Genomic DNA, 144,179 nt, shown 5'->3' with positions numbered 1-144,179 from the left:
TATTCTCTTTAAGTGTGGGAAATTTCATACTCCTTCGTTCGCGCAATTTTCGTAAAAAGGGATACAAAGTTTTTGCTTCACGTATCAATATATAGATCTGATAAGCGAGATTAAGCCGTAAAATTAATTTTAATTATATTCTAGGACGCTTCAGAATGTATAAAATACACAAAAGCCTACCGTATTTTTTAACAGGCACAGCCGTGCACTTTGATTTTACGACTAGGTCTGCAGAAGTCAGCAAGAGGTATTAATAAAGTTGTACAACAAATTACTGGGAACTATCCCACGAGATCGGTCTGTCACGATTGTGTGGAAACCACGTTATTTTTTTTTTTGTGTTAAACTTAATTCGGATTGTTATAAAGGCGATAATGGCTTGAATAATATTCGTTATGTAAGAATTCTGTTTTGCGTACGCAATTAAAGGTCCATTGATTTGCTTGTGTTAATTCGCAGGTTGCAGTTGTTGCTATGAGAAGAGGAGAGGATCATTTGTGGTCAGGTGATTATACAACCCCAGTTATAACCAATCCCAGTCATCCATTTACTACTGGTGGTAACACCTCTTGTAAGTCCGCACGGGTAGGTACCACCACCCTGCCTATTTCTGCCGTGAAGCAGTAATGCGTTTCGGTTTGAAGGGTGGGGCAGTACTGTAAAACTGAGACTCAGAACTCATGTAGCAAGGTAGGTGACGTTATATATGTTGTGGATATATCCGTTAGCCACTTAACAGTATGTGGGCTGTGAGCTCGTTAAATCAGCAGTAAAAAATGTACCCATCCACTATTATAATGTGTTACTTTATACATATTGTAAACCCTCACGGGAAGGTACCATGCTTTATTTATTTTTATTTTAAAGCTACAAATGGGACTTATAGATCACAAGATGGAGGTATTTAGGTGATGTCCGCGGACTCCGCCGGTCATCGTTCTCGTCGAACCCGTCGCTTGCGACGAAGGGCTCGGCGAGTAAATTAACCCACAGACACAGCCCACTGAGTTTCTCGCCGGATCTTCTCAGTGGGTCGCATTTCCGATCTGGTGGTAGAGTCTGCGAAGCACGGCTCTTGCTAGGGTTCGTGTTAGCAACGTCGTCAGGTTTGAGCCCCGTGAGCTCACCTACTAGTTAAGGCAACGCTGGTATGGTATCTCTAGACCATCAGCACAGGTAGGGAAAAAAAAACCGGTGGCCACTGTTCTCTCATTTAAGCAATAAAAACACATTCTTATTGTATCTTCGATTCTTACTTGTTAGTACTGATAGAGGTTGCCTACACGGATTGGTAGCGTCTTTTGCCCTGCGGCAATCTAGCATGAATAATAAGATAATGCTAATTTTAATGTTCAATTTATCACTAAGTGATACTAAGCTTTTATGTATTTGCATTTTTTATTTTTGATGATTTTTTGATTTTTGTCGATTTATATCTGTATTAATTTTATCGTTATTTTGTTTGATTACCCTAATTAAAAATGTTGTACAGTTTCGTGGCTTTTTGTTTTTGTTTTATTGCTTAGACGGGTGGACGAGCTCACAGCCCACCTGCTGTTAAGTGGTTACTGAAGCCAATAGACATCTACAACGTAAATGCGCCACCCACCTTGAGATATAAGTTCTAAGGTCTCAAGTATAGTTACAACGGCTGACCCGCGCTTCAAACCGAAACGCATTACTGCTTCACGGCAGAAATAAGCAGGGCGGTGGTACCTATCCGCGCGGACTCACAAGAGGTCCTACCACCAGTAATTTGCGTGGTTTGCGAGTTTCTTCTATCGACACCCAAAATTTGTACTTCCAAAATCCAGTTAAGTGTATAAAGAGTAGCTGATAATAATAATAATGTTTTTGTTCCATTTTCTGGTTGTAAAGCGCTCGCCGCAAGGCATTGCACCGCGCGTAGGCTCAGCTTCGAGCATTCCACTATCGCTTTCCGAGCTTTCTTCCGTTCGCAGCCTTGGAGTTTCGGGACAGAGCCGCTGTGGAGACGCATGAAAAATAAATGCACTAATTAATTTGTATTGATCTGTTACTAGCTGATCCGGCAGACTTCGTAGTGCCTCAATCGATAAATAAAAGACCTAAGCTTTTGTATAAAATAAACGTAAAAAAGAAATCCGTCCGACTGGGGACACATCAAAGGAAAAACAAAAGTGTTATTTTTATTTTTAATTCCGAGCATTTTCATATTTATCTACCTTTTAAACCTTCTCTGGACTTCCACAAATAATTCAAGACCAAAATTACCCATTCGACCCAAATCGGTTCAGCCGTTCTCGAGTTTTAGCGAGACTAACGAACAGCAATTCATTTTTTTTTATTGCCCTTGTAGGCAGACGAGCATACGGCTCACCTGATGGTGAGTGGTTACCGTCGCCCATGGACTTCAGCAATGCCAGGGGCAGAGCCAAGCCGCTGCCTACCTATTTATATATATATATAGATAGATATATAGATTATACGGTTAAGTTTGTTTATTTGTTTATTTATTTATTGCTTAGATGAGTGGACGAGCTCACTGCCCACCTGGTGTTAAGCGGTTACCGGACCCCATTGACATCTACAACGTATATGCCGCCACCCACCTTGAGATATGAGTTATAAGGTCACAGTATAGTTACAACGGCTGCCCACCCCCTTCAAGCTGAAACGCATTACTGCTTCACGGCAGAAATAGGCAGTGCGGTGGTTTTCACCCGCGCGGACTCACAAGAGGTCCTACCACCAGTATAAAATATACTATAGAGTATGGGTTATGTTTTTGGCTATATTGACTATGATAATAATGCATAATAAAACTAATAGATTGATAATGCATTTTTTTGTTGGTCAATTTCCCGCGTTCTCACCTAGCTTGTATGATTAGGATCAGTCTTTAACCTAATCGTTTGATTATTATCTAAGAAATGTGGAACTTTGTTTAACGCTCTGAGGAAGATATAAGATGGCATGCGAGGCCTTAGTAATTTTTTATTTATGTTATTATAGAATAATCAGCAATACATATTATAAATATTTAGCGATAGGCACAGCGAAGTAATATTTACTGCTCCATAAACTAATCAAATAATGTTAGTTTACTCTAAAAATCTTTAAAAAGTCTGAACCCAATAAAAAATAAAAATAAAAAATTACAAAATTAAATTTCTCCGGCGACTCCATCAGCTCTGTTCCCTCAGAAGTGAATGAACTAAATAGGCGAGATGTTCCCGAACCGGGTACTTTCACCGGGGTGAAGGCCCTCGCGGCCCTTGGTCCATAGGACGATGCACTTATCTGCACCGTCTAAATAATTACTAGTGATATGAGCAACAATAAAAATAAAATAAAAACTCCAACCGAAATTGAACTCAAAGAACAAGTATTGTAGCTACAACTCGGCACAAATTGTGATTTAATATCGGATATAAATAAATATGATTTTAAAAAACTAGTAAAATATAACTGCAAAAAAAAATAACAAAAAAACACATCTTTTTTTTAAATTCTGCATTTTCTGTACCTACATTAGATGCTATTATTAAATAAACGGATTTAGAGGAAGAGGTAGACCTAAGAAGAAATGAATGGATTGTGTGAAAGACGATATGGGTAGGAGGGGAGTGAGCGAAGAAATGGTATATGATAGAAGAGTATGGAAAGAGAAAACATGTTGCGCCGACCCCAGGTGACTGGGAGAAGGGCAGGATAATGATGATGATGATGATGAATGATTAAATAAACGCTAGAAAAAAAAATGGCGACTCGTTAATAGTGTTGGAAAACGAAATTTTTGATATACATAATTATATCTTATATCGGTCGTCATTATTATATCAGTTTGATTTGTATCTAAAGAGTCTTAAGTTCAACTCCTAACGCCAAGTTCTTTAATCATTACATTCATTGTATATGAGTCGACTATTATCAAAGCCGGCAATCTGACTTTTGGACAATTATTGGTAAATCAGAAAAACGAATTATTGACTTTGTATTCCATTGGCAGTCACAAAACTCTCCTGAACGACATCTTAGATAAATAACAGGTTAAGTATTAACCTTTATTTAATGTAGGTTTTGAACCGTATTCTTTGAAGGAGACGATTATATTCAAATCAATCTGTATTGACATATCAATAACATTTTTTTGTCCAAATGCACAGATTGCCACCTTTGATAATAGACGACTCATATATCGTTTTTTATTACACTAGGCACGTGAATTAACTTAACTTCCCCTTTGTCAAGTGGTCACTGAGTAAATAGACGACAACAACAATGAAACATGAGTAATGAGATAAAAGATTTAAGTCATTTACTAAATAAAGGTTTTCTTCCTCTACAAATTGAAAGGCATTACCGCGGTCGAAATTTGCAGAAAGATAAGGTGTAAGTGTAGACTTGAATAAATACGCCCCGGAATCATACATAAGTGCATAAAACTTATCCTAACAATTCTTATTCAACTATTTATTTTGAGTTAATATTGATAATACAAAATTAAAAGGCTATCTTTAAGATCTCCAAATTTCGCCTCAGTTTCGTTGAAAGTTTACTACTAACTTATCCGCAATCCCAATTTATCGAACCGCCTTCTGTAAGTCAGCTTTGTGACCGGATTTAAAAAACATCAATCAATTGCAAGAATTCTTGACCGCAAAATTTTTTTTGTTACCTCTTTCTAATAATAATATTATCTGAATATAAATTTAAATAACAAAGAATAGTCTTACTTAGGTATTATATCACCTCTACGTGGTACTTTATTCAGGAAATCGCCGTAACCCAAAACTCGAATCCATGTACGCAATAAATCGATAAAAACAATTAAAAGTTTACCGTAAAATGAAAAAAAAAAAAAAAATCTATGCCCATTAAAAAAGCTTTAAAACGATTATTTATATGTGGCATCAATAAGCAGCTGGTTATTATTTAGGTATTATACCTACCTAAAAAAATGTATAGCAATAAAACGATTTCCCGCGAAAATGAAATGTAAGAAAAGTATGTAATACACAACACAGCATGGAGGTTTGCAGTCTGCACGTGCAAGGACGGAAGGTCAATGACTCACGGTCTCTATCAGCGCCGCCTGTCGACGGAAAAGAGAACTACAATGCATTCGAGATAATGCATCGTAAAACTATTTTTTTTTATGGTAGAAATTCAGAACGAGTTTACGATTTGGTGCTGGGGGATTGTCGTATTGCCGCAGCGTTTGAAGTGATTTAAATTGCGTTAAATAACGCCTTCGGTAGGATATCGACCATTTTAAATAGAAAATGTTTGGGAGGTAAAGGATGTAAAGTTGCCCGATCTTTTTTTCCTACCCATTCTAGTAACGTCGAGGGGTTATTCTAGATTCGCCGAGCTAGTAGGTGAGCTCACGGGCCTCAAACCTGACGACGTTGCTAACATGAACCCTAGCAAGAGCAGTGCTTCGCAGAATCTACCAACGAATCGGAAACGCGACCCACTGAGAAGATCCGGCGAGAAACTCAGTGGGCTGTTTCTGTGGGTTAATTTACTCGTCGAGTCCTTCGTCGCAAGCCTTATTTTCAAAGTACGCGCTAAAAATCTTCCAAAAACTCGCACAGCTCAAAACCGTAACAGTCGCGCAATTAGTCTTTATATTTACTGGGCGTTTATCGGCGCCACTTGTAGTCGAGTTTGTGAGTAAATAAAGGAGTTCTTTTTCAATACCTGCTGGTGATACTAGCCGGGGGAAATCTAGGCCAAAGAAATAAAATTATTATATACGCATCGATCTTTGATACGTGATGTATTATAATTATCAGTATTAATCAAACGACTTGAATTGAATAGGTAAATATAGAACAAGCTAACAGAAGCAGGCTACCTTAATGAAGCACCGAATGGGAATTTTTATTGACTTGAAAATTTGAAACGTAAGATTTTGGAATTAAAGTTAGAATTCGTGTTTATAGACTTCATGAGCAAGCAAGGTGTTCATCCATATGATCAGAATTACCTTGCTCAACGATATCTGCTAGACCATTGACTACTTGAGGACTTGTCATACTGAAGAAGGCCACGTCATGGGTCTCGGAACATTTGGAGGTGAATTCCCTCCAAGGTCGGATCGTATGTAGAAAAAGGAATTTCTTCAGGTACCTAGTTGGGATAAATTCTATTGGTGGGTGATGGGATGTTAAAAACGATACTACTGGTGTTATTGGTGGCCCGAAGACGTTCCCAGCTTCACCAGGATTGGTGGGCGAACACGGGCTCAGCCAGGAGGGGTGGAATTTGCTAACAGCTGTCCGAGCGCCTCCAAAGGAGACCTAAAAACTCAAGAGCAGCTGCTTCGCGAATGAATCTACTACCGCAATCGTAACCCGCTCAGAAGATCCGGCGAGAACTCAGCGGGCGGAAGGGAATCGTATAACTCCCATATACAGACATATCGTTCACCGTGCAGTGTGCTTAGTGCGAGTCTTTTAACGTTTTCGATAGCGTAAGAGTTAAATTAAATTTGTATGGAGTTGGAACGTTTGCCTACGTTTGCCGCTAGGAGATATGGAGAACGTTAAAAAACTCACACTGAGACGAAAAATGGTTCAAATCGATCAAACTTTGGTTGTGTCAAGCTAGATGCATTGCTGAAGTCTGTCTTTTACTGGAGCCCATAGACATATACAACGTAAATGCGCCACCCACCATGAGATATAAGTTCTAAGACCTCAGTATAGTTACAGAAGCTACCCCACCCTTCAAACCGAACGGTTCACGGCAAATTCGCGGCAGAAATAGGCGGGGTGGTGGTGCCTACCCGTGCGGACTCACAAGAGGCCCTACCACCAGTGATTACGCAAATTATAATTTTGCGGGTTCGATTTTTATTGCACGATGTTATTCCTTCACCGTGGAAGTCAATCGTGAGAACATTTGTTGAGTAGGTATATTCATTAGAGAAACTGTCTTTTCGATTTGGCTGGTAATTGCATCGACCAGCCGTCAGTCAGTCTGCTTTGAACAACCACACGTATTCAGTAACGCAGGTGGTCACATGACTAACAGAACGCTCTCGATAATTTTCTTCGTAAAACGCATTCTTAGAACAACCTTTGTATGGTTTCCGATGTCCATTGTCAGTGCGGGGCCGAACTGGAATTTTGCGGGTGTCTGCAGTTTTATATTATGTTTCAAATTAAAGTCTTGTAATTTTACTGTTGTATGTATGGTGTTTTACTTGGAGTTCCGGTAATTGGAAGTTCCGTGGGAGATGATTCTTGTTTATGTTCTTACAGGATGCGAGGTTTTGTGTTCCCGTAGCTTTTTAATTGGGAAGGTGGACGCGAATACGGCCTACCAGAACAGGTTACAGGTTACCGACAAATTAAGTACCAGAGCCTAGCCGCTGTTTACTGGTGGCACTCTTTTTAAGCCTCCCCTGTAGAAGACAAGCTTAAAGCATTTGAGTTTTTTTTTATAGCTTAGGTGGGTGGACTAGCTCACTGGTCACCAATGTGTTATATTTTTATGTTGTGTTTAAATATATATTTATCTTATCTTATCTTATCTTATACGTTTAAACGAGCAATTCTTGTACATTAATATATAAAATATATAACCTGATTCTCGGAAACGGCTCCAACGATTTTCATAAAATTTAGTAAACAGGGGGGGATTTCGGGGGCGATAAATCGATCTAGCTACGATTTATTTTCAGAAATTGTTGTTTTATTCGTGTTTTCAATAATCAACTCTTCCCGACATCTATTGGCGAATAATAATACTATTTTTCTTAATTGAGGGCAACTAACCGCTTTAAAGACACAACAAGATGGCGTTATCAAAAAAACGAGCAACGCTCGGTCATCATCTAGTTTATATATATATGAGAATTTGTTTAAAGATATATGTGTACATTTTATATTATCATCATGATATTATATTGTGTACGTTGTTGTATGTTATGTTATATATTATATGTATACCGTGTGTGTGTGTTTATATATGTATATAATCTTATTATTAATTTATTTTCGCAAAAAGTAATTCACCCACCACAGGACTTCTTTCCCTTGGTTAACTGGTAGAGAAGGCCTCATGCATTAAGTCCGCCATTGTACCTCTGCGCATGAAGTTGAATAAATACATAAAAATCCAGTCGAAGTAAAAGTCGATTAAAAACAGGATTATGCTGTGGCATCTCCAACTTGACGAATCTTCGTTGGATAACACTGCCAAATCGAAATTAATCCACATTGTTCGTCACACTTTTGTCTAAATGTAACCTTTCTAAATCTCCATCCGCAAAAACGAGACTAGACCGAAATCTAAGTCATTAATGATTAGAGATAAAAGTCTAAAAAAAGTCGTTGTTACAAGCTGTTACATAAGCCTCGCGGCAACCGGACAAAGTAGACCGGAACGACAAACATACAGCGTGTTCCGTTTTATTATTACAATATAAAAAAAAATACTGGTGGTAGGACGTTTTGTGAGTCCGCGCGGGTAGGTACCACCGCTCTGCCTGTTTCTGCCGTGAAGCAGTAATGCGTTCCGGTCTGAAGGGTAGGGCAGCCGTTGTAACTATACTGAGATCTTAGAACTTATATCTCAAGGTGGGTGGCGCATTTACGTTGTAGATGTCTATGGGCTCCAGTAACCACTTTTTTTTGTCCGATATCTAAGCAACAAGCATAAGTAAAACAGCGATTAAATTATCGACAATTCGAATACAGTTTTCGTGGTCGTGATTAATTAACGATTTAAAAGTCAATCTGGCTAGCGTTAAAAAAAAATGTTTATTAATCAGTGTGCTTAGTGCGAGTTTCTTAAAATCTCGATCACGTAAAAGCTAACTCAAATTTGTATGGAGTCGGAACAGCGCCCCTAGTGTTCAACGAAAGGAAACTGTGCCAACTCCATACAAATTTGCGTTAACTTTAAAAAAAACTCGCACTAAGCCCACAGAGCCGAACTGCGGAGAGCACTTATCATGATTGGTCGATAGCTCAATTTTTATTGAATATTAAGGTTTAAAGAATTACGGACTTACCGCCAACTGCTCAAAGATTTCACGACTCACTTTTTTAAATATTGCACAAACTGCGGCAACACGTAGCGCTAGTGTCGCGCTCAGTAGATTGCGCGGGTACCGGGCAAGTTGGCGGGAGATTTCAAAATGTAAACCCCAAAATCGAACAATCATAATTTTTTTTTTCATTTTAGTCATTAAACCGTAAACAGTTCAAGTCTTACTGATTTATTTATTTCAAAGGAGATCAACAGCTCAGACTGACAAAGTAGAATAACAAATAGGTAATAGAGTGTCGATACGAAAAATGAATATTTTATAAATTTATTTCAAATTTTATTTAAAATAATCGCAATTACATTGCACAGGTATACAGGTGTTCGTCATAGCATTGTTTTTTTTCTTTCCCTCCCTAATCATTGGTATTTCTGCTGTGAAGCAGTAACGCGTTTCGGTTTGAAGGGTGGGAGGCAATCTTTGTAACTATACCGAGACCTTAGAACTCATATCTCAAGGTGGGTGGCGCATTTACGTTGTGCATGTCTATGGGCCCCAGTAACCACTTACCATGTGGGCTGTGAGATCGTCCACCCATCTAAGCGATAAAAAAAAAACATATATGTTCTCTTTCTTACACGAAATCAAGCTATCGTACCACAACGTAATGGAGCTACGGAAAAAGCGGATTTTCCTTTCACACTTTAAGTGTTAAGCCAGATACAAGAAAAGCGACAAAACGAACACGCTGTGGATGAGAAACTGAAAATTGCGACCAGTTTTACGCAAGCCATGCAAAATGAGAGAAGCATTGTGATCGCTTCCTACTGTCTTACGTCAGTTTGACACACTTCGGACAGCTCAAGCCGAATTCACTGACACTGACATTTAATGATAATGACATGTTTTCACTGGCGTGGGCGGATCGAAACCTCGTTCAAGTTGCACTTCAAGCTGGGACGCACCTGCTTCGCGTCGTCATGATGATACCCACTCAACCTGGGCTACGGGTTACGTGCGCTACCACCCAGTGGCGTAGCGACAGGGGGGCAAGGAAGGCATCATGTCCCTACTGCGCTGCTGATAAAGGAGCGCCAAATGGTCCTTAAAACAAAAAAATTGCTGGATAATTTTTATTTTTATTATTATTGATTTCTGGAAAATATTCCGCTAATAAGGTATTGTCCCTCGGGCGCGAGTTAAGATCGGTACGCCAATTCCACCGCCAGCATGTTATAAGTTATATTTTTCAGAAATTTTGAATTTTTAATATTATGAATGATTCATATTAAGTTGACGGCGATACTAAAATTATTTGGTGTGCACCACGAGACAACGACAATATTTCAATACTAATTACCTATTACTAGAGGTCCCGCAGTAGTCGAAATTCGACTTTATTTAATTGGAATTGTAAGTTTGTACACTATTATGATTGTATTTTATTCTTCTATAATCACAAATTTCGCCAAGACCACACTGTAACAAATATTAACTAAGACAAATAATATTTCATCTATTCTCAATTTGACAACAGACGTCAAGAACAAAAGTTTGATAATAAATAGTATGCATGCGTGTGTGCGTCATGCGTCAAATACATGGTAGGTATGTAGTGTGTGTAATGTTTTCTTTATTGATTTAATGTATCTTTTATGCATAACTTTAAAAAAATATTAGCATTGTGCACTTCTTCTCTATATTCTCTATAAGTATGGAAAATTTCATACTCCTCCGTCCGCGCAATTTTCGTAGAAAGGGATACAAAGTTTTTGCTTCACGTATTAATATATAGACTATTATTTTATTTATATGTAATGGAAAAATTGCTTCCTAAAGCACCATAGTTATGATTAAAATGAGACCAACTAAACGAATTACAAGGACAGATATCATATTTATTTACGACCAACGCCTACAGAACTGTACAGCCTAAAACAGTAACTATCAAATTATAACTACTGAGCGAGTTTTTTCCGCGTCTAAAACATAAAGTTTCAATTTTATTCTGTAAATTCCACTATTGACGGCCACTTTACGCCCTCAAACCTTCTAAAGTGCCAAATAATTGTTCGAAATTAAATCATAAATCTATATATTAATACGTGAAGCAAAAACTTTGTACCCATTTTTAAGAAAATTGCACGGACGAAGGAATACGAAATTTCCCACACTTATAGATAATATAGAGAAGGAGTACAGAATCTTAATATTTTCTTAAATTACTCATAAAAAATAGATTAAATCAATAAAAAAAACGTGTGGCACTCGGGAACTGCCGCGGTAAAGCTATTGCGTAGCATTTTTTATCAACTTAAGCAATTATAATTAGACAATGATAATTTAACATTAAAACAATAATAAAACATGACCACGCTTTATTAAACATTAATAAAAGCAAAATCTTAACTGTCCCCTTCACACTGATAAGCTAGACCGCGCGAGAGAGAGATGGGCAGACTTTTCGTGATGCGCATGCAGTGTGACGTCACGCCACGCGCTTATTCCCAAATACTACACAAGCGCAACGTGTGAATGTGTTGAACGCGAGCTACATGGTAGGCGGAGTGAGGGGTGTAAGGTTTTTTCGTTACGGAATTTCATGATTCGGTCGCCCTGGTCAAGGCCCGCGATAAAATCTAAGGCGGAGTGAGGGGTGTAAGGTTTTTTTCGTTACGGAATTTCATGATTCGGTCGCCCTGCTCAAGGCCCGCGATAAAATCTATGCAATAGCTTAAAAATCATTACACAGCTACCATGGATTTGACACACACACGTATGCATACTATTTGTTTATTGCCAAACTTTTCTTATTGCTTATAGCCTGTGTTCAAATTGAGAATAGATTCAATATTGTTTGTCTTTTTTTATTTTGCCTATAGTGTAGTCTTGGCGAAATCTGTGATGATAGAAGTAAGCCTTTAACAACAGAATCTTAATAGTGTACAACTAACTTATAATTTCAATTTGTTACAGTCGAATTTCGACTACCACCAGGACCACACTAGTACAATACCAGCTTCTTCCATTTGACTCCATACAGAGGAGGGCCGTTCGGATTGTCAATAATCCCATTCTCATGGATCGTTTGGAACCTCTGGGTCTGCGGAGGAACTTCGGTTCCCTCTGTATTTTGTACCGCATGTTCCATGGGGAGTGCTCTGAGGAATTGTTAGAGATGATACCGACATCTCGTTTTTACCATCGCACCGCCCGCCACCGGAGTAGAGTTCATCCATACTACCTGGAGGCACTGCGGTCATCCACAGTGCGTTTCCAGAGGTCTTTTTTGCCACGTACCATCCGGCTGTGGAACGAGCTCTCCTCCACGGTATTTCCCGAGCGCTATGACATGTCTTTTTTCAAACGAGGCTTGTGGAGAGTATTAAGCGGTAGGCAGCGGCTTCGCTCTGCTCCTGGCATTGCTGAAGTCCATGGGCGACGGTAACCACTCATCATCAGGTGGGCCGTATGCTCGTCTGCCTACAACGGCAATAAAAAAAATTAACTCAAAACTGCCTCGGGTCGTCGAACTTTGAATGAAAACGTACCTAGCGCGTTCGATCTTATCACATGTTCGTGTATTTTAAATCCATTCTCGTATTAGAATCCCGATGTATAGCTATTAATCTCGACGACGAAATCTATTACGGAAAATTATTTGGGAGCTTGTTTTTCCCGGTTTTGTTGTTTTGTCATTCATCCTATAGTATAAATGACGCGCCATTTTTTTCCCCAATATAAATAGCTGGGAACAAATGACGCACGGTCTTCAGGCCCCAAAATTAGCATTTCCAGTGTTATGGGTACCAGAGACTGACAAACGTATTTAAATACCTTTAAATATATATGTCGGAGACAGTCATTAGTTTGGTAGCTAAACGAAACGCAGCACGATTCCCAGCTAACTTCGTGCTACGACAGAGCCTAGCCGATGGAGGCGCATCACACTTACCAACCAGCCTTCTTGAAGAGCAGTGCCGCCGTCCTAAGAACTGTCATTCGTTTTCGTTTGCTAACGTCAAGAGAAGATTTCTAAATTGTTCTAAGACCACAAACGTGATTGGTGTACTCAATATTTCGCTTAGCTCGATGATCCTATTCGCCTCTATGATGTCTGACGATGGTGTTAATAATTGTGGCTTCTGCGACATATAAACTGGTTCATAAGGAACATGGATCTCCATGATGATCTAGAGTTTGACTCCATCCAGTAAGTATCTTCAGTCGGCATTAGTGCGCCACTTTGAGAAGGCGGCACGACACGAAAACCCTCTTGTCGTGGCCGCCGGAAAAGTCATACCCGATCCCGTGGACCGAATGGTAAAGAGTCGACGTCACCCAAAACACGTCATTTCGGAACCTCCTGATTCGGTTCGGCGAGTAAGCTAACCCATAGACCCAGCCCACTGAGTTTCTCGCCGTATCTTCTCAGAGGGTCGCGTTTCCGATCCGGTGGTAGATTCTGCGAAGCACTGCTCTTGCTAGGGCTAGTGTTAGCAAATTCTCTCAGGTTAAGCCCGTGAGCTCACCTACCCGTCCGCGCGTATCTGGAATAGCCTCTTAGGCTACCAGCGAATAGGTAAGGAAAATAGTAAAGAAAAAAGGTTTTAAGTAAATAACAAGGCACTGTCCGAAAGAGCTTACAAACAAGAAAAAAAACATCTTGAGACAAGAGTTCTAAGGTCTTAGTACAGTTACAACGGCTGCCCCACCCTTCAAACAGAAACGCATTACTGTTTCACGGCAGAAATAGGCCGGTACCAGCGTGAACTCAGAAGACGACCACAAGTCAGTAAAACGACACAAGCGTATAAGCTTTGGCTTTTGTCAACTGGACCAGTGTCTTGAAGATAAAAGGACTTGATCTAGGATTTCAAGCAAAAGCACTTTATTGGTTTGATTTATTTTATAATAGGACATTGTACAAATCCTACTACTAATCTATACTAATTATACATTTTATTAATTTATTACATAATTCATAAATATTTAAAGTGTTTGTTTGTTTGGTATAATATTTTTTTTTTTTTTTTTTTTTATGATGGAATGATTACTGGTGGCCCGGAGGCCTTTCCAGTTTCACCAGGACAGGTGTGCGAGCAAAGGCTCAGCCAGGAGGGGTGGGATTTGCTAACAGCTACCCGAGCGCCTCCGAAGGAGACCTAACAACTCCAGAGTAGCTGCTTCGCGAATGAATCTACTACCGGATCGGAATCGCGACCCGCTGAGAAGATCCGGCGAGAAACTCAGCGAGCTGATTCATGGGTTAGGTTGCACGGCGAACTCTTTGTCGAGTTCGACGAGTACGGATACCGAGGTCCCTAAGTCTGCTCTTAGAGCTGAAGGCGTCTAGTGCAAAGGTTATTGGATCTGATGGATCCGTAAGGACGTGTCTAGGGCGTCGACGGTGACTGGCTCCTGCATGATCAGGATTCGGGGAGTAGTCAGCGGCGGCTACGATAAGGCGATTATCATGACGCATAGCCTTATCGAAGTACCGTTCCGACGCTGACTTCATGTATTTCTGTATAGATTCGAGGCCCAGGTCGTCGTGTAGGTCAACATTCCTCACGAACCACGGAGCTCCGACGGCTAACCTGCAAAAGCGGGATTATAGAGATTGAAGGGTGTCTATGTGTGTGCGGGCCGCGTGAGCGAACACCACACTCGCGTAAGTCATGACGGGCCTTATGCAAGTTTTGTAAAGTGTCACCTTGTTCCGAAGGGACATTTTACTCCGCTTACAGATCATGGGGTAGAGTCTACCGAGAATAAACGCGGCACGGTCACGGACTGATTTTATATGCGGGCGGAATGTCATCGATGCATCCAGGGTAACGCCCAGGTACTTGACCTTCCTGGCCCAGGGTATGGATTGACTAAAGAGAGTAATCGGGGGTGTGAGATTCCTCCTCCTAATACGGGAGGAAATCCGTGTGGAGCTTCCCCTCTGAAATAGCACCGCAGTACTTTTCGCTGGGTTGATGTCTATGCGCCATTTTCGGAACCACTGTCCTAGGGCTAGGGCTGCGCTCTGAAGCTTCTTCGCGATTAGGGACTTGTTTCTACTGGAATAGTAAACAGTCGTGTCGTCGGCGAATAAAGCTAAATGGGTCGGCGGCGACCGGGGAATATCGTTAACGAATAAGCTAAATAGGAGGGGTGAGAGGACAGAGCCTTGCGGGACTCCAGCTGTGAGAGGTCGTGGGGAGGAGCGGGTTCCCTCGACTCGATATCGAAAAGAGCGGTTCGACAAGAAGTCCCGTATGATGAGCACGAGACTATCCGGCATACCCATGTTGAATAGTTTGAAATGGTATAATATTGTTTGTTTGTCCTTCTTTAGTGACGATTCGAAGCCACTGATTTAGATGTATTTTTTTAAGTGTTAAGCCAGGAGAGTTACAAATGCCAGTTTTTATCCCAAAAGATCATCTCATTCCCAGCCAAGAGAAACTACATTGACATTAAGCCTTCACCATGCGAGAAAACGGCAGGTAATAGCTAGTATCATGTATCAGTATAGTGACGAACTGACGATGGATCTTTTTTTTTTATTGCCCTTGTAGACAGACGAGTACACCGCCCACCTGATGATTAGTGGTTACCGTCGCCCAAGGACGTCAGCAATTTCATGAGCAGAGCCAAGACATTGCCAACTGTACAGTAGTCTCTCACGAAAATCTACAGAATAGATTTAGCTAGATACTCATAATATAGCCCCGCCTATTTATTACTGGTGGTAGGACCTCTTGTGAGTCCGCACAGGTTGGTCCCACCACCCCGCCTATTTCTGCCATGAAGCAGTTATGCGTTTCGGTCTGAAGGGTGGTGTGGCCGTTGTATCTATACTGAGACCTTAGAACTTATATCTCAAGGTGGATGGCGCATTTACATTGTAGATGTTTATGGGATCCCTTAGCACCAGGTGGGCTGTGAGCTTGTCCACCCATCTAAGCAATAAATAAAAAATATAGATCAGTATGTCATTACTACCAAACTCTTGGATCAAGGTTAAATCAAAGAGGCCGGGTTTGACAGGCTTACAATGATATCATATCATTTGCAATATGAATAGATAAGAATACCAATTTTACTATCAATGAACTGAACTTGTACGATACGGTGTTAATGCACTTCATGACCACGTACTCCGATGCAGGTAGATGGACTGCGGTCAATGATTGCATAGATAAAACCATATAATAGCTCTTATACTAGCAATAGGAGGAGAATGGTAAAGAAACACAGAGAAACGAATGAATACGTGACATTTTCATCTTAGTCGGATATTTCAATAGGGATATTCTTATCCTTATATATAAATCAATGCCCAGCGGAACGAATATCGTCACACACGCTAGAGCCGAACCTCACTCTAATGTCCTCCAGTATTCTTGGGATCTCTTTCTTTCCACTTTGCGTATAATACGGAGTTTTTTTGCGGCTTCCATCTATTCTTCTGGCAACATGTTCTAAGTATCCAAGATCCTGCGCAGCCCTGGTCAGTCGTGTCCTGACGTTGAGATTGTCAAACATGGCACCTTCAGTGCTAAAAAACACTTAAAATCACTAAGTAAAATTATGAATAAGTTACTCGTTGTGTTTTAAATTCTATGGTCCGCGCAATGAATTTGTCTTTACCCGCGTTCTGTGAAGTTCGCGTGGCAATTCTGAAAAACAAGATCTATCCTGTACTCTGCTTAAAAATGTTTTTCACCGACTGAGTTTTTCGCCGGATCTTCTCAGTGGGTCGCGTTTCCGATCCGGTGGTAGATTCTGCGAAGCACGGCTTTTGCTAGCGCTGTGCTATAGCTCCTTAGGCTACCAACTAAGAGGTAGGAAAAAATGGAAGAATAAGGTTTAATGTAAACTAGTGGTCGCCCGGTAGTCGAAATTCGACTATTATAATTATTAATTGAAATTATAAGTTTGTACACTATTATGATTCTGTAAAGACAATCAATATTTAATCTATTCTCAATTTGACCACAGACGTCAAAAACAAAAGTTCGACAATAGATAAATGGTATGCATGCGTGTGTGCGTCAAATACATGGTAGTGTGTGTAATGTTTTTTATTGATTTAATGTATTTTTTAGGCATAATTTAAAAAAATATTAGTGCTCTGCATTCCTTCTCTATATTCTCTATAAGTGTAGGAAATTTCATACTCCTCCGTCCGCACAATTTTCGTAAAAAGAGGTACAAAGTTTTTGCTTCACGTATTAATATATAGATTATAAGATACTGGTCGAAACAGCATTTAAACAAGACGTCAAAAAAAAAAAAAACTAAAATTTAATTTTAAAATAATTTTATTTTATGTATTATTTTTCATAAACTGCATTCATATAAAAATGTAAGTAAAGTTGAATGACCTTTCAGCTTATGAGTAACGTCGTATTTCAAATGCAATTTTATCATCATTCTGTTGCAATTTTATCGTGCGATGATCTCGACGTATTATTTTTTTCCTGAAACGCATTCGCACTGATAACGAACTTCTGCTAATATTGTGTGTTGGCCGAGCAAATAACGCGCGGCTTGTGTGAAAATACGAAAAGATATATTCTCTTACAATTTTTTTTTTATTGCTTAGATGGGTGGATGACCTCACAGCCCATCTGATGTTAAGTGGTTACTGGAACCCATGGACATCTACAACGTAAATGCGCCACCCACCTTGAGATATAAGTTCTAAGATCTCAGTATGGTTACAACGGCAGCCCCACCCTTCAAACCGAAACGCATTACTGCTTCACGGCCGAAATAGGCAGGGCGGTGGTACCTACCCGCGCGGACTCACAAGAGGTCCTACCATCAGTAAAAAAAAAAAGAATGATTTAGTTAGCTTTAGCTCACGGCAGCTTGGAGAAGCTAATGGTGACTGGCAAGGTGAACGGAAGAAGACCACGAGGTAGAGGCCCGGCACGTTGTACTGATTGCACTACCCTCGACACCACAGTTCACGATGCTCTACACTCGGCGGCAGATAGAGGCAAATGGCGTGGAATGGTCCGTAATAAACTCTTGTTGCGAGGAGGTGGTCACGACCCTCAGTATTGAGGAAATCGAAGCAAGAAGAAGCTCTAAGCCCGCCAGCTGGTTGTACCATGATACAGTTTGCCAACACTAAGCACGTCCTAAAAGTAAACATTTAGATCTTAGAACTCAGAACTCTGAAACTGCGATACTTTAAGACAAATATTTTTTTGTATGGAAACTATCGACATCTTGTAGCGGATGCTCCTAAACTTATGTTGCTAAAGTTAAGGCATTTAATTACTGTGTAACTAAACACGGAAAATAAGAAAATAATAAATCGTACAAGTCTTTATTTGTTAAAGAGAAATTGATAAAATTATATCCATTTGTGGTTTCTGAAAATTTACAAAATCCTTCATTAAAAATAAAATGTTATATAGGTATTGTGTTACTGCCATCTACAAGAGCAATGAGAAACTAATCGAAGCGAAGCCATCTAGTGGCCGAGGCCCGTAAACATTTTTGTTGAGTGCTTATGTTGCTTATCTATAACTAATTGATGTGTATTATCTATGCTCAGAACTCACCTTAGAAACTTAGAACTCATGTCTCGAGGTGGGTGGGAGCATTTGCGTTGCAGATGTCTATGGGTCCCGGTAACCACTTAACGCCAGGCGGGCCGTGAGTTCGTCCACCCATCTAAACAATAAAGAAAAAAAAAACATAAATTACTAGCTGCTACCCGTGGCTTCGCTCGTGTGGTCAATGAATTCTGTCAGTGCTGTTTTCCGCAGGAAGAATATGTTTTTCCGGATTAAAAGGTACTCTATGTCACTCTCTTGACCTAATACTACGAGTATCACTTTTTAAAAATTATGTCATTCCATTGCTTCGCTTCGATTTGAAAGAAGGACAAACAAACACACTTTCACATTTTGTTTTATTGAATAAAAAATATTTAATATATAATACGACAGTGTGGATAGTGTGAATGTGAAAACTTCGTCCTCTATTACTTGAACGATTGCATGTCGGAGCTCGGATCCAAGGATAGGTCCATGGACAGACCGCGAAGACTATAATGCCACGAATGGATTTGATTTTATTTTAAATTCGCACATCGGAGATTGTAAGCTTTTAGAATGTAAAGCATAGCTTAGGACGTGACAAGGAAGATTTAAAGTATAATTATATGAAGAATTTCACATTAGACCTGATATCTCTGTAGGCGACGGTTAAAGAGCGGACGGTTAGCGTGGTATGGAAATGTGATGCGTAGAGAGAAGATACATGTGACTAGGATAAGTATGTAAATAGTAGTGCAAGGTAGAAGAGAAAGAGGTCGACCGAAGAAGATATGGATGGAGTTTGTAAATGACGATATGAGAGAGAGGAGTGAGTGTTGAGATGACGGCTGATAAAAGAGAATGAAATAGAAAAAATCGCTGTGCCGACCCCACCTAGTGGGATAAGCTGGAGACAAAGAAGATCTCCGTTGGTGACGAAATTAATGTTTTAGTATTTATTCGCTTTGATAATCATTTAAGGCTGTCAGTAAAACAGTCAATAGCGGTTATTACTTCACATTCGCTTACGTACTAGGCCGCACGCATGGTCACTGGGCCAAATTCATTGCTCGAACAGAGACAATCAGTGAATTACCAGCGTAGCATTTCTATATTTCCACAGTTTCTTCCCGGAGACGTAAATCTTTAGATGAAATGAAGCCATGTGAAGCGGTTACTGGCGTCCAGACTACAACGCATGCTTCCTCGTGGCGGAAACGGACAGTGAAATTTTATAGTTCCGTCTACAAACAAACACAAACAAAATTGCATACGTAGGTACTGTTATACTCAAAATGCTAAAGAAAAATAATGAAATATGATTGCTACGCTATTGCCATCTGTTGGTCGATACACAAATATTTGAGCGGAGACATTTCATATTTTTTCCACCACGAAGTTTTGGTTTTAATTTCGTGAGCACTCAATAGATGGCGCAGTTCTCAAAAAATTTAGGTAGTGGTTATTTTTAGGTTTACGAATAAATTATTTCTGATTTACATTTTTTTTTAACCCTTTGCACTCGAGAAATGATACTCTCTCACCACTTTCTTTGGTGCGGAAATTCGATGCGTTGTGTCGATCTTAACTTATTTGATTTTGATATCTATTCTTATCGTTCTTTTTACTATTATTGATCGAAGTTCTTTTTGTCGTTTGTAATCAAATCATGTGGTAAGCGGTATTCGCCTCTCAAGTGCAAAGGGTTAAAATATAAACCGACAGTAAGGTCGGTGTTGTTAATATGATGAAATTAAAAAATGAATTTTAAAGGTAAAGGAAAATCCTTTTCTGATACGTTTTTGTTTGGAGGCTCGTGTTAAGTTATATGTAAAAAAATATTGTTTCCGCCCGGGATCGAACCGGGGGCCTTCTGCGTGTTAGGCAGATGTGATAACCGCTACACCACGGAAACAGACGGACATTATTTGAAAATTATTAATCAAATACCGATTTGAAATTCAGTAAATAGATAAATTATAATCATATAAATATTTTTTATCTATATATTAATACGTGAAGCAAAAACTTTGTACCCCTTTTTACGAAAATTGCGCGGACGGAGGAGTATGAACTTTTTTACCACACGTATAGAGAATATAGAGAAGGAGCGCAGAATGCTAATATTTACTCATTAATAATACATTAAATCGATCAAAAACACATTACACACATTACCATTTGTTTAATACACACACATATAATATAATATGTACTCTTTGCTTATTGTCAAACTTTTGTTATTGCTTAAAGTCTGTGGTCAAATTGAGAATAAATATATTGTTTATCTTTAATATTATTTCTCTATAGTGCAGTCTTGGCGAAATCTGTATTTATAGAAGTATAAATTATACAATAGAACCATAATAATGTTCAAACCTGTAATTTCAATTAATTAATGTCGAATTTCGACTACTGTGAGACCACTAGTACCTATTCATTCCCGATCCTGCGGACAGAATGGAAAGCAGTCGACGTCGCCCAAAACACGTCATCTCGGATCCTCCCGATCCACTAACTGTGCTTTTAGGTACTTCAAGCACCGGTCACCGTTCTCGTCGAACCCGTCGCTTGCGACGAAGGGCTCGACGAGTAAATTAACTCACAGACACAGCCCACTGAGTTTCTCGCCGGATCTTCTTAGTGGGTCGCGTTTCCGATCCGGTGGTAGATTCTGCGAAGCACGGCTCTTGCTAGGGTTCGTGTTAGCATCGTCATCAGGTTTGAGCCCCGTGAGCTCACCTACTAGCCACGGTTACGCTGAAATAGCCCCTAAGGCTATCAGCTTAGGTAGGGAAAAAAAAAAAAGAAGTACCTATATCTAAATAGCGCATTTTCTTAGGACGTGTTTGCGAGTTTAAAACATTATTAAAACCGTTTTTACTTTACTTATGAAAAAAGCAAGATTTTACCGAAAGATTGTGTTAATTACGTATATGTTACCTAAGATCATTTACTGGTGGTAGGACCATGTGAGTCCGCACGGGTAGGTACCACTACCCTGCCTATTTCTGCCGTGAAGCAGTAATGCGTTTCGGCTTGTAGGGTGGGGCAGCCGTAACTATACTGAGACCTTAGAACTTATTTCTCAAGGTGGGTGGCGCGTTTACGTTGTAAATGTCTATGGGCTCCAGTACCTACTTAACACCATGTGGGCTGTGAGCTCGTCCATCCATCTAAGCAATAAAAAAAATAAAATAAAAAAAATACTGTTGTTTTTGCACACTTCTGCCGCAAAATTGTCTGCTTAATACAAATAAGCAACTAAATTCAATAATTAAATATTCCTAAGCACGTCGAGCACTCTCTTACTTAATAGAGGCTCCATCAGGGTCAATCGTATGCAAAAAAACATTCAAGCTTAGTATCTGAGGCATCAAACTATAGAGTGGTATTAAAAAACGGTAATGTACGGTTTCTAGATGGCCTCTATGCAGATATTTTTGTGTCATTTATCAATGTCACCGAAGAAAGTTCGCCGCCAAACATCAAACAATAAAACGGAAATTTCTGAAGCGTGCTTCTGACAAATTACACTTTGGCTTACAAGGAGACTCATTTCAAATAGGTACACATGACAAGGTATCATCATCATCATCATCAACACCCCACAGTCGTCCAATGCTGGACATAGGCCTCTCCCAATCCACACCACTGAGCCCGGTCTGCGGCTCTCCTCATCCACTTCTTGCCGGCCACCGTGCGGAGGTCATCGCACCATCTAGCCAGGGGGCGTCCCGCGTTACGTCTTCCGCTGCGCGGTCTCCACTCGAGAACCCGTCTGCTCCAGCGATCGTCAGTCCTACGGCATATATGGCCAGCCCACTGCCACTTCAGCTTGCTGATTCTTTGAGCTATGTCGATGACTTTAGTTCTCTGTCGAATAATCTCATTCCGGATTTTATCCTTCAGAGAAACTCCGAGCATGGCTCTTTCCATGGCTCGCTGAGCGACTTTGAGCTGACGGACCAACCGTACTGTGAGTGTCCACGTTTCGGCTCCGTAAGTCATTATGACATGACAAAGTAGGTACCTCGAAAATTATCATTATTCATATATTTTTAATTGTCATTATTTTGGTAAAACCAGTTATTAGGAATCAAACGAATTAGTTTTTCGACGAAGATAATTTAATCGACGCGTTCGGGTTAAGTTACAAATATTTTTTTGGTGGTTGTCTTGGGTGGCCACGCACCATCCGGCTATGGAATGAGCTCCCCTCCACGGTGTTTCCCGAGCGCTATGACACGTCCTTCTTCAAATGTGGCTTGTGGAGAGTATTAAGCGGAAGGCAGCGGCTTGGCTCTGCTCCTGGCATTGCTGAAGTCCATGGGCGACGGTAACCACTTACCATCAGGTGGACCGTACGCCACCCCTTCATGCGGCCAATGATCGGAGGCGCTGGCGGGACATCACAAGGAGTAAAATCATGTCGAATTATAATGGTCACGACCCTCAGCAGTGAGGAAACGACGCGAGGAGGAGGAGGGGGCCGTACGCTCGTCTGCCTACAAAGGCAATAAAAAAAAATAGCTCACGGCCTACCTGATGTTAAGTGGTTACCGCAGCCCATTGGCATCTACAACGCAAATGCCGTCACGTACCTTGCTTGAGATATGAATTCTAATGTTTTTACGGTACAACGGCTGCCCCTTCCTTCAAACCGAAACGCATTACTGCTTCACGGCCGAAATAGGTAATGCGGTGGTACCTACCCGTGAGGACTCACACGACGTCCCACCACCAGTATAAATGCCAATAAAAAAATGTATTGTATGTTTGTATATCGCCGCCAGTTTACTCGGAGATTATCGAAGATTTAATTATGCAGATTGTTTAATAAAATAAATAATCTAAACGGCCAAAAGAAACTCATTTGAAAAAAAAAAAGTTTTTATTTTATATTTTTCTTACTCATTTTTAAATACATTTCATTATAATTACAACAACAGAGGCGATTCTATTTATTACAATTTAGATTTCTGCTCTATATTTCCGTGTAACAGTTTGAAACAAATATGCATCTTTATATACTTAGTCTGGCCATAAATACTGTTACAATTAAAAATAAATAAAATATTACATTTGAATTTGGAATTTGGAAATATTACATTTTTATATAATTGCTCATTGAGTTTTCTCATTTTGGCGCCAATACATTGTACAATATTTTGCGATATTAAAATGGAGTGGGGCGATAAAGAGAACCGAATCGCTGTGATTGCATTACACAAAGTAGGTATGGAGCCAAATGCAATTTTTAAAACTCTCCATACGCTTGGTATTAGTAAAATGTTTGTGTACCGGGCTATTAATAGGTGCAATGAGACCTCCTCTGTTTGTGACAGAAAAAGATCTGGCCGTCCACGTAGTGTTCGTACGAAAAAGGTGGTCAAAGCAGTAAGGGAAAGAATTCGAAGAAATCCTGTCCGAAAGCAAAAGATTTTATCTCGGGAGATGAAGATAGCACCTAGAACCATGTCGCGTATTTTAAAAGATGACTTAGGACTTGCAGCCTATAAGAGACGTACTGGTAATTTCTTAACTGATAATTTAAAAGAGAATAGGGTGGTAAAATCGAACCAACTACTGAAGCGGTACGCAAAGGGAGGTCATAGAAAAAATTTGTTTACAAATTTTATTAACCCTCAGACACAGCCCACTGAGTTTCTCGCCGGATCTTCTCAGTGGGTCGCGTTTCCGATCCGGTGGTAGATTCTGCGAAGCACGGCTCTTGCTAGGGTTCGTAAAAAACTCGCACTAAACACAAAGATCTTCCCTTACCGCGCTCACCTTGTCCAACGCGGAACCGTTTCGTCCCGTTGTAAACAAACAAATGACAGTCCAATTACAAACAATTCATAGTGATTAACTAATCGAAAGTAACCGGAACAATTGCCGATGCACTTGACGTTAAACTAATGTCCAGGGGGACGCGGAAATTGAGGTCATTCCTGGTTATATTCAGTTAATAGAATACAATAATCTCCTTGTAAATCTGCTGCCCTGGTAATCTTGTCGGGGCTTCTTACTTTGTGTTTAATAGAACACAATTACAATTATCTCCTTGTAAATCTGTTGCCCTGGTAATCTTGTCAGGGTTGCTACTTTTGCGTGTAATAATTACACAATTTGACACAATTTTTATTTTATTTATTCAGCACAGAACATTACAGGTACCGACTGCATGCATTGGTTAAAAAAAAGCGGTTCATTATTTAATACTATACAATTACAGTTATCTCCTTGTAAATCTGCTGCCCTGGTAATCTTGTCGACTTCATTTACGTGTCAATACCGCAACCCGCTTTGAGACAACGGAGGGTCAAAGATATTGGATTAATGGTTAGGTACCTCATTTTTTAAACTGTTAATTAGATATCTCTTTCATGGTATCGTAGTACCAAATTAAGGTGCCCCATATTGCTTGTAGGAGAACACAATTACAATTATCTCCTTGTAAATCTGCTGCCCTGGTAATCTTGTCGACTTCATTTACGTGTCAATACCGCAACCCGCTTTGAGACAACGGAGGGTCAAAGATATTGGATTAATGGTTAGGTACCTCATTTTTTAAACTGTTAATTAAATATCTCTTTCATGGTATCGTAGTATTAAGATGCCCCATATTGCTTTTAGGAGCTGCTTAATTTACGTTTAATAGAACACAATTACAATTATCTCCTTGTAAATCTGCTGCCCTGGTAATCTTGTCGACTTCACTTACGTGTCAATACCGCAACCCGCTTTGAGACAAGGGAGGGTCAAAGATATTGGATTAATGGTTAGTTACTTCGCTTTACAACCGTTAATCAGAGGTCCCTTTCATGGTATCGTAGTACCAAATTAAGGTGCCCCATATTGCTTTTAGGAGCTGCTTAATTTACGTTTAATAGAACACAATTACAATTATCTCCTTGTAAATCTGCTGCCCTGGTAATCTTGTCGACTTCATTTACGTGTCAATACCGTAACCCGCTTTGAGACAACGGAGGGTCAAAGATATTGGATTAATGGTTAGTTACTTCGCTTTACAACCGTTAATCAGAGGTCCCTTTCATGGTATCGTAGTACCAAATTAAGGTCCCCATATTGGTATCCCATCACTAGTAGCCGTGGTACGAATTAGGTTCTATAATTTGATTATCGATGAGTGGTTTTATGTGGTTGCCGAATAATAACTTTAAAGATGAGGTCAGAGTCTCAAATTTATTTTACATCCGCTGTTCTAGTGTGGTCGCTTACGGTAGAAATAGGCGTTTGCTTGTGCGGGCTTACGTGCGGACTCGATGGTGCAGTGATTTGCGCCCCTGACAATTACCCTATGACTCACACTCGTAAGTCCACGCAGGTATCACTGCCCTGCCCATTTCTGCCGTGAAGCAGTAATGCGTTTTGGTTTGAAGGGTATTGCAGCCGTTGTAACTATACTGAGATCTTAGAAGCTATAACTCAAGGTGGGTGGCGCATTTACGTTGTAGATGTCTATGGGCTCCGGTAACCACTTAATACCAGGTGGGCTGTGAGCTCGTCCACCCATCTAAGCAATAAAAAAAAAGTGTATGTATATAATATTTAAACGTAGGGAGGAGATGTATGGAAATGGTAGTGCAAGGTAGAGGGGGAAGAGGTCGACCGAAGAAGACATGGATGGAGTGTGTGAATAACGATATGAGAGAGAGAAAAGTGAGTGTTGAGATGACGGCTGATAGAAGAGAATGGAAGAGAAAAATTAGCTGCGCCGACCCCACCTAGTGGGATAAGGTGGAGAAAAAGAAGAAGATATCATATTTAAACGTATATAAGTATGTATGTCAGTCTCTGGTACCCATAACACAGAGAATCCTAATTTGGAGTCGGATGACGGTTCATTATTTAATCCAATTTAAAAAAAAAAAAAATTGGTATCTGATAAAAAAACAACACTAAACCCTCACGCTATATTACTTATCTTGAGAATTTATCAAACTTGTGATTTATTTAAAAATAATCGTAACATTTAAACGGCTATGCGGTTTTGTTTTGCGAATTCCGCACAAATTATTCCGTGCTGCCTCCATTTGCGTCATAATGATCATTAACTTCACTCATAAAAACAAATATATTGGCACAACCATTCAATAAATACGAACCGAAATACAATATTGGCATAATGGAGACAAATAAGTTTAATAGTACGCTCAACAGCAGAATCGCGTGCCTTAATACCTCTAATCCTACAAGAAATTATAATAATATTATAGTTCACAAAGATAAACTGGTTGTATTAATTACAACCGAATGATGAACCAATTGACAACATGTTTTCTTTATTTAATACTAGCGACCCGCCCTCGCTTCGCTTCGGAAACATTAAAACACACATGAAACCAAAAAAAAAAAAATAAAAAAAAAAAATTAAAAAAAGTAGCCTATGTTCATCAGGGACAATGTCGGCTTCTAATGGAAAAAGAATTTTTCAAATCGGTCCAGTAGTTTCGGAGCCTATTCGAAACAAACAAACAAACAAATCTTTCCTCTTTATAATATTAGTATAGACAGTTTCATTCTAAATAATCTTCGGATCGTCATCAACCCTCGAAAAGCATAGCCGTGCTCTTCAAAAGAGTTGCCCTTCCTATACCACTGTGAGTATCCCATCGATATGAGGGCGAATGGCATTAGGTGCGGTGACACTAATGCCATTCGCCCCATCACCCTCTTCAGCCAGCCCATACCGTGGGCTTCGAAAGCTAAATACTTTGGCGGCACCCTCGACGGAGGGTTGATATTCTGACCCCATATTAATTAAGTACGCGACAGAGCCACGTTCTTACTCAGTCGACTCGACCCCATGATCTGCAGGCGAAGTAAATTGTCCCTTTAAAACAAGGTAACATTCTACAAAACTTGCATACGTCCGTTCATGACTTATGCAAGTGTAATATTCGCTTACCCGGAACACACTCACACAAACAATCTACAAATCTAGCTAAAGTAGTAATAGCCAAGTAGTAAAACTAGCGTAATGCCTTGAGATTACCAGTAATAGGTAGGCAGAAATTCTACCGCAGGATCAAATTGATAATAACACTTTTTATGCTATCGATTTACTAAATCAATTCAAATAAGATTTTATTATCTGTTCTATATTGATTTTGATTGATCACTGCGCTATCCGACAGATGGCATTACGTGTTCATACGGTTTGCTTATTCATTGTGCTAGCAATTCACTTTTGCAATCAACTGTACATTCAACTGATGTAATCCATTACTTATTATTGAGAATGTATCTAACGCTTGCTATACGTAGCTAGCAAATTATTTTTTATTTGGGTAAGAAGCGTGAATGTATTCTGTTAGATTAAACTGTTTATTTCAGTTTTCAAGTACTTAAGTCGTGATATTTTAAATACATAACTATTTTCGTTGTCACAACTGATTACGGTGCTATTCGTTCTATATATTAATATAAAAAGGAATGTTTGTTTGTTCATCTAAAAATCGAGTACCGTTAGCCCAATTGATATGAAACTTTGCACACATGTAAAGGCGACATTAACACTCCGACGCATAGATAATACACATAAATTAGTTATACATAGATAAGCAACTCAAGCACTCAATAAAAATGTTTACGGGCGTAGGCCACTAGATGGCTTCGCTTCGATTAGTTAATCATTGCTCCTGTAGATGGCAGTAACATATGAGTCGACTATTATCAAAGCCGGCAATCTGACTTTTGGATAATGATTGGTAAATCAGAAAAACGAATTATTGACTTTGTATTCCATTGGCAGTCACAAAACTCTTCGGAACGACATCTTAGATAAATAACAGGTTAACTATTAATCTTTATTTAATGCAGGTTTTGAACCGTATTCTTTGAAGGAGACGATTATATTCAAATCAATCTGTATTGACATATCAATAAAATTTTTTTGTCCAAATGCACAGATTGCCACCTTTGATAATAGACGACTCATATTACCTATTCTATATTTTATTTAAGGAAGGAAGGAAGGATTTTGTAAATTTTCCGAAAACAAAAATTTATAAAATTTAATCAATCTATCTAAAACAAATAAAGACTTGTATTATTTATTTTACATATCTATGAGTGTCTTCGCCAACGCAGTGGACTTAGGTCGGTAGGTGTTGAAGCCTGCGCGATAGACCGTGTGAGGCTGCCGGTCACTCATGCGTACAATCCTACGTTTGAAATCATATTTCTTACATTCCTTTGAAGTACCATTAGCTTACTTCCATTAGTTTGGGCAAATACAACGATTTATTTACGTATTAAAAAGTTTGTCTTAGTTTTTTTTTTTTATTGCTTAGATGGGAGGACGAGCTCACAGCCCACCTGATGTTAAGTGGTTACTGGAGCCCATAGACATCTACAATGTAAATGCGCCACCCACCTTGAGATATAAGTTCTAAGGTCTCAGTAAAGTTACAACGGCTACACCACCCTTCAAACCGAAACGCATTACTGCTTCACGGCAGAAATAGGCGGCGTGGTGGTACCTACCCGTGCGGACTCACAAGAGGTCCTACCACCAGTGAAAAAGTTAAATTACAATTCACAGATACTTATAAATTGCACTCATTTTATCAGAGGACTGTGGATGGACAGGCTCCATGCCACTGTCAAAAAAGATTATTGCTACGTAACATCAAATAATGTTAGTGTCGAAGAGAAAGTGAATCTATTGACAATCTCTTAATTTTGAAGCGTTCATATCACAACCGTTCTTGTTCTAACATGCCGGTCATCGTTCTCGTCGAACCCGTCGCTTGCGACGAAGGGCTCGACGAGTAATTTAACCCACAGACACAGCCCACTGAGTTTCTCGCCGGATCTTCTCAGGGGGTCGCGTTTACGATCCGGTGGTAGATTCTGCGAAGCACTGCTAGAGTTAGTGTTAGCAACGATGTCAGGTTTGAAGCCCGTGAGCTCAGCTAATAATTAAGATTACGGTGAAATGGTTTCTTAAGACCATCAGCTTAAGTAGGAAAAAATAAAAATCTAACATGTGCGGACAGTATCGACTTATATCTCTCATGCAGCAATGACGTATCGGCAGCTACTCATTCCTTTGGGCACCAGTTGGATCCTATTCTTTTCAGAGCCGTCAAAAATAATGCTTAATGAAACTCACAGATATTGCAACATTAATGCTACCTTTGAGACCAGTGTGCTTAGTGTGAGTTTTTTAACGGTCTCGATAGCGTAAAAGTTAACACACATTTGAATGCAATTGGAACAGCGCCCCTAGCGGCGAACGTAGGCTAACGTTCCAACTCCATACAAATTTGAGTTAACTTTTACGCTATCGAGAACGTTAAGAAAATCGCACTTTTTTATTTATTTTTATTGCCCTTGTAGGCAAACGAGCACACGGCCCGCCTGATGGTGAGTGGTTACCGTCACCCATGGACTTCAGCAATGCCAGGGGCAGAGCCAAGCCTACCGCTTAATACTCTAAGCACAGAGGAGGTGACATTTCAGTTGTATTATACCACGGCTGTCTGAACCTTCAACCCGGAATGCGAAGACTGTTCCGCAGCAGAAACATATAAGTTTGCGGTATGAATCAATGCGAATAACAACATTTATACTGTACGACAAATAAAACGTGACAAAAAAAAACATTAGTCATTTTCTATCGATTGTTTTTTGAATTAATCAATGTTATCTTAATCTCCGTCCGTATGTGGGTTAGACAGCACTGATTGATTGCGTATCAATGGATATTACGAATAATAACATTCTTCGAACCGCCACAATTACGTATGAAGTTAGTTTTAGTCGGTATTTGCTATTAGGAATTAGGAGGGTTGAAATAATGTAGTGACAAGTACTTAACAGTACATGAGTACTTAACGATAGGCAGCGGCGTGGCTCTGACCCTGACATTGCTGACGTCCATGGGCGACGGTAACCACTCACCATCAGGTCGTCAAGGGTAATAAATAAAAAATAAAAAATTCAAGCCAACACTCACCAACTTGCATCGCCATTTCTCCAGTATGTTTTGGACCTCGAGCCCGTTTTCTTTGACGAGTCGACTATGTCATCGGCAAACAGCATACATCAAGGGGCTTTTTCCTGTATTTCCGATATCAAGGCATCCATTACCAGCAGGAAGAGATAGGGAAGGGAATTTGCGCAGATCCTTAATGTAAGCCCACTGCCACATTGAACTCGTCGGAATACCCTGCGGCGGTTTGTACATACGGCTTGGATCGACTGTACATGACACAGATGAACCTCACATACTTACCAGGTAGGTATACGTTGCTCATTCAATGCCTACCCCAAAACTGATCTAGGTACTAGGTCGTACGCTTTTTCCAGATCAAGGAACAGTATATGCAGATTCCTGTACACAGCGCGATATTTTTCGCACACTTTCGATCGTTATTTTTTATTGTTATTACGAAATAGCAGCCCTACCACTATTTTAAGGAACGACTCTTTGTCTTTAAATCTAGTTAACCTTAATAGAAAGTATTGAATGTCAGGTGATATAAATGATATAACTAATTTCTAGAAACTCTTCCTTCAGTTTCACATACAGTAAAGGGTATCCTCTTTATTGAGTGGCAGCGTGCAGACACAGATCACGAACAAATCAAATAAACTAGACCAAGAGCAAGGTAGGCAGCGGCTTGGCTCTGCCCCTGGCATTGCTGAAGTCCATGGGCGACGGTAACCACTCACCATCAGGTGGGCCGTATGCTCGTCTGCCTACAAGGGCAATAAAAAAAAAAAAAAAAGTTTTGTAACGTTCTCGACAGCGTAAAAGTTAACTCGAATTTGTATGGAGTTGGAACAGCGCCCCTAGCGGCAAACTTAGGCAAACGTTTGAGCTCCATACAAATTTGAGTTAACTTTTACGCTATCGAGAACGTTAAAAAACTCGCACTAAGCACAGAGATGTATAATTATTATACGACTACCCAAAAGAGGTGGAGTAAAAAATATGCTTTACAACGGGACTAAAAAAGAGCATGGAGTTAAAGATTTTTAGGGTTCATGAATGTATGTGACATTCTAAATGCCATAATAACTTTTAAAAGCCCTTACAGACGTATCATTTGTCTTCACATCATCCCTAGTGACGAAGGCTACATTTTTATTGATGACACCTTTTTCCTAAAATTTTAAATTAGCATAATTATTAATGTAAAAGGCCCTTTATATATTTTTTAAACGCATTATTATCACGAGGGCGGTCGATAAGCTATTTCTATTTTCTATTCTTACAACTATATAATCTTATCGAAGTAATTAGCTTTATTTGTTGATAACAATTATATTGCGCCTACCGCGTGCAATAGATCAATCGACAATTCTAGCTAAAGAGTCAATGAACTAATGGTCTTGATTAATAGAAAATATGATGGTAGTCATCACGATATTCACACGACATCCAATATTATAATAATTATTGTTACGCGCTGGGGTTCGGGATAAATAAATGTTCTACCGAATTACAACTAAATACTACGTATTCAACACTTAAAACACTTAAAACACTCAACAAACACTTTAAAACTCTCAATTTGCTTGTTTGCTTCGCTTCAGATGATCCGCTCGCTGTTTCGCTTCGAGTAGTTCCGATTACTGTCTGATTGCGTGCCATCTCTACAACGCTTTTATAGCCGATACCTCATCCCTAGAATTATCGAGAACTTCCACACATCTCTAGTAGTAGTTTCCGCTATCTGACAATAGATGGCGCTGCACTTCTCGAGCGTTCTAGGTCCTTCGATATTCGTTCCACTATTCGGCGATAGATGGCGTTACTCTTACCGGCGTAACATTATTAAAGGAAACAAACCACGCACGGTTAACCGGCCCCATTTAAGGGTTCCCTGTATTATTGGCTTAGACGAACTGCAGATCAAGATAAGACTGTCCACCACTGTCCACACTCTGCCTTCGCCGCGCACTCGTGTACCTACTTCGGTCATATTGCTCGGAAAACACCCGTCAGCTTTGAGAGACTATTCGTGACGGGGAAATCGAGAGAAAGAGACCGCGCGGGCGCAGTCCGACAAGGTGGTTCGACCAAATCCGCACCACACTAGAGATCCCATTCCACGAAGCTCTTCATATGGCCAATGATCGGAGGCGCTGGGGGGACATTACAAGGAGTAAAATCCTGTCGATATATGATGGTCACGACCCTCGGCAGTGAGGAAACTACACGAAGAAGAGGAGAGTATTATGGGTACCAGAAACTGTTAAACATACTTATATAAACGCATTCAAATATATACATATATAGATAATAGACATTTAGACCAATTTAGACAAATAGCAAGCATATCTGCTCATCACACGATGTGGGAGTCGAACCCAGGACCCTCGACGTAACAGTCGAGGCGCTAACTACTGCGCCGTCGAATCAAAAATGAATTAGAAGCTTTAGAAGTAATATTATAACAAAAATAAAAACGAAATTAAACCGTTATAGTACTATGCCTGCGTCTGACGTAAGCTGAAGACAATACTATGCTAATAGTCTAATTATAAGTTATTGGAACAATTTAGAATTGTTCGAAGAAACTAAAGATTTTAAACAATACTTTTTAATGGTCTCCTCATAATGATTACACAAAACTTCCTTTTTTTCCGTACCTATACTGATAGCCTTGAGAGGCTACTCAGCTTCGCCTTGACGTGTAGGTGAACTCACGGGGCTCAAAAAGGGAGTGTTGCTAACGCTGACTTTAGCAAGAGCAGTGTTCGCAATATCTACCTTTTTTTTTCTACCTAATCTGGTAGCCTGGAGCGGCTATTCCAGCGTAACCGTGGCTAGTAGGTGAGCTCACGGGGCTCAAACCTGACGACGATACTAACACGAACCCCAGCAAGAGCCGTGCTTCGCAGAATCTACCACCGGATCGCAAACGCGACCCACTGAGAAGATCCGGCGAGAAACTCAGTGGGCTGTGTCTGAGAGTTAATTTACTCGTCGAGCCCTTCGTCGCAAGCGACGGGTTCGACGAAAACGGTGACCGGTGCTTGAAGTACCTAAAAGCACCGTTAGTGGATCGGGAGGATCCGAGATGACGTGTTTTGGGCGACGTCGACTGCTTTCCATTCTGTCCGCAGGATCGGGAATGAATATCTACCACCGGATCGGAAACGCGAAGATCTGACGAGAAACTCAGTGGGCTGTGTCTATGGGTTATTTTACTTGTTGAGCCCTTCATCGCAAGCGACGGGTTTGGCGAGGACGGTGATCGGTGCTTAAGGTACCTAAAAGCACCGTTAATGGATCGGGAGGATCCGTAATGACGTGTTTAGGGCGACGTCGACTGTTTACCATTCGGTCCACTAGATCGTATGTAGTATGTGAAACTCCCGATAACTCATGAATTAGACGATAATTTGTCAACATTGTCAACTGTTTAGACAATTGAATTTATCGTATATATAGGTAAGAAAACATTGGCTTGGCTCTGCCCCTGGCATTGCTGAAGTCAACGGGCGACGGTAACCACTCACCATCAGGTGGATCGTATGCTCGTCTGCCTACAAGGCAATAAAAAAAAGAAAAAAAGTAAGGGAATATACTTTACAACCGGACTCACTGCGATTTGGCCGTGAAGATTTTCAACCATCCAGGTACCAAACCTGGTACCTGGCTGAAAATCGTGTAATAAAAATTGAACCCGCAAAATTATAATTTGCGTTATTGCTCGTTAAGACGTCTTGTGAGTCCGTACGGGTAGGTGCCACCACCCTGCCTATTTCTGCCGTGAAGCAGTAATGCGTTTCGGTTTGAAGGGTGGGTAGCCGTTGTACCATAAAAGCTGAGATCTCATGTCTCAGTCAAAGTGGTGAAAAATTACGTTGTTATATGTCGATGAGATTCGATAACCACTTAACACAAGTGGCCGTGAGCTCGTCCACCCATCGAAGCAAAAAAAATAATACAAATCCCTTTCAAATTCTCAGAATTTAATTGTGTAGACTTTATTAATAAACGCACACATTAACATCACAACACAACTTGAATGAGTACTGACAAGTTTTTTTTCATTGTACATTCAATTTAAATAAGACGCCATCATAAATCTGAGGTGTTTGTGCACGAGGAACGTGTCTGCTGCATTTGATTTGATATTACAAAGTTCAAACTATTGGTTCTCACTTTTTACTCGATCCTAATCAAATAGTTTCGAATAGAGATCATTTTTACGTAAATTATTATTGAAGTTATACTTCTTTAGGCGCGTTATGAAAAATTGATGAGAGTGAAATTTTACGATGCGCGCGCACCGTGACACAAAATTAACAGAAATGAAGTTGCCCACTAAATCGCTCATTACAATACGACCGACGTAACTTGGCGAGTCTGAATATAGCCGCAGGTGAACTTTCCGAACCGTACCGAGAATTACCGAATTTATACGATGTCAAGAAAAGGGATGTCCAATATGCGTGTTTGAGGATGTTGTTTAATAATATTTTTTTTTCAAATTGATAAAAATGAAAAAAAAAAAGAAAAGAATATTAACATTTACGGTTTTTCAATGAAAATGATGAAAACATTGTAACTTTAGGTACCAGGAAAACCATTCCGAGAGACTATAGGACTATAGGACAGACTCACAAAAAACTCGAAAACAAATCTCTGATTCTAAACGTTCCATTAGTAGTGGCTCCCAACAAATTTCTCGTATAACGCAACTAAATTAAAACGTTCACAACTTATTGTTTATACCAGCTTTTAATGGTCGCGTATAGTAATGTCCTTTTTGAGCGCAGTGTGTGTTTTGTTATCGCTTACGTTGGACGTGTCAACGTAAAAGTGAAAATAAACAAAGATTTAAATAGCGAACTCAAAACTTGACAGTGAACGTGTGAAAAGTTTTAATTTTAAAATAAACTTGCGTAAATCGTTGCGTTTTTCGATTACAAAAATATACGTGATTTAAATGGAAAATTTTGAATTAGTTCCGTTGTGTTTTCTTTATAATTTAATTGAGTAAAACTTAAAGGGCTGCGATAAAAATGTTAAGCGCCTACCGCGTCAGAATACGGTGCGTGACTTTGAATTCGAGATGACAGCTGTCAAGTCACAATGACATCTTGGACGAAGGAGTTGGACGAGGCGGCAGTGCTGGCCACCAGAACCGGCCATTGGCATGTGGTCTTATTCTACCTTCTATGTGGCCTGGCCGCAATACCTACCTCATTCCTGGTTTTTTCACAAGTAAGTTTCGTTTTGAATATGTGGATATGTATTGGGCAAGTCTGGTAAACGCATTTCCCTTTGCCTTTTTAGTATTTTTTTGTATGTTGTTTTTTTTTGTTTTTTTTATGTATAACTTGCTCGCGAGAGCTCCTGTCCAGTTGTATTTAAATAGATTTCCGATCGAAAATATAGGGGTGAAATCGAAAATTGCAACAGCCTACGTTTTTGAGTTAAAATTTCGTAACCCGTAATGTAAATCAAAAACATAAATCGCAGTACATTGCGTGCATTAGAAAAACTTAGAAATTTATTTCTACCACTTCGTTTTTTTATAGTTTTGTATTGATAAACGTAGCTGCCATCTTCAATATTGGGAACGTAAACTTGCTCTTAAAATTGTACTCAACAGTTCCGCGTTAAAAGGTAAGATGATCTCAATGGATGTTGTTATTCAAAAGTAATCAATCATGGGACAGCGTATGTCAAGTAAGCTCGGTTCCGAGAAACTCAAAACTTTTTTAATTCAATTTGATATAAAGATGTAGAGACGAGATTGTAGGGCGAATTCTAATGGATTTTAAATAATAATTTTTATAAAATCACTCGTAACATCGTAATCTTAATAGATGACTGATATTGACGTTCATTTTTATTTTAAAATAAATCTATTGTGCCAGTTTGGACAGATGAAAAAATACGGATCTTCTCACGCACTATCCAAAATTCCTTCCAACATTTTTTGTTCGGGAGTTTTCAATATGTTTTCGGGGCGCTAATTTTTTCCAATTTACGAAATATACTATAGAGATTCAGCTACGATGGCTCTATCTGAACATCGGATGGATACACTCTACCCTTCTCGAAATACTGTTCCTATATCACTACAATATGTGGCTTACCCATATTTCCCCAATCCATTTATGAGTACCGGTGGTAGATTGTATTCTGGATCAATGATTAATAGATTCATCCTGCATGTTTCTGTCGTCAATCAAACCCACAATGCGTTTCAGTTTGAAGCGTAGAACCGCTCTTGCATGCAACTTTGACATTGGTAGGACATTTACTGGTGGTAGGAGCTCTTGTGAGTCCGCGCGGGTAAGTACCACCACCCCGCCTATTTTTGCCGTGAAGCAGTAATGCGTTTCGGTTTGAAGGCTGGGGCAGCCGTTGTAACTATACTTGAGACTTTAGAACTTATATCTCAAGGTGGGTGCCGCATTTACGTTGTAGATGTCTTTGGGCTTCAGTAACCATTAATACCAGGTGGGCTGTGAGCTCGTCCACCTATCTAAGCAATAAAGAAAAAAAAAATTGTGTCTATATTATCCTCAACACTTGCTGATGCTTGAATTCCTTTGCCTATTTTTGATAAGTAGCAATTCTGGAATCGTTTGCTTATTTTTGACGTTACAAACAAAAATGGCCGAGCTAATGTCATTCCTGTAACAAGTTATATTTTATCACGTTCACGCAACCGGATAGAATCTACATATATTGACATTTAAATTAAATATAAAACAAATGAACTATTGAATTTACTCTTTTCGGTGTGAGAGCACAACTTGTTTAAGCTATAGACCCAATTTCATATCAATCTCATAATCAAATTAGCAATTTAAGTTTCCTATGTTCTATCGCATTCAAACTCCTCATTATTATCATTAATTTCTTGTCATCATCGTATTACGATAAGACTATGAATGTCGCTAATTCCTATCGTCATTCCCAGCTAAATCTAATCAGACTTTGATTTAGCACAAAATTAATTATGTACGTTGGATGTAGTCGTAAACTCATTTAAGCCCCAATAGCTACATAAAACGGGCCATAATTTCGTCAAAAAAAGCTTTCACTGAAACCTGTTGCCAGAGATAATAAAAAAAGCTTACTTTTTTATTACTTTTTTACTGGTGGTAGGACCACTTGTGAGACCGCGCGGATAGGTACCACCACCCTGCCTATTTCTGCCGTGAAGCAGTTATGCGTTTCGGTTTGAAGGGTGGGGCAGTCGTTGTTTTTTTTTAATTTTTATTGCCTTTGTAGGCAGACGAGCATACGGCCCACCTGATGGTGAGTGGTTACCGTCGCCCATGGACTTCAGCAATGCCAGGGGCAGAGCCAAGCCGCTGCCTACCGCAAACTATACTTGTAACTATACTTGAAACCTTAGAACTTATGTCTCAAGGTGGGTGGCGCATTTACGTTGTAGATGTCTATGGGTTCCAGTGACCACTAAAGTGGCCACACATCTAAATTACAAAAAATTACAAATGCAGTTTGACGATCTCCTTTTCCCACCTAATCAACCTGTTTGTAACGAGAGTTCGTTACAAACACGAACACACGTTATTTTAAAAGTAACTCTACTGCGGTGGAGCAATCATCTGAAACAATCAGAGAAATAGTTTTGCTACCCAAGTAAAACATTAAGGAAAAGCATTGCGTAGGATTCTCTTATCTGCAATCATAATAATATTGCGGATGCTCTACCAAGTATTTTCATTTCCAAGTCGCGGATTGGGCTTTGTAGCCGTCGTAACTGAACGAGTCAGACTTGAGTCATGTGTCACAATGACAGACGTATTTGTCTTGTGTTATTCTCTATAGGAACCAACAATGGCTTCACGTCAAATGGGACGTGAACATAACGAGACATTAAAAAAGGAATAAATTTTATTTGACCTTGGATAGTGCCATCTTTGTCTACATCGATATGATTCGAGATGTTTGAACTGATCGATTTAATGCAGATTTAATGCATTACGGTATATTACAAACGTAATATAAGCAGGAAAATAAATCGTATACAGTATTAGGACCACTTGCCAATCGACTTCATTTTCGGTTATGACCGTCGGTACTTGAACCATTGTACCATGGTTCACTTGCGGACTAAATAATAATAATGTTTGGTTCGAAGTAAGTATCAGTTGAATGGAATATTTGAAACGTATTCAACTGATAATTATCTCTATATATAAAAATGAATTGCTGTTCGTTAGTCTCGTTCGGAAGTCCAGAGAAGGCTTAAAAGGTAGATAAATATGAAAATGCTCGGAATTAAATAAAAATAACAATTTTGTTTTTCCTTTGATGTGTCCCCCGTCGGTCTTTTATTTATCGATTGAGGCACTACGTAGTCTGCCGGGTTAGGTAGTTTTTAATAAATGTATCTTGTTTATTTGATTGGTTTTGTTAATTTTAAGTATGTTTCAGTGATACTATCTACACGCATGGACTTGTTGTTGTTGTCTGAAATACAATAAATCATTCATTCATTCATTCATAAGCACAATGATCTTTTAACACCATAATAAGATGGAAAAAACATCCGTATTGTATTGCGGACAACAACTAAATTATATCCATTCCCATTTCGGGTTCACATACACATTTCAATGGAAGGAAACAGTTATTTAGCTCTTTCGTAATATATATTTGCATGTGATCCGACGGAGCGACACAGAAAAACGAATGCGTTCCATTTAGCGAAGCAAATTGTTTCTCGTTTGTCGTTATGTCCAGTGTGCTTAGTGCGAGTTCCTTAACGTTCTCGATAGCGTAGAGCAGTGATTCTCAACCACTGCTCCGCGGCACTTTTGTGTGCCGTCAAATTTCAAAAGTGTGGCCGCCAAATTTTGCGATTATATAATAATGTTAATATTATTAAATTATATCATTTTAAAAGAAGAATATTTTAAATGTGAATATATATTTAAATCCACAAAAAAAAAATTATAGTATATTTTAGTTTATTTCGTATATTAATTTTTTTTGATAAACTATTTATGCAGTGTGTTGTAGTAAGTAAATAATTTTTATCTTTTTTTTTTGTGTGCCGCCAAATTTTGAAATCGTTAAATATGTGCCGCAACAAAAAAAAGGTTGAGAATCACTGGCGTAGAAGTTAAGCCAATTTTGTATGCAGTTTGAACAGCGCCCCTAGCGGCAAACGGTAGGCAAACGATCCCATTCCATACAAATATGAGCTAACTTTTACGCTATCGAAAACGTTAAAAAACTCGCACTAAGCACACTGGTCCGACGAAGCGACGCAATAAAACCAGTGCGTTCCCTTTAACGAAGTTAATTGTTTCTCGTTCGTCGTTATGTCCTGATTATCATATTATCATTTATGACACAGTATGTTATGATCTCTCGACAATTGAAAAACAAGTGCATCGGGGTTACGGCGCCACGGATTTACGATGTTGTTATGGCTATGTTCCGATATGCACTATGCGAACAGTGTTCTTACTGAAAAGACATTCGTTCCGTCATGGACTGAACGTATACAGTCGCAATGTCCTAAGGAAATATATGACGTCATAAGTCGTGGCCATTTTTCTACTGTGAGCACTGGTCTTTTTTTTATTGCTTAGATGGGTGGACGAGCTCACAGCCCACCTGGTGTTAAGTGGTTTCTGGAGCCCATAGACATCTACAACGTAAATGCGCCACCCACCTTGAGATATGAGTTCTAAGGTCTCAAGTTTAGTTACAATGGCTGCCCTACCCTTCAAACCGAAACGCATTACTTCTTCACGGCAGAAATAGGCAGGGTGGGTGGTACCTACCGGTGCGGGCTTACAAGAGGTCCTATCACCAGTCTTTTCGATGTAAGGTGCTTTTAGTGTTTTGATCATGTGATGATTTTTAGCGTGCAAATTAATTAGACCAGTGGTCGCCCAGTAGTCGAAGTTTGACTATAATTAATTGAATTTATATAAGCTTGAACATTATTATGGTTCTATTGTCATAGACTATTTATTAAAGACAACCAACATATTTTTTTGTTAAGGGATTTTATATCTGGTAATTAATACCTTTAGGTCATGTCTTATTCTAATTTAAATAATTTTTTATTAAAAATTATAATATGGAATGAAATTAAACGAAAATGATTAATTTGAGACAATAATCAACTGGGATAAAATATAATGAGATTTTCTCAGTTGACTTTTTGGATGATCCCGAGAAGTTACGTCCAGCGGCTTTGTTTCATTTTCCCACATTTGTGCACTTTCACAGATATCAAACAGTTAAAAAACCACCGTTATTACACATTTAAACCTGAAGAAACACTAAATAGACAAAATAAAACAAATCATACTACTTCACTCCTCGCGTTCCCGCCAAAAAGTCCCCAATATCAATCTATTCTCAATTTGACCACAGATTATAATAATATAACAATAAACAAAAGTGTATATATGCGTGGGTGTGTCAAAAACATTGTAGTGTGTGTAATAATTTTTTAATTGATTTAATGTATTTTTTTAAATATACCTAACATCATTTAATGAATATATTTTTGTTGAAGTGAAAACAATTCTAAAAAACGACAGATGACAGTATAATATCCTTCGTTCCTTTTTAAACAGTAACCAGTTTTATTAACTATAAAGCAACGGCTTCACAGTATACTATACTAGATTGACGTCATACCTTACAGTGCTCACAGTGCATATCGGAACATAGCTTATGTTTCGAGAGATTATTAATATTTCATCTTCTACGGCTTGTATGGCCTATTGGCGAGTAACAATGGAACTTCAGTCGTAACTAATGAAATTAAGGCTTCCTTTGACTTGTGACATCACAAGTGGATTCTGCATTTTTTTTGAGAATACGCTCGCTAACTTCGTGTGCGTTTGGTATGACTGCAACGCACTCTACTTGAGGTCTGTGTCTCAATCTTATTATAACGCATATTGTATAACTTCGGTAGGTAGCGACTTGGCTCTGCCCCTGGCATCACTGAAGTCCATGGGCGACGGTAACCACTCACCATCAGGTGGGCTAAGTGGTAGGCTATGTGGTATGCCCGTCTGCCTACACGGGCAATAAAAAAAAACTTGGAGCCGAAAATTCATGAGCGTTTTGAGACAGAAACTAGCATTTTCACCCGATGTTTCGTGTCACTGTATTTGTGCTTAGTGCGAGTTTTTCAACGTTGTCGATAGCGTAAATGTTAACTCAAATGCAGCTGCAACAGCGCCCCTGGCGGCAAACGTAGGCGAACGTTCCCACTCCATACGAATTAGAGTTAACTTTTACGCTATCGAGAAAGTAACTAGCAATAAACACACTGGACCATCGACTACCAGGCCTATATCATATGCAATGTTTTTTTTTTTTATTGCTTAGATGTGTGGACGAGCTCACAGCCCACCTAGTGTTAAGTGGTTACTGGAGCCCATAGACATCTACAACGTAAACGCGCCACACACCTTGAGATATAGTTCTAAGGTCTCAGTATTGTCACAACGGCTGCCCCACCCTTCAAACCGAAACGAATTACTGCTTCACGGCAGAACTAGACAGGGTGGTGGTACCTACCCGAGCGGACTTACAAGAGGTCCTACCACCAGTAATAGAAATAAGTAATAAAATTAAATAGAAAATCGATTTTGGACGAACTTAACGTAAAATTCGTTCATAGTGAACCACCTATATTTTGAATACTCCTATCAAAGATTCCTATACCAAATTGATAGTGGATCGGACATATAGTTTCGGAGATCTATCTGCTTACTGCGAGCTTTTTAATGTTCGCGATAGCGTAAGGGGCGCTGTTCCAACTGCACACAATTTTGAGTTAACTTTTACGCTATCGAGAACGTTAAAAAACTCGCACTAAGCACACTTATGATGACCGTGTGGTACTTTGATCTATACTATAATATTATAAAGAGGAAATATTTATTTGTTTGTTTGTATTGAATAGGCTCTGAAACTACTGAAGCGATTTGAAAAATTCTTTTACTGTTTGGAAGCTACACTATTCACGAGTGACATAGGCTATAATCCTTTTTGAAAAAATTTGGGATCCTTACTAAAACTCCAAGAATGTAACCCAAGGTGTAAAAAAAATACTTAAAATATTCTTTACATCGCGTGCCCTTGCGGAAACTGTTGATGATAGAATAAAATAATGTACTACGACTTTGTAGAACACATTTTTATTTACAAAAAGTATCACGACAGCATAAGTCTAACTATTATAGTTATGCCGAAATAAGTGTTCTTTTATTTCAAAAAATAAAACAACGTCAAATATCGTTCAATTTTTTGTTTGAGACCCGAGCGGAGCCGGAGCGGACCGCTAGTCGTATATAGGTCAAATTTACGTTTTGTATGACAAGATAACTATTTCATTTCTGTCAATGTATTGGCTTCATTCAAGCCTTATCACAGCGACCAGTTACTTGGATCCAGCGGGCTCTCGTGACCTTCAAGGGGTCGTCGGTCTATCTTGTGGGAAGCCCACGCACTCTACCCTTGGCTGTGGCTTTGTTAAAGAATACCACCTCTTCATCTCTCTTCTTGTATGACAGGTACTGATTCTTCTAATGAAATACGTGCTTAACACATGCTCACGAATGACTTCTAAGATGAAGGAATAACGTCATTTAATAAAAACTATAGTCGAAATACGACTATAATTAATTGAAATCATAACTTTGTACACTATTATTATTATTATTGCTTTGATGGGTGGACGAGCTCACAGCCCACCTGGTGTTAAGTGGTTACTGGAGCCCATAGACATCCACAACGTAAATGCGCCACCCACCTTGAGATACAAGTTTTAAGGTCTCAAGTATAGTTACAACGGCTGCCCTACCCTTCAAACGGAAACGCATTACTGCTTCACGGCAGAAATAGGCAGGGTGGTGGTACCCACCCGCGCGGACTCACAAGAGGTCCTACCACCAGTAAAATTATGATTCTATTGTCAAAGATTAAACTTCTATAATCACAGATTCCGCTAAGACTACCTACACCTTAGATAAATATTAATAAAGACAAATAATATTTAATCTATTCTCAATTTGACCACAGACTACAAGCAATAAGAAAAGTTTGACAATAAACAAATAGTATGCATGCGTGTGTGTGTCAAATACATGGTAGTGTGTGTAATGTTTTTTTTGTGATTTAATATATTATTAAAGCGTAATTTAAAAAAAAATCTAATTCTGCACTTCTTCTCTTATTCTCTTCTTCTTCTATATTCTTCTTCTATATTCTCTATAAGTATGGCAAATTTCATATTCCTCCGTCCGCGCAATATTCGTAAAAAGGGGTACAAAGTTTTGCTTCACGTATTAATATATACATGTAAACCTAATTCTAATTTTGGTAATTAACTTAATAATTAATTAATTTTTTAACGTTAATAATTTAATAATATTTAGTATGAATTATATTAAATAATAATTTTGTCATTTATATTACTAAAAAATTAATGCTAATAACACTTTTTTTACGAGTGTACATGCGCGAAAGTTCACCTGCGGCTATATTCAGACTCGCTAAGTTACGTCGGTCGTATTGTAATGAGCGATTTAGTGGGCAACTTCATTCTGTTAATTTTGTGTCACGGTGCGCGCGCATCGTAAAATTTCACTCTCATCAATTTTTCATAACGCGCCTAAAGAAGTATAACTTCAAAAATAAAACTGAAGTTTAATATTCTTTTAATCATTCCAGGTGTTCACAAACGCTACTCCCGAGCACTGGTGTGCGCCACCTCCAGAACTCGAGGCTCTGAGCCTTCCACGAGACCTGGTGCGCTCTCTGACGATACCAAAAGTACCAGGAGAACATAGCTCGTATGAAACTTGCCGTGAATACGCCGTTGACCCACACGCGTTGTTCGAAGAATTGAAAGAGTTTGTTGTAGAAAGGTAGAATATTTTTGTGTCTAAAATTTTATACAGGCAATGTACTGCTTCTGTATTCTTCAAAATTCCCGTCTTTTAGAAAATTCCACAGAAGGAAACTGACGCGTGAAGTCTTTTGGGAAACGTATATGAAAAATAGAAGAGAAAAAATGATTATAAGACAAAAAAAGCAACACAATACGCACATATGTATATATATAATCACCGCTATTTATTATCAATATAATTTTTGATTTACATAGAATTAATTCGTTTTAAATTCAATAATAAATAAATAAATATTTACTAACAATCACGCCACGTTAACTGGTCCCGTGATAAGTTCGTAAAGAACTTGTGTTACAGGTACCAGATAACGGAAATAAATGTAAGATTTTTATTATACACATACACATATTTAATATACATCCATAAACCTGGAAAAGACATTTTATATTTATCATACAAATATCTTCCCTTGGCGGGATTCGAACCCGCGACCCCCTTTTGCAGTGACCATGTCACTTGCCACTACATCAGACGGCCGTTATGTCAATAATCTTAACAAATCAAAATTATTTAACATATGTCAATTCATACAGTAGAACAAATCTTCCAATGCGCTTGAAGGAGGGACAGTTCCCAAGGTATTGGCTGCGTTACCTCGTTGGACATCCAGACTCACTCTCTGTGCAAAGTACCAGCCAGCCTTAGTATCACGAGGGACTTCCTTTAAATGTTTGGAGATTTTTGAAAAAAAAAAAATTGTTCAAAATTTCATTTCCATATGCTACAAGTTTATCTTACTATACATTTACTTGACGTTTTCAGTTCGAAGGCTATCAGAGAAGGAGGCGCGTTACATGTCGTGAACACACGTCAATTGTTTTTGTCCAATGACGAAAACGAAAGGAAATTGCAGGTAAATTATTGCTTAATGACTTTCAATTTTTAAGTTCATGTTATCTTATATATAAACCCTTATCATTAAGGCCGTTGGTGAATGTGTGTTAAGTATATCATTGCTTGAAGAAATCTGTATCGGAATTTGGAATGTAATCACTGTCTACACGTCGGACACACACGTCTCAAGACACACGGTACACGTCTCAAGATCTAAGGTAGTTTCGGTAACCACTTAACAGCAGGTGGGGATTCGTTCGTCTACCCATCATCTAAACATTTAAAAAGACACTTTGTACGTAAATGACAAAGGGAAGATCTTCCACCGAGCGGGTGATAATATTGCTCGGTAGACCGACGGTCCAAATGTTGTTTTTTTTTCCTACCTATTCTGATAGCCTTGAGAGGATATTTCAGATTCTCCTTGACGTGTAGGTGAGCTCACGGGGCTCAAACCGGAAGTGTTGCTAACACTTTCCTTAGCAAGAGCAGTCCTTCGCAGAATCTACCACCGGATCGGAAACGCGACCCACTGAGAAGATCCGGCGAGAGACTCAGTGGGCTAACCGAATGTTGTTCGGAACTTGTATTTAAGCAAGCTTATCTTGAAAATGTCGTAAGCGAGATTCAGACATCTGTCAAACGTCTTGTGTTGTATGATGGCTACCCGCCACAACACCAATACTAATTCAATCATTAAATATTGTATCAAGGCAATATTATTAATATTAATAAATAAATATTACCCTAAATGAATATATTACTTACTCTAAGTCAGCAAATGTGATTAAAAAGTAAAAAAAAAACTCCGTTGAAATTCATTATTTTAAAGTAAGTACACTGCATTCTTGAACATTTATTTTTATTTATTTTTTATTGGTTAGAATGGGTGGACGAGCTCACAGCCCACCTGGTGTTAAGTGGTTACTGGAGCCCATAGACATCTACAACGTAAATGCGCCACCCACCTTGAGATATAAGTTCTAAGATCTCAGTATAGTTGCAACGGCTGCCCCACCCTTCAAACCGAAACGCATTACTGTTTCACGGCAGAAATAGGCGGGATGGTGGTACCTACCCGTGCGGACTCACAAGAGGTCGTCTACCCATCTAAGCAATAAAAATAAATAAAAAATAATAATATTAAAATGATAATAATAAAACGAAATTTAGTCGTAAAATTGGTTTCGATTAAAAACGATAGTCTGTTCATGGGTCTTACTAAAGTGGAATTAGAGAAATTTGGTTCATTTTAATTGTAGATCTCCAAAGTGGAAGGAGCTATTCTATCGATCAGAGATAACTCCACGTCACCGTGTTCTCGCGGCTGGACTTACAGCACAGAGCATTACAAAAGGACGCTTGTTACTGACGTGAGTTTTATCTGAGAAAATAATTTTAATGGTTTAATTCGATAAGGCTATGCGTCATGATAATCGCCTTACCGTTGCCGCCGCTGACTACTCCCCGAATCCTAATCTGTTAGAGAATGCCAATGGCGTTAAGTCCGCCTTTATACTTTCTAGTATAAGAAGTTATAAATAAATAAATAAATAAATTCTAAGGTCTCAAGTATAGTTACAACGGCTGCCACACCCTTAAAACCGAAACGCATTACTGCTTCACGGCAGAAATAGGCAGGGTGGCAGTACCCACCCGGTTTGTTTTATTGCTTATGTGGGGATACTAAATCCCGACCTGTCTGATGTAAGTGGTTACCGGAGCTCATAGATATCAACATGGTAATAGCCACCAACTCACCTTGAGGCATTAGTTCTAACTCTTTGTTTTTAAAGTACAACGGCTGCTCCACCCTTCAAACCGAAACCCATTACTGCTACACGGCAGAAATGGGCAGAATCGTGGTACCTACCCGTGCAAGCTCATACGACGTCTAGCGTCCCAGTATTCCTTTTCCAGACTGGAGCTCCTTTTAAGTATCGTGAATCTTGAGATTACGTTTCAAACATTTTTGTAAAGTATATAAAAACCGTTACTTCCAGTTTTCCTTGGTCTGTGACAAGGAATGGCTGCCACGGACCAGCAATACCCTGTTCTGGGTTGGCTCCATCTTCGGGAATTTGTTCTTCGGGTGGATGTCGGACAGGTATATGGTGATTAAAAAAAAGGATGATTTTTACACGCTTTATATTAGCTTCAATTGTATGTATGTTTGTAACTGACTCCTTTAGACGCTATTTTGACCCACTTTAAACGGCCAGATTTCATTCAAACCTTGTACATTTATCGAGGACCGATGACAATACACTAATTTATAGACTATACGAATAACAAGAAACGAATGAAGGAGACGGTGTTAACTAAAGAAAGGCGAATAAATAACAGTTTAAAAAAACTAAAAAAAAAACGCTTTTATAGAAAATCCCACTAAAAATAGAAAATAAATCTTAATAAATTTGAATTAAAAATAGTGTAAGAAAAAATAATTTTATTGTAAAAAAAGCGTGGGGTGCTTTTCAGGATAATATTAAAATAACCCTTCTACTCATATCTGTTCATAAAATATTTATAACTACTGATACCATGCACCCCACGCTTTTTTTTAGTTTTTTTTTAATTATTATTTATTTTACATTTTTTAGTTGAATTTCATTTTTTTCAATATTTTTTTATATTGAATTGTCATTTTTCCTTAATAAGTTATACCAAATTTCGAGTTAATCAGACGTTTTGAAGGGGGTCAAAATCATGGTCAAAAATTCCATTACATACTAACATACATATTTTATGTCTGAAGCTAATAAAACCGTGTTAAAAAAGATGATTTTTCGCCTGTCTTTAATTACATCGTCTCTTTCATTCGTTTCTTTTTACTCGTATCGGATCGCCAAAGGTATCAGCATTATATGGACATGGCTATCGACACTGAGGTATACCCATATCAATATCTATTTAGAATTAGATTCTCTTTAAAACGCTAAAAGTAAGAGAGTTTTTACCATCGTTTTTACCATCGCACCGCCCGCCACCGGAGTAGGGTTCATCCATACTACCTGGAGCTACTGCGGTCACAGTACGTTTCCAGAGATCTTTTTTGCCACGTACCATCCGGCTATGGAATAAGCTCCACTCCACGGTGTTTCCCGAGCGCTATGACATGTCCTTCTTCAAACGAGGCTTGTGGAGAGTATTAAGTGGTAGGCAGCGGCTTGGCTCTGCCCCTGGCATTGCTGAAATCCATGGGCGACGGTAACCACTCACCATCAGGTGGGCCGTATGCTCGTCTGCCTACAAGGGCAATAAAAATAAAAAGAGTCTATGAAGACTCAGTTCATATCCCTAGAGGGGCTATTCACTATAATGTCTGGTCTCTAGTCACCCCTTCACACCTAGCGTCCGAGAATCAACGGGGCAACCTAACAAAACCTTAGCCACGACCTCAAAATGGCCTTGATGAGCTCAATCAAAGACGTTTTGTTCAAACAATAATTTTTTTCTCAGATACGGTCGACGTCCAACGATTCTACTGATGATCTTCCTGGAAGTTCCCCTGGCGATATCCGCGTCCTTTGCCACCACCTACTGGACGTATATCGTGCTGAGAGTGGCCGGAGGACTATTCTTCCCGGCTCTCTACCAGCTACCGTTCATACTGGCCTTGGAGCTTATGCCTCCTGGAAGAAGAAACATTGCCGGTATATTGTTATCTATGATTATCTGATAATAGGTCATTTTAATCCATTTATGCTAATAGGATAAATACGGGCTTTCACGCGCTTATGGCCTAGTGGCTCCAAAGGAAGGTCTCGATGTTCTCGGCTTCAAATTTTTTTTTATTGCCCTTGTAGACAGACGAGCTTACGGCCCACCTGATGGTGAGTGGTCACCGTCGCCCATGGACTTCAGCAATGCCAGGGGCAGAGCCAAGCCGCTGCCTACCTGCCTTCCTGCTATTGGGGCTGTTTCACAAAATACCAGCTAAAGGATCGTGGGGTCGATTCAATTACCGTTCAGAGCTGAAGTTCGTTTGGTATCAACAAACGAAAATATTTTTTATTTTCTATTTACTACCACCACAAATTATTACATTATATTTTCAAGGAATTGTCGTCGGGATGCTGTTCGCCACCGGCATGTGTCTACTCTCTCTGCTGGCCTACGCCGTAAGGGACTGGTACCATCTATCGCTGGTCACTAGTCTGCCTTTCCTGCTGCTGTACGGGTGAGTGTCAGCCACAATATCGGATAGAAGGAATCATCGCAAAATAGGGGTACCGGATAAAGATATGAAAAAAGTGTCATACCGCAGTCTGCGTGAGGGCTGAAACTGGGCCCCCGGTGGAGGTTATGGGGCGACCGGAGGGGATCCAGGTCTTGCGGCGCGCTACCAGGACTCCAGCGAGTCTAGTTGTCATATAACACGCGAGCATCGAGGTGGCGGCGTATCGCGTTCTGGTCCAGTGGGGTATTCGGGGACACTAGCAAGTTTAGGAGCCAGTCTTAAGCTGGGAAATAACATTAATGTCGCAATATCTACGGCATTTGGTAACCACTTAACGTGAGCTCGTTTTATCGTAATGCTATGCGCGTTTCAGATATTACTGGCTGATACCAGAGTCTCCGAGATGGTTGGTCGGCAGAGGCCGTATCGCTGAAGCTGAAAAGGTGCTACGGGACCTCGCTAAGAAAAACGGAATACGGTTACGGAAAGGGTTCCTCCTGGAGCTACACGTGAGTAGCGTGGCTAAATAAATCTCGAGTACAGAAGAGAAGGAAAATCAGATTGGCTGTTGCGAGACCACACGCGGGAGGCACTGTTGTTACTCCCTTAACACGTAGACTTAAAGATTATATTTCACTGGTCAATTCAAATTGGTTGCCAACCAGTATAGAACTATCCGATGGACGGATGGCCTCACGACCCAGCTGGTGTTAAGTAGTTATTGATGCCCATGGACATCAACCACGTAAATGCCGTCACCTATTTTGAGACAAGTTGTAAAATCTCTGTTACACAGTACAACGGCTGCCCCACCCTTCAAACCGAAACGCATTACTTCACTGCCGAAATATGCAGGGTGGTGGCACCTACCCGTGCGTACTCACAAGAGGTCCTACCACCAGTAATTACGTAAATTATAATTTAGCGGGTTTGATTTTTATTACACAATGTCATTCCTTGATTGTGAAACATTTGTCGAGTACGAATTTCATTTAAAAACCCGGTACGTGCCTGCGTTCTGACGCCTTATCTTCTCCGAACGTCTGACCTTTTAGGCCACTACGACTTCTAAAAAATACATACACACTCCTGAGATACTTACAGAACCTTCTTCAATTTTCGCGAGACCTAGATATATAATTAAAACAACTATATCTCACAATGTTAGCCCGATGTGGGAATCGAACCCACGACCCTTGGCGCAACAGTCACAGGCGCTAATTACTGCACCACCGAGCCAATCAAAGTACTTTTAATCATTTCATGGATTGTCTGACAAAATGCTCCTTGAAGTTGCGTTAAGCATAATGAGACTTAAATTCCACAGAAGAAAACAAAAGAAGAAGAAGATGCAGCAGAAATGACCTGCGTGTCCAACGGGCACTACGGCAGAATTACGAAAGATGACCTGGACAGAAGGATCAGCAACATGCTGACCTTCCGTCCGGATCTTACCAGGATCGCAGAAACCGTAGGAAGTAAAAATGACGATTTAGAACGAACTTTCGCGCTGGAACTCACCGAAAGAGAAATCAAATCTAAAACAAAAGAATACGAAAGAGACGACAATAGAGAGTTCAATGATGAAGGTAATTTATTTCGTACATTAGTCGATGCATCGTTGGCTATCTATATATATAGAAAATATATAAAAAGGAATTGCTGTTCGTTAGTCTTTTTGTTTGGATGGGCGAGCTCACAGCCCACCTGGTGTTAAATGGTTACTGGAGCCCATAGACATCTACAACGTAAATGCGCCACCCACCTCGAGATATAAGTTCTAAGATCTCAGTATAGTTACAACGGCTACCCCACCCCTCGAACCGAAACGCATTACTGCTTCACGGCGGAAATAGGCGGGGTGGTGGTACCTACCCGCGCGGACTCCCAAGAGGTCCTACCACCAGTGATTACGCAAATTATAATTTTGCGGGTTTGATTTTTATTACACGATGTTATTCCTTCACCGTGGAAGTCAATCGTGAACATTTGTTGAGTACGTATTTCATTAGAAAAATTGGTACCCGCCTGCGGGATTCGAACACCGGTGCATCGCTACATACGAATGCACCGGACGTCTTATTCTTTAGGCCACAACGACTTCAAGTCTCGCTAAAACTTGAGAACGGGTGGATCGATTTGGCTAATTTTGGTCTTGAATTATTTGTGGAAGTCCAGATAAGGTTTAAAAGGTAGATAAATGAATGAAAATGCTCGGAATTAAATAAAAATAACAATTTTGTTTTTCCTTCTTTGATGTGTCCCCCGTCGGACGGATTCCTTTTGTTTGTTTTAAGTTTATTTTATACAAAAGTTTAGGTCCTTTATTTATCGATTGAGGCACTACAAAGTCTGCCGAGTCAGCTAGGTTTTACTGGTTTTTTTACTGGATCTCTTGTGAGTCCGCACGGGTAGGTACCACCGCCCTGCCTATTTCTGCCGTGAAGCAGTAATGCGTTTCGGTTTGAAGGGTGGGGCAGCCGTTGTAACTATACTAAGACCTTATAACTTATATCTCAAGGTGGGTGGCGCATTTACTTTGTAGATGTCTATGGGCTCCAGTAACCACTTAACACCAGGTGGGCTGTGAGCTCGTCCACCCATCTAAGAAAAAAAAAGTCACTAATAAATATCGATAAATGCCTATCCAATTTAAATTAATTAATTTGTCGAGCAGATTCGCAGCAGAAGTGGACTCAAACGGATTTCAAGTCACCTGGAGATACACTAAGAAGGAAATCCTTACAGCTTGTTAGTAAGATATTCATCCAAGAAGATGAAGTAGACGTGATGGAAAACAAGAGAATGGATGATCAGAACTCCGAGGGTGACTGTAAGGCCTCCCCGCTGGATGTGTTCAGATACCCCAATCTCAGGAGGAAGTTCTTGATTTTGACTTTTGACTGGGTCTCTCTGGGCGTGGTCTACAACAGTCTCAGCTACAATACTCCCAACTTGGGCGTCGATGATTACTTGGCGTTCTTTATTGGTGAGGCTTTTGCTAAGTTGCATGCGAACTAAAAATCCACTTGAGTCTCTGAAGAGAGCACGCTGGCAGCCCGTGGAAATCACGACATCTAACTGACATCTTTGGGACATGAGGTGCCCCACGTCGATAACCCACGTCGGCTCTCCTTCCCTTTAAATTGAAACGCTCATCTGCTTCGCTACAAAAATAAACAGGACGGTGGTACCTACCCGTGTGGACCTACAATACCTTACCACCTACTGCTGTCTCCTTCTAAGCAACAAGTTTTCACACTTACTATTATTGAACCGGTTCTTATTGTGACGTCTGCATTTAACGAGCTCCTGGTGTCCCGGCGTGCCGCGGTCACGGGTAGACTCATAACAAAAATATCGCGGCAAAAACCCGTTAAACAATAGTGTGTCAAATTCAAATTCAAACTCAAAATCATTTATTTCAACTTAGATGTCAGTATAACACACTTGTTGAATGTCAAAATATAAATAACACTACCACACTTACTGAACTTTTGCTGTCCACATTCAATTTCTGTTTTAAAAAATACATTGAAAGCGCCGCTAATCGTACAGTTTTGATCCTGACCCTCAGGCGGCGCGGTGGAGCTCCCGTCCTACGTCCTGGCGTGGCGATGCATGGAGAGGCTCGGCAGGCGCTGGGTGCTCTGCGCCTTCATGTGCGTCGGTGGCCTGGCCTGTCTCAGCTGCGTGCTCGTGCCGGAGTGTGAGTCGACTTTCAATATCTCCCACTAACGACCACCGGTAACAATATGCGCTAATGTACAAGCTCCTTCTCATCTCGACTCATGTGGTCGAAGTTTTGAATGTTCACCAAACTGGAATGAACGTGTGGTTTGTTATTTACTCTGCGTATTGGAGGGAAACTTTCACAGAGAAATAGGCAGGGGGTGGTACCTACCGGCGCGGACTCACAAGAGATCCTTCCGCCAGTAATTACGAAAATTATAATTTTGCGGGTTCGATTTTTATTATACGATTTTATTCCTTCACCGTGGAAGTCAATCGTGAACGTTTGTTAAGTACGTATTTCATTATTGAAATTGGTACCCGGCTGCGGGATTCGAACACCGTTGCATCGTTAGATACGAATGCACCGGACGTCTTATCCTTAACAGTCATAAATAGCTCCAGTAAGACACAGTGCCTCGGATTGAACGGTACATTTCATGTCTATGGGCTCCGGACGAACTTAGATAGGCCTCGAACTCGTCTTGAGCAATGAGATTTAATAAATTTTAGTAAATAAAGCAGGGGGTCAATCGCATTGAAGTAAGGCAGGTCGCGGCGCGCTGCTATAAAGCGCCGCTTATTTAGATATTCCTAAAAGGGATAGGACCTACCAAAATGTAATCTCAGCACCATCATCACGTCGTCACGTCACGTCACGTCACGTCCGAAGTCGTCGTGGCCCAAAGGATAAAGACGTCCAGTGCATTCGTGTTGAGCGATGCACCGGTGTTCGAATCCCGCAGGCGGGTACCAATTTATCTAATGAAATACGTACTCAACAAATGTTCACGATTGACTTCCACTGTGAAAGAATAACATCGTGTAATAAAAATCGAACTCGCAAAATTGTGATTTCCCTAATTACTGGCGGTAGGCTATTGTGAGTCCTCACCCTGCCTATTTCTGCCGTGAAGCAGTAATGCGTTTCGGTTTGAAGGGCGGGGCAGCCGTTGTAACTATACTTGAGACCTTAGAACTGATATCTCAAGGTGGGTGGCGCATTTACGTTGTAGATGTCTATGGGCTCCAGTAACCACTTAACACCAGGTAGGCTGTGAGCTCGTCCACCCATCTAAGTAATAAAAAAAACAAAAAAGGTAACAGTCACGTCCTCAGCACTGCGGGAGCGCCTGACGAGGAATACTTCCGAACCAAACGAACCAATCTCTTTCAGCGTGGCCCTGGATAACGGTGTCTCTAGCGATGCTCGGCAGGCTGTGTGCCGCGTCATCCTTCGCAGTCTTCTACGTGATGATCGGAGAATTGCTGCCCACTGTACTGAGAGCCCAGGCGATGGGCACGGCCTCCTTCATATCGGGTCTCGGCTTGCTGGCCTGCCCGTATATCGTTCACTTGGTGAGTTCAACTTTGTTATTCGCCTTGTACTAATTTTTTTTATTGCTAAGGAGCCCATAGACATCTACAGCGTAAATGCGCCACCCACCTTGAGATATAAGTTCTAAGGTCTCAAGTATAGTTACAACGGCTGCCCCACCCTTCAAGCCGAAACGCATTACTGCTTCACGGCAGAAACAGGCAGGATGGTGGTACCTACCCGCGCGGAATCACAACAGGTCCTACCCCCAGTAACTACGCAAATTATAATTTTGCGGGTTTGATTTTTATTACGCGATGTCAGTCCTTCACCGTGGAAATCAATTGTGAACTTTTGTTGAGTACGTATTTCATTAGATAAATTGGTACCCAACAGCCTGGGGTTCGAGCACCGGTGCGTCGCTCAACACGATTGCACCAGAGGTCTTATCCTTTAGGCCACGACGACTTCAGTTTTCGTTATAAATTTATTAAGAACCTCTTTGTGATAATGTAGTCCTGGTACTTAGTTTCCTATTTGTAGGCGATCTACGCGCGAGCTTTGCCGCTGATCATCATGGGTATACTGAGCGTCGTGGGCGGGATCACGTCGCTGTTCCTGCCCGAGACCCTGAACCAGCCTTTGCCTCAAACGCTGGGAGACGGAGAAAGATTCGGAAGAGATTTCAAAATATTAAGTTGTGTCGAAAGACCGAAGAAATTACGACGCGTCGCTTCTGACGTCCTGGTACTCTGATCGCATTTGAAGGGTAAATTGTAATTGAAAGATTGGTATCTTCAAATGTCTCAAATGTCTCAAATTAATGTTCATGATAGAATAACATAAGCGTAGGATGATAAGCTTATAAATAAATATGTAAATATAGATGTTAGTCATTAAAGAAAAAAACAATAAATATTAACAAATATAGATTTTGTTTCATTGTCTACATCCTCTTGAAGTCTTAATGTCGTGTAATAAATACTAGAGGTCCCGTAGTAGTCGAAATTCGACTATAATTAATTGGAATTGTAAGTTTGTACACTATTATCATTGTATTTTATACTTCTATAATCACAAATTTCGCAAAAACTACACTATAAAAAATATTAACAAAGAAATATTAAATAATGAATCTTAATTTGACAACAGACGTCAAGAACAAAATTTTGACAATAAATAGCATGCATGCCTGTGTGCGTAAAATACATGGTATGTAGTGTGTGTAATATTTTCTTTATTGATTTAATGTATATTTATGCATTATTTGAAAAAAATATTAGCATTGTGCACTTCTTCTCTATATTCTCTATAAGTGTGGAAAATTTTATACTCCTCCGTCCGCGCAATTTTCGTAAAAAGGGATACAAAGTTTTTGCTTCACGTATTAATATATAGATTACTCTCGCAGAAAATGTAATCCCGCTGAGTTTCTCGCCGGATCTTCTCAGCGAGCCGCGATTCCGATCCGGTAGTAGATTCATTCGCGAAACAATTGCTCTTGAGTTGTTAGGTCTCCTTCGGAGGCGCTCGGGCAGTTGTTAGCAAATCCCACCCCTCTTGGCTGAGCCTTTGCTCGCCCACCTGTCCTGGTGAAACTGGAAAGGCCTTCGGGCCACCAGTAAAGTTTCAATCATAAAAAAAAAAAAAAAAAAAAAAAAATTGTAATTTGAGTTCCAGTTTAAAACGTGAAGAGGGTATTTAGACTAGAAAATTGAGTCCTAGACCTCAAGGTATATGGTGGGTGGCGGCATTCACGTTGTGGTGAGATGTATGATCAGCACTTAACACCAAACGGATCGTGATGCCTGTACACCATCAAATTAACCTCTATTCTTCCTCAACCTGTCTACCCAATGCTGAGTGTAGGTCCCTTCATATGCACTCCATTATTATCGATCTCTTGCCTTCAGTCAGTCAGTTAGCATTCAGTCATCCTCACTGTTATTGAAATGAAATTATAATACAGAGTCGTGCCACAAAAAACATTTATTTATATATTAATACGTGAAGCAAAAACTTTGTATCCCTTTTTACGAAAATTGCACGGACGGAGGAGTATGAAATTTTCCACAGTTATAGAGAAAATAGAGAAGAAGTGCACAATGCAATTTTTTTTTAAATAATGCCTAAAATATACATTAAATCAATAAAGAAAACATTACACACACTACATACCATGTATTTGAGGCACACACGCATGCATACTATTTATTGTCAAACTTTTGTTCTTGACGTCTGTTGTCAAAATGAGATTAAATATTGTTTGTCTTTGTTAATATTGTTTATAGTGTAGTCTTGGCGAAATTTGTGATTATAGAAGTATAAAATACAATCGTAATAGTTTACAAACTTACAATTCCAATTAATTATAGTCGAATTTCGACTACTGCGGAACCTCTAGTTAAATATTCAAACACGAATCATACGGATTGTGCTACTTATGATTGTTCGGGAGATTCAAACAAGCAACTCTCACGGGCAGTCAAGATTTAACAATATGAAAGTTTTATTTATTTGTTGGTAGGTGGGTCGACCAGCTCACGGTCCACCTGATCTTAAGTGGCTACCGGAGCCCATAGACATCTACAACGTAAATGTCGCCACCTACCTTGAGATATAAGTTCTAAGTCCACAATCTTACGGCTACCCCTCACTTCAAGCCGAAACGCATTACTGCTTCACGGCAGAAATAAACATGGTGGTGGTACCAGTAAAATGTTGAAACATTCATAGTTTAAAAATTGCGTTTAATATCGATTTTTATTAAGGTTTTCACAATAAATGCGAGAATAATCTGTTAAACAAAATTTTAGTTATGTATTCGATTGGCGAAAACCGGCGAGAACGCGCTACGTGTCAAGTTTCGAATGTGAAAACTTATTTATAATCCATATCGTCTGAATCATCGTGTTGAGCGATGCACCGGTGTTCGAATCTCGCTGGCGGGTACCAATTTTTCTAATGAAATACGTACTCAACAAATGTTCACGATTGACTTCCACGGTGAAGGAATAACATCGTGCAATAAAAATCAAACCCGCAAAATTATAATTTGCGTAATTACTGGTGGTAGGACATCTTGTGAGTCCGCGCGGGTAGGTACCACCGCCCTGCTTATTTCTGCCGTGAAGCAGTAATGCGTTTCGGTTTGAAGGGTGGGGCAACCGTTCTGACTATACTGAGACCTTAGAACTATATCTCAAGGTGTGTGGCGCATTTACGTTGTAGATGTCTATGGGCTCCAGTAACCACTTAACACCAGGTGGGATGTGAGCTCGTCCACACATCTAAGCAATAAAAAAAAAAAAAAAAAATTCAAATTCAAATTCAAAATCATTTATTTCAACTTAGATGTCAGTATAACACACTTGTTGAATGTCTATAAATAACAATGTTAACTCTACCAAAAAAGTCACAGTCCTGAGAAGAACCGGCGAAACAAACTCAGCGGGCTTTTTTTTTTATTTTTGTCTCAAATATATATACATATATATATATTTTTAAATAAGTAAAAATATTTCCGCCGCCGGCAACGCATATAAACTGTGTGAGTTTTAAAACCCCGTAAGGATTATTACTCCTGCCCATCCTGACATGGCGCGGCCTGACAACGTTGCATCAATACTGAGACATTACAGAAATTTCAGTTCATCAGGACTACTAGTTTATTTATTACGACAAAACACAAGTTTTTTTTATTGTACTAACTAGCTGACCCGACAGACTTCGTAGTGCAACAATCGATAAATAAAAGACCTAAACTTTTGTACCTATAATATAAACTTAAAACAAACAAAAGGAATCCGTCCGACGGGGGACACATCAAAGTAAAAACAAAATTGTTATTTTTATTTAATTCCGAGCATTTTCATATTTATTTACCTTTTAAACCTTTTCTGAACTTCCACAAATAATTCAAGACCAAAATTAGTCAAATCGGTCCAGCCGTTCTCGAGTTTTAGCGAGACTAACGAACAGCAGTTCATTTTTATATATTGTACTAATAACACTAAATTAGATTAATAGATTTCGTTATCTCAGCAACAAAGTTCGAATCTTCAAGGTTTGGTTTTCGCAAGGATTCACTGGTAGCTGTTGCCCTTTGTTGAATTGATAGGCAAGCGAACTCTTAATGTAGTCCATAGACATCACGATATGAATGCAGCCACGCATCTCGGTGAAGGCTTAATGCTTAATTTAGTCTTAACCGATGCATTCAATACAGTTGCAAATGAAAAAGTTCATTTTGGAAAATTACAGTTTGCACTCATCTCGATGCTTAATTTAGTCTTAACTGGTGCGTTCAATACAGTTGCAAATGAAAAAGTTCATTTTGGAATATTACAGTTTGTGGCATTCCAATCGTTCGACTTGGCGACTGAATTCTGTGTTCGTGTGACTAATCCAAGTCATAAATATCATTAGTCGCCCGAGAGAACGTCGTGATGTGAAACTGTAAGAGTACAATAGTGTAGGCTGTGGTCGCTTGCAACAGCCACTGCGGTAGCGCCGCGCCGACCTCACACAGGCCACAAGCCGTTGTCTTTCTGACCGAACACGAAGATACACGAATTATGTTCTTCCATATCTTTAATTCTCGTTCTAAAAATGTAGTCAATAAATAATAATGAGAATCGGGAACAAATAACGCCCGGTCATCTGGACCAAATTTAGGATTCCCCGTGCTATGGGTACCTACCAGAGACTGACAAACATATTTATATATGTCGGCGCAACGTAACTATTAATTTACCTAAAAATAGTTAAAGTTGCTTCCTTCATGTTACGTATGTCAACAATTGTTTAAGACGGTATTCAAGAGAATTCATGACTAAGCTACCCTCACTTTTCACTGTAACTACGAACGACTTTTGTCGCACAAAGCATTCTGGCACGAACAGTCGGACGGAGCGGAGCTCTCTGTTGTTATCGCATAAGCATATTTTTAAAATTTTCAAACTAAGTATAATATTTGTAATAAATATGTTGTATTTACGAGATCGGCAAAAGGGCATACACATTTTGATTCATTATATTTAGAACGTGTAAACCTGAATTACATACCACTCGGATTGTCGCTTGAGACCAAAATAATGCATACAGTTTCAATTTCCCGAAGTTTCTCGTAAAAAATTTCCATTTCGAAGCTCAATATTGATAATGTGATAAACTTCTTTACGATCCACACGCAAATCAATTGGAAAGCGTGAAGCATTACTGTCTGAAAATAAAATAATCAAAATCATTTGTTGCTACAGTTCGGCTTATTGACAGTCAAAATGAACTCCACCACCGGTCACACACAGCCCTGACAAAACAAACTCAGCGTTTATTGTCTTTATGTTTGTTTTTTATTGCCAACATATTTTTTTATTGCTTATACGGGTAGACGAGCTCACAGCCCACCTGGTGTTAAGTGGTTATTGGAGCCCATAGACAACATAAATGCGCCACCCACCTTGAGTATGAGTTCTAAGGTCTCAGTATAGTTACAACGGCTGTCCCGCACTTCAAACCGAAACGCATTACTGCTTCACAGCAGAAGTAGGCAGGGAGATGGTACCTACCCGTGCGGACTCACAAGAGGTCCAACCACCAGTAACTACGTAAATTATAATCTTGCAGGTTTGATTTTTATTACACGATGCTATTCCTTCACCGTAGAAGTCAATCGTGAACATTTGTTAAGTACGTATTTCATTATAAAAATTGGTACCCGCCTGCGGGATTCGAACACCGGTACATCGCTAGATACGAATGCATCGGACGTCTTATCCTTTGGGCCACGAGGACTTCAAAATTGAGCTTTACAATTGGGCTAATTGTAAAGTGATAAATTCTTCGGTATACTATTTGTTATTTTCATTTTGTAATATAATGTTTTTCATCCGTTTTACCTTTTGAAGTGAAAACTTCTTTAGAATCGTGATTTCAAACCGGATGCAACGGAAAAAACGACAGGTAAGAGACACAAATACAAAAATGTGTAGGATGAAGCCAGCAAAGAATGAGACAGAAATATACATACTATTTAATACAGCGCCATCTGTGAGATTTTTTAATACTAACGTGTGTATGAAAGCTCTTGTAGTGAATTTTAATTTAGGATTATACGTGAAATTAAAATATCAATTCACAGAGGGCGCTCCTTACAATTATTTACTAATGACAAAATTTACATATACTTAAGACGTTTAAGATAATTGTATTTTAATTTTGGAAGGTTTCACTTCTACCACGTGTGAATTGCACACATGAATTATTTTTTTTGTTTTTTTTTCCTACCTAAGCTGATAGCCTTGAGAGGCTATACCAGCATAACCTTAACTAGTAGGTGAGCTCACGGGGTTCAAACCTGACGACGTTGCTAACACGAACCCTAGCAAGAGCCGTGCTTCGCAGAATCTACCACCGGATCGGAAACGCGACCCACTGAGAAGATCCGGCGAGAAACTCAGTGGGCTGTGTCTGAGGGTTAATTAACTTGTCGAGCCCTTCGTCGCAAGCGACGGGTTCGACGAGAACGATGACCGGTGCTTGAGGTACCTAGAAGTACCGTTAGTGGATCGGGAGGATCCGAAATGACGTGTTTGAGGCGACGTCGACTGCTTTCCATTCTGTCTGCAGGATCGGGAATGTCCGTTTTACATTAAATCAATGTCATTTAGAAGTCCACCCATCTAAGCAATAAAAAAAAAATTGCCCGTTATACACTAAAATTCTATAACAGTTTTATTTCATTTTTTAAAAGATATTAAAGAATCTTTATGTGGTACAGAATTAAATAATACTTCTCTGTCGTCGTAGTGAGAAGAAGCTCGACAGAATTCAAGCCACATCTGTACCAAAGCCAGAGCTTGCAGGAAAGCAGCGATAACATCGTTGAATATCTAAAAAAGAATAAATATTTTAAATTATTTATTTATCCTTAAACTTTAGTAAGCATGTACACATTGTATTGATTTTATGTCATTACTACAGACTCGACAAACCGTAAGTTGTAAGCCGAGAAACACAATACCCACTCTACGTAAAAGTTCCTAAAAAATAATTACGCTTTTTTATTAGCAAGAAACACGATAACAACAAATATATTAATAAATATACTTCAATGAGGGAAACTGAAGAATTTCACCACAGAGGTTATAATAAAAAAAAAATTAAAGTAAAAAATGGTTTAATTTCCATATTTTTCTCGACATTTTTATATCGAACTAAGTTCTTATTCAAACCCTTTTAATCGGTAATATTTTTTTTTTTATTGCCCTTGTAGGCAGGCGATCATACGGCCCACCTGATGGTGAGTGGTTACCGTCGCCCATGGACTTCAGCAATGCCAGGGGCAGAGCCAAGCCGCTGCCTAAAATAAGTTGAGTTTTACGAATTATACTCACATAAAATTCAAAAATCTTCTGATATAATTGATAGGATTCTGTTAAATTTAGAAACGCATTAAACAATTTCACCCATTTTCCTTGGTCATTGAAATTATTTTTCTGTCTTGCCTCTACCGTCCAACGACTAGCGCACTTCTTCAATATGTTCGCAAAAATTATAACATAGATTATATCCAGATCTTGATTAATATACACACAATAGCCGAAAATGTCAAGCCAAGAGAAACTTTTGAAGATGTACAAAAAATAACCATACAGAAGAAAGTTAAGTATGAATATTGCGGCCATAATGATCGAGTTAATAAAAGCGTATTCAATTAAGAAACATTTGTTGAACTCCAATATCTTGATCAAGTCTTGGATTTTCAAAACGAATTCAATGTTCCTGTCACTTAGCCAGATAATTAATACTGAGCCTATGAGGATACCATAGATATTGTAGCTCAAGTAAACAGAAGTAACTAGAGCATGAAATGAGGTAGCATGAGTATTTTGCCAAACTGATATGATAGTATATATAAAAGACAGGGCACAAAGAACGGAAACCACAAATGACATTATATTCTTAAAAAGCGTATTCGGAAGAATGAAGTTGTCGACAATTCTGTACTTTGACTGGAAGAACAAAGACTGCATCACGTTGAAGGGGCGAAGGAAATATTGAAGCTCAATCTCGACGTAATTGTGTAAAAGGTCTTTCTCAAATCGAATAGACATTCCTTTAGAATAAATATTATATAGGGAAATTTATATAATTAATTAAATGGGTTAGGAACTTTATGCGATAGGCCCAAGAAACACTGGTTGGATGTGGTAAATGCGCATATGGAGGAGAATAACCAAACGCAGAAGGATGCCGAGGACTTGGTAAAGTGGAGGAGCTTAAGTAGGAAAGCCGAGCCTGGCAATAGACCGGGAAAACGCTAGAAAGAAGAAGATAAGATGAGAACTATTTTAAAGGGCAAATTTATGTGAAATATTGGACTTGGCCGCAATAAATAGGATTGTATTACTACTGATCGGTCTAATATTTTCGTGCAGTCGGTGAGTAATCAGAATATCGTTTGATCCTTCGCATAAGTTTCTTATGAAATTTCTGTTTTGAATTAATCATAATAATTTGTTTGTCCATAAATTTCTTTTTGGTTAATCACTTTTCCCTGGTTGTCAAAACAGTTTCGTCAATCAATCTATTGCTTGTTATTTTAAAGACGAAGTAGATCGTAGCCTGAAAAAATTAAGTTGTTTGCGTGTGTCATACTTATTGTAGACGCTAGTACTTTGACTATCGGTACGAAATAATAGTACTAAGTAAATAAATAAAATAATAAGCCAATCTATATATATATATATATATATATAAATGAATTGCTGTTCGTTAGTCTCGCTAAAACTCGAGAACGGCTGAACCGATTGGGCTAATTTTGGTCTTGAATTATTTGTGGAAATCCAGAAAAGGTTTAAAAGGTAGATAAATATGAAAATGCTCGGAATTAAATAAAAATAACGATTTTGTTTTTCCTTTGATATGTCCTCCGTCGGACGGATTCCTTTTGTTTGAGGCACTACGAAGTCTGCCGGGTCAGCTAGTTATAAATAAATTTGCTGGTATATAGTATACCTTTACAACTCTATTAAAGTGTGTCGAAAAACATAGAGTAGGACGTAATTTAACGATATATATACCGAAATTACCGTTATTCCTAGTAGGACATACCATGGAGTGGTCATTGTTGATCATGTACACCGGCAATGTTAAGATCACAACTGTTGCCAAACTTGAAGTAAAGCTTAATTTGACGAAATATGGCAGATATATTAAAAGACTTATGCACAGATCGAGATGCTTAGAACCGCATTACACTTGAAGTACGTACAGTAAGTTAAAAAATAAAAAAATGTATGTGTGTGTGTGTGCAAGCCACACACGGCAGAAGTGAAACTTATAAAAAATAAAAATATTCGTAAGGGTTAACCACTGCGCAGTGCAATGGTGCAGCGTCACCTTTTTTTTTTTTTTTTTCGGGTACAGGGCCGTACCTCCTACGAGGTCCCCGCGCAAAAGGGGCGCGCGGGGTATGTGAGACTCAACGATCTGCATGGTGTTGTGAGCAGACCGCGGGCCCAAGGATTTTAGGGCCCACCCATTAAACGACTCCCCTGCACTCTTACACCCGACGTCCGATCCCCTCCGAGGTCAGAACCCGGATGAGGTAGGGGGGCTACCGCGGTCAACACTACAACCAGACGGCGCGGCTCACCCCAAGGATGCCCAGCCGACGGAGCCTTCGAGGCGAATCGAAGGCTCTGAAACGTCGGCCGTCTCTTGTCACCGCAATTCAGGAATTGTTGAATTTACTTCGCTGCACGTAAATTCAACTCTTCCTCAACTGGTACAAAATATGTACTAGAGTTAGGGTGCGGAGCGTGACCTTCTGTTCACCTTCGGGATCCCACAGCACCTTTCTATATCGACGTTGCCAGAAGCGGGGAGCTCCAGCAAGTCGGTCCAAAGAAGGCTGCTTGACTTCGGTAGACATAGAACACACCCGCATTCCCAGCCTCGCTCGCAGTCAGCAACCCCGGTTGCTGGGAAGTGATCCCGGTGAAGCGTATTCTGTTTATTTTATTTATTAATGTTTCTTGTATTTCTATTAAAACTTTCTCGAGTGTTCGGTGTATCTACCGACACACCGTCTTTATTAATTTCAATATTGTAACTGTCTTCACCTCTCACTAGTACTTATAACTATTATTGTAAATTTAATTCATTTTATGTTTTTATATCGGTGTTTAATAAACACAATATTGTTAATTTTAATTTGTTTTTTTTTTGGGTGTAAGTCTCCCAGAGCGGTATGTGGTGGCGCCCTGAGATCCTCCTCACAGAGTCTCCTGTTCACCGGTTGTCTACCGGTGGTGATGTGTCTAGAAGTGGTGCGACTCGGCCCCGTGTCTCTCGACCCATAGACCACCTTTTGGGGAGTGACGCGACTGGGCCTCATGTAACATCGGCATACCTAGGGGCACCCTCAGACACAGACACGTTATAAGTGAGCGCTTGAACAACCGCGTGGGCGTATTTAATGGAATCCTCCGGTTGAACCATTTTTTTAAATTATATTGTTAAGCTGGAAAGAGTAACGCCATCTAGCGTCGAATAGCCGAAACGAATATCAAAGATCCTGTGACATCTAGAGCGCTCGAGGAGTACAACGCCATCTATTGTCAGATAGTGGAAACCCACATCGAAAACACTCGACTTGTAAGGAATGTTCTCGATAAATCTAGGGATGTTGTATCGACTATAAAACCGTTGCAGAGATGGCACGCAGTTAGTTAGTAATCGGAACTACTCGAAGCGAAACAGCGAACGGATCACCTGAAGCAAATCGGAAAAGTGAATTAAAATTTTTAAAGTGTTCTGTGCGTGTTCTAAGTGCTAATACAGTTTGTACTTTGGTGGAATTTTTATTTATCCCGAACCCCAGTGCGTAACCATATATTGCCCGCATAGGCAGACGAGCATGCGGCCCACCTGATGGTGAGTTACCGTCGCTTATAGACGTCAGCCAATGCCAGGGGCAGAGCCAAGCCGCTGCCTACCGAACCGAAGTCGTCGAATCATTTTTTTTTTCATTTCTTTGGTGGTTGGACGAGCTCACAGCCCACCTGGTTTTAAGTGGTAACTGGAGCCCATAGACCTCTACATCCTAATTGCGCCACCCACCTTGAAATATAAGTTCTAAGGTATAGTTACAACGGCTGCCCCATCCTTCAAGCCGAAACGCATTACTGCTTCACGGTAGAAATAGGCAGGGTGGTTGTACTTACCCGTGCGGACTCACAAGAGGTCCTACTACCAGTAAGAACAATAAAACAAAACAGTATTGAGCATCAGACTTTATTACCTAAATTAGAAGTCGTACAGTCAGTTTATCGTACAACTAGTGTAATATTTAGAACTTTTATTGCCATTACATTTAATATTTACAAAACAGACCACCGATTACAATACGATCTTTACCCTAAAACGTATCTCATCATTAAAAAATGTGGATCCAAAATGTATCTTTTTGTTTTGTTTTTTTTTCTGTTTTTTTTTTTTCAGGAACATAAATTAGCACTTGTCTGCGTGTGTGTGTATGTGTGTGTGTGTGTGTGTGTGTGTGTGTGTAACGCGAATGCTAAACATTTAAATGGTGCCGGTGTCCTTAAACTTGGTTAAACTTTACCCGATATGTGTGTGTATGTGTTTGTGTTTTAGGACGATTGTTGCCCAGTTTCTGATTGATCGCAATCGACACGATCAGATTTACAGTTTAAACTCTGATTAATTAACACATTGTACGCCTTACGATCCACCAGCGGGCCTAGCGTTACTATAGGTATCATTCGGGCCAAGCCAAAATCAGGGAATCACTAATTTTTATCAACTTGAGATTCTCGTTCTAAAATGTTTAAAATGCGTTAATTTTTGCACGGAAGATAAAAATTAGCGAATTTTACCGTCTAGTTAACCCTTTTACTGCCACGAGGGTCCCTACGTGACGCATGACGCAAGTAATTATGTCGATTTCTGCTACTAAGACCCCGAAATAACTAGCAAACTCTGAGAAAGACGAATCCGAAGATACTGAGAGTGAATCTATTTCTAAAAGACTAAATACTTAATAAATAAATAAAATAAATCAAATCGTAGTTATATAATCTTTTTTTTAATTTTGTTGTTAATGCACTGTCGATTGCATCTATAATCGAGGTGACATCTGCCATGAACTTTTGTCAATAGGTAAATGTTTTGTATTGATGATCACTTTGTTGGTGCAACTTGATCTATAAATAAATAAAATAAAAAGCCTTTTATTTCCTGCTAAAATACAAAGTAAATAGGTATATAATAATTTAAATTTTCTTCACTTATGTTTGGCAGGAACCCATTAAACATGGTGAAGGCCTCCTCCCAGTCCTTCCATTTGGTTCTATTTTGGACTACCTGTATCCATAGCTTTTATAACTTGATCTATACTAATATTATAAAGTTAAAGAGTTTGTTTGTTTGAATGCGCTAATCTCAGGAGCAACTGGTCCAATTATATAACATCACGCTGAGACCAATACAAGCGGAGCATCACTAAAGAATGTTGCAAAATCGTTTTTTTTTTTGCCTTTTGAGAGCTTGCGCTGCGTGCGCTGCAGAAACGGCTAAAATAATGTACGACAGAATTGTTCCCCTTTAAAAGATCTAAAAAAAGTCCGCGACAGCATATGTTTATATGTTAAGGTTTGCTCACTATAACGTTTTTATGCTAACCAAATTTGTTCTAAAATAAAGCATTATTTGTGAACTATTCCACGCGGACGAAGTCGCGGGTAAAAGCTAGTAAATAAATAAAATAAATAAAACATACATTGAAAACGAAAGAAGTCAAAGTTGAGCAATCCAGGCGCTTAATAACAGAAATCGACATAATTACTTCACTGCGCCGCGTAGGGCACCGGTGACCTACACGGCAGTCAAAGGGTTAAAAGGCTCACGAGTGACGCTCATGGCCCGAATGGTTTAGTAAGATAAGGCTCACCGGTGAGCCTCGTTGCCTAAATCAAAATACTCGATTATTCATATTATGGCGTTCAACGTGTTAATTTAGTTTATAATTATAACATATTTCCGACGTTTTGAATACTTTAATAATAGTTTTAAAATAAATAGTAAACAATTTTAATTACGAATGCGTTTTGTGTAAATTGTCAATTGTTGTACATTTGAGTTTGCAAGCAACCCCGCCCCCCAACACCCCTTACCCCCCGTCAATAGAATGCGTTCCTTTACTACAGTAGATTGGGAGGAATAAGGACTAGAGTTAGAATAGGGACAGATCTGGGATGTCACAATACTTTTGTTGAATTGTTAGATTTAACTTTGTTGAACTGAAAATTACTTTTATTTAGTGCTTAAGAATATTAAATAGTTTAATTTAATCATCAAAGTTTTGTAACTCATTAAAGATATTAAAAAGTTAATTACATACCTAAAGTTAGCCTACCTCACGACTAAATAGTACCAGCCCTATCGAAAAACTCTATTGTCCCCATACGTAACCTGATTCACCCCAAAGCCAAGGTGAATCAGGTCAAGCTATTTTTTTCAGTTTTTGTGTTTATTTTGTAATGAACTATGTATAACAACGCATTGTATATAAAAATATAACCTCAATTTATATAAATATCAATTTTATTGGTATTACCTTAAGAAAAACCATTGAAAATTTGTGGTGGATTTGGAAAGGGTCCCAATTCCCCTCAATCTACGGTACCACTGCTCTCATCGGCCGTTGGCTCACTGTGTGACGTCACAGTCCGACCAGAGAGCAAATGCCCTACGAACTACGAAGGATGGAGATCACCATAACCGACTTCCAAAATGTGTTTCTGATTTAGACAAAGTGACTTTTTTACACGCTTTATATTAGCTTCACTAGTACGTATGTTTGTAACTAGTCAGATAAGGAGTCCCTTCAGATGCGATTTTCACCCACTTTAAACGGCCAGATTTCATTCAAACTTTGTATATTTTTGTATATTTATCGAGGACCGATAAGAATTCAACATTCAAAAAAATTTAAAAAATTGAAATTCATTAATTATATTGTTTAGTTGAATTTTATATAAAGGGTGTTTTTTAGTTTTTTTAAACTATTATTTATTTGTTTAATTTTGTATCTACGAGCGGATGCTGTCTCTCGGTCCGCTGTTGGAGTCCATAGACACCACAACAATCATAGTCACAGTTGAGACGTAAATCTTAGTCTTGGTTGGTTTTGAGTGCTCCGTGGCAGAAATAGGGGGGGGGGGGGGGGGGTTTAGAACAACAACGCATTTGTCTCTTTCGGATATTTATAAATCTATTTTATAATTTCCTTGTAACGTATTAAACCTAAATTTTATTTAGAGGTTTTCTGTCAATCGTCTTTACAGTCCAGTTTCTGGTCAATGTGGTATTGCCCGTGGGCTTCACCATCCTCGCGGCTATGAGTGCTATAAGGTTTAATTAACTGGATGTATTCAAATTTATTTACAAGATACTACGAGTCTGATTGTATCGTAACTATACTTTCGATAATGATATGGCAGTGACTTTAAATAAAAAATAATATTATATATAATAATATAATATGTATGTATATATATATATTTACAACACGTCGTAAGAGTAGTATTTTTTTATTTATTTAATTATTAATCTATTTTAGAATTTCCGCTTTTTTTTTGAATACTTTTTTTAGGTTTTAGTTTTTTTTTTTACTCGTGTACTATAAAGTTTTATAGAAGTGGTTTTTTTTTGAGTTAAGAGTTTGGTCCGAATAGAGTTGGATGTGATAAAGTGATTTGAGCCGTGTGCGGTGTAAGTGGACCACTCCCGACGCAGGATCGGACGCGAAAACGTCACCAACGGAATAAAAAAATCAATATAATAATACCCTAAGTTTGTATTTCGTCAACCCGTAATGGTAAACGCAAGCGGCGGACGCCCCCCGCGACACAACAGATCATTGACCTCGGCTAACATGTATTTGCTTTACATTGCGTGTAAATAAAAAATATTGCGAAATTATTGTTTTGTCGCGTCTTTTTTTTTAAATAATCGTACTACTAAGCGTATTCGCAAATATAAGACTGCTAAATTCACAGTTTAGAGACAGAAAATGTACAGCTACATTTATTACCGTGAAAATTTCTGTTTACTTATTGACATGTTCAACTAATAGATACATATTATAGATATAGATAAAGTTGACCAAAAGAAAAATATGACAATTTGAAGTTGTTTGTTTCACTACTCATGTGGCGTGCGGTTACTTTTGAGTACAGAAAATGGCAATAACATTTTTTTTGGAAACAAATCATGGTCGGTTAAAGACCAATCATTATAAATTATAACTGAATGACACGACTTCCGGACACCAGACCGACTGTCCAGTCAGTGCCTCGGTACTCTGATGTTAGAGAAGGCCCAGAGACTTGAGATACCCGACTTTAAAAACAAAGGTGTTCTGCATTTGAACGTTTCGTGTCTCTGTTGTTGTCAAACGGTTAGATCTATATATTAGTCGTGTTACGTTAAACTAAAAACAATACAGTCGTTTGAAGATCATTAAGTGTTTTCCAACGCCGAGATTTTTCGTAATTATTTTTCATTGTCCTTGTAGGCAGACGGGCATACGGCCCACTTTATGGTGAATGGTTACCGTCGCTCATGAACTTCAGCAATGCCAGGGGCAGAGCCAAGCCGCTGCCTACAAAATACACAGTAGCTGCTCGTTAATACCGAAATTAAATAATTATTGCTAAAATGAAGGTAGCTGCGTGCGTCAGACGAGCCCACGGTACGTTGAACTCGCAGGTTAGCTAACATTTTGTGATCCGTTGCGTGCTCTTCAAAAGTCTTTTATTAATACGATTTCGTGATCGCTATCTTATTTAATCGCATTAGGAGTAAGCCCGCAGCAGCTGTCTGCGACGCCACCCAGGGTCCGCTGGGAGTGCCCCGAGTAGTAACCGTGGTTGTGGCTCCGTTCACTTGTCCTCGAGCAGTTCCAGGTCCTCGGCGACCACGTCGGACACGTGGAGGTACACGATCCAGTAGACCAGGTTGAAACAGACGAAGCACACCGGGAACACGATCCTCGAGTACTTGTCGATGTCCGAGGGCGTCATGCCGAGGAATTTTCCAATGTCCTGGAACATGACAAGGTTTCTGAACCTCTTGTGGACTTGATGTGGGGAGACGCAATGAAATACTTTAAAATACACGTAATTTAGACAATACTGGTCGGCCGTCATCTCAACATTCACTCCTCTTTCTCTCATATCGTCATTCACACACTCCATCCATGTCTTCCTCGGTCGACCTCTTCCCCCTTTACCTTGCACTACCATTTCCATGCATCTCCTAGTCACATGCATCTCCTCTCTACGCATCACATGTCAATACCACGCTAACCGTCCGCTCTTCAATTTTTTAATTACCGAGGCTACTTTCACGCTTCCTCTGATATACTCATTCCTTATCTTCTCCATCACATTGTCCTTCGCATCTTTGCCGCGTGCACTCCTCTTTCATGCTTTGCTTTCGTCAGCCAACATTCAGATCCATACAAATCTATCCAATGTTTATAACATTTAGCTCTTCTCAATGTGTCCCCGCGTGCCCCAGGTTGAGATTCGCTGGCTAGTCCAAAAAAAAAATTCTATTCTGTTCACAAATGAGTTTACCCAAATAGTAATATTGAAGTAGTATATATATGTATATAAGCAGCATCAATCGCGTTTGAATGGCAATCGTGTGTCAGGAGAAGACTTGGTCGCCCTGTACATACGACGCACCGCTGAGATGAGAACTGCTGTGTGACCTGGAGTGATATCAAGGAGCCAGCGCATGACAGAGTCAAGTGGAGACCTGTGAGGGTCCTATGTACCAGCGGGGTACCCTAGGACAGCAAGCAATTTCGTAACTAGGTTCTGTGTTCTGATTAACGGTTTATAGGTAAAGTTAATTGTGAATATCAGAGCAGTGGGTGTGGGTACCTTCCCCGGGTGCAGGGGGTGCATGACGGGCCCCGCCGCGTCCCCCTCGATGTTCATCCTGCTCCTGCTGATCGTGTTCTCAAGCGTGCCGCCCTTAGAGTGCGCTTTCGGATCTCGGACCTTGTAGCGAACTTCCTGCGACTGAAAGGTATATAATGATATTTTAAGTGTTATGTTTTTATTGTTTTTTTTTATTGCTGAGATTGGTGGATGAGCTCACGGCCCACCTGATGTTAAGTGGCTACCGGAGCCCATGGACATCAACACCAAAATTTGAGACATGGGTTCTAAGTCTCAGTTTTACAGGGCAACAGCTACCCCACCTTTCAAGCCTCACAACACGGTTTGCTGGCTTTTGGATGTATTCCATTGCGTGCTCTGGCCGCTTTTAAACCTTACGCAAGCCCAATGCGGAGCGTTTGGTTTTGGATGTGTTGCATTGCGTGCTCTAGAAAAGAAAATAGTAGGAAACTGCGTGAAGCTACATAACATAAGACTACTTACACTTCTACTCACGGAAGCTCTGCTACCAGGAGGGTAGCGGTTTAAGGAGCTCATTTTAGCGAGCGTGTGCGGGTCCCACGGCGGGGGACACTCCGTGGGCATCTTCTTCTCGGCCATAATCTTTTGTATGGTAATGAACCGTTGCTTGCGCATCTGTATCCTCTTCGACATGTAGCCAACTGTCGCGTATTCTGGAATACAGTTCATATTGCTTTCAGTACCAGCGGTTACCTTCCGTGAACCAGTTTTCGCAGTATTTGAATGCTAACCAATAACTGAGCATGATTAGGTTTCGTGGCAGCTGCTTGGCTGTACCTGATTCATTGCTGATGCTCGTAGGCGACAACGACCACTCTTCATTACTTCATAAGACGGGCCATACAGAGGTGGAAGTGGTTTGTCCGATTACTTCTAAACTTACCAAGCAAGCTCGTGAAAACCATGACGAAGCAGGTCCCGAGGTACACGTCGATAGACTTGACGTATGATATCTTCGGCAGAGCGGCGTTGGTCGATGACATGAGCGTTGTCATCGTCAGCACGGTGGTGACCCCTAGCTGCACGCGGGCCGGGGTCGCGTTCCGGTTCAGCCAGAACGAGACCCACGATATGATCACGATCAGACCCGAAGGTATGTAGATCTGGATGAGGTAGTACCCCATCGAGCGTACGAACTGTATTTCGCACGCCAGCCTTGAGTAATTCCCTGTAACGGTACGCGGTGTGGGTACTTCGTGTGGCTTTCATCACGAATGACTCCAAGCACTGCTATAAAGGCGACAACTAAAACACTAATAAAACCTTCAAACTGAGTGGAATTCCTTCGAAATTTATTGTTTATGGGTCAGCAATCAAATTAGTCCCAATTTATAAATCTGAGTAAGCGCTTACGTCAATAAACAACAACAAAGGCGCGGTCAGACTGTGCGCGGCCGCGCGCCGCCCTGCTCCTTCGTGAGAGTTGTTTATGTCAAAGCAAAATGAGTTAATACATCTATGACTAGTAGCTACAACAGTACACGACAAGTTACAGTCCGCCGGAGCCGCGTGGTACCTGGCGTGGGACGGGACTCACCGCGCGCAGTCTGGGCGCACTCCGAACCTTTACACAGGGAGGGCTGCTACTTCTCTGGAAATAAACAAATCGTAGCTCTCTAAGAAGAACGTGAAGACAGCCGGCGAACCTGTTGTGAGCGAGATCTCCATGGCGCGCTGGCGGTGTCCGAGCACCTTGAACTGCGGCAGCGACACTTCCTTGGAGACGCCCACCGAGTTGGGTCCCTCGTTCCACTTGTAGCGGATGTCGCGCATCGTGTAGCCGACTGTGTGCGCACCACATAGAGTGTGAGTGAATCGGCCCCGGACCCGTCGCGTTGGGTTTTGCGTGTCGTCGAGGGAGGTTGTGGGGCGCGGGCGCGGGCGCGGGCGGAGGAGGCGGCGCGTTACCTGTGCTCAGCGTCACGACCGTGGCGCGCTGGCGGTGCCCGAGCACGCGGAACTGCGGGAGCTGGACCTCGCTGCTCATGCCGACGCTCGACGCGCCGTCCTTCCAAACGTACACTATGTCCCTCATCGTGTACCCGACTTCGGTGACATGCCAACACACACAAAACTCTATCACTTACGGTACGCCGCGCCGGGAGAGTCGCGCGCGAGCCGAACCGACCGCTCGGCTCGGCTCGCCGCCCCGGATGATAGAAAAATACAAATGAGGTAATGAGGCGCAAGATGAGGTCGAACCGGTGCTGCGAGTGACGGGAGCACTGAGGAGGTCGGTGGACTACGATGCGAGGGTGAGAGCTGTGGTGGGGGTGAGTGGTGCGATGAGTCAAGCGGTGCGGGTGTACATGCGAGAGGGCCGCCTCCTCCGACCCGCGGCGTCGATGTCCCGGTATCAGTTGTCGCTCGCGGCCGCGCGCCCTATCGCTACGTCGTCGATACTCAACACATGTGAACGCGCCTTATCGAGGGCGCGGCCGAGTGTACGCGTGTGTCGCGTGCGGTGTCCCGAGTGCCGTCTGTGTTACGGAGGGTGTCACGACACATTCTAAGCCCAGTGAGGTTGCGCTGTGGTAAGTATCAACTGAACAGTTGTTTCGGGTGAGTACACACATATTATAACACACATAATATATATTTTTTTGATATTATTTTTCTATCATCTCTGGAAAGATTTTCTCATTCTCGGTTTAAACGTTATTCATTTTAAAATCATTCCGTACTGATCTGTCGATGTAACAAAGAGGCAAATAGATTAACAGTTAAACACACATAAGATGTAAGACATTGTACAAAGGGGACGGGCGCTTGTGTGTGTGTGGATACTCACAGCTTTCAATCTCGATGTGGCAAAGCTGCCGGTCCATGGGGAAATACTGCAGGTTCATGGGACATGACGCAGTGATCGTTAATCTGTAACACCACGAGTCAGAGCTTCCGTTTCATAATGCTGTACAATCCCTTAATCTTACATTTAGTTTAATTTTAATTATTACCACCTGAAAAACGTTTTGCCTTCCTGGTCAGTACTTAGCGCTTTAGCGTTTTGTTTCAAACTTTGATGTCCAAAATTGGCAGACAGCATTACTTCTGCTGCAAAGCGGTCTTTTGTTCCGGTTTGAGCATTTCGAGGTCGAATACTATTGGGAATTCAACCTTGTATCCCTAGGTGGTGGCACTATTTTTGTGATGTCTTTAAGCTCTTTAGGCTCTTCCTAGGCTCATATGCATGAAATGCTCCTGCATGAAAAGCCGGGATATCAAAAAGATCGATGCCTTTGAAATGTGGGTGTGGCGGAGGATGCTACGAATACCGTGGACTGCCATGAGAACAAATGAGTCCATTCTAAGGCAGCTAGACATCCGAAAAAGGCTCTCTTCTATCTGCCGGGAACGTGTTTTGAGCTTCTTCGGACACATCATGCGGTCTTCCAGACATGAATTAGAGAAGCTCATAATTGCGGGTCGCATAGAGGGTAAGCGCGCCGTGGGCAGAACACCAGCCAGATGGTCAGATCTAGCAAGAGACGCACGCACTTGGTGATAGTCTGTACCATGCAGTCCATGCCACCGATGATCGAGCACAGTGGAAGAACTTCACATGTGGTCGCGATCCTCAGTCGTGAGGAAACGATATAGAAGAAGGCTCCTAGGCTCCTAGCCTCTTTAGGCTTAACACCTGGTGGAACGTGTTGCCTAACACCTGGAACTACCGCCGTCTTGAAGCGATCGTGTGTACCAAAGTAATTGATGCCTTAATCTTATGTCCTCAGAACAGCAGCGGCATTTCCTTTCTGTGACCTTGTACTCCAGTAACAGCTTAACATCAGATATCGCGTGTTCGTCTGACTGTCTTGATTACCTGTAAAACATTCAAAGCGAACGATAAATAAACAAAATTCACACCTAATACTCCTTGTTATCGAGCCGGAGTGGTGAATCCTAATAAATTCGTTGCTCGTTGTGGCTATGTGGAAATACGATTGCTTTTCGTTGACAAAGAACGTGTCCGGTACCCAGATGTTCTTGATGAACTCCGAGCCCACGGACAGGGTTTCCACGCCTGGTCGCTTCTTGTAGGCCAGTCGCGGATCTGTCCAGAACTGTCTGAAGTAGAAGTCCAGAGTGAAGTCCTGATAAAAGAGGCCATAGCATTCAATATAATGGCAATAGTAATTTAAAAGTAACATAGATGTGATTTAAGTGAATAATCGATGATTAAGTTTTGGATTTCATTGGAAAATTGGTTTTTCTTTTTGTTTCTGGCTGGATTTTGTGATTACGAAATTTCTGGTCCAAGAGAAATGTCTAGTTATGAAAAAAACGCCTCTGTCAGGAAAAATAGGGAATAATTTGTGACCGGAAATTGTGATAGGTATAACACAGGAAGCTTCCACAGAAATTTCTGCAATCATCTCGCAAATTGTTACAAACCCTTATCGAAATGTTAAAAGGTAGCTAGCATAAGTGTCACTCTAATGCACTTTTAACTTTAATCTCGTGTCTAAAGATTTTACTTGTAAGACCTCGATGGATACTGAATTGGCCAAAAAATTGTCTGCATATTTACGGTATTTTTCTTTTCCTACCTATTCTAGAAACCTCGAGGGGTTATGCTAGATTCACACGAGTAAGCTCAAGGAGTTCCAGTCAGACGACGTGGCTATCACTAGCCCTAGCAAAAGCCGTGCTTCTGAATCTACCACCGGATCGGAAATGCGACCCACTGAGAAAATCCGGTGAGAAACTCAGTGGAATGTGTCGGTGGGTTAATTTACTCGCCGAGCCCTTTGTCGCAAGCGATGGGTTCGACGAGAACTATGGCCGGTGCTTGAGGTACCTAAAAGCACTGTTAGTGGATCAGGAAGATCCAAAATACGGTCTTCAGTGTTTCGTGATCGCTACGATGCTGTTTACTTCAAAGGACACGCTTCGAACGACCATTAAAATGATTGGCGGTGGTATTCAGAGTTTTATGACCCCCGGTACTTGGAACTGCCACTTTTCGCGACAGTGGACAGCTTATTACTGGTGGTAGGACCTCTTGTGAATCCGCACGGGTAGGTACCACCACCCTGCTTGTTTCTGCCGTGAAGCAGTAATGCGTTTCGGTTTGAAGGGTGCGGCAGCCGTTGTAACTATAATGAGACCTTAGAACTCATATCTGAAGGTGGGTGGCGCATTTACGTTATGGATGTCTATGGGCTCGGGTAACTACTTAACACCAGGTGGGCCGTGAGCTCGTCCACCCATCTATGCAATAAAAAAAAAAGAAATCAAATTCTTAGTCTTGTTTTAATTAATTACTAGATCAAAAATTTTGCTTCGTGATGCAATAAAACAGTTTCTAATAAAACAAAATGCAGAACTAAGGCGTGATTTTTTTTGGAAAACAAAGCAGTGCTTATTTCGTTTCATTTTAAAAAGCTTCGCGTATTGGTGGATTACGTTGATTCGTTTTTACACCACTACACTATTGTGCTGTTTAAACTCTATAACAATGTATGTTGTACATGATGTACAATACAATGTATGATGTACAAAACCAAACGGTTAAGTTAAGCAAATTCGACAATTTCCACAGCATAGTTAGTTTTCGTGGATACGTCCTGTGCACGTATTCTTTTTTTTTCTTTTCTTTTTTTAATATATAAATATAAATATTTTCTAACAATCACGCCACGTTAACTGGTCCCGTGATAAGTTCGTAAAGAACTTGTGTTACAGGTACCAGATAACCGAAATAAATGTAAGATTTTTATTATACACATACATATATTTAATATACATCCATAACCCTGGAAAAGACATTTATATTTATCATACAAATATCTTCCCTTGGCGGGATTCGAACCCGCGACCCCCTTGTGTAGTGACCATGTCACTTACCACTACACCAGACGGCCGTTTAATATTGGTTTATTAGTGGCTTTGGCCCAATGAGTTTCTCGCCGGATCTTCTCAGTGGGTCGCGTTTCCGATCCGGTGGTAGATTCTGTGAAGCACTGCTCTTGCTAAGGCCAGTGTTAGTAACACTTCCGGTTTGAGCCCCGTGAGCTCATCTACATGTTACGGTGAAGCTGAAATAGCCTCTCAAGGCTATCAGCATTGGTAGGGGAAAAAAAACGTTGCTTTACACCAAGTATTACGAATCTTTTTGGGCAAGAGACCCCTCTTCTAAAATGAAGTGATATCTCAGACGCTTATAGCCACTATAAAAATTATATCTCTATTGTTTTTCTTATTGACACAAAATTATTACCAATTTTAAAACTTTGGAGTTTTTAAATTTTTCGCGGCGCTAGTAAATTGTCTTGGCACATTGCTCGTGGTACAATACCAGTGATTTATCGTTATGCAGCGGCTTGGATATAAACCTGGTATTGCTGATGTCCATGGGCGACACCGATCAATTACCGTCCGGTAAGCGGTATTATCGTCTGCCTACGGTGACACTACAGAAATTTCAATTTGAGAAGGAGGGATTTGATTAATTAAAAGTATGACCCTGTTTACTTTGAAATGTTAGAAGTTTTTTAGTTTTTTATGGCTTATAGGGGTGGAAGAGCTCACGCACCACCTGGTGTTAAGCGGTTACTGGAGACCAAATACATCTATGACGTAAATGCGGCACCCACCTTGAGATATAAGTTCTAAGGTCTCAGTATAGTTACAACGGCTGCCCCACCCTTCAAACCGAAACGCATTACTGCTTCACGTCAGGAATAGGCAGGGTGGTGGTACCTACCCGTGCGGACTCACAAGAGGTCCTACCACTAGTAATTATCTAGCGTAAGAATTCGTGATTTTATTGATACAGATATATGTTAGTGTATATGTATATATATATATATGCAAATATAAATACGAACTGATGATCGTAGGGCATTTCGAGATCTCTAAATTAATTCTACATACTGAAATTCATGCTACAAACTTCAATTCTTAATTACGTGTTATTATTCATGTGTAAATAAATAAATTAATTTAATTACAAACTAAAAATTAAATTAATTCAGCTGTAGTCTTTATTAAATTTAATTTAAAAAAATAATTAATTCAGTTATAAGTCTCTATGAAATTACATAAATAATTCAAAATTAACATAATATAACCCTTTAACTTCACGAATACAAATAAAATGTTTAATTTCTAAACTCAGAAGTAATCTTTCTTTGGAAGTCGAGGGTGACGCGAAATACGAAAAGCATCATTATTTGAAAACGACGAAAAGTATATTTTCCTTCGGCTAGCCGTTGCGCTTGTGACATTTTAGTTTTGACGAAATTAATTGAAGTGACCATTAATTATAATTAACCCTTCAGCTTTTAATTTACCTTAGAAATTGTCCGTATAATTTCGGTGTTCAGTAGACTGTTTTACTGGTGGTAGGACCTCTTGTGAGTCCGCGCGGGCAGGTACCGCCTATTTCTACCTGCCTATTTCTGCCGTGAAGCAGTAGTGCGTTTCGGTTTGACGGGCGGGGCACCCGTTGTAACTTTATTGAGACCTTAGAACTCATATCTTAAGATATTTACGTTGTAGATGTTTATGGGCTCTGGTAACCGCTTAACACCAGGTGGGCTGTGAGCTCTTCCACCGAGGTATGCAATAAAAAAAAAGACCTCTTTCGCCATTAGACCAAGGAATCCCAAAAGTCATAAATCCATGTTCCAGCCGCGCTATACGCAGTCACGAAACGGCAATTTGAGCGGCGAGGTCAACTAATATCGATACGGATTGCACGAAAGCTGTTATGTGAACCACAAGCCGATTTAGGTGCTTATAAAATGTTTGAAACTATGAAGCTTTTGCGCAGGCACGTCTTAAACTAGGATGGGGCCCTTGGGCACACAAGAATTTGAGGCCCTTTTGGAAAGTAAAAAAAGCGAATTATAATAACATTTTTTTACTGAGTTTGAGACCATTTATTATAGGTAATCAAATACAGTATTATAAAATATGTCATTAATTATATCAGAATGGCTGGTTTTTTGGTTACGTTTTCGATAAGGGTTTCTTTCGGGATTTCTGTTGAGCGAAATCTTCTATTATAGTCATAGTATATGCCTCGTAAATACCTTCTGATTACTGATTTGTGAAAAAAGTGTACTGTGCCCGACAAAAAATGTTTTGAGAATAAACGTGTGAGAGAAATTGTCGGTCTTTCGGGGCCCCCTGAGAATAGGGGCCCTGGGCACGGGCCCCGTGTGCCCTTATGGTAAAGACGGTATTGCTTTTGCGTATCCGTTTGTTTGATGGTAAACTACACTTAAGTTTTTTCATTGGATGAACGAAGCCCATGGACTATCAGAATGTGGACGCCGTCACCTATCTTGAGACATGAGGTCGAAGACTCAAATGTATAACGGCCCATTCATCAAAGGCACGATTGCTTCGCGCCATGAATAGACAGTATCTATCATCTGCCAGTATAGTACGCATGTACTAGTTGCTGTTTTTTGTATTGTTTAGATGGGTGGACGAGCTCACAGCCCACCTGGTGTTAAGTGGTTACTGGAGCCCATAGACATCTATAAATTAAATGCGGCACCCACCTTGAGATATACGTTCTAAGGTCTCAAGTATAGTTACAACGGCTGCCCCACCCTTCAAACCGAAACGCATTACTGCTTCACGGCTGAAATAGGCAGGGTGGTGATACCTACCCGTGCCGGACTCACAAGAGGTCTTACCACCAGTAAATGGTATATAAGTATTATTTCAATACCACTATTTCAATGTACATAAAACTATAATACACAACTAGGTAAGTATGTGCACACTTACCACTAATTATTTTACTAGAATTACTAAAAATACTTCTTTTAATTTGGTGAAGAATTCATTTTTCAAATAACAGAACGTAAGATACCATAATTTAAACATACCTTATTTATCTACACGGATTCAACTGTTATAATCAGTGCAATACTATTTCGACTTTTTTTCGTGATTCATACTATTAGCGGATACAAAGAAAAATTTGTGAACATTAACTGTCAACTGATTGTTAAACTGTTATAAAAAAGTTACCATCAATCAATAAAAATGTAATAAAAAAATATTTTTTTATTCGGAATTTCATTTACTACCACAACACAGAAGTGCAATAAGCAAACATGCCCACAACCAATAGTCATTTGGTTGCTCTAGCAGGAATATCACTGCATGTCAATCTGCGGAGGATAGCAGCCAGCTCCTTCTACCTACTGTAATAAACAACAATTTATGTCAACACTGTCATTAAAATACGCGCCAATTTAAAAAAAAATGTTGCCAGAATTTTGCATTTGCTTTTAAATGAGGAGAAATTCGTATTCGGTTTTGATCGCAAATAATTTTGACTGAAAATGATTAAACTTTAAACAACAAAAGGTTATCTGGTATGTTTGAAGTTGATCAACTGTTTGCTTCGACACAACTAATTGAAAAATTGTCGCGTATTTCAACGGCGATTTAAGGCATAAACACGGTATTGTACCATGAGGACTTCAGACACGGAGCTGATGGACAGGACGTACATGGTGACGCCGACTTCCACGGGGGGACCTGGAACAAGCCTGCAGGTCAAGCAACACGTGAAACTGTGCAGGACGGATAGTACTTTTCTCTCATTTTATAACCTAATGCTATGCTATAAAACAATAGTTTTTCCTCAAACGTAGATTTTAGTATTTATTAACGGAATATAGAGAAAAGTACCAAATAAAAACGTGTCATGTTGTGAACACACACAACAGCGAGTGGATTTGAGTAAGTGCGTGTATGGAAGTGCTGGTACATAATTATCATAAACGTGTTATCGGATATGATATGACGTCATTTCATAATACCATGTGTACTTCGGACAGTGAGCTGATCGACAGCACGTACATCGTGATCCCGACTTCGACTGGTGGTCCTGGAAACCACAGAACTGTACGAAAATAAAATAAAAATAAATTTGAATACAATACTAACTTGACGTATATTAAATTGTACAGTATACTAATAGGAATTATAACTTTTTAATGTTTGAATTTTCGAGCAGCCACGGATCCCTTATAAATCCTAGCTACAAGGGCCAAGCGAAAAAATATTTTAATTTTGGATATGAAACTAATCAAAAACTTAGAAGAATTTTGTATAATCGTGTAGTAAGTACTCCCAGCTTTTACATTGATCAATTGAGTTGAATATTATGCACAGTTTAAAAAAAAACGAGTCTAGTGTACCTACAGCCGCCTGGTTGAGCTGATTACAAATTCATTTAATACTGGGACCCATATTAAGACTGTCGCTTCATTTGGGTCTACTTCAATGTACCAGTATTATTAATGATTTTTTTAATTTTTTGCATAAACTGCTCTAAAGAAGTATTCGAAATTATCAAAGTATACCATCTGCCATTACCAAGGAGCTCATCCATTTTATTGATTACAGCGCTCATCTATGTTGAATGATAGATTTTTCTAAATCTCCTTTAAAATCTTAGAATGAATTATTTTCTTCAAGGATTCGATGAGGTAATGAAGAATGTTGTCTGTCAGATTAACAGATTACAAAATTGAATGGTAGCAGGTGGTTGATTGCCACCGCCCATGCCATTGTTCATTACCTTTCAGTAATCTATATAAATTAATTGCTGCCCGTTAGTCTCGCTAAAAATCGAGAACCGCTGGACCGATTTGGATAATTTTGGTCTTGAATTATTTGTGGAAGTCCAGAGAAGGTTTAAAAGGTAGATAAATATGAAAATGATCGGAATTAAATAAAAATAACAATTTTGCTTTTCCTTTGATGTGTCCCCCGTCGGATAGATTCCTTTTGTTTGTTTTAAGTGTATTTTATACAAAAGTTTAGGTCTGTTATTTATCGATTGAGGCACTACGAAGTCTGCCGGGTCAGCTAGTCATTAAATAAAATGTTACTGTAAAAGAGTCAACAAAAAATGTATGTAAATACTTTGTTTAGTTGGTAACGAAATATACTGTTTTAGTAACATGAATTTGAAGTATTAAGTCAATTCCACAAATTAAATGTTATCATGAATTCAAAAAGCTTGCTAAAGCTTTCAAATTTACTATTTGTTTTTGAACTAAACTAGTATTAACAGATTGTATGAAAGCACTGTACACTAATATTAGTGGCATGTTTTTCCACGTTGTAAATGTATTTTATAACAATTAAATTTGATAAATCTTATTTTAAATACCTCGGTAATTGCGTTAGGCTTACCTCCATAGTTTGGTCTTACTCGCTTATCATAGCTGATGCTGAACGAATCCAAGATAGCTGATATATTGACATCACCGAACATTCCACCTCCACCGCCGCCGCTGCGAAATTAATATACATAGTTCCATTCTATTGCAAATAGTTATTTTTACAAAACAATACTGTAAAGCTATAATAACAAGGACTGAATGAGTACAGAAATAGCTTATGATAGAATAATATGTCCAAAGACTTCGTATCATATTTTTTTCAAACAAATGATATTAAATCAATACGTTTTTACAAGAATCAACAGTGTTGGGTCATGAATGTATTTTAGGCCACGTTATATGAAAACCTTGAGTAACTGAAAACTGATTTACTTAAGTACATATTAAAATTTTTGGGCGCTTTCCTCGTACAGGTCGCCTTTTAAGTTTACGTGAGCTTTTCAATCCGTAATTTTGAACGCTTATTTAATGAGATGCAAGGCACTCTGTAGTTTCAAGTATCCTGCGGAAAATGAGAGCTTCAAACGATCGAAATATTACTTAATTTTTTGGTTTAATAATTTTAAATAAAATTGTGCACTTATATATATTTTAAAATGCCATTTCCTTTAAAATACTTTTATAATAAAAATTTAATTAAAATAACGAGTCCTTTGTACTTTGAGGTACGTGTGATCAATTTATGAGTCATTTAGATATTTATAAATAGTTGTTTTAGATATGAGCATGTTTAACCACGAACAAAGCTAATTTTTTTTTTAATTGGACAACCCTTTGCAACTTGCGTTATCAATTAAAATACACTGTATAAAATAAAGTAATAACTATAATTACGTTTAGTGTTTAATTATAGTTTATTTTTATGGAAAAAAAAAATGCTTTGGCTCGAAGAAACGATAGGGCTATTATTACTGTTGAGCTTTGCATAATATATAATAAGGTGTTTTTTCTCTAAGTAAGCTGATAGCTTTGAGAGGCTATTTCAGCGTAAACTTAACTAGTACGTAAGCTCACAGGACTCAAACCAGAGTGATGCTAACACTGACCCTAGCAAGAGCTTCGCAGAATCTACCACCGGATCGGAAACGCGATCCACTGAGAAGATCCGGCGATAAACTCAGTGGGCTATATATAATAAGGCTTGATTATTAAAGAAATGATAACTAACGCGACACGATTGGCCTGCGGCAAGAAGGTGGCGGCAAGCGCGAGGAGAAGCGCGGCGTGACGCACGGCGCTCATGTCCCGGCGGCGCCGCGGCTCCGTGTGCTAGCCCTGACCCGCGTCGCGATCGATCGCGCCCCTCCCGCGACACGTGCCCGCCTATACTAACACATAACTACACCCTCCACGAAACTTCCCTTCACTTCGACATCACTGCGCTGACCACCTTCGATGATACACTAAAATTACCAATCGTCTTGTATTTTTTAAGTCAAATTCATAGACGCACATATTCATGAGGACATTCCGTAAAGTTTAAACGAATCTAGACTAATAATTTACGAGCAGAGTCGTATTTCTATTTCAAGCTCTCGCTAGTTACTAAGTACAGTTACGGCTGTCAACCCTCCAGCCTACTACCCTTGCAAAACCTGAATGGTGGCTATTAACGTATCGTTACACTGCGCCTTATGAAATATTTCAATCGAAGCCTAGTAAGCTTTTGATAGATGGCGCTGTTGAACCCAAACTTATATTGAAAGTGCCAAGCATGTTAGGCATATATTTTCTCAAAATCAAAATTTGTTTTTGTGAATAAAATTTAACATATTATCCCGAATTTGAAAATGAAAACAAAGTTGATTTTGATTGATTGATTTCTTGACTTGGATAATAGGTAAAAAGAATCAAATTCTGACTATTTCAACTTTAACTTTCACATCAACATTTAAAATTGCAATTATTAAAATTTCATTACGAATCATTACCTATCGATTTAAAACTTCCCATTTGGTTAAGTACCTATCTCTAAAATAGATATCGATTTTCGAAAGTTGCTAGTACTCTATGCATAGTGATAGTCGATTGTCATAAATGCATGGAGTTAATAAGTACCTACAACTGGAGTGCTGTCTGATGCCGAGAAATCGGTCTCGAAAGAGAATACTTTTTGGTCGCGGTGTCCTTGTCTAATGTGGTGACCATATAAAATTTATTTATAGGATAAAATTATACACATGCATCAGTTTTGAATTTACCTTAAGTAATTCTGTGTAACCCTATGTAAATACAAAACACGTGCTTGCAACGTTTTATTTATGTAAATTCAATTCTAAACATTGCTTCGTCGTCATGGTGCCTTTTTTCGACGTTTTTTTTTGGAAGTTGCTGCGTTGTCGAAAATCTAGCACTGAGTTTTATTACAAACATCATTACCTCAGTGCTATTACTTAAACTTCCTCAAACTCATGTTTAACGTCCGAATACTCAACCGCGACTTAAATATTATGTTGAACTTAATTACGCAATTCCTACTTTAGTGTACTGGCTAAGTGGGCCGTGCAAATTAATATTTGACACACTGAGTGAGACACTGCAACACACATGGTCTGCGCGTATCGGGTGCTCTTTTCCTACATTCACATCTTCAATTGATTTAAAATTACTTGTATTTTTACTTCTGTGCTATTATCATGACACGTGTATATTAAGTCTACTAGTTACATTTTAGGAAATAAAACACAATGGGTAATAAAATGAAATGAACTGAAATTCATTTATTTGTTATATGTAAACAATTAAATAACTCTTAAATGACAAGTCAATACACATAACACAATACACATAGTACTTGATCTCTATTTACAAAATATTGGTTATATTATTATTATTAAGTTCAGTAAATTTTCTGTAATCTTATAATATAACATTTCCTCTATTTATTTTTAAGTAAATTCTTTTTTTTCAACGAAATACATTATTTATTTTAATCAATATCTAAGTGGACCATGAGTATCATTAAAATTTCGCAATTTAAATTTCAATTCAATTAAAAATCGCCATTTTTCTTTAATAAATCTAAAATCGACTTTATATTTACAATCACTATTTCACGACTTTTAAGTTTTTGTTTCAATACCTTAACATCTTGTCGTAATTTTGCTTTTCTCGGGGTATTTTTTATTTCTTGCGTTTGAGTACTTGATTCTTCTTGTTTGACCTTTTTAAAGGACATTTTCCAGAAATTCCAAAGTCATATTTACTAGAAGATCCTCCTCGTTCGCTTAACGTCAGGCAAATGATATACATGCTTGCGTGCGACGCTATTCAATACAATAAAAAAAGTTCAAGAAATACCACGTGATGGCTCTTATAATATGAAAAATACATTGCAAAATTATAGTTTTCACGATTGTTTTTTCAAATTTAGTATATGACATAGATTAAGTACAATTTACAAGACAAATGGTATTAAATATTATAATGAGACAAAATATCTCACATTTTAAAAATATATGCTCACACTAGTAAAAATTTATCAATGAATCTGACATATGGAAGGATATTCCACAAACTGGAGAGGATTCTCGCTTAAAACCACTTACATTAAAAGTGTTCACCATGATTACACGGAAACTTTCACGATTTTCGAAAAAAAACAAGCCACAAGCTGTATCAGTGCCATTTTAACTTCGCACTACAAACGTAAATAGACGCCATTTTTCTTTTAATCCATTCATAGCTCTTTTTCGGTGATGCCAACAATTAATCTGGCTTCCCACCAAATTCAACATGAAAACCATCAGAAATCTACGTACCTACCATTAAATTTTCCATTAAACAGAGTTCTTATTAATATAGAACAATAATTTTTTTGTTAATAAGTTTTATTAATATATGATGTTCTATTAAAAATCAATATATATCATATAATCAATACTTCTTATATAATTTATTTTAATAAATTGTCATCATCCGAAACTAATTTCACCATAACTTTGTACGTTTATTTTGAACCAATTTAATTTTTGACGTTGATGGAAATTCTAAATTCTCGCAACATTTTCTAGTTAAGTTTAAGTCACATCGTTTAAATAATATGTATTTAGATATATTATTGTCATAAAATGTTTAAAATCCTGTAAAGTGGATTGATTTTAACTTTTTCGATAATTTTCAACAACGCCCAAGCTACTAAAAAATCCACTAACCACTAAAAGCCATTTTTGATAACTAAGACGGGGGTCCAAATTCCGAGATTTTATGGAAAATCCGCTAAGCTAGCAACACTGCTTTTTGTTTGTAAAATGTGCGAGAGGGACACCACCACTTAATAATCATTCTCTTTTCAGACCGTTTTTCCTTACATCTTTTGCTATTTAAAAATAAACTTTAAGCCATAGACATAAAGTATATTTTTAGTTTTTATGTCAAACGAAGTAAGCACTCCAGTTAGAATAGTAACTCTATGCATAAATGTTAGCTAAAGATGTCTATGTGACGTTGTCATTTAATTTTATGTTATTTTAATGTTATTATAATTTGAGGTTCATAGCTATTGTACATTTATTTTGTACTATGTAATGAATAATAAATAATTATATTTAACTAAACAATACCTCTGTTGGTCCTGGCTGAGCCTGTCTTGGTGAAGGTGAAAAGGCGGGAAAGACCTCTGTATAACCCGCAATACTTCCATCCCAAACAATAACCAATATTCCTACTTACTATTTATGTACAGAGCATCACAATCAATGTTATAATATATATTAGTATAAAATGGTAAAGAGCAGTTTTAGGTCTAAGCTCTTTTCAGCGTAGATAATAGTTGATTCATTATCTATTTCGTATTTTTTTGGACTTAGATACCAGGAATGACCATTTAGCAAAAATATTGTAATATTTTAATATTCAAGATTTTATATTAATAAAAAATTAACAAATTTTACTGTGTTCGGTAATTGCCATTGTGTGCCACTGTGAGCGTATGCTGTGCCATTTTATAGGTAGTGACATAGATCAATTCTTTATTTTTAGGATTATAATTATAGAGAGTCCGCTTGAAATTTTGGGCAATTTTGGGCCTTGTTCTTTTTCTGAATATTTTTCATGGTAAAACGGAAAAATGGAAATAATTCATTTCTTTGAGTGTTTACACACAACAGATAGCTTCAATTAAAAGAAAGAGGCACTTTTACTAATTACTACCCAAATATTTATTCGTAACGTTGCTGTGTGTGGCAGAAATTCGAAAAATCCAGAAATTCCTTTTAAGGTCAACGTTTACAATGGCTATATCTTTAACTCCAACTGTATTTTTTAAATGGGGAGATCATGTCGTGAAAATTACAAATACATGTATTTGTAATTTTGTATATAATACATATATGTATATAATACATGTATTTGTAATTTTCACTCATGATTTTGCAACACTAAATTCTGTGTGCCATAAAGTTTTTTTTTAAGGGATGTATGACCTGGTAACTAAGACATTTAAGTCATGTCTTATTTAAAGTTTTATTCTTATTTTTATGAAAAATGGGAGTGAAATGAAATGAAGATGATTAATTTGAGACATTAATCAACTGGGATGAAACTAAAGGAAAAGAGATTTTTTAATTAAAACTTTTTTAATTATATTATGAAAAATTATATTATGAAATGAAATGAAGCTGATTAGTATGAAACATGACATGAAACGAAATGAGATGAAATGATATATTGGATGAAAAATAAGATCAGTAAAATGGTGGTCATTTACTGAGATTTTTTCAGTGGACTTTTTGGAGGATCCTGAGAAGTTACGTTCAGCGGCTTTGTTTCATTTTCCCACATTTGTGCACTTTCACTGATACTAAGCAGTTAATAAACCACCGTTATTACACATTTAAGCCTGAAGAAACATTAAATTATAATAGACAAAATTAAACAAATCACACAACTTCACTCCTCGCGCTCCCGCCAAAAAGCTGCCATAAAGTTCTGCTTGTCACTTGCACAGATGTCACTTGTGCGTAGACATATCTTGGTAGTCTGTGCCTTGGTTTGTCACTGGCTGTCATTCTGTCAGAAATGCTATTAAGTTTCACGGGTTGTCAAAGAGAATAAAAACTTGATAAAAACAAACGAATCGGGGCGGTGGCGTTGCACCGCAAACCCAAACAATAATTGCTAAGACGAAGAAAGCGTAATGTCCGTAATCTAATTACCGTAGTGAGGTAATACCGCCGATCAAGCGACTACAAAGTCATCACCGGGCAGGTGGGTTTGTTTATTGTGGCCATGTGATTTATATGCGTTGCGGCCTTCGAATTAAAGCCACGTGCTTCAGGTGCTTCGGACTACTGTAATCCAGTTAGTTCGTGATCGCACGCAATCAGTGACTGACAGTGTTTCTTTGCAGGAATACCGCGGCACTTTTCCGAGATGAGACCTCAAGGCGACTACAGGAATGGCGATGGTAAGTCACTAAAATACCACACTTTTTTTGTTTACATTTTTTTTTCGATGCTTTAGATAAAGTATCTTTATTATCCGATGAATAGTTACGGTGAGTTATAACCGTGGGTTGGTGTTTGTGTAATTTTATTGAAAGAATCTTTATGTATGCACACAGTTCTGTTTCCATTTACTTATTTGGGCAGCTCTACGTAATTAGCTGTCGCGAATTCGTAAGCAAACTGCTATGAATTAGAAGTTAGATTTTTTTTAAATGTAAATTCTTCTGTCAGTATTGGCATAGGAAAAATCCACAAAAAATACAAGTGTTTGATAATAATTAAACAGGTTTTGTTAATATGATTTCATAATTTAAAAATAATTATATTATCGAAGCTAATGACTGTTTCTCATTTAAAATGTATTTTGATTAGTGATACTGCTTTTTTAAACTTTTTCCTTGCATAGTCTATTTGAACATTGACTATGGCCCAGATATCACAGGTTTATACAACTGTTAACATTACTAGGCAGAAAATTATTTTGTCCAAAGTAAACTCATTATATCTGGGTAAATTTGACTTGCGGTTTCGCCTGAGGTAAATATACAACTCGGACAGCATTGAATATGACATTGAATTTTCTTATTACTATGACTTGATTACGTTACTCATATGTTCCAATAACGTACAGTAAATGCACTGTCATGCTTATTATGGAAAATATAAATATATAGTTACGCTTTGGTCATATCATTTACTGTGATAAAACGAGTCTAATCTGTTAACATTTTGCATGAAATTATATTTATATCTGTTTAGTCATCATTGAGAGATAATAATGTTAAATTGTTTGAAATCAGCTGTACTGTAACACACAACGCAATGTAAGGTAAATAGAAAAATGAACTTTAAGTAATACTATTTCAAAAATGAGAATTGTTTTTCTACTAGATTCTATGAACAAAGCAGCCAGTGTATATTGATTGTTGTGGTTTAGCCAACAATTAGGCCTGGTAGATAATTTTTTTATATAATAAAATAAGCTATCCTCTGATATATGGCTATGATGAACATTATGCCCATATGGTATAATTGGAAATCGAGGAGAGGGAAGATATTTCCAGTGCATTGCCAATATTTAATAAAGTATTTTCCAAAATAATTCAAGTTCTCAGAGAATAAGAAATTATGATAATGGGGAGTTTATTCTGAGCATCTTATGTTACCAGTCTAGCTCAAGTAATATTTAAAATAATCAAGTAATAAAATATCAAAACTATATTACTACTAAAGATGTTAAATTGTCGTCTTACTCTGTTTACTTAACCTTGACTCAGAACTGGTTTTAATTTAAACATATGAAATAAATGAAAAATGCATAAGGGACATTTATATCTGTCAACTTAACATTTCAGATAAAGATTTATATATACAATTTTGCTTACAGAGCAACTGTTTTTGACATTAATAACTATGTTAATAATCAGTTTGTTCTATCCTGGGCTTCTTACATTAGCCTCCAGATCTTTTTGTCTATTGAATCACTAGGTTTTGAAACCATATCGACGCTTCAAAGGCAAACATGACTAAGCGACAATAACTGCTTTGGACATAAATGATAGGCAATAACCATATTCGATGCGCAAAAAATTTATATTTCTAGGTCTATTAAAGCAATTTAAATCCTACAGCTACTAGCTAGATTCTACTACAGCTAGATTCGTTAAAATAAATTTTGTTTTCAGGTATTTCAACTTTAAATTAGTATACTGTAAAGTTCACGCATTGTCGCTTAGACACGTTTGCCTTTCAAGCGTTGATATGTTTTATGAAAGCATTTTTAAAGATAATTAAGCAAAGAAATATACTTTTTTGTAAAGAACCTCATATTTTGTACGGTTTAAACATTCCGCAGACATTCAATGCCACAGAGAGAAACCACTTTTACAGTTCAATCTTGAGTTTGTCAATTCAATACTTTACAGTTTTCATAGATGACTGTCAAAGTTCATGTGAGTACCTAATTTTAATAAACTAAAACCTTATATGTTTTTTGCCAATGTTTTCTAGTATCTAAAGTGAATACTGCTGACGGAAGGCAATTTGCAAGACATTTGATCTTGCACATCAAGCAAATTCCATTGTTCCCGTACAATATAAATTGACTATATTTTTTTTTTGTGTAATCATATTGAGAATCAAATACACAATAGCATAGTATTATAAAACAACAAAATAAATGCATGGTAAAGGTATTTTCCAGGAAAGTAACAATTCTATAGTCCTAAAACATCTGCTCTGTAGATTTGGTAGTCACATTTAACATACAGTTTTTTTTTTTTTTATATTGCCTAGATTATTGGATTAGCTCACGCTCCATATGATAGGTGTATGTGAGACGTTAGTTCCCGGCTCGGTAGTTTGTTTTAGCCGGTTATCGTCGCGACACACACACTGGGTCTGGACAAACCAATCGATCCCTGGTCGGGGATGGCTACGGAACTTGCCCAGCAAGGTATCCTAGGTCCCCGATGTACGTCTAGGATTCAACAAATTGTGTAAATGCACATACGCACCTGGGACTGCCACTGGAGCTCCTGGACGCGTGCACTGTTCTAGAATCACTAGGCCTTTGTTAATGAATTATAATTTAACTTCACCCGCGGTCGTCGATTTCGGTTAAGTTTAAATGTTCTAGATTCGGTTGCGTGTTGCTCGGCTCCCGTTCGTAATCGATGTGTGTGTGCATGCGATGTAGCTTCGCTGTCATTTGATGGATCCGAACGTGGAGATCGATTGGCGTTGTAAAATGTCAGATTTAAAATTTGCCGCGAAGACGGCACATACCGCCCACCAAAATACAAGTTATTGGATTTTCCACTAAGTTAAATGATAAAATGAAAACTAAAGAAATTACTAAAGAAAGCTACATCTAAATTAAATTAAAGACAATATAATTTTAATAATGTTAGAATTTTAGTTAATCAGAATAAATAGGTAGGGGAGCTAACTTCGTTAATGGCCTAGTGTAGAATTTGCCATTGGCTGTACGGACAGTGGCAATACGAACCACGCCATCAGGGCTGGCGTGAAGCTTGGAGACACGAGCTAAAGGCAAGTGCAACGGCATTGTACTTTCACTCTTAATCAGTACAACAGAACCATCATTCAAAGTTTCGCCCCTTTTGTTCCACTTTGCTCTCTGAGTTAGGGAATGCAGATACTCGGACTTCCAGCGTTGCCAGAAATGCCGCTGGAAACGTTGAATCAATTGCCAGCGATTCAATCTAGACATCTGATCATCCAACAAGTTAGAATCTGGAACGGCGGTAAGTGGTTCCAGAACCAAGAAATGTCCAGGCGTTAAAACGTTCAAATCGTTAGGATCTGAACTCAAAGAGCAAAGCGGCCGAGAATTTAGCAAAGCTTCGATTTGAACGAAAAGTGTTGTTAACTCTTCGAACGTTAAAGTTTGATTACCTATAATACGATGTAAGTGACTTTTAGCTGCTTTAATTTGTATTTCCCATACACCTCCGAAATGTGGAGCAGAAGGGGGATTGAATTTAAATTGAATGTTTTGAGACTCAGAAGCAGAATGCATATAAAGATTAAGGATCTTCTGAGCTCCAATAAAATTCGTACCACAATCGGAGTGTATAACATTTACCCTACCGCGTCTCCCAACAAAACGGCGCAGGGCAGCAATAAAGGCTTCGGACGAGAGCTCACTAACCACTTCCAAATGAACTGCTTTGGTACTAAAACATACGAATAGGCACAAATAGGCCTTACCGATTTTGGCACCGCGATGCTTACCGAGTTTGATTTGGAATGGACCTGCGTAGTCCACGCCAACAATAGAGAATGGTTTGACTTGATTCACACGAGAAGCCGGCAAGTCACTCATGAATGGTTCCAATAATTTCGGATTAGTTTTATAACACGAAACACATTTTGACAAGCAATGACGAATAGCACGTTTAGAAGAGAATACCCAAAACAGCTGCATCAAAAGATATTGTGTCGTTCCCAACCCAGGATGACAATTCTCTTTGTGAATTGCTTCGATGATCATGTATGTGAACCTAGAATGACGCGGCAACAGAGCAGGATGCTTATGACTAAACTCAAGACCAGAACGAGACAAACGGCCGCCCACCCTGACAACTCCTTGGTCGTCCAGGAATGGATTGAGTTTTCTCCACGGTTTGGGTAATGGTATACCATTCTCGAGCTTACGAATTTCATCCTGAAAGTTGAGAAATTGAATTCGCTTGGTAATCGTCATCAGGGCCCCATGAAGTTCTGCACGACCTAAAAAGGTACCCGGAACACGTGTCTGTTTTTTGTTAGCATTTCTGATAAAACGAAGACAATAACCAATAATACGTTGAACCTTACGAATTGATGAAAACCTTTCGAGCAAAGAATCGATAAAGTTAGGTTCATCATTCACGATCAACGAAAAACAGCGTTCCTCGGCAAGCATATCAGTCTCGTTCACCTCGAGACCGGAATTTGAAGGCCATGAAGATGAAGGTTGCCGAAGCCAGCTCGGTCCCGCCCACCATAACTCACTCTGGAGTAGGTCGCTCGGACACATACCGCGGGAAGCTATGTCCGCAGGATTTTCATTAGAGCGCACGTGATTCCAGTGAGTTTCGGGGACAGTTTCTTGGATATGACTAACCCTATTAGCAACAAATGTTCTCCAACGCGAGGAATGGCCACGAATCCATGACAGAGTTACCGTTGAATCTGACCAAGCAAATGTATCAGAAAGCGGAAGTAACGGTACATACACTTCTTTTACGAATTTGAGCAGGTCAGCGAGCAGAACCGCAGCGCAGAGCTCTAGTCTCGGCAATGAAACTCTCTTAATTGGGGCCACGCGAGACTTAGCACATAAAAAGGATACTCCTATATGACCATCATTTAAGTAGTCCAGCATGAAGTCCGAATACTGCTGATGAAGGTTTGGACTTGAAAGAAGTCTTCGTTCCAATGAATGGAATCTTCGCAATGTATTTTCACGCGAACCCGGAAACTGTAACTCCCCATCCCTCTGCCTAAACGGCAAAGAAACGATGTACCTTCCAGATGTACCTCGAGCGTGGGTTTCAGTGAAAAGTTTCTCACATTGCTGCTCGTCCGGCGCTAGAACTGATGATTTAGGTATGACCTCCAACTCCCACAGTCTCCTCAAATCCTCATGGAGAGGAGTATCGTGTTCTCTTAGAAAAAAAGAATTTGAGTGTTTTGTCTCATCCCTGCATTTGACACTTCCCATCAGGATCCATCCGAAGATGGTGTTCAAGGCTGAGGGTTCATGAGGACTACCTGAAATATTTCCGGGCAGCAACAACGTTGAAAACATTTCAGCACCGATAAGCAGATCTATTGGTCCAGGCTTATTATAATTCGGATCAGCGAGTCGCAAATTACGTAGGTGTTCGCATGAAGAAAGATCAAGACGAGCAGTGGGCATTTGTGCACAAATAGATGGTAAGATGAGAGCCGTTAAATTAAATAAATTCTTTTGATGAACTCCGAGTTGAAGCTCCACCATTCCAGTCACTGACGTCGATGATTGCCCCAAGCCACAAACATTTCGCGAAGTTTGCTTAGGCTTTAAGCCCAATCGTTCCATAGCTTGATTAGAAATGAAATGTGACTGACTACCAGGGTCGATGAGTGCGCGAAGAGTATGAAAGTGACCAGATGAGTCGCGCACTTCAACGTTAGCAGTAGCCAGCAGAACTACGGAGCTACCATTCATGTTTGTAAAAGCCTGCGTTTGTGGCTCTTGACTAGAAGAAGATAGTGGCAGTCGATTAATCGATACATGACTCTTGGCTACGTCCTCGCGGCCAGTGTCACACAAATCTCGATGGAGAAGCGTGTGATGGTTCTGTCTACAAATTTTACATCTGAAGATAGATTTACAATTTTTTAATTGATGCGAGGCGCGTAAGCAATTGAAACACCATCGATGAAGCTTCGCATGATTGTATCTATCATCCACCGATTTTTGTGAAAATGATTCGCAAGAGACTATAGTGTGATCACCGTCACAGTACGAGCACTTGAGTGTCGGTGGAGTAGAATTTACTACGTTAGTTGGTGTCAGCATATCCTTAGAATCGTTCTTCTTCGGTGGGGTGTTTGATAAAAAAGTTGAAACCGGTTTTTTATTGAATGAAACAACGTTATGAATCGCAGCAGAACGTGGCTTATCCGGAGCAGGACGATCATGAACAAAGAAGTGGCCATCGCGTATAAGGGCCTCGCATTTGTTTTGTAAAAATCGTTTGAGGTCGTTGAAGGCTGGCAACTCAGAATCTGAAAATTGTATTTCAAAAGCACGACGAGTGTTTGAGTCCAGCTTTGAAAGAACTAAGTAGCTAAGTATAAAATCCCAACTGTCAGTTGGCAGGTTTAACCCTTTCAATATCGATAAATTTTCGTTAAACAAATCAAGACTACGTCGAAAGTCAGATGGAGAATTTAATTTTAAATTAACATTAAGTATTTCTTTCCAACAGGTGAAAGCTAAATCACGCTTATTTTGATAACGATCAATCAATGTTTGATAAGCCTCCTGATAGAATTTCCCTTCATAAGGGAAGGAGCGTATGAGTGCCACAGCATCTCCAGACAAACTTGATATTAGATAATGCATACGCTCTGAGTCCGTAAGTGTTGCGTTGTTATGAATGAGGGAGTGGAATACGTCATGGAATTTAGGCCAACCTTTTATTTCACCTGAAAACTGCGGTACAGAAATTTTAGGAAGTTTTATGTTGTGACTTGTTACCTTGGAAGATTCTAGCGAAGTGTTCAATTCACTACCCGTTTTGATAGTCAACTGCCGATATATAGAAAGAATCTCCATATAAATATCATCAAATTCCATGCGAAGCAGGTCCTCAGCCTCCTCATCGCAACTGTCTATCAGTGATATAATGTCACCGTATGCAGCCTCAAAGGCACTAACAACTTTTTTTACTTCCGGAAAACAAGCAAGGAATGTATTACATTGTTCCGGATCATATTTAGCCGCTCGGGCAATAACTAATGTTTTCTTTAATCGATTTAAAGATAAAGTACGCTTACGTCGCAATACTGGTAGGTCCTGAACCGAAATTTCATCTGTGTCCATCGACCTTGATTTACTTTTCTTAAGTACTGCACACGATACCTTCCGTTTCACGGAATGTGACATTCTTAATCGGAGCTACGATTTTATTTCAATTGAATTCAAAAAAATAAAACAAAAAAATAAAAAATTTGAAAATAAGTACTATGAATATTTGAAGGAAAATGAACGATTAATGTAAAATGTTTTGTAATGTAAAATGTTTTGTAATTACGCAACCAATACAAAACGATAAAACTACAAGGTCAATAACCCATTTGCAATTGAATAACTCAGGTAAAAGATGACGTATGTGTTCGTATACCTGAGTTGTAAGTATTAGAATAATATCGCAAACACAAAGAACCGTAATCACCAAACGATATTTATAGGTAGGTAGGTAAGTACGGAAACGAAAAATGAATAAAATAAAAATTCACAAATTAACTTCTTAATTTTGTCGATACGTATTTTATCGTAACAAAACAAGACTGGTTTAGGTTTAGATTTAAATTTAAATGTTTTAAAATTAAACCAAACGTGATATTATTTAAAATCGGTATTAGCACAACAATTATATTTATGAGAATATAACTTTGTACCAAGATACATAATTAACTGATGGGCGAACAATGCAGCGTTATACGTTCAACAAACGAAGACGGAGGGTATCCTCGTAAAGTTGACGACAATTAATCTAGAATTATTTATTAGATTCTCTTTTACGTTTAATATAATGAATTTACAAATTAATGCACTGAAGAGAATGAAGTACATACACCGTTATGTTATTTGATTATATGCACAGCGTTACGGATTGCAATTAATTTGCACAGTGGATTGATGACGTGATTCGTATTGTCTTAGGCCTAATGAAATTGATCGTAATATAATTAAGAAAGCGGTTAAAAAGTAGTTACGTTAAATACTAGTTAAATTTAAGAACTTGTATTTTGCTGTGACGGTAGATTTCCCGGGTTTCGGCACCATAAAATGTATGTGAGACGTTAGTTCCCGGCTCGGTAGTTTGTTTTAGCCGGTTATCGTCGCGACACACACACTGGGTCTGGACAAACCAATCGATCCCTGGTCGGGGATGGCTACGGAACTTGCCCAGCAAGGTATCCTAGGTCCCCGATGTACGTCTAGGATTCAACAAATTGTGTAAATGCACATACGCACCTGGGACTGCCACTGGAGCTCCTGGACGCGTGCACTGTTCTAGAATCACTAGGCCTTTGTTAATGAATTATAATTTAACTTCACCCGCGGTCGTCGATTTCGGTTAAGTTTAAATGTTCTAGATTCGGTTGCGTGTTGCTCGGCTCCCGTTCGTAATCGATGTGTGTGTGCATGCGATGTAGCTTCGCTGTCATTTGATGGATCCGAACGTGGAGATCGATTGGCGTTGTAAAATGTCAGATTTAAAATTTGCCGCGAAGACGGCACAATAGGTGATTATCGGAACCCATAGACATGAACAAGATATTGCTACCCACCTTGAGACACGAGTTCAAAGTCTATTTTTTATTGCCTTTTTATGTAGACGAGCCTACGGCCCACCAGGAATAACATCGTGTAATAAAGTGGAAAAAGATCCTAAGATTGAAGCTCATGGGTGATGGTGGTCACAACCCTCAGACATGAGGAACACAACTCGAGGAGGAGGAATAAAAATCAAACTCGCAAAATTATAATTTGCGTAATGACTGGTGGTAGGATCTCTTGAGAGTCCGCGCGGGTAGGTATCACCACCCTGCCCATTTCTGCCGTGAAGCAGTAATGCGTTTCGGTTTGAAGGGTGGGGCAGCCGTGGTAACTATACTTGAGACCTTAGAACTTATATCTCAAGGTGGGTGGCGCATTTACGTTATAGATGTCTATGGGCTCCAGTTACCACAGTTAACACCAGGTGGGCTGGCCAGCTCGTTCACACATCTAAGCAATAAAAAAAACCTGATGGTGAGTGGTTATCGTCGATCATGGACGTCATCAATGCCACGGACAGAGCCAAGCCGCTGCCTACCGTGTCGTTAAAGTACAACGGTTGTCCCAAGCATTCAAAATGAAACGCATTACTGCTTCACGGCAGAACTAAGCAGTGTGGACCTACTTGTGGAGGCTCAAGAGACACCCTACCACATGCTGTTAAAGTGATTTTCGGAGCTCCTAGATACAATATGTCGCCACTCTCCTTGAGATAAGATTGAAGAGTCAAATTTGTTATATCATGATTAATTCTGTTTTCAAACTGGAACGTATGATTGATTTCGCGGCAGAAATAGGCAGGGTGGTCGTATCTACCCATGCGGGCTTACAATGCCCCTTACAAGCAGCAGCTAGGCCGATCTATAGATATGGCTGGTTAGATTTTTCATTACGCGATGTATTCGTTCACCGTGGAAGTAATAATTTTGGTATAATTGGGCATTTGCATAATCATATCGCTCGGATACTAGTAGCGTCTCATTCGTTAGGCCACAGATACTACGTAAATTTTATTTACCCAATCTCGTTAAGCTAAAATACACTAATCGCGTAATGCAAACATTCAATGCCGGTTTTACTGGTTTGTACATGTCATTGTGATAACAATTCGATTTTACGTCGCAATAACAAATCTCTGATAATGCAGTGTTAAGATTTAATCAGAAGACCTGACTGTGCGACCACACCCTTTTTATTACAACGTTATTATTCGCTTCGTTACCCATTCACACGATGCCGGTAACCATTTTATTTCCTCACCTATATTCTACGCTTCGTCTTGAAATCCTTTATGGATTACTGGAGGATATTGTGATGCTCGATGTGACTTGATCATTGCCTCGTCTCGTCAGATATAATATGTCGCGAAACATTCTCTCGTATACAGAATAAAGGTTTTAATCTTGCGCTCGTTATTTCTATCAAAATTTCGGGTTACTTTCAAGTCCGTAGTTTTCGTGGTCACAGATGATCGACGTGACTGTTTTCAATTGCAAACTATAATCGGACAATGACGATTCTCTTTATTGCCCGCCAGCCGCCACCAATTGTTGTGATTGTCGTTCACAACCAATGGAACGTGACCGAGAGGTAGGCGGCACTCGGAAACCGGTTACAAGCGATTCATTCAATAATGCTCAATTTGTACAGACAGGGAAATTGTGACGTAGCTTGTGACAAGTTTTACTGCGTCAATTTAGATCACGTGTGTGCTTGGAGACAGTCTGAAAATGGAACAGTTGAATATATCTGTTGGGGTAAATTTACAAAACTATAATTAGACCTGTTGTCCTGTATGGATTTGAATGTTGGGCGATGAAAGTAAGGCATGAAAGAGGAGTGCATGCGGCAGAGATGCGAATATTGAGATGGATGGGTGGAGTGACAAGATTGGACAAGATTAGGAATGAGTGTATCAGAGGAAATGTGAAAGTAGCCCCGGTAATTAACAAATTAAAGAGCGGACGGTTAGCGTGGTGTGGACATGTGATGCGTAGAGAGAAGGTGCATGTGACTAGAAGATGTATGGAAATGGTAGTGCAAGGTAGAGGGGGAAGAGGTCGACCGAGGAAGACATAGATGGAGTGTGTGAATGACGATATGAGAGAGAGATGGGAGTGAGTGTTGAGCTTACGGCTAATAGAACAGAATGGAAGAGAAAAATTAGCTGTGCCGACCCCAAGAAGTGGGATAAGGTGAAGAAAAAGAAGAAGAGTCGGATATATATGTCATGTAATATTAAAAATATTTGACAAGTTAGCGTAATAATTCAATGTGGTTGAGGCAATAGGAAGACTGTCCTGCTCGTAATGAGCATTTCACATTCGGCCCCCCCGATGTAGTGACCAAATTGTTCCATGCCCATGGAAAAAAAACTCGATCGATTAATGGAAGCTAAATAGGGTGGTATGCGCATTATTCTTCACCATATTCTCCCTTTTTTCGTCGTCTAGGGTCATTTGCATACGTGCCATTGGTTCTTTCATTATCCTGAGCTTTATTATTCTTGTAAAAGAACTCAAATTTATAAAGAACATACAAGTCTTTAGGCGCTTTTGTACCTTAGAGGCGTATTCTTGCTTTCAACGTCTTTACGTCACACAGGTAGCAAAGCTTTTTCTTACCTGTTTTCGGTAAACTCATTTAATCGTCTATGAGGATTGGCCCTTCGCTAATCAGATACTGCGGTTAACAATGTTTTTTGTCTTTTTAAGCCAAAAAATTTTTTATTTTCACTAGGTAATGAAATTCCAGCTAGTCACTTTGTATGGTAGTTTCAAATAAAAACAAGTTTTAATGCGTCTTTATTTTTGTCATATCATTATCTGTGTTTATATCATTGTGGTTCCAGCTGATTTTAATTAGAATAAGCCGTGCTGATTTCTGATCATAAGAATGCGCTGTATAAATGTGCAAGTGTGGTTGTTTTTTGTCCTTCTTTCACGTCGAAACATAGACTACATAGGGTTCGACGAGGTCGGTGACTGGTGCTTGTGGTACTTAAAAACACCTAAAAGCACCATGTTTTGGGCGACATCGACTATTTACTATTCGGTATACAGGATTCGGTATGTAGTTCCCAGCGGCCACGACAAAAGGGTATTCATGTCGTGCCGCCTTCTCTAAGTGGTGCAGTGATTACGACTGTAGGTACTATAGTATATAGCTTATAGCACAACAATATCGCACACCATACATTGTTATGGACACGTTCCCTGTACTGTACTATGTATTATTGACTAAGTATAGGCTGCTATACTATATGGCACTATAGTATAACGTAGACTGAAAGCAGCTGTATCACTAACATTCGCCTGTCCACATTAGTCTATCTAAAAACGAACGAATAGTAAATAATTGGTTACGAATCTAAGGTAAACAGAACAGCGTGCTTAGTGTTCATTTTTTAACGTTCTCGATAGCGTAAAAGTTAATTTACATTTGTATGGAGTTGGAACGTTTGCCTACGTTTGCCGCTAGGGGCGCTGTTTTTTTTATTTTTATGATTGAAGGATTACTGGTGGCCCGGAGGCCTTTCCAGTTTCACCAGGGCAGGTGGGCGAGCAAAGGCTTAGCCAGAAGGGGTGGGATTTGGTAACAGCTGCCCGCGCGCGTCCGAAGGAGACCTAACAGCTCAAGAGCTGCTGCTTCAATCTACTACCGGATCGGAATCGCGACCCGCTGAGAAGATCCGGCGAGAAACTCAGCGAGCTGATTCATGGGTTAGGTTGCACGTCGAACTCTTCGTCGAGTTCGACGAGTACGGTTAAGGGGCGCTGTTCCAACTACATACCTATTTGAGTTGTAGGAATATACGACAAAGGGAAGATCTTCCATCGAGCGGGTGATATTGCTCGGTAGACCGACGGTCCGAATGTTGTTGTTCGGAACTTGTATATGTGCAAGCTTGTCTTGAAAATGTCGTAAGCGAGATTCAGGCATCTGTCAAATATCTTGCGTTGTATGATGGCTACCCGCCACATGAGTTAACTTTTACGCTATCGAGAACGTTAAAAAACTCGCACTAAGCAAACCGGTATAATCTACGCGTTGTATTCTACGTCGAATACTCGATCGTGTAAACATTACTGCAGAGTGGCTATCAACGGACAACGAGGCCAGCACATGTTTTAATATTGTTTTATTGCTAATATAATAATATAACGGCGGGTTTTGGTTGGGGAAAATTAGATGACCTCAGACATGAGGCGAACTTTAGTCATAGAACTGATCTTGGAGTCGATTAGTTGGGCGTAGACCGATTGTAAATTTTATTATTATTTTATTATTATTAGGCGGGTAAACGAGCTCACGGCCCACCTGGTGTTAAGCGGTTACCATAGACATCTGGTCATCATCATTTTGAAGTCGTCGTGGCCTAAAAGATAAGACGTCCGGAGCATTCGTGTTGAAGCGATGCACCGGTGTTCGAATCCCGCAGGCGGGTACCAATTTTTCTAATGAAATACGTACTCAACAAATGTTCACGATTGACTTCCACGGTGAAGGAATAACATCGTGTAATAAAAGTGAAACCCGCAAAATTATAATTTGCGTAATTACTGGTGGTAGGACCTGTTGTGAGTCTGCGCGGGTAGGTACCACCGCCCTGCCTATTTTTGCCGTGAAGCAGTAATGCGTTTCGGTTTGAAGGGTGGGGTAGCCGTTGTAACTATACTGAGACCTTACAACTTATATCTCAAGGTGGGTGGCGCATTTACGTTGTAGATGTCTATGGGCTCCAGTAACCACTTAACACCAGGTGGGCTGTGAGCTCGTCCAACCATCTAAGCAATAAAAAAAAAAAATCTACAACATAAATGCCGGCACCTACCTTGAGATATAAGTTCTAAGGTCTCAGTATAGTTACAACGGCTGCCCCACCCTTCAAACCGAAACGTGCTTCACGGCAGAAATAGGCAGGACGGTGGTAGCTACTCGTGCGGACTCACAAGACGTCCTACCACCAGTGATTACGCAATTTTTTGTTTTATGTTTACAAATTTGATGTCTGTCTTGATTTGAGATAGGTTCAGTCGAATAAATATTTGTTCTACTATCAAATCGGCTTGGCTCCCTGTGTATCTGATGCGACTATACTACCCCCAAACTAATTTGAAACCTATGCTTTACTGCCTCATCAGAATGTGGCAATAAAGGTTAGAATACAAATTAGTTCAGAACCTCTGAGTCTGCGGAGGGACTTCGCTTCTGTATTGTTCCATGGGGAGTGCTCTGAGGAATTATTCGAGATGATCCCATCATCTTGCTTTTACCACCGCACCGCCCGCCACCGGAGTAGAGTTCATCTATACTACCTGGAGCCACTGCGTTCATCTACAGTGCGCTTCCAGAGTTCTTTTTTGCCACGTACCATCCGGCTTTGGAATGAGCTCCCCTCCACGGTGTTTCCCGAGCGCTATAACATGTCCTACTTCAAACGAGGCTTGAGGAGTAAGCGGTAGGCAGCGGCTTGGCTCTGCCCCGTCTGCTAAAAGGGCAAAAAATATGTGTTAAAAGCCTTTGTTATTTAGTCCAGCCTTCACTTCGGGTCGTTACAGCGATAACAGAAGTCCGTGTTCGTGCTACGATAAGTTGAGCATCCGTGTTTTGAAATTCTTTGGAAACAAACACGTTCATCGAGATTGGTATTTCCTTTGTCGCTACGAACGCTAAGAATCTTAACAAAAGTGTTTTTTAGATGGGTGGACGAGCTCACAGTCCACCTAAGTGGTTACTGGAGCCCATAGACATCTACGACGTAAATGCGCCACCCACCTTGAGATATAAGTTCTAAGGTCTCAAGTATAGTTACAACGGCTGCCCCACCCTTCAAACCGAAACGCATTACTGCTTCACGGCAGAAATAGGCATGGCGGTAGTACCTACCCGCGCGGACTCACAAGAGGTCCTACCACCAGTAAATTATGAGTGTCTTATTAAATAAAACTATGTGATTCACAAAGTCGATACATTTCTGACATTTTTTTTCCTACCTAAGCTAATACTATTGAGAGGCTATATGAGCCTAACCCTAACATATAGGCGAGATCTCTGGGCTCAAACTAGGAAGCGTTGCTAGCACTGGCCCTAGCTAGAGCAGTGCGTCGCAGAATCTACCACCGGATCAGAAACGCGAGAAGATCCGGCGAGATACTCAGTGGTCTGTGTTGGGTTAGTTTACTCGCCGAACTCTTCGTCGCAAGCGACGGGTTCGACGAGAACGGTGACCGGTGCTTAATGTACCTAAAAAAAAGTTAATGGATCGGAAGGATCCGTAATGAGCGGTTATGGCGACATCGACTGTTTACCATTCGGTCTACAGGATCGGGTATGTAAAATGAATAAGATATAGCTGAACGTAAGAACCGCTGGGTCACGTTGGATGTGGGTGGCAACGGACCGGTCGCACTGGAGATCACTTGGAGGGGCCTATGTTCAGCAGTGGACGGTGGACAGTCTGAGATGATGATGATGATCACGATAAACGTATGCCTACCGCGCACAGCACTGTTGGAGTGTAAGCGCGACGATTTGGAGCAGTTTTGAAACTGCAACGGCATTGAGTTTCACTATCAGCGCCATTATCATTCTATATCATTCGTAATGATATTATGTTTCATTGTTTTCTCTGGCACGTGGACTCGCGGTATCGCGACAAGGATGGAGGCTACGATAACGTGATAATTAATAATCGGTCGTCATTGCTTCAACGGACGGTCGAGTTTAAATAGTCTTTGTGTGTGTTCGACTGGGGACAGGACAATTGAGTTTTACGTCGTCAATGTAACGAAGGATGAGTGGGGCGATCAAAAGCGAAAACTAATGGAGAACACAAAAAAATAATCAAACGAACTGCGAACGTAATTTTTAAAGCAGAAGTTAATTTTGGTTTGTTTGTTTGAACGCATCACGATCGCGATGTACAGAGGTAAATTGTGTATTATTTATTTAATAGTGTACTTTTATTTTAGAATTAACGTGTAAAAACATTTTCGGTTAAAATTATATGAAGGTTAATTTTTAAGAACTATATCTATGTGCCCTGGTTTGTTGCAGATGAAACATCTCTTTTCGTTTCCTTTTAAAATCTCTCGGGATTCTATGATAGAGTCTTCTTTGATGAATTCCAATTCATTTTTAATTCTTCGGGTTAATTCTTCTAAATTTTTCTTATTGTTCCAAATTGATTTGAAAGTATTAAATTTTTCCGGTAATAAAACCAAATGAAAGCTATAGATAAATATTAAAGTTATAGACGCATAACAGTTTTTTTTTTTATACGGTAGATAGGGCTGTGAGTTATACGAAAAGGTCAAAAAATAAAAATCTCAAAAAGTGCACATAGCAGTTTTGGTTTGACAACGACGAAATGCAAAATAATCATTTTTATAATTTAGGTAGATAGAATTTGTCATTTTCTTCAACGGCTTCGTAGTGATATAAATTGCTAAGCGGATTAATGGATTCCCAAGTAGTGATGGTGGGTGATGCTCGACTTCTGCGAGTTCACTATCTTGTAGAAGCAGCCGAAGGGATGCGGAACAATGTGTTGTTAGTTCTGTGCACAAATTTGTCGTGGTAGAGCCTACTGAGTTTATCGCCGGGCTTTCTCAGTGGGTCGCGTTTCCGATCCGGGGTGGTAGATTCTGTGAAGCACTGCTCTTGCTGGGGCTAGTGTTAGCAACGTTCATAGGTTAGAGCCCCGTAAGCTCACCTACTCGTTCGACGAATCTACTATAACCTCTCGAGGTTACCAGAATAGGTAGGAAATAAATCGAGCCATTATCGCGATAGGGTTCTGACCCAATTCATGATAGGCTACAGGTGACGGATGAATGCGCTTTCCTACCCACGCCAGTCCAAACCTGGTTAAAGACGCATTCCGCGCGGAAAGCGTCGCCTTGTCCTCGTCTGCCTCGAGTGAATTCTGTCTCATCCAATGCTCTGACGCGGGTCGTTGCGCGACAGGATATTTTAGTCGGATCAGCTCGAATATGCCCCGCCTACCGCCACAACCGTCCTAGCGAAAGCTCAGTGACAAAAGAGCTTTCATCAAATCCAGTTTTAATAGGAAGGCGTGTGTACCTGCAATGGTTTATTTATTATTTCCCGAAGAAACATAATGCATTCAAGTCTCAAGTCTCCTTATTCCGATGCAAGTAACATCGAATTTATGTCTCCACGTCGGCATTTGGTGTCTATAATAGAAATTCGACTATAATTAATTGAAATTATAAGTTTGAACATGGTTCAATTGTCAGTGGTTTGAAATTATAAGTTTGAACATTATTATGGTTCTATTGTCAAAGACTAAGTACATATTATACTTCTATAAATAATCACAGATTTCTATAATCATAGAATACACTATAGACGAATAATAGTAAAGACAAATAATATTAATTTATTTTCAATTTGAGCACAAACTTTAAACAATAACAAAACTTTGACAATAAACAAAGAGTATATATATGTATATATCTTGTGTCAAATACATGGTAGTGTGTATAATTTTTTTTATTGAATTAAATTAAATATTTATGCATAATTAAAAAAAATATTAACATGCTGAACTCCTTCTCTATATTCTCTATAAGTGTGGGAAATTTTCATACTCCTCCATCGGCGCAATTTTCGTAAAAAGGGGTATAAAGTTTTTGTTTCACTTACCAATTTAAAGATTTCGTTAAGTGCTCTCCGAAACGCTTAAATAATTCACAATGTGTAATACAATTTCACTAAAGAACACCATAAACATTAAATACATAACAAAGTTGTTAGATGTTAAAGAAGAAGTACAGGATAAGTGCCAGAAACGACCGGTTATGTTGATAATAAACCGGTACAACTGACTAATTTGTAACTGGTTACTTCCGCTGAATTCGCGTCGAATGGTCGCTGTTTCGATTGGCATAAATTGTTGATGTATCTGATTGCTTTGAAAAACTGACCGATTATTGCGTAAACTTTCTTGAACGAGGTCGCGGGTAGGTAAACATGGCGATCTGGATTTGTTTTCGTATTAGATACGCGTATGAGTTGACCTTCCTCTGCTGGAAAAGTGTGAAGTCGTCGTGGCCTAAAGGATAAGACGTTCGGTTCATTCGTATCTAGCGATGCAACGGTGTTCGAATCCCGCCGGCGGCTACCAATTTTTCTAATGAAATACGTACTCGACAAATGTTCACGATTGACCTCCACGGTGAAGGAATAACATCGTGTAATAAAAATCAGACCCGGAAAATTATAATTTGCGTAATTACTGGTGGTAGGACCTCTTGTGAGTCCGAATGGGTACGTACCACCACCCCGCCTATTTCTGCCGTGAAGCAGTAATGCGTTTCGGTTTAAAGGGCGTGGCAGCCGTTGTAACTATACAGATAACTTAAAACTTATATCTCAAGGTGGGTGGCGCATGTACGTTGTAGATGTCTATCGGCTCTAGTAACCATTTAACATCAGGGTGGGCTGTGAGCTCATCCACCCATCTCTCATCATCAGTAAGTAAACCAGCTGCTAAACTTTAGTCACGAAAAGTATTTCTTTTTTTCCACAGGACGAGAGGAAGACAGCGAAGGCGAAGAAAGCAGTGCACTTGAAGACGAATTATCCTTGTATGACCCCGATGCCCCAGCACGAGCTTTAAGCGCTTTAAACGCTTTACGCAAGTCCCGACAGCATTATGACGCGGTTCTCGTCGCCGGAGGAACTGAGGTTGCCGCCCACAGAGCAGTCCTCGCCGCTGCCTCGCCATACCTACTCGAAGCGTTATCACCAGCCCCCGTGACCACATCACCAGCACCGGCTTCCGCTCCTGTGTACCGGGTGGAAGACGTGGACGCGGACGCCTTGAGGGAACTTGTGGAATACGCTTACACCGGTCGAGTTCGGGTCAAAGATACGCTCTCGGCCCGGAGATTGTATCGTGCCGCCTGGAGGCTGCGTGTCGAGTCGGTCAGGGCTCACCTGGCGGACCGTTTGCTGAAGCGATTGGCTCCGGCAGATTGTCTGGAGGTTCGGTCTCTTCCCGATCTTTCGCCCCATCATTTGGCACAGCTGGACGCTTATATTGCGCAGCATGTAAGTGTCTTATAAACAATTACTTTTAAAATAATTTTATTTATTTATTTATTTAGACACACCAACAGAAACACACATAAAACATTCAAGCTTAAAATTAACATGTATAAAATTAAGTACTGGTATGTAAGCCAGTTACAGGCATGTACAGCAATCTCTTATAACACACTATGACATGTTACAGCAATTTTACAAACAGCGGAAAATAGGTTAAATTTAAATGTTAACAGTACGACATGAAAAAAAAATATTGAAGAGAACATGAAAACAAGAGTTAACTACTTAACATTCTCTCATCAATTATAAACAAAGGAACTTGGATACTAGTTTGTTTTTGAGACGTTAAAGCCTTCGTCAAACAGAACGCGTAATTAGCGCGCGTTAGAACGCCAAACTGACGCCGCGCTATGACGCCTAGATGTGTTGTACTACTATGGTAACATAGCGTCAAACCGAGCCCCAGCGCTATAAGTACGCAGCGCTCTGTCGCAGCGTTAGGGACGCTTTGACGTCAGGCGTTGTAATTTTTTACAAATTTTATTTTAGCGTCCGAGTGAATGTGTATTAAAATACTAGATAATGCCCGAAAATATGATATAAATAGTTAGAAAATACCCATGCTTATACAATGCCACATCTGAATCACTCGATATCTTAATACTTTTAAATTTTCACACTGCTATCGAAAGGCACTATGATTTGGCGAATGCGTTGCGTCAAGGAGCGTTAGACTCATCTAGTCAATTTGAAGAGCGCGACGTTAAGTACACGGCGCTAAGTACGCGTTCTGTTTGACGAAGGCTTAAAAATGTCGATAATGATAATTTAGACTTAAAATAAGATTAACGGTTTTTGTTTACTAATGTTGAAATTCAGTTCGAAGCGGTATGCGAGACAGGAGCGATGGCAGCCCTGCCTGTCGTCCGCATCGAACTGTTGAGGGAGGGGCCGATACAGGGAGTGACCACCGCTGGGGGCGAAGACGCCCCTCATGCTATAGCCGACGCAGCGCTGACGTGGTTGCGAAGTCACGCACCGGAATATGATGTAAGTGCTTTCGCGTGTCTTTTTTTATTTTTGGAAAAACTAAATAAAATGATAAGTAAATGTTGCTTTTTTATTACGTATACTTTAAAAAGAGAAATGTTTCTGTTACATTTCTTTTTTTTTACTTTTTAAACATTACTTATAAGCAGTGGTCGGAGTAGGTAGATTGATTTTATATACTTGCGTCAAGATATTAAAATATGGACATGCCATTTTATCCATAATGATAATTTTTTTAAATTGAAAAAAATCTTTTTAATCCTCATCGGATACAATTTCTATATTTATGAGATAAAGTAATAAATAAAAAGGCCTGTCTAAGTTTTGTCTCATATTGACAAGCGTCATTTCTAATTCAACAGTAAGGGACAAAATACGGTGTAAGAATTCCAAGGTGTTTTTGTATAAAATAGCATACTGATTTCTTTCACCATTAGCCAGCACCGGTAGCGTAGATTAATGTTATTAATACGTTTTTCACCTTAAACACAGATTCATGCTAATTTCAAAATTTCGGAACAAATATCACAATAAATATGAACTTCCGGTATTTTGGAGGCATATCCATATTATACGCTACGTTTGACGTCAACGACCTTAAATCAATCTACCTACTCCGACCTCTACTTAAAAGTCATAAATAAATACTATTCACGAGTTGTAGCAAAATTTAAATTAAATTGCCGATGAAATCAAGTAAATCCTAAATAATAAACCTGTTGAATCCTTTCTTAATCTTAAATACTTTTCGACGGAAGACGAGACGTGCTTGAAATGAGAAGTCGTTTCGATCTGTCCGCATGTCAGCTGGAGGAGCTGTGCTCGAGGACCCACCTGCTGTACGTGGCGGAGCGCGGGTCGCTGCGGGACTGCGGCGAGCTGCCCGCCACCCGCGGCGACGCGCCCGAGCTGCAGGAGTACCGCCGCGAGGCCGCCCAGCGCGCCAAGCGCAGCCGCGACGCCGGGCCCGCCTCCGCCGCGCGGCCCCTGCCCGGCCTCGAGCTGGGCGCGCGCTGTGCCCGCCCCGCCTGCGCCGTGCTCGCCGCCAGGGCCGCTTCCGGGGGCTCGACGCGGGCGTTACTCGCCGTGCGGGGTAGGCTGGCGGCAGCACGCGTGTCGTGGCGGGACGTGGCCGCGGGCGGCGCCACCGGCACTCGAGGCGCGTTGGCCTCTGACACAGAACCGGATTCAGCAGAGAGGCGCGCCCACTTAGCGACCGGCCGCTGCGCTCACGGCATCGCGGTGCTAGACGGGCGTCTCGTGGTGTGCGGCGGCTACGACCGCGCGCGCGTGCTGCGGACCGCGGAACAGTACGACCCTTCCACCAACACGTGGTCAGCTCTGCCGGACATGCGGTGTGCTAGAGCTCGGTTCCCGGCTGCGGTCCTCAACCACACGGTGTACGCGGTGGGGGGCAGCGATGGACACACAGAACTGGACTCGGTCGGGGCTCTGCAGAACGGCTCGTGGCAGGCGAAGGCGAAGCTGCCCCTCGCGCTGTCGTACGCCGGAGCGGCGGTCGACCCTGGGGGAGAGAATCTGTACATCATCGGCGGCTGGGCCGGAGGGGTCAACCTGAAAAGAGTATTGAAGTATTCGGCTGCTGAAGACAAATGGACAGAGGCCCCTCCCCTCAACGCGGGTGAGTTACATTTTCATTTTAAATTATAGTTGCCAACTTTGAGTTTTAGGGTTGGCTGAACTAGTGGCCGGGGTTTGTGGACGCGACCAAGTGACTGTCATACCTTGAGATAGGAGGTTAGTGTTACAAGTCTGTTGTACGAGGACTGTACACAGATAAGCCAATATTAGTTGAAGTCATGGGTGGATGAAGGGGTTAAGTACCATTTTTAAGATTTTTGAGTTTTTACATTGAATGAAAGTGTTATGTGCCTATAAACCATATTGGACCTTAAAACTCCGAGTTTAAAAGCTATTTTTAGAAATTACATGTCATTGTGATGGATGGAGGATGGATATTAATGTACGAAGAAAGTACAAGTAACAAAAGTTTGTTTCGTGTTTTCGTAAAATTAACGAATTGTATATATATTTATATTCGTATTACGCGCTGAAGTTGTTCATGTAAGAATGTAAATTAAAATACTTCCAACTCTGTACCTTCTACGAGTGCATCAGCCATCTTAACCGAGTTTAAAAAAAAGGAGGAGGTTCTCAATTCGACTTTTTCATGTGCGCTACATCAGAACTTTTTTATAAGTGAATCCATTTCCTCTTGTTATTTATTTTAAAGGTAATTCTTCTCATGTGTTCAATTTTATCGCGATCTGGCCAATAACAGTTTATTGAGTTATTCTAATATATATTAATTAATTAATTGACAATCTTAATTAATTAATTGGTAAAATAATGGTTATGAATGACAGAATAAAAAAAAAAATGGTGTCACGTATTCAATTTCGGAGCCGTGGTAATGAGAGTGCTACATTTACTATAGGTTTAAATTACACCTTGATGCCGATTGCAAAATCGGTTCATCGCTATAAAAATCGATTTTGAGAATCGATTGATTCACTATCGCGGCGAGTAATGTAAAAAAAATGAAACAATTGAAAAACCCTGAAAACAGACATTGAAAAATTTCAATGTCTGTTAAAAGTTTCAAGTGCATTTGTTTTTTTTTGTATCGATTTTTCTGGAAACTATTTTATCTGTACACAATGTAACATTGCGAATGTTTGCAAAACGAAAAAACATTCATAGTCTTTACGAGATAAAGCTTATTTTTGCTTAAATAAACAAATAATAGGAAAAATAACAAGACTTCGATTACGTGATTTACTGTTGACGCAATGCACGTTTTTCTTTCGTTGCCTTCACGGCTCAATGGGTATCCATTGAATTTTGTTTTTTATTTTCTGGACAGGAAGGTTTATGATGTTGTTTTTAATGCGGGCAATGTGTTTGCGAAACAGTCTATAGTGATTTAATGCAGGACGGAGTACAGACAATACGACAATCTGTATTGAATGATTCCTCGTTTTTATGTAAAACTGGTGGTCCTCCAGTAATGAGAGTTCGACTATAATTAATTGAAATTATAAGTTTGAACATTATTATGGCTCTATTGTCAAAGACTATTATACTTCTATAATCACAGATTCCTCTAAGACTACACAATAGACAAATAATATTAAAAACAAACAATAAGTCGCCGTGGCCTAAAGGATAAGACGTCCGGTGCATTCGTGTTGAAGCGATGCACCGGTGTTCGAATCCCGCAGGCGATTTTTCTAATGAAATACGTACTCAACAAATGTTCACGATTGACTTCCACGGTGAAGGAATAACATCGTGTAATAAAAATCAAACCCGCAAAATTATAATTTGCGTAATCACTGGTGGTAGGACCTCTTGGGAGTCCGCGCGGGTAGGTACCACCACCCTGCCTATTTCTGCCGTGAAGCAGTTATGCGTTTCGGTTTGAAGGGTGGGGCAGCCGTTGTGACTATACTGAGACCTTAGAACTATATCTCAAGGTGTGTGGCGCATTTACGTTGTAGATGTCTATGGGCTCCAGTAACCCACTTAACACCAGGTGGGCTGTGAGCTCGTCCACACATCTAAGCAATAAAAAAAAGACTATTATACTTCTATAATCACAGATTTCTCTAAGACTACACAATAGACAAATAATATTAAAAACAAACAATATTAATCTATTCTCAATTTGACCACAGACTTTAAATACAATAACAAAAGTTTGACAGTAAGCAAAGAGTATATTATATGTGTGTTGTGTCAAATACATGGTGGTGTACTGCGTAATGGTTTTTTTATTGATTTAAAGTATTTTTAATGAATAATAATAAAAAAAAATGCATTCTAGACTCCTCTATAATCTATACATATAAATAAAATTTGAGTGTCTGTTTGTAATATTGAAATTACCGATTTTTACTTTTTTTTTTTTTTATTGCTTAGATGGGTGGACGAGCTCACAGCCCACCTGGTGTTAAGCGGTTACTGGAGCCCATAGACATCCACAACGTAAATGCGCCACCCACCTTGAGATATAAGTTCTAAGGTCTCAGTATAGTTACAACGGCTGCCCCACCCTTCAAACCGAAACGATTACTGCTTCACGGCAGAAATAGGCAGGGCGGTGGTACCCACCCGCGCGGACTCACAAGAGGTCCTACCACCAGTAATTACGCAAATTATAATTTTGCGGGTTTGATTTTTATTACACGATGTTATTCCTTCACCGTGGAAGTCAATCGTGAACATTTTGCTGAGTACGTATTTCATTAGAAAAATTGGTACTCGCCTGAGATTCGAACATTGGTGCATCGCTACAACACGAATGCACCGGACGTCTTATCCGTTAGGCCACGACGACTTCTAACATGTATATACAACAAAATAATATTTTTTACAATTTTTGTCTGTCCGTCTGTCTGTCTGTCTGTTTGTTCCGGCTAATCTCTGAAACGGCTGGACCTATTTTGACGCGACATTCACTGATATGTAGCTGATGATATAAGGAGTAACTTTGGCTACTTTTTTTAGACTAGCTTCGCCTCGCGGCGTCACCCGCGGTACGACAATAACCGCGGGTCACATCGCGGGACTCAGCTATCAATAATAAAATTTAATGTTTCCGAAGCGAAGTGAGGGCGGGTCACTAGTCTCTTATAAGTGTGGGAAATTTCATACTCCTCCGCGCAATTTTCGTTAAAAGAGGTACAAAGTTTATGCTACGCGTATTAATATAATAAAATAAATGTAATTAACTAATTAATAAACAGTTGTATTGATAAAATACATCGCAACATACCTACTGTAAACAGAATATCTTACAGTTTTACAGAATATCTCTAGATAAAACGGTTGCCTGGAAGAGATCGTTTTTAGCGATAAAACCGCCTATTGTACAATTATACATACCTAATGACTGTTTTTCAATGTTAATTATTTTTTGGTGTGCAACAAAGTATGTTCTATCTCTCTCACTCTCTTTCTCTCTCGTTCTGTTTCTAGACGTTATCTTGAGGTAGTCCTTATTATTGATCGTATTGTTGATTGTAAATCTACTCAGAATTTACGTGTCCATGACGTAATGATTATAAGACGTCCCATTTTTACGTATCGATGCGATATGAATATCCCAAGAATGGAAGTTCCCATTCTGCCAGCGGCTATCAGTTTTAGTAAAACTAAATTAATTATATCATATACATATAACGGAGAGACCGGTTCCGTGGTGTTTTTAAAATGATGACGTCAGCGTTGTAGACGCCATTCTCTTCATCATTATCATTGCCTTCCTTAGTGACATTAATTAAGACTCACTTTTCCAATGAATTCCATTTACTACATTTCAACTGTACAGCGATAACAACAGAGAGCTCCGCTCCGGTCGACTACTCGAGCCGGAATGTTTTGTGCGACAATAGTCACTCATATTGACAGTAGAAAGTGTGGGTGGCTTAGTCTTGAATTCTCTTGAATACCATTTTAAGCATTTCTTGACATGTGTAACATTAATGAAAGAGTTAACTTTAACAAATTTTAGTTAACTAAGTGGTGACGTTGCGCCGACGTATAGTATACATTTTCTTACAACAGGTCGATCGCAATGCTCTGGAGTGTGGTGGGAGGGATCTTTGTGGGCACTGGGAGGCTGTGACGCATGGCACTGCTTGTCGTCCACTGAGACTCTGACCATAAATGGGGGCCAGTCGTGGAGCCCCGGTCCCCCCCTGCCGACAGCCCGGCGCTCCGTTGGGGGCTGCGTGTGGGGGTCGAGGCTCATCTCGGCGGGGGGCTCGGACGGGGCCGCCTCGCTGCGGAGGACCGACTGGCTGGAGACACGCGACGGTACTTGGAAAGCTGGGCCTAATATGAGGAAAGGTTTGTGCACATGTGTACCAGTCAAGTCTGTTATGAATGTACGCTCACCTCATAGTTCTAATACTGCGTATTGTTATTAAGGTGAAACTTTTGACTATGTTAATAATGATTACGAACATCTTGTAAAACTTACTATTCCACCATGATGATTGGTGCTTAAACCACAAATAATGGCTGTCGACATGGCTTCAGTTAACATGACTGATTCACGCATGTATTGTCATGTCATTGGCAGCCCGCGCTGGCGTGGGGCTGGCCGTGGTGGGAGGCGTGGTGTACGCGGTGGGAGGGTTCGACGGCAAGGAGTTCCTCTCGTGCGTGGAGTGCCTGTACTCGCCCGACGGGGAGTGGACCTCGCTGTGTGTGCCGCCCGCCAACATCAGGAGCATCGCTAACCATTCGGTGAGTGGACCGCATTTGTGACGTCATTACCTTAATCGCTATCTTTTTTTTATTGTCTTAGCTGGCAGACGAACATACGGCCCACCTTACTTACTGGTGGTAGGACGCCTTCTGAGTCAGCGCGGGTAGGTACTACCACCCTGCCTAATTCTGCCGTGAAACAGTAATACGTTTCGGTTTGAAGGGCGGGGCAGCCGTTGTACTGTCAAAACTGAGATCTTACAACTCATGTCTCGAGGTGGGTTGCGGCATTTACGTTGTAGATGTCTATGGGTCCCGGTAACCACTTAACACCAGGTGGGCCGTGAACTCGTCTAACCATCTAAACAATAAAGAATAAAAAAATAAAAAATAAAAACACTTCACCACCTGGTATTATTGTTTAAGTTATCTTGAATTTTGATTCATATTTCTAAGGAATAAATAACTGGTACCGAGATGTATGAGCACGCTCGGGTGGGGACGGTTCTGCCCTTTCTGCCGCGAATCATTAGTGCGTTCCGAGCTGATGAACAATGTCCCTGGATCTCGGGCGCTGCCAGTCGATGATGATGATGATGTACTCACTGACGTCATTTCTATTGATTGCAGGAGAAGAAAGAGAACGGCGTGCACTCGGATTGATACAACGTAAATAAACTATTAATTAAAACGAACCTAATTATTATGTTATGACGTATGATTTTAGTTATGCACTTACTCTTAGCAAATCTGGGTTAATCTTTTATGTTTGCTGAGCAAAGTTTGAGGTCGTTTGAGGCACAACGCTGCAGAGTTTGCATACGAGCCGATCTATTAGCTGGTCCTATATCTTATTTACGAATTATTTATGTTCGCTAAAGTAATTAGAAATTATTAATTATATAGTTCGACTCGTCTTCCGTCTCTTTCCCACGCGTGAGGACAAACGTGAGAGTGAGCGAGATCGATGTCAAAATCAAAAATCCCTATAAACAATCCAGATTGCATTACTTTTAAAGGAATGATGCGAAATTTGCCAGACCTCACACATTTTGGGTCAATGGGAATATTTGGAAGTCGCGTCTCAAAGTCTGTGACCCAAGATCTGTGAACGGGTATGGATCGATGAAAACCTTTAAATAATAATTGCGTAATTAATATCGGCGTTTTAAATTTATATAGAGGTGATATTTGTGAAAAGAATAACGCATAAGTCGTTTGGGTTAGTCGGTCCATAGACAAGTACCTGCGTCGACGTGTAATCTGTGTCTATGGTTTTGAAAGTATAAACGTAATATTACCTCGGTCCGCGTTTAAATAAGTTCCGCACCTCGTCCGCCTTGACTTAAAGTTGAAAATCGTATAACATACTTTACGGTACGCCTGAAGTAGGGTTATGAACTTCATATTACCTCGGTCTCTTGCAAGGCGCCGTCCGGACTTAAATGAGTTTCGCACCTCTTCCGCCTTGACTTAAAGTTGAAAATCGTATAACATACTTTACGGTACGCCTGAAGTGGGGTTATGAACTTAATATTACCTCGGTCTCTTGCAAGGCGCCGTCCGGACTTAAATGAGTTTCGCACCTCTTCCGCCTTGACTTAAAGTTGAAAATCGTATAACATACTTTACGGTACGCCTGAAGTGGGGTTATGAACGTAATATTACCTCGGTCTTTTGCAAGGCGCCGTCCGGTCTTAAATGAGTTTCGCACCTCGTCCGCCTCGACTTAAAGTTGAAAATCGTATAACATACTTCACGGTACGCCTGAAGTGGGGTTCTGATCAACACGGCGCTTTCAAGAGACTGGTTTGAATATTAGCCGTGGATGTTTCAAAGACAGTATGCTGTTAGATCTGGCTCATACAGTTGCTTATAAACATTTTTTGCAATTATATACCTTATTAACGTGCACATAAGCCGTCTTATATACTGCCCCAAAGTATGCGTTCCAGTTCGAAGATTGGGACAGAAGTTATAGAATAAAAAATTATATTTACGTTGTACTTGTATGGATCCCGCAAGACCAGTGAACTGGGGCACGTGTTCGCGTAGAGATTCTATAGTGACGTGGGTTTAGTTAAATTTGCTATCGAGTCAGCGCTCTGATATAGCGGTTGGCACTGACTTCGCTTCGCCTGCGCGGGCTGACGGTCTCTTTAACTATTAGAAGCGTTTAAAAAAATCGATTTATAGAACATTAACTACCTCAAAAAAAAAACACGATACGCGTCTTAATTCAAACAAGGGTTTAATTTTAATTGTCTGCATTAAAAGTACCATAAAGTTATTTGTATTTGATATTTATTGAGAAGGTCGCATAAGGCGAATCCTTTGGAAACATACAAAGCTTAATTTGGCATATGGAGGGTAGAGGTAAGAAGAACCGTCTCATATGGGAGAAGCTTGAAAAAGTGTCCCACTTTCAGCACTAAATAACAGTTCAAAAATCCTCCAGAATGGCGCTAGCATAGGCACAGGGTATGATATGAATTGGGCAGTTGTTAACTGATTGAAGTATGCTGAGTTAGGAAATCTAATATATTTAATGACTAGAGTAGTTAGTGACAGTGTAATATACAAGACCTCACATGTTTACGTAGTCCAAACTAATTTCGTCAATATAACCTAAAATTATTGCTGTGGTAAAACGTGGCGACATCGATTACATTTTCCTATCAGCTTTAAATGAAATACTTTTAGTGATTTTGTTGTGCTTACAGTTCTTTCGTCCTTTTTTATTTCTCGTATCTTATTCTACTAACTTTCAGCGCCTTTTTTAAATTTTACCCGGTTGCTACTGTAGCGTCACCCTTATTTAGCATATTTTAATGGCACCAATTCACACACAGAGATAGTTCTCCTTACCTCTACCCTCCATAATTTGGCATGTACCCACTCACCCAGTGTTGAGTTATCTTGACGTCTTATGTCAACTGTCAACTGAACACTAGAGCTAATGACACATGTCTTATTTTCACGTTCCATAGATTAAGATAAGTTTTAAGCGCGTATCGTATTATGCCTTTAATTCGCATTTGTAAAATGTATTTGTATGTAATATTATTATATATTTAGAATGATATAGTATAAAAGAAAAATTGTGTTTAAGAAAAGAAAAAAAATACAAGCAAAAATGAACACTGTTTTTCAAATGCATAACAAAGGAATTTCTATAACGGTATACAAATTCGAACTGACGTAACTCGTAGTCAGTTGACATTATGTTGTTTGCAATATATTAACATTGTTACTGGCACTTGGGACTTACGTATGCTTTTCAACATCCATAAGCCAATATCTTTTTTTAAGCAGTAAACAGAGTATCACACAAACTCATGTTAATCCAGCGAAAGACATGTACAAAATATATTTTTTAACATTTAAAATTTTATCAACAAAACATTAAAGGGTTTGATTTTTTAGACTTTGAATTGTATCGATTGATTTTTCTATGAAGTCGATAATGAACTGTGCTTTGCTCTATGGATAAGCTTCGGTTAATCTATAATGTTTAATAGAAATTCATTGAGCAATATATAAATATAAATATGGTAATTTCAAAGCTTAAAAGAAATTGCCTCACTCTCTGTTTACTGGCTAATTAATTGGGATATGTTTTCAAGTATTGAAGTATTGAAGTTGAAATAGTATGTCCTTATCATGGCAACACACAATTATCAGTGTTAGTGTTGTAAACTAAAAGAAATAGTGAGAATAATTATTAAATATAATGCAATGAACCATGATTCAAAAGCAATACTTGATACTAAAAATTGTTTGTGATAGGAAACATATATATTTATTATTAATAAATCTGATTATAGTATACTGTAATGGGAAGATATAATTAATCATTTTTTAACTTTGTCTAGTAACGAAATATTTACTCTCAAAATGACTTGAAGTAAATTGTTTGTTACAATCGGAACAGCTGATGTAACATTATAGTTAAATCTCGACTGTAGGCGAAGAATTAAGATTCTGAAAAGAAATGCGTTTAAAACTGCGTTTTTAATTCACGGTTAAGAATGGCGACAAGAATCATTCTTTTCGATAATCCTATCTATCAATAATGATAAATATTTCAATCGTTTTTGAGGGTAGATTGATCGGAATTGTTGAAATATTTCTAGAGTACCCATGAAATTTTATGATCCCAAGCAACGTTTTATATTATGTATTAGTATATATATTATATACCTGAAGCGAATATTTGCCTCGACATTATTGTTTGTCTTAATATAAACGGAAGTGCAACAATTTCTTTCAAATGCTTAGAGGAAGTCTAGAAGTTAACGATCTAAGGTTATTGATTGGCGAGCTGGGGGGTTTTTTTTATCAACAAAAAACATCTAATCTAATTAAATTATATCTAAATTGTGTCTAACAAAAAATCACGGGACGCCTCTTCTTTGTCTATGGTTATGTACCTGAAATTATAACTATACTTTTAAGAAAAATAAAGGCTTCTTCTTATGTCTAAATTGACGTCTGATGATGTCTTTTTGTAAGCATTTGAATTGTTAACACTGCCTATAATGATACGATGTCGGTTTGTGATAATTTAATTGAAGTTTCTAATTGAAACCGCGAGACATTAGTCATGTTTCTGTGGGATGCAGACTTACTCCAAAGCTCACAACGAGAGGCAGCTCGTGGTTAATGTGCTGGTTGACGTCAGAATCAGCAGGAGGCATTACGTCTAAGACCCCTTGGAAATTTCCTAAAAATACGCACTGACGTATGGCTAATGTCTCCTGTCACATTTGACAGACGTGACATCTGCTAATTTTGTAAAAAGGCCAAGACGGTTATATACGCAATTATATATTTTGTCTTGTCGTTACCATCGATACAGCCATGTTCATCGCGAAGTTATTTTTATACTCGCGGGAAGGAAACTTGAGGAATTTTATACGTGTAATCTAATGTGTACCGTTTGTAACAGAGATTGATGATGTATAAAATTTATTATCGAAATAAAATAAAAAAAATCTCTAGAAGAAATTGAGTCAATAATTGAGTATAGTACACATGAGTCGACTATTATCAAAGCCGGCAATGTGACTTTTGGACAATTATTGGTAAATCAGAAAAACGAATTATTGACTTTGTATTCCATTGGCAGTCACAAAACTCTCCTGAACGACATCTTAGATAAATAACAGGTTAAGTATTAACCTTTATTTAATGCAGGTTTTGAACCGTATTCTTTGAAGGAGACGATTATATTAAAATCAATCTGTATTGACATATCAATAACATTTTTTTGTCCAAATGCACAGATTGCCGCCACCTTTGATAATAGACGACTCACATTATGTTACAAAAGTGAATTTATGAATGAATTTTTTTTTTTTAAATAATTTAATTTAATATTTTAAAATGCCTTTAGTTTTAGTTTAGTTTGTATTTTTTATTGTGGCTAATAGTTATTTTTTTTAAGTCTTAACATGAAAGCGACACGTGGACACAACACGAAGTTCCGGGGTTGAGAGATTTGAAATGTTTTTGGGTAGACAGGGATCTTGAAACTGGCGAGAGTGGTCTGGGCGGCTGTGTGTTGCCGTAGTAGTAGTTATTGATGGTACGCGTGAGACCGTTCGGGCAGGCTTCTCGCCCGGTGAATCTAGTATGACCCCTCGAGGTCAATAGAAAAGGTAGGAAATAAAAGGGCATGCTCATGTGAGTCATGCGTTCCAGTTTGTAAGGTCCACTCTCATAATACAATTGAGGCTTTTTACTGTAGGACCTCTTGTGAATCCGCTAAAAGTTTAATTGTTTTTTTATTTATTCGTTTTTTTTTAGTCATAACTGTCTAATCTCATGTGCATTACGAGCAGTAAGCAACACGCCCCGCCCACTAGTACCACCATACAACTGTCAGTTTGAAGTATGTACCTCTAACTTCGATGTCAAGTTTGACGGATGTTGTTGTCAATGTTGTTTTCACGCGATCTCTTGTGTAATGACGTGTTCGGAGATTATATTCGGTTTGGGAACATATAATCTGCCGTGAAGCAATAACGCGTTTCGGTTTGAAAGGCAGTCGTTGTAACCATACTGAGAGACCTTAGAACTTATATCTCAAGGTGGGTGGCGCTTTACGTTGTAAATATCTATGGGCTCCAGTAACCACTTAACACCAGGTGGGCTGTGAGCTCGTCCACCCATTTAAGCAATAAATAAAAAAATGCAGCCACCCTGGCAAGTTGTGCCGCCTTCTGTGACCGAATGTGACCTTCGAACGTCATTCTTTCCTTCCATTGTACTATGTTTTCAATAAAAGACATTATTTTTTATGTATTGATTGTGTTACTGAGACGCGCATGTGCTTACATTTTAGATGTGCAATAAAAGGAATTGCAACACACGTGTTAGTAATTTTCGCGTGAGTCTAATAAGATGATATCGAGAGGTGAAAGAAGGCTATTTGGTATAAGTGACCTTTGGCTTTGTAATTAAAGATCCGTTTTATTTGGTATTAATTAGCATCGACAAATAGCTGAAGAAGATTTTTTGTCATGATATTTTTTCCAAATTTATACTTTAAATGGCTGTCTGACGAAGTTTCAAAAATGTCGCTTAAACCAAATAGCTTATCACCCTTCGATATACCGGGTGTATAGGAGACCGCTTCCGAAAATGCAAGACAGATGATGGTACTATGACGACACCTTTGATGGAGGAGTTATTTAGACAAATGTTGTATATAAGTATGTGTGCGATCGCGCGAGTCTGCGCCGCGTCGTGCCCGGGAGTTCGTTGACCCGAGCATCAGCTGTTTCATTGCTGTTTTTTTTATTAGTAATGTATTTTTAATACGCTTTCATTCATTAGCATCAGACTTATGTATGTTAGTTTGAACGTGATTTTGGTCCCCTTCAAAACGTAGGATTAACTCGAAATTTGGTATACTTAAGGAACGATGATAATTAAATTTTAAAAAAATATTGAAGAAATTGAAATTAAACTAAAAAATGAAAAATAAATAATAGTTTAAAAAAAACTAACAAAATACGCTTTAAAAAAAAGCGTGGGGTGCATGGTATCAGTAGTTATAAATATTTTATGAACAGATATGAGTAGAAGGGTTATTTTGTTAATATACTGAAAAGCACCCCGCGCTTTTTTTACAAGAACATCATTTTTTCTTACACTATTTCTTATTGAAATATATAAAAATTTATTTTCTATTTTTAAGGTTAATTTTCTATAAAAGCGTATTTTGTTAGTTTTTTTATTTATGAAACTCGTTTCATTTAGATTTACTGACATGATGGAGCGTAAAGAATGCTAATAAAACGTTTTAAAAAATATGTTTTTTTAAAAGTCAGGATCGATTTTTTTCCTTCCTATCATCAAAGGTCAGCAGTACTATCGTCAGTCGTAGTTTTCGGAAGCGATCTCCTAACACCCGGTATAGACAATTGGTAGCCGCAGAAGTGTAAGTACAGGCGCGCACGATTTTAGTATTGCTGTTAATTAAAATAGTATTCAAGTATGTTGTGTTAAGGTACTTTTTTGGTTCGTTGAGAATGTGGTTCAGTATCGTCTGTGTCGCGTTCGTCTTACGCCTCGCGAGTATTATTATTGTTTACGTTGTAATTATATCGCATTTTCGCCCCCATGTGTGTATTGTTTTATTTTCTTATCACCCGCCCTATAAAGTGAGTTGATATCCGATGTGTGGTAATTATCACTTTGCGCATCGTAGTGGTATTGCCGCATTGAGCGTATCTTAGAAATTTCATGAAAGTCGGGGAGGAGGTTTGATAACTTATGAGAACTAATGATGGGATGAGTTGCTCGCTCCGGGCATTTCAATGTTGCAATAATTGTTACGTTATAATAGCTCTTGTAAAAATGAATATTTAAAAAAAAAAAACATGTGTGCAATTCACACGTGGTAGAAGTGAAACCTTCCAAAATTAAAATACAATTATCCTAAACGTCTTAAGTATATGTAAAATTTTGTCATTAGTAAATAATTGTAAGGGAGCGCCCTCTGTGAATTGATATTTTAATTTCACGTATAATCCTAAATTAAAATTCACTACAAGAGCTTTCATACACACGTTAGTATTAAAAAATCTCACAGATGGCGCTGTATTAACTAGTATGTATATTATTTCTGTCTCATTCTTTGCTGGCTTCATCCTACACATTTTTGTATTTGTGTCTCTTACCTGTCGTTTTTTCCGTTGCATCCGGTTTGAAATCACAACGATTCTAAAGAAGTTTTCACTTCAAAAAGACGCCCGCTGAGTTTCTTGCCAGTTCTTCTCAAGACGGAGGCTATTTTTTGTGAATTGGCGGTAGTTCTTTTTGACGTTCAACAAGTATGTACTTTCATTTATGTTTATTTCATTTGTTGAATTAAACTAAAAGAATTATAATTTTCCGATGAGTTGGCCCTGCCGACGCTAAGCGAGTAAATTTTCACGAGAAGTGCGCACGGTAATGGAGAGAAATAAAAAGTACAGATTGGTTGTAAAATAAAATTTTTATTTTGTTCAAGGCACTTTAGTTGATTATTGTACTTCTTTTTTTTTCAATACAAAATTCCGTTGTGTTCAAACTTATTATATATGATTAAAACTTGATCACAGTGAACGTTAATCGTAATTTAGGGACAAAAAAAGTGTCAAATGTAGAGAATCATTATAAAAAAATATATTGTAATAATACAGATTCATATCGGGGGGTGAAAGTCTCGTTTCGTTTAAGTGACATTTTTGCAAATTTACAGGAGAGCCATTCAAAGTTCAAAATTTGGAAAAAAAGATTGTGAATTGAATGAATTGTCGCTTAATGGTCTTCTACCCACTAGATATGTAGTATAGTGTCAGTGAGCTACTGGTCCAGCTCGGCTTGAGTTTCGAGCAGCAGCTGTGCGAGCGAGTGCTTGGCGCCGAGGTCCAGCGTGTGCAGCTGCGTGACCAGCCGCGACACGCACGCCGCGTCCCCCGCGCCCCCGCACGGCGCCCCCCGCGACGCGTACACCAGCCCCGGCTCGGGTGCGCGCACGCAGCGCAGCCCGCTGCGGACCAGCACCGCCGCGGGGTCCGCCCCCCCCGGCCCGGGCCACTCCGCCACCGCTATAAACACTGTACTTAGACTGCGGCCAACTTCACCCAACTAAGCAATTAAAAAAATAGTCGTGGCCTAAAGGATAACACGTCCGGTGTTTTTATATCTAGCGATGCACCGGTGTTCGAATCCCGCAGGCGGGTACCAATTTTTCTAATGAAATACGTACTCAACAAATGTTCACGATTGGCTTCCACGGTAAAGAAATCACATCGTGTAATAAAAATCAAACCCGCAAAATTATAATTTGCGTAATTACTGGTGGTAGGACCTCTTGGGAGTCCGCACGGGTAGGTACCACCACCCCGCCTATTTCCGCCGTGAAGCAGTAATGCGTTTCGGTTCGAAGGGTGGGGTAGCCGTTGTAACTAAGCTGAGACCTTAGAACTTATATCTCGAGGTGGGTGGCGCATTTACGTTGTAGATGTCTATGGGCTCCAGTAACCACTTAACCAGGGAGGCTGTGAGCTTGTCCATCCATCTAAGCAATTTAAAAAAATAAAACCACCACGATGCCCGTTACTCTTGTGGAAAGGCCGTAAACCTTTTGCAATGGACACTTCGATCGCTTGCCTCGACATAGACGGAGACATTGAAGTTGCGTTGTCTCGATAAGAAAATAAATAGTTACTCGTGACTGAGAAATGTAGAGACTCCTTAGGTACAGATGAGCCACTTTTTTTATAGCTTAGGTGAATGGTCAGGCTTACAGCTCACCTAGTGTTGACTAGTTACTGGAGCCCATAGACATCTACAACGTAAATGCGCTACCCACCTTGAGATATAATTTCTAAGGTCAGTATAGTTACAACGGCTGTCCCACCCTTCAAACCGAAACGCATAACTGCTTCACGGGTGGTGTTACCTATTCGCGCGGACTCACAAGAGGTCCTACCACCAGTAATTACGCAAATTATAACTTCTTATCTGTTGCTCCTTCAAAGTGATCACGTGTTCCGCTTTGAGCAGGGTAATAACCAGTGGTCGGAGTAGGTAGATTGATTTTATATACTTGCGTCAAAATATTATAATATGGACATGCCATTTTATCCATAACGATTATTTTTTTAAATTGAAAAAATATATTTTTAATCCTCATCGGACACAATTTCTATATTTAAGAGATAAAGTAACAAAAAGCCCTGTCTAAGTTTTGTCTCATACTGACAAACGTCATTTCTAATTCAACAGAAAGGGACAAAATACGGTGTAACAATTCCAAGATGTTTTTGTATTATATAAAATAAAATACTGATTTCTTTCACCATTACCTAGCACCGGTAGCGTAGATTAATATTATTAATACGTTTTTCACCTTAAACATAGATTCATACTAATTTCAAATTTCCGGAACAAATCTATATATATAAAAATGAATTGCTGCTCGTTAGTCTCGCTAAAACTCGAGAACGGCTGGATCGATTTGGCTAATTTTGGTCTTGAATTATTTGTAGAAGTCCAGGGAAGGTTTAAAGGTAGATAAATATGAAAATGCTCGGAATAAAATAAAAATAACAATTTTGTTTTTACCTTGATGTGTCCCCCCGTCGGATGGATTCCTTTTGTTTGTTTTAAGTTTCTTTTATACAAAAGTTTAGGTCTTTTATTTATCGATTGAGGCACTACGAAGTCTGCCGGGTCAGCTAGTATCACAATAAATATGAAGTTCCGGTATTTTGGAGGCATATCCATATTATCCTCTACGTTTGACGTCAACGACTTTAAATCAATCTACCCACTCCGACCTCTAGTACTAACTGTGTCTGGTGTCTAAGGTCTCACCCGAGTCGTAGTCGCTCCTGTAGAAGGAGGAGACGAGGCTGAGGTGCACGTTGAAGCGGCCGGTGTTGGACTGCGGCTTGGCGCCGGTGGGCGTCACGAAGGCGGGGTGCTCGTACTGCGCGTAGCGGGAGAACGCGCTGGGCAGGTACCACTGCTCGCCGGATATCGTGTTCATGCGGACCTGGCGACGGCACGCGAGCTTACACAGCTACACTCGGAGACGGCGACAAACAAAGCAGCCACGGACAAGTCTTAGAAACACTTATAATTAATACGTGAAGCAAAAACTTTGTGGGTACTTTTAACGAAAATTGCGCGGACGTAGGAGTATGAAATTTTTCCACACTTATAGAGAACTAGCTGTACCTGTCCGCTTCGCTGGCCATTTAAAATTAACATTATTATTTCTCACCCCCACAAAGATTCTCATCATTAACGCCCCCGCAACTGGTGTAGGGAGTCCAACCACGGAATAGATAAATAAGGTTGGAAAGGCCTTTGCTCTAATTTTGTATTAGAACCAGTGTCGCCGCTTCATCCCCACTATTTTAATTTCTACACATACACATACTGTGATTACAACTATTTCGCACACAACAAAAACACCCACACATAAATCTCAGGGCAGATATTCGTTCGCAAACTAGCACAAAACTCCCGTAGGCATACACACTCACACACGCAAAAAGGCAATAAAAATGTTCATACACGCTAGTGCTTGATAAAATCGATATTCTTTATCGATAAATTATCTGATGAATGAATGGAGAAAATGAAACATGAAATAAATATTGAAAAAGAAAACTATTTTACTTTTATTAATTACAAATAGTCACTGTCCCTGGAATAAAACGTATTTGTTAAGCAGTTGGCGCTTGCTATTAATTGCGAATGAATTTTTCAAAACTAAGTGTATTCTGATTTTTTTTATGGTAAAATCATTTTCAGTAAAATGTTTAGAGCAAATAGTACTCGTCTTTGTCTCCGGTTTCGTCTACCTGTCACGTCAATCCATTGTTCTCTGGCGTTAGGTTCTTTAGGAAACCTAAAATTTTTAATTTACTGCATAAGTCAAATAACATTTTACTTAGATTTTAATATGTCTTAGACAATATAGTAAATATCTACATGTCCCTTTATATTATACCTTCACATTAATTCAATGATAATAATTCAATAATAATAATACATATTTATTTTACTCAAAATACGTCTCACTAAGAATATACTAGGTATCATTAATTAAATATAAAATAATGCAAAAATTATCCATGTCAAATGTAAATATAGTCGAGAATTCTGTCGATGATTTTATTTCACCACATGGTCACCTCACTATCGACAAACTAGCGCCGTGCACCACGGCCAATCAGGGCAAAGGCCGAAATTTCAAAGATCGAAGTGTAGAGAACGCAATGCATGTAGTACATTGGAAGCGGACTTGGTCATTGCGTTCATTGGGCGAGTACACATCGCGCAATGTATGCTATTTATAACTTGCTGCAATAATATTGTTAATGTTTGGAATTTCATAATGCTTAGTATATTTTTATGTTTTAGACAAATAATATTGTAATTAAATGGTAATTTCGACTTACCGATCGAAAGATATACCTCCTCGCTCTATACTTGAGGTCTGACTTTTTGTTTTACAGGTTATAATTGCACAACACGGCACTATAAAGCGGAGATCTGTTCGCCAAAGTAGTCCGAAGCGCACTAAACGCGGTGAATGAAAGAATCGGTCGAATTATGTTTGTACAATCAAACAAACTGTGGCACGCTTGCCCCGCCTACATTACCATTCCAACCTTATTTATCTATTCCGTGAGTCCAACACTAATATTAATATTAGCCTATCCATTAAGTACATGTATTTTCTACATGGATACCAAGTTTCAAGTCAATCGGATGCATGGTTCAGTAGTTATAACGGAACATTCAAACTTTGTACTTGAATGAAATCTGGCCGTTTAAAGTGGGTCAAAATCGCGTCTAAAGGAGTCAGTTACAAACATACATACAAGTGAAGCTAATATAAAGCGTGTAAAAAAAAACTCACCCGATTCAAGAAGTCTTGGTTGAAGTCGATGTGCGGCACGGCGAGGAGCACCAGGCTGTCCCGGGGTACCCGCTGCAGGGCGAGGGCGAGCGCGGCCCGCTGCGCCTCCTGCAGCAGCTCCACCTCGCTGGCGTGCTCGTGGCTGGGAGACTCCAGGCTCGTCTCGACCACCTCGATCTGGGCGTCCTTGTGCCGGGACTTCAGCGCGGCCACCGTCTCCTTGTTCTCCTTCATGAGGTCCACCTCAGTGGTGTTGCCGACGGAAGGCTGGGAAGGCTGCTTCACTATCACCTGGAGTATTCATTTATTTGGAATTATAATTGTGTTGTGAGTTTAGTAGGTGCTTGAGGTGACATTAATGGATCGGGAGGGTCCGTAATGACCGTTTACCATTTTGTAGCGGACTCGTCACGGTCTGACTTTAAGTCATTTATATATTAATACGTGAAGCTTTGTACCCCTTTTTACGAAAATTGCGCGGACGGAGGAGTATGAAATTTCCCACACTTATAGAGAATATAGAGAAGGAGTGCAGAATGCTAATATTTTTTTTATGCATTAGTATAAATAATAATACATTAAATCGATAAAAAAAACATTACACACATTACACTCTTTGTTTATTGTCAAACTTTTATTATTGCTTAAAGTGTGGTCTTGGCGCAATCTGCGATTATAAAAGTATAAGAAGTCTAAGAAGTATAAGAAGAATAAGTCTTTGACAATAGAACCATAATAATGTTTAAACTAATAATTTCAATTAATTATAGGGACCACTAGTACTAATAATTGGAACAAATCACGCACGGTCATCCGGTCTCAATTCCTTGTGTTATGGCTACCAGAGACGGTAACGTACGGTAATAACGGTTATTTATTAACTGTTTAGTATTTTTTAGTAGTTAAGTTGTGTGATTTGTTTTGTCTATTTAGTGTTTCTTCAGGTTTAAATGTGTCATAACGGTTGTTTATTAACTGTTTAGTTTTTTTTTCCTTGTAGGCAGACGAGCATACGGCCCACCTGATGGTGAGTGTTAACCGTCGCTCATGGGCTTCAGCAATGCCAGGGGCGGAGCCAAGCCGCTGCCTACCGCTTATATCTGTAGTATCTGTGAAAGTGCACAAATGTGGGTAAATGCAACAGAACCGCTGGACGTAGCTCACCAGCAGGAGCGCGGTGTTCTTGTCCTGGTTAAGGCAGACCGCCTCGTACCGCTGCAGGAAGGCGGCGAGGTCGGCGGCGTGGCGCGCGGTGTGCGGCGCCGCCAGCACGGCGCTGAGCCGCGCGCTCTCCGTCACGTAGCGCACCGGCACCAGCCGCGCCGCGCCCAGCGGACGCACCGCCTCCACCAGCCTGCTCATCTGCGGGCACACCACGCGCTTGCTGGAACCCTCTGTACCGACCCATAAACAATCTATATATTACTAGCGACCCGCCCTCGCTTCGCTTCGGAAACTGTAATTTATTATTGATTTCGCCACTATTTAATGGATGTTATTATACATATAAACCTTCCTCTTCAATCATTCTATCTATTAAAAAAAACCGCATCAAAATCCGTTGCGTAGTTTTAAAGATTTAAGCATTACATAGGAATATAGGGACAGAGAAAGTGACTTTGTTTTATACTATGTAGTAATACGTGAAGGAAAAACTACGCCTTTTTACGAAAATTGCGCCGACTGAGGAGTATGAAATTTCACACACTTATAGAGAATATAGAGAAGGAGTGCAGAATGTTAATATTTTTTTGTAATTATGCATAAAAAAACATTACGCACACTACTATATATTTGACGCACACACGCATGCATACTATTTGTTTATTGTCAAACTTTTCTTATTACTTATAGTCTGTGGTCAAATCGAGAATAGATTAAATATTGTTTGTCTTTATTAATATTTGTCTAAAGTGTAGTCTTCGCGAAATCTGTGATTATAGAAGTATGTCTTTGACAATAGAATCATAATAGTGTACATACTTATAATTATAGATACCAATTATATATAGACCACTAGTACTCATAAATTAGATATAGATAAGCAACTCAAGCACTCAATAAATATGTTAAAAAGCGTCGGCCACTAGATGGCTTCGCTTCGATTAGTTTCTCATTGCTCCTGTAACATTATCCTACCTATCCTATATTTTATTTTTAATGAAGGATTTTGTAAATTTTCGTATACCATAAATTGATAAAATTTAAACAATTTGACAACAAATAAAGAGTTGTATGATTTACTATAAAAATATATATCTGTCTTTTGTTGTACAATAATAAAATGCTTTAACTTTAACAACATATACGTTTAGGGGCATCCGCTACAAGATGTCGCTAGTTTCCATACAACAAAAATATTTGTCTTAAAGTTTTGCAGTTTCAAGGCCCTGCTGCAAGCTACCTGTAGTCTATTCAGAGGACACCACTTCTGTGGCTGAGATATTCCTCTGCGTCAGAACCAAGGAATCACGTGTCTTTGGGTTCTTAAGGCGATTATTGCTTGACTAGTTCTGCCGGTATGACTGTAACAGAATCTACTAGACGTAAGAGAGGACGATTACTCACGTGCGTGTCCTTGTCCTCCTTGGCGGTGAGGCGGAGCAGGAGGCGGTACCGCAGCGCGACGGCCGGCTCCCACTTCCAGGCCCCCTCCACCAGCTGCACGTCCAGCGCCTCGGGCCAGCGGTGCAGCGACCACGCCCTCACTTGGGTGAGCACCAGCTGGAAGCAACGAGCTCGTGGGGTGATGCACCTTCCGACCCTCTCAGCAATATCGGGCTTCGGTAAACCTCACAGCAGCTTGAGGCCAGACGCTCTTAAGCACGTATATTCAAGCAAGAAGAAGATATAAAGTAATCGGTTCCTAATACGTTACAACATTTAACGTTATAGAGGGACTTTTTGACGGGAACGCGAGAAGTGAAATTGTTTTTTTTTATTGCAGTAATGCGCAGTAGTAATGCGTTTCGGTTTGAAGGACGAGGCAGCCGTTGTAACTATACTGAGACCTTAGAACTTATATCTCAAGGTGGGTGACGCATTTACGTTGTAGATGTATATGGGCTCCAGTGACCACTTAATACAAGTTGGGCTGTTGGACCGTCCACCAATCTAATCAATAAAATTACCAAGCAATAAAAAACCGTCCCCCGGGGGCAGTTTTCGTGCTGGGCCCCCCGGGAGACGCTCCGCTTTTAAATATATTTTTTGTCACACACCATCCGGATCATTAACTTTTTTGTAACAAAATTCATTATAGACAGACCAGCTTACGGCCCATCGGACGATGAGGGGTTACCATTGCTCAGGGACGTAATCAATGCCGGTAAAAGGTTTTCAAAAATATTTATGCAGGTAAATATTTTTAATCAAATTTTAAAGTTAGATTAAGTGATACCTTCCAAGGACCTTTTTTGTCTCCACCTTATCTCACTAGGTGGGGCCGACACAACTAATTATTCTCTTCTATTCTCTTCTATCAGCCGTCATCTCAAAACTCACTCCTCTCTCTCTCATATCGTCATTCACACACTCCATCCATGTCTTCCTCGGTCGACCTCTTCCCCCTCTACCTTGCACTACCATTTTCATACATCTCCTAGTCACATGCATCTTCTCTCTACGCATCACATGTCCATACCACGCCAACCGTCTTTAATTTGTCAATCACCGGGGCTACTTTCACACTTCCTCTGATATGCACCTTCCAAGCACCATGAGATTGAAAACACTTTAAATTTCAATAAGCTAAACGAAATTTCCTTAAAGTATTTTTGTCAAACTGAGCTTACATCCAAGGCTTCTCTGTAAGCTCCGGTGATCGGTAATACATTGTGGTGGTCGTCAGGAAAGAACGCGTGGGTCCCGTTAATTGCCGTCCAGCGGAGGTGGTCGAACCTGTGGACAACAGCATAGCGGTAGAAAACTCACCTCCAACAAAAATCCTCTCAGCATCAAAATATTTAGCCAACTTTTCAAAATGTTCGTTTAAGTTCAATCACTTTTTTGAAGTTATACTTCTTTAGGCGCGGTATGAAAAATTGAGTGCGGTGCGCACCGTGACACAAAATTAACAGAATGAAGTTGTCCACAAGTGCTCCAATACAATTGAGGTTAACTATCCGTATGTATTATTTAGTAATATAAATGACAAAATTATTATTTAATATAATTCATACTAAATATTATTAAATTTATTAACGTTAATTATTTATTATTAATTATTTAATATTTAAAAAAATAAAAATAAGTTTAATAACGTAACGTATAACTTCTTACGCGCGTACATAAATACACGCACCCTTTTATTGCTTAGATGGGTCGACGAGCTCACAGCCCACCTGGTGTTAAATGGTCACTGGAGCCCATAGACATCTACGACGTAAATGCGCCACCCACCTTGAGATATAAGCTCTATGGTCTGTTACAACGGCTGCCCCACCCTTCAGACCGAAACGCATTACTGCTTCACGGCAGAAATAGGCGGGGTGGTGGTACCTACCCGTGCGGACTCACAAGAGGTCCTACCACCAGTAACAAACAATTGTTTACGGGGAGCGAATATGCGATTTTATGCAATGCGTTAGCCGAGATAATGAGAACTGTAGATAAGTACTTACAAGAACTTGTATATCACAACATGAGCACCGGCACACGCTTTTGAGACATGAGGTTGAAATATCGATTTTATTGTATAGCACGCGTTACGAATAAACAGGCCAGTCCCCTTCAGCTGTTTGGGTTTCTAAACATTTTAATTTTTGGAGATCCTGGTCTTTTTTTTTTATTGCCCTTGTAGGCAGAGGAGCATACGGCCCACATGATGGTGAGTGGTTACCGTCGCCCATGGGCTTCAGCAATGCTAGGGGCAAAGCCAAACCGCTGCCTACCGCTTAATATTCTCCACAAGCCTCGTTTGAAGTATTGTATGTCATAGCGCTCGGGAAACACCGTGGAGGGGGGCTCATTCCATAACCGGATGGTACGTGGCTAAAAAGACCTCTGGAAACGCAATGTGGATGGTCTCATGTCAGACAGCCACACTAAGTTTCTGGTACCAACTTCGACTGTCCGCCAACTTCGGAAATCTTGTGATAATCACCTGTTCCCCGGTAAAGGTCTGGCCAGTCCGGGATCGTCCCTGAGGCCGGCGGGCCACGTGCTGTTCCTGTACCCGGGGGGGTGGCGCGCGGAGTTGTGCCACATGTAGCTGCGTAGTTTCAGCACCTCCTCGTGGTCGCGTTCCAAAAACACCTGCGGCGCGGACCCCACTAATGACGACGCTTTGCGAACAGTGTGCTTTCGTTTTCGATACGTCTCGATACGATATGAACGTTCTCGATAGCGTAAAAGTTAACTCGAATTTGTATGCAGCTGGAACAGCGCCCCTAGCGGCAAACGCAGGCAAACGTTCGAGTTAACTTTGACGTTATCGAGAACGTTAAAAAACTCGCACTAAACACACTGACGAGAATTACATCTCGTAATCACTTTTTTTTTATTGCCCTTGTAGGCAGACGAGCAAACGGCCCACCTGATGGTGAGTGGTTACCGTCGCCCATGGACTGCAGCAATGCTAGGGGCAGAGCCAAGCCGCTGCCTACCGCTTAATACTCCCCACAAGCCTCGTTTGAAGAAGGACATGTCATAGCGCAAAATTAAGAAGGATAGCAGATATAGAGCAGTTACTGACGCGAGTAGCAGGTATGTAGCTGGCAGAAAATGTATTGCCAATGTAGTAAGTGCTTCAGATAAATACGTATTACATTTTACACTGCGTATGGTGGTATATGGTGGAGGATAGTGTGAACCCAGAAGACTGGTATGAACTACTTTCTACTGTGAACAGAAATACTAGTGAGGAAGGTAGACGACACGGTCATGGGCACTACGTTGAAATTGTCAGTCAGGTTGTGGTATCTGTGGCGTGTACATATTAGCAATAACTGAAAGTTGATCCATCTTATTATATGTACTGATTTAATATTGTTTTTTGTGATGTTTGTTAAGAAAAGAGCTAACTCCCAGTTCCTTGCTGATTCTTCTCAGTGGAATAATTGTATTTTGAGATGGCGGTAGCATCATGGCGACTTAAAAGCACTTTTTTTTTATTGCTAGATGAAAAAAATAATGTATATCTAATTCAATAAAAAAGTTTTTGACTAAAATCAGATACCTTATAAGTACACAAAGAAAAAGTATCACAAAAATCAATTAATGATTATTTCTATTAATTTGAACAATTCACTTTAATTGTAATCTTATCAAAGTACATTAGACTTTACGTTGTTTGTGATATGCATCTACGAGATATTACTTTTAAATAACTTTTGTTTATACTGAAGTCATTATTCGCGATACTGTGAATGACCATTTCGAGCTATGTGGTCAAAAGTCCAGACTTAATAGCAATATCATTATTATCTATCCACCATAATTAAAAAATTTCTTACCAAAAATGTTGGTTGATACCGAGTGATCAACATGGGCATGAATTACTAGAAGGTTCTTAAGAACCTATAGTAGTTCAGAGGATGCAATTGCATGATAATTAAATTAATAAAAAAATATTGTCAATGACCACATAACATCTTTTGTATGAGACTTTTATAACGTTGATAAAAATAAAAAAATTTACTAAATTGAAATGCCTGGAAAAATTCAACAGTCAAATTCTCATTTTGAAATCTATCTTTAAATTAAGAATAATTCTAGAAAAATGTAAATTTATACTTTTAAAAAGCAGTGCAACTAACCCGTGATATGTAAGCGTGTATCTCGTAGAACCTGTGAGTGTCCATGATGGGATACACTGTTACAGCATCAGCCAAAGACTCAGTTAATGGTAGTTGATCATTTTCGATAACTACTGATGAGTAGTGTTCACCCTGAAAAATCATTTGGTGACATGGATTTTCATATTAAAATTACCAGAATATTTACCAGAACTTACAAGACACAATTACAAAACAATAACAAACTACAGCATCGTCGCCTGATTATGCCTGCATCAGATCCTTTTGAAGTTCCTGAGTTTGGATTGATTATTTTTTTGGCTAACAAAGATATATTTACGATAAAAATGAAAAAAGTCAAAATATTGCATCTATCAAGGAATTGTACAACAATATTAAATCCTTACCTGTACGTCAGGGTTGCAAGACAAATGAGCAGAGTGTAACACACAACGACCTATATTCTCGTAGTGGTGAGGAGAATATGAATTGCGTACACACCAGTCGAGTTCACTGTGGATAGCGCGGAGCACAGAGTTAGAAAGGATTATTCCATTGTCTGTCAAACAAAAAAAAAAAGGGTTTAAAGTGTTACATCAAGTCATACTTTACTTCAAATGTTTTTAGGTTTATTTTAGATTTTAATAGGTAGATGAAAGGAAAACAAATTTTTTAATACTATATAATCAATTATTATAACACCATTAATAGTTGTTTAAGCAAGCTTAAAGTTCACTTTGTGTTAATGAGATTTTAGATGACCATAAGGCACTTAAACATGGGAAGTCTGCTGAGAGAATGCGATACTGTGAAGAGGTTAAGCACTTGTTTGAGTTCACAATATGAATGAGATCACAGATGGTGAAGACTCAACTGTATTGAATATGACACTCTTTAATCTCTGAAATAGTTTTGTGCTGGGTAATTTAGCAGTATTTACTATACTTTTTAACCAAATATCTTACCTAAAGAACAATAATGACTTTCATCATCAGCTACCCTCCCCATGTACACATCTTGGCTGACAGACAACTGAGAGACCAGCTGGGTCAACCGTCTTGCATTCACAAAGGCTGTGTCGGATACAATGAAGAAGAAATCGTACTCCTCTAAATAATTATCTGCTAAGTACTTCAAGGCATGAAATGGTTTTAGCATTTCCCTAGTATCTGTGAAGCCAACAACATTAGCTAGCCCAGGTACAGTGCTCATTGCACTGGCGGTAATGAAGAATTTTAAGGCTGGCTGCAGTCTTGCTGCTGTTCGGTTCAGAGCTGGCACTTGGACTTTGAGGGCTTCTTCCGAGCTCAGGATTCCAGTGAGAAGGGAACCTAATGAAAAAAGGTTTATTTTAATAAATGTGAATATGACTAAAAATAGATAAATGTATGTGTGCGATATTGTGTTGACTGATAAAAACAAGGGTATGGAAGATATTTTTTATATATGTATAACTGACAAAAATTAAGTAGAAGAACTTCTTGATGAGCTTGACATTTTATTAACTGAAATAAGTTTTTTAATACGCTTTTTCGTGTTAAGAAATTGTTCAAGTTGTGAATAAGCCCACCTCTCATGCCCAGCTCAGTACTGTAATAACGAGGTCGTTGCACGCTTCTCCCAGCCGTCTGTCCTGAACCAGCTGGTTTTTCCTCCCGCTGCGGCACAAATTCATCCTGAACTGGAGAGGCACTGCCTACAGTCGCTACACAAGGCGCCGGCTCTTCATCCAACGGTATAACAGCGAGAGACACCCACAAACCGATTAATAGGCCTATTAAAAAGTACGAGTTATGTTTTACTTGAGACACCAGGCATCGCGAGAACATTTTACTGGTTACTGTATTTTTAATGGATGTTAGAAGACATTTATAGCGTCTCGACGCTTTTGCGAAGTTTATCAACTGATTTCATAGATAATTTTTACATTAAAACCAAAAGATATATTGCTGATAATCATAGGTTGAGAAATAGAAACTCGCTGTCCTTCCGTGAGGCGTGAACATTTTTTTTTTTAAGAGATTTTATGACCTGGTACCTAAGACCTTTAAGTCATGTCTTATTTTACTTTATATTCTTAATTTTATGAAAAATGATAATATGGAGTGAAATGAAATGAAGATGATTAATTTGAAACATTATTCAGCTGGGATGAAATTTAATGAAATGAGATGATATGGGATGAAATATAATCGCAGTAAAATGGTGGTCATTTACTGAGATTTTTTCAATGGACTTTTTGCAGGAACCCGAGAAGTTACGTCCAGCAGCTTTGTTTCATTTTCCCACATTTGTGCACTTTCACAGATATTAAACAGTTAATAAACCACCGTTATTACACATTTAAACCTGAAGAAACACTAAATAGACAAAATAAAACAAATCACACAACTTCACTCCTCGCGTTCCCGCCAAAAAAGTCTGAGGCGTGAACTTTTTTAAGAGATTTTATGACCTGGTAACTAAGACCTTTAAGTCATGTCTTATTTTACTTTATATTCTTAATTTTATGAAAAATGATAATATGGAGTGAAATGAAATGAAGATGATTAATTTGAGACATTAATCAACTGGGATGAAATTTAATGAAATGAAATGATATGGGATGAAATCTAATCGCAGTAAAATGGTGGTCATTTACTGAGATTTATGAGGCGTGAACAATTAGCGGTTGACCATAGATTATACACTTAATATATTGCGGTTGACGTTGACAGTTTTTGACATCTGCCAGTAGACAACATGGATAATAAATTCATTTAAATCAGCTGACGTTTGACGGTCATTAGGTGGACACAATATTGGCTTCTTTTTCCAAAATAGTAACCCACAAGCGTGTGTAATTTTAGTTTATTTTCATTATTGTAAATGTTGAAGTATCATAAAAATGTTCTACTCTAGCTCATTTTTTCCACGTGAACGAAGGCACACAAGCTTGAAAACCCCCCTTACTGTACCACCCTTAGGTACAGTACCACCACCTCATAAAAGGTGGTTAATGCCATGAATTTCAGCAGCACCAGAGCCACATGCATTTCGCTACCTTTTTATTTTATTTTATTTCTAGATGTTTGGACGAGCTCACAGCCCATTAATTATAATTATAATTTCGTGGGTTTGATTTTTATTACTTTATGTTATTCCTTCACCGTGGAAGACAATCGTGAATATTAGAAAAAAATAAAACTTGCCTGTGGGATTCAAATACCGTTACATCGCTAGATACGAATGCATTGGACATCTTTTCTTTTAGGCCAGGACGACGACTTCGATTGTTTAGAAAATAAAGCCTCCAACGGCCTGAACATTTCAACATTTCCCACAGTGCAGTATTCACTGGGATGAAAACTATTAGTACTACAGTTAAATAGCTATTACCTAAAGCAATTCAATGAGATTTAAAAACAATCCTTTTAGTTTAACCGAGCTATACATTATAATCACAGTCAGGCATACTTTACATACTTTTCAGGCATACATTACTGGTGGTAGGACCTATTGTGAGTCCGCACGGGTGGGTACCACTGCCCTGCCTATTTCTGCCGTGAAGCAGTGATGCGTTTCGGTTTGAAGGGTGGGGCAGCCGTTGTAACTATACTGAGACCTTAGAACTTATGTCTCAAGGTGGGTGGCGCATTTGCGTTGTAGATGTCTATGGGCTCCAGTAACCACTTAACACCAGGTGGGCTGTGAGCTCGTCCACCCATCTAAGCAATAATAAAAAAAAAGCATAAGTACGTCACGTAACGTTGTTTGCATTTCGTTACCATGACAACTGAAAAACGTTATAGCAGAGTTAGTTGAATTATCAACGAAACATTAGTCTAAATTATATTAACAGTATTTTGTTCAAGACATTTCTGTTAAATTAATCTATGCGTACTTTCTTGGCAATTATGTGAAAAACTCGTTAAGATTCGTTATATGGACTTAAATTAACTTAATTTTCTTCGTGGCCTTTGGGAGACAATCAATTGAGGTATGTTTTGTGTTGAAAACAATTCAAACAGGAACATGATGCTAAAAACTAAAGTACTACATAAGTAGGTACATCGATTATCTGGTTGTAGGTAATGTTAATTAAGCAAATAATTAAATTATTTTAACACCCAAAAAGGCATTTGTAATTTTGATGATAAACATGCTATGAATGTGTTTTTTGTGTTGAAATCGCAATGTCCGGATATTTGGATCTTGTCAATAACGGCGTTTTGGTTTTTTGTTTTGTAATGTTATTTAATCAATAGCGATTAGGAGCGGGGTGAGAATTTCACTTTAAGTATTAAGATAAAAAAAGAAAGTGCCGAAGATACGAATCTTATTTATTATTTTTTGTTGATTAACTAGTTAGGTGAACCACCTGCTGTGTCTGCTGTTAAATAGTTGCAAGATTCCGCCACAATGTCAATGCCTCCGCCCACCTTAAAGCATAAACGATCAAAGTCTCAATTATAATCCATTAAATCTATTCCAGCCTTCAAAACTAAATGCAGGATTGATTTGTGGAATAAATAGATAGGATTGAAGTACTTACCAGATTGTCTTAAACAAATACCAGTAAAAGATAGACCACTCTCTCTCTCTCTTCGATCGGTCCCTTACTGCTGAGGATCGTGACTCCGTTTGATCCCGTCAACCAGCTGTCTCCATCGATCCCGTTTTGTAGCCTGGTGGAGTACCTCGCTGACAGGTACCCTCAGTTCCTCTGCTATTTGGTCCGACCATCGTTTGAGACCTCTACCCCTAGGCCCTTTTCCCTCTATTTTATCTTTTATAGACTTCAAACTGTAATAGTTTGCTTGACAGTTTCCAGATGGGTCTGCTGGATAAGCTCTCGACATGGCTCGGCAAAGGTCGCATGGAAGTAACTGTTCTGGTGCTGGGCTTGGACAACAGCGGGAAGAGTACGATGCTGAACACCTTGCGCCCTCCTGAGCAAAGAGCGCAGCATTTAATGCCAACCGTTGCACAGAACCATGATAGTTTTCAAAGTATATAGTTCCTATATCTGGTTAACTTATTCTAGCGTATGATCACGGTTTTCCGTTAACTATAATTCATAGGGCAGATATTCTTTGTTCGTAGTTGGGTATGGATACGTGAGATGTAACGAAATGCGGTACCTACTTATTATAGAAATCACGGAGTGAATTCGCGAAGGTTTGTGATAAGGCGACTTTTCTATGCCCTTACCACCAGTTTTATGCGGAAGTTTTTATTAACTCGCTGTCTTGGATGATCTAGTCAAGTCTTGAAGCTCAGAATTAGTTAACAAAATGAAATGTGCGAAAAATGGGGCTTAGCCAACAGTGAGTGTGGGATATAGCGCATATCTTCACGTACTAGTTAAACATGTCATTTCCAACACTCCAAACTAGGATTTAGAATTTGCTAGTATGCTACCGAGGACTGGAAAGAATTCGCACGCCGACTTCAAGAACCAAATCAAGACATCATTGGATCAAATTCATCTTTTTAGGCGAATATCATGGATTCCATACACTTTTGTTTAAAGTCGAAGAATCCAGTTTTTTGAACAAAGATGTATACGAGTATCATCACTTCGCGAGGCAATTATGTTCATTTTTGTGTAGCAAATTATCTGACAATGTTTTTCGAAGGTGGCGGAGTTAGTTTCACGGCTTGGGATGTGTCGGGGGCGCCGCGGCACCGCGCGCTGTGGGAGAGACATTACCGTCGAGCGCACGCCGTCATATTCGTCGTGGACTCCGCCGATCATCTTAGATTGGGTACGGAAATTACCTTTTGAAACCGTAGTTGGAGTTTGGTTTCGGTTGATACAACCCAAAAAAGGATAAAGTACCAGTTATATCGAGTGATGCGATCATGCCGGGTTTCAGATCCCACAGTCAGAGATGGAAAAAAATTTGTTACGCGCTGGGGTTCGAGATAAATAAAATTTTACCAAAGTACAACTTAAAAAAAACTGTATTCAACATTTAAAACACTTAAACACTTTAAAACACTCAAAGTAACAGAAATCGACGTAATTATTACAGTACGTCGCATAGGGCACCGGTGTCCTACACGGCAGTCAAAGGGTTAAAACTCTCAATTCGCTTGTTCCGCTTCGCTTCAGGTGATCCGTTCGCTGTTTCGCTTCGAGTAGTTCCGATTACTGACTGAGTGCGTGCCATCTCTAGAACGCTTTTATAGCCTATACCTCATCCCTAGAATTATTGGAAATATTCCCACATCTCTAGTAGTAGTTTCCGCTATCTGATAATAGATGACGTTGTAATGTTGTACTTTGGGAGGTGTTAAAGGAAAACGTCGTGTTTAATTATCATCTTAATCCTAGTTTACAATTATGAAGAAGCCTATGTTTTTGGGTAGTCCGCCTTATTAGGGAGACATACGAGATTACACCTATTAATTATTATTATGTTATATACTAAATGCTATACTAATACTAAGCTATGCTATGCTATAATATACCTATATAAGTATACACACTTCAGCGTTATTCTTACCGGCGTAACAATATGATAATACGTACTTGCCGCGTGCTCACGAAGTATGTCGTGTCATCATCACCCATAGTCGTCCACTGCTGGACATAGGCCTCTCCCAATCCACACCACTGAGCCCGGTCTTTGGCTCTCCTCGTCCACTTCTGGCTGGCCACCGTTCGGAGGTCATCGCACCAGCTAGCCAGAGGGCGTCCCACGCGGTTTCCACTCTCTAATAAATTTAAACTCGCAATGTTGTAAATATGATATGATACTGATGGTACAGTTTAATTTAAGCTTTCATAAATGTTTACCAATGTCGAGCATATTGTTGCTTCAAAGCATGCTTAAGTTTTGTCTAAAGTTTGGCACCGCCGTTACAGAATCTAAACGGCGCCGCGGCGATTTCATGTTGCGTCGATGTCTATGGGCTTCAGTAACTAGTTAACGATAGATGGGCTGTACGCATTAAAAATAAATAAGAAAAAATGATTTTATTGTTAAAAAAAACCGTGGGGTGCCTGGTATCAGTAGTTATAAATATTTTATGAACAGATATGAGTAGAAGGGTTATTTGATAATACGTGTATCCTGAAAAGCACCCCACGCTTTTTTTACAATAAAATCATTTTTTCTTACACTATTTTTAATTCAAGTTTATTATTAAAATTTATCTATTTTTAGTTGGATTTTCTATAAAAGCGTATTTTGTTAGTTTTTTTAAACTATTATTTATTTTTCATTTTTTAGTTGAATTTAATTTTTTTCAATTCTTTTTTTTTATATTGAATTGTCATCGGTCCTAAATAAGTATACCAAATTTCAAGTTAATCCGACGTTTTGAAGGGGTTCAAAATCATGTTCAAAGATTCCGTTACAAACATACATACGTCTGAAGCTAATAATAAAAGCGTAATTAAGAATGCTTGCTTTTTCATTCTCTCACGGATATGTAGTATGTTTGTCTCTTTTGGTGTCGCTGGTGTCTTTTAAGTATTCAATTGAGAAACTACTTCCAGTGGTAGCTCGCGAGGAGCTGGAGCTCATGCTGGCTCATCCGGACATGTGCGGTCGGCGCATTCCCTTACTGGTGTTCGCGAATAAATGCGACGCGCCGCACGCACTCGCACCCATGCAGATTGCTGCAGGTTAGAAAGAGAACGAAACAACGAAAATTCTTGTTTGGTAATTTTAGAAGCTTTACTTACTGGTGCTCGCGAATAAATTCGACGCGCCGCACGCACTCGCACCCATGCAGATTGCTGCAGGTTAGAAAGAGAACGAAACAACGAAAATTCTTGTTTGGTAATTTTAGAAGCTTTACTTACTGGTGCTCGCGAATAAATGCGACGCGCCGCACGCACTCGCACCCATGCAGATTGCTGCAGGTTAGAAAGAGAACGAAACAACGAATAATTCTGTTTGGTAATTTTAGAAGCTTTATCGGTAAACGAGGATATTTATTTCATCACCAGTGTTGATCGTGACGAGAATGACATTAATCATGAGCTAAGCATAAAGTATCGAGTTTTTTTTTGTATTGCTTAGGTTTGTGGACGAGCTCACGGCCCACCTGGTGTTAAATGGTTATCGGAGCCCATAGACATCTACAACGTAAATGCCGCAACCCACCTTGAGATATAACTTGTGAGGTCTCAGTATAGTTACAACGGCTGTCCCGCCTTTCAAACCGAAACGCATTACTGCTTCACGGCAGGAATAACCGGGGTGGTGGTACCTACCCGTGCGGACTCACAAGAGGTCCTACCACCAGTATCGTTGGGGGCGCATTCCGACCCGCCGCCGTACCGGATGAAGGTGATTTTACTTGCCGCAGCAAAAGTGTTAAGGTCTGCTTACAGTTTTAGGTCTAGAGCGTATCACGGACAAGCCGTGGCACGTGTGCGCGTCCATTGCGCTCTCCGGGGCTGGACTGGCGGACGGCGTGGCGTGGCTCGCCAGACAGATCCGCGACGCACATCTGCCCAAAAGTTAGGCTCGACAAGGATGTACGAGCTAGTCACAGAAAAACTACTTCGAACGCCATCAAAAGCAAAAAGCTTCAGGAGTGCTAGCTCAAAGAATTTGTTTCTATTAATTGAATTATTGTGCATAATACCGTAACGAGTGTGTACTTTTCTAGGATACTACACCGCTTTTGTTGATAAAACCTTAAACTTTTTAATAAAATAATTAATCGAAAAAAGGTTTCTCATTTGCACCCTGTGTGTAAGGTGCCAATGTAATAGACATTTCTACAGTAAATGCGCCACCTTGAGATATAACTTCTAAGGTCTCAAGTATAGTTACAATGGCTGCCTCACCCCTCAAACCGAAACGCATTACTGCTTCACGGCAGAAATAGGTGGGGTGGTGGTACCTACCTGTGCGAACTCACAAGAGGCCCTACCACCAGTAAAATTTAAGTAGTTGTGGCGGGTAGCCATCATACAACGCAAGATAATTGACAGATGCCTGAATCTCGCTTACGACATTTTCAAGATAAAAGCGCATATATACAAGTTCCGAACAACAACATTTGGACCGTCGGTCTACCGAGCAATATCATCCGCTCGGTGGAAGATCTTCCCTTGTCGTATATTCCTACAACTGGTGACCTGCGACGAGATGTAAACACGCAACCTTCTGATTCATCATCAGCGCATCAAGAACTTCGGCTACCACAATCCCCGCATTCTCGCAGATAAAAGCAAGTCATCGACAGTCGTCCCACAGCAAGCCAGCATCGCAGCCTCAACAGGACCATCGCAGCCGACTCACCGCGCTTCCTGGCCCTACGGCACGCACCTACACTGCCTCATCGCGCAGCATTCAAGCTCAGTCTCGACTCACCGCAGACTTCGAGCAGCACTGGCGACA

General features: G+C 39.5%; 5 protein-coding genes and 1 non-coding gene across 17 annotated transcripts; 3 read left to right on the top strand and 3 right to left on the bottom strand.

Annotated features, from left to right (window-relative positions):
- Nucleotides 1-20,388: 20,388 nt before the first annotated feature.
- Nucleotides 20,389-20,461, bottom strand: TRNAV-AAC (transfer RNA valine (anticodon AAC)). Its single transcript has one exon. It is a non-coding gene; the product is annotated as a tRNA-Val (tRNA).
- A 14,809-nt stretch (nt 20,462-35,270) lies between these two features.
- Nucleotides 35,271-55,491, top strand: LOC101743737 (uncharacterized). Its single transcript, XM_038018180.2, has 13 exons — nt 35,271-35,770; nt 44,255-44,451; nt 45,259-45,349; nt 46,593-46,703; nt 47,334-47,437; nt 48,793-48,986; nt 49,393-49,513; nt 49,887-50,022; nt 50,841-51,102; nt 52,191-52,502; nt 53,091-53,222; nt 54,423-54,604; nt 55,107-55,491. Exons 1-13 carry the CDS (start codon nt 35,639-35,641, stop codon nt 55,317-55,319), a joined length of 2,187 nt encoding a protein of 728 aa, XP_037874108.1. The 5' UTR covers nt 35,271-35,638; the 3' UTR covers nt 55,320-55,491.
- A 10,360-nt stretch (nt 55,492-65,851) lies between these two features.
- On the bottom strand, nt 65,852-97,743 carry LOC100500925 (ionotropic GABA-aminobutyric acid receptor RDL3). Of its 9 annotated transcripts, none has more exons than XM_021348779.3 (10): nt 91,727-92,108; nt 82,775-82,875; nt 81,039-81,106; nt 75,461-75,687; nt 74,385-74,467; nt 73,240-73,377; nt 72,477-72,761; nt 72,056-72,246; nt 71,552-71,692; nt 65,852-70,702 (listed from the first exon to the last, which is right to left on the bottom strand). In XM_021348779.3, exons 2-10 carry the CDS (start codon nt 82,854-82,856, stop codon nt 70,541-70,543), a joined length of 1,377 nt encoding a protein of 458 aa, XP_021204454.1. In that variant the 5' UTR covers nt 82,857-82,875; nt 91,727-92,108; the 3' UTR covers nt 65,852-70,540.
- On the top strand, nt 88,751-122,782 carry LOC101741326 (influenza virus NS1A-binding protein homolog). 2 transcript variants are annotated; one of them, XM_038018192.2, is made up of 8 exons: nt 88,751-88,971; nt 89,114-89,170; nt 107,339-107,862; nt 108,739-108,909; nt 109,717-110,551; nt 114,502-114,786; nt 115,022-115,188; nt 115,780-122,782. In XM_038018192.2, the coding sequence occupies exons 2-8, from the start codon at nt 89,137-89,139 to the stop codon at nt 115,810-115,812; spliced, it is 2,049 nt and encodes a 682-aa protein (XP_037874120.1). In that variant the 5' UTR covers nt 88,751-88,971; nt 89,114-89,136; the 3' UTR covers nt 115,813-122,782. The 2 variants fall into 2 exon arrangements, with proteins under 2 accessions (XP_037874120.1, XP_037874121.1); XM_038018193.2 differs by lacking the exons at nt 88,751-88,971; nt 89,114-89,170 and adding an exon at nt 104,469-104,710.
- An 857-nt stretch (nt 122,783-123,639) lies between these two features.
- On the bottom strand, nt 123,640-136,882 carry LOC101741187 (chondroitin sulfate synthase 2). The gene is made up of 11 exons (XM_004933708.5): nt 136,397-136,882; nt 135,792-136,157; nt 135,234-135,385; nt 134,848-134,979; nt 133,194-133,345; nt 131,884-131,989; nt 130,658-130,813; nt 129,254-129,451; nt 128,090-128,380; nt 126,028-126,208; nt 123,640-124,253 (listed from the first exon to the last, which is right to left on the bottom strand). Exons 1-11 carry the CDS (start codon nt 136,653-136,655, stop codon nt 124,009-124,011), a joined length of 2,238 nt encoding a protein of 745 aa, XP_004933765.1. The 5' UTR covers nt 136,656-136,882; the 3' UTR covers nt 123,640-124,008.
- Nucleotides 136,883-137,559: 677 nt separating this feature from the next.
- Nucleotides 137,560-143,717, top strand: LOC101743361 (ADP-ribosylation factor-like protein 6). 3 transcript variants are annotated; one of them, XM_038018236.2, is made up of 5 exons: nt 137,560-137,792; nt 139,633-139,817; nt 140,448-140,576; nt 142,319-142,447; nt 143,162-143,505. In XM_038018236.2, the coding sequence occupies exons 2-5, from the start codon at nt 139,640-139,642 to the stop codon at nt 143,293-143,295; spliced, it is 570 nt and encodes a 189-aa protein (XP_037874164.1). In that variant the 5' UTR covers nt 137,560-137,792; nt 139,633-139,639; the 3' UTR covers nt 143,296-143,505. The 3 variants fall into 3 exon arrangements, with proteins under 3 accessions (XP_037874164.1, XP_062530219.1, XP_037874163.1); XM_062674235.1 differs by lacking the exon at nt 137,560-137,792 and adding an exon at nt 138,597-138,805 and having other exon boundaries at nt 139,640-139,817; nt 143,162-143,717; XM_038018235.2 differs by lacking the exon at nt 137,560-137,792 and adding an exon at nt 138,597-138,805.
- The last annotated feature ends 462 nt before the right edge of the window (nt 143,718-144,179 follow it).

The sequence above is a fragment of the Bombyx mori genome, chromosome 20 (assembly GCF_030269925.1).
Source record: "Bombyx mori chromosome 20, ASM3026992v2".
Taxonomy (NCBI): domain Eukaryota; kingdom Metazoa; phylum Arthropoda; class Insecta; order Lepidoptera; family Bombycidae; genus Bombyx; species Bombyx mori.
The sequence above is the reverse complement of the archived record's forward strand: the minus strand, read 5'-3'. Positions and strand labels throughout refer to the sequence as shown.

Bases quoted from the DNA above. Each gene is read 5' to 3' on its own strand.
- LOC101743737 (XM_038018180.2), top strand. From the start codon at position 35,639: ATGACATCTTGGACGAAGGAGTTGGACGAGGCGGCAGTGCTGGCCACC. The intron at 48,987-49,392 runs GTATATTGTTAT...TATATTTTCAAG, and splicing joins TGGAAGAAGAAACATTGCCG to GAATTGTCGTCGGGATGCTG. The intron at 54,605-55,106 runs GTGAGTTCAACT...TCCTATTTGTAG, and splicing joins GCCCGTATATCGTTCACTTG to GCGATCTACGCGCGAGCTTT.
- LOC100500925 (XM_038017840.2), bottom strand. From the start codon at position 84,006: ATGAGCGCCGTGCGTCACGCCGCGCTTCTCCTCGCGCTTGCCGCCACC. The intron at 72,762-73,501 runs GTAACGCGCCGC...GTACCGTTACAG, and splicing joins GGTCGTGACGCTGAGCACAG to GGAATTACTCAAGGCTGGCG. The intron at 72,247-72,476 runs GTAAGTTTAGAA...ACTGTATTCCAG, and splicing joins GGTTTTCACGAGCTTGCTTG to AATACGCGACAGTTGGCTAC.
- LOC101741326 (XM_038018192.2), top strand. From the start codon at position 89,137: ATGAGACCTCAAGGCGACTACAGGAATGGCGATG. The intron at 108,910-109,716 runs GTAAGTGCTTTC...TCCGCATGTCAG, and splicing joins GTCACGCACCGGAATATGAT to CTGGAGGAGCTGTGCTCGAG. The intron at 114,787-115,021 runs GTTTGTGCACAT...TGTCATTGGCAG, and splicing joins TGGGCCTAATATGAGGAAAG to CCCGCGCTGGCGTGGGGCTG.
- LOC101741187 (XM_004933708.5), bottom strand. From the start codon at position 136,655: ATGTTCTCGCGATGCCTGGTGTCTCAAGTAAAACATAACTCGTACTTT. The intron at 136,158-136,396 runs GTGGGCTTATTC...TTTTTTCATTAG, and splicing joins TACTGAGCTGGGCATGAGAG to GTTCCCTTCTCACTGGAATC. The intron at 133,346-134,847 runs GTTAGTTGCACT...TCCGCGCCGCAG, and splicing joins TACACGCTTACATATCACGG to GTGTTTTTGGAACGCGACCA.
- LOC101743361 (XM_062674235.1), top strand. From the start codon at position 139,640: ATGGGTCTGCTGGATAAGCTCTCGACATGGCTCGGCAAAGGTCGCATG. The intron at 140,577-142,318 runs GTACGGAAATTA...AACTACTTCCAG, and splicing joins CGCCGATCATCTTAGATTGG to TGGTAGCTCGCGAGGAGCTG. The intron at 142,448-143,161 runs GTTAGAAAGAGA...GTCTGCTTACAG, and splicing joins ACCCATGCAGATTGCTGCAG to TTTTAGGTCTAGAGCGTATC.